Source organism: Schistocerca americana, chromosome 4, assembly GCF_021461395.2.
Source record: "Schistocerca americana isolate TAMUIC-IGC-003095 chromosome 4, iqSchAmer2.1, whole genome shotgun sequence".
Lineage (NCBI taxonomy): Eukaryota > Metazoa > Arthropoda > Insecta > Orthoptera > Acrididae > Schistocerca > Schistocerca americana.
This window is the reverse complement of record NC_060122.1, coordinates 342,480,400-342,624,578: the sequence shown is the minus strand read 5'-3', so window position 1 is coordinate 342,624,578 and position 144,179 is coordinate 342,480,400. Positions and strand designations below refer to the sequence as shown.

Genomic DNA, 144,179 nt, shown 5'->3' with positions numbered 1-144,179 from the left:
AAGTGTGAGTGCATTATTAACATATAGTATTGTTGGTTTCCTGCAGTACTTAATATCTGTAGCCTCTGATGATAAAGTGTGCTTATTTCTGAGTGACTTCAGAGACAGACAAATATGAAAATAATGAGTAAATTAAATTATTTGATGCCTTGTAAGACTGCAAAGTGTAATCTTACCCTCCCACATATCACTGTTAAAATTCTCTGTCTATAAAAGTTTCAAAAGCTTCAAGAGGCATAAGATGTACAAATTAAGAACTTTTTACTTATCTTCATTTCCTCTTCCTGTTGTTGGCTCCAATTATTGTGTCTAGGGTTACATTCTTGATGCTGAAATTTTGATTTAACATTGTAGGTTCCTGATGATGAAATAACTAATCAAGAATTATCTGTTGCTATGATTTTATTTTATTTTATCCCATTCTTCTAAGTCACACTGACTTCACAAGCTGCACTTTCACAAAACCTTCAATTACATTGTTGTTGAGAAAATTAGCAAAATATATTCATTTCTATCAGAGGAATGCCCACTACTCCTAACATTCTGCAGTACTCACAATATTTCTTGACTAAATAAGAATCTTTGCTAAAATATATTATTATTTTGTAAATGAATCCAGTTGTAACTTAAATGATTAGTGTTATATTGTACAATTAATAATATGAATTTTAAATATGCCAGAAATTTCATAATTTCAATTATTTTTAAAAGACGAGTAATTTTAACTGTACGTACAGAGTATAGTAACAAATTAATTTCTTTTTATATATTTTAGCTTGAAACATAACACATCATATACTGTACAAAATCTTATCAAGTTCATTCAGTTAAATAACTGAGGTAATGTTCACCTACACACGAATCAGTTATTTCCATATAAAAAAAAGGTAATTTTAGAGGAGGGTGTCCCATTACAATATCCCCGTTGCAAAATTTATAAACATAATGCATACAATATTTTGTGAAGGACTATAAGGTTTGCCAAACAGTGTACAAAATGATGCACAAGATAACAGATGGATGTATAGAAGCATCTGATACATAACATATTACAGAGGACATAAGAAGAATATCTACTCTAAAAATCATAATCTATACATGTATCAGGATATGCCATTCAGATTTCATATCTGCCAAAAGACAAATAAAATATGGTCAAAACTACATCATTATACACCACTAAACTACAGAAATAATTGCAGAGACAATGTAAATTACTAGAATTTATAAATTTTAAGTTAAGATCTATACAATCAAACCTCCAAAATTTTCAAAAGAGAAGAGAAAAAATTTCATAGTGTAAGTGTATGACAAGTGAGCCAACTCAAAAAACTCACAATGGTGGGTACAGACCAGAAGAATATACTCCACTATGAGTAGGAATCAATCAGCCATATAAACCATAGTATTTAAGGATAGGTTGACTCATGAAAGAATAAAATAATGGAAAAATATTAGGGTCTGAGTTTACGATGGTGGGGACTGACCCGTGAATCCAAACTACACCAGGTACAAACCAACAAAAAATGTTTCGACACAGCAAAATGAATAAAGTTCATAATCATATCTGTAACTTCAACATATGCAAAGAGTAATTGTAAGAAGCATTTTGTGTCAATCAGTGGTCGTACACTCTCTTTGAGTACACACACAGTCATGATGACCAGGGGTATCCAAAACAGAGCTAAGCATAAGTCTGTCCACAACTCAAGATCCCACTAGATACAATATTAAAACACTCAAGATAGATTCAAGTGAACATAGTCATAAATAGCTCTGAATGATGACACAATCCAGTACCTTGAGAACCAAAATCAGAGTATGAAAGCAGACATGCATACATATTGTTGTATTGTTTATACTAGTATATTGTTTTCCACACTATTTACTAATTGTCCATACAACTAACCTATGTACATAAATATCTAGAAGATTCATTTACAACTGATAAAAAAAATACGTATTGATTTAAAGTTATGTAATGATTGGAAAGTCAATCCCCCTATGCATGCTGTAATCACTTTAGCAGCATGCTCCACTGGTGTGTATGGGAAGAGAAGGACCCACCAACCCACCCCCTACACCACCCTCTGTGTTGATACACATACATCATGCAGTTGCTGTATACTATATTTGAGCAGTAATTATTAATTATTTATCCATTTGTTGCTTCCCTGAGCCCCCACTATGCGATGTACGCTCAGCGGTTAGTGACATCAGCAGTCAGAGATTAAGGGAGGAAAGTTAAAGTTCATATACATTGACGGATAGGAGAGTCAATGTTTACAATGCTATAAAATAATAGTAAATGTTATTTTAGTTAAGTAAAAACTTGTCAGCATTAATGAGCACTGAAAAAAATGGGTACACACTGATCTTAGTTTTTAAAAATTATTAAATTTATTTTTCAATGTTTCAGAGCTGGTGAAAAGAGAAGTGATGACAGAAACAATCACCACAAAATCATTCTCATTGAAAGGATTGTTCAAATATGGTATCATCACCCACAGATGAATTATACATTACTAGCAGATGTATTAATGGTATGTCAACGCAAACTGAAGCATTAATAGATGATAAAGATGGTGTGTGAAAGTAATGAGAAGTTAGGCCTCTATCCACTTTTTGGACATTTTTTTAAAGATAACAGCAGTTAATATTAAACAGTTTGGTTTATCAGTTGTTAGTAATCTGTAATGTTTGAAGAATTTAAATCACTTCATTTAGACTGATCAAAATAATCTTTGCCACTTTTTGTATCTCCTAAACTTGTATTACATTAAGAATTCATGGTGTTTCTAATAATGTGACCAGGAACTGTATATATTAAAATTCTATGATTGCCTTGTCGTTTGGTAATGTACACCATGATTTTTCCCCTATCACTGAGGCTTCTCCTTTCTGACTGCATTATTAAACTCAAAGAATGAGTGAGTGAAGGAATGAATCACAGAAGGACTGGACAAATATGCTCAAGAAATTTAAAAAAAAAATTAGGAATATTATTAAATAATGAAACAAATACAGGGATACAGAATTTAACTGAGTACCCAGAAAACAGCTCTACCAAAAGTGGCAACATATTTAAATAATTGGCCACCAAACTCAATGATTGTTACTTAGAGTGGCAGCAAATGTTGCACTCAACAGTCAACTACAGTTGCAGTAGTTAAAGCCATCTATAAAACTGCAGACAGGTAAAAGATCTGTACTTACAGACTTACTTGATTCCTCACAATCTGTTCAAAAGTTTTCAGTAAAGTGGTATGTTGTAGAATACTGATCATTTTAACTGAGAATAACTCAGTTTTGCTTTTGTGAAGAGTTCTCCACAGAGTGTGCGATATAATGCTTCACAAGTGAGGTCCTGGCAGAACTAAACTGGAAAAGTTATTCTGTTGGGTTATTTTGTGATCTTGTCAAAACCTAATTCACAGAATTCTGCATGACAAACTTACATCTTTTGGCACTGATGGCATCATTCAAGTACAGATGAAGACTTGCCTTTGTAAGATAAAGGAGAAAAGACCGATGGTTGGGGGCCTGCACCAGATGAGATTTGAAAACCAGAGAGCTTAAGGATGGAAGGTAGGGTAATATGCAAGACAGAGATTACTGCCAAAACATCATGTACAAGTTAATAAGAGTGAGAAGCTAAGTGCACTGTGTGTGATAGAGGTGGGATGGGGATGTGAAAAATAGATAGATCAGAAAAAAAGATGCAGGAAGCAGAAATGGAGTGAAGGAAGTGACTATGAAGGATTCCTCAAACCAAAGCAGTTAATGTAAATTAAGTCCAGATGGGTTGTGAGAACCAAGAAGGTGTTGTAGCACAATTTCCCACCTGCAGAGTTATGAGAAACTGGTGTCTGGGGAAGAATCCAGATGGCATGTGTGGTGAAACAGTCACCAAGGTCACAACTGTCGTGTTTTAGAGCATGCTCTGCAACAGGATATTGTGTAATTTTGGTAAACATTTTTGGATTACAGTGATCAATTAATTGTTATATTTAGATTAAAGTTCAGTCTTGATCACGTTATGTCTGTTTTAATGAGTAACTGGTTTTGGTTTTTTCTATAAAACCATCATCAGACCCATTGGCTCCCTTGGGTTGGTAGGTGGAGCTCTCCTTGCTGCTGTGCAGTCAACTGATCAGTTGACTGCACAGCAGCAAGGAGAGCTCCACCTACCAACCCAAGGGAGCCAATGGGTCTGATGATGGTTTTATAGAAAAAACCGAAACCAGTTACTCATTAAAACAGACATAATGTGATCAAGACTGAACTTTAATCTAAATATAAAAAGGATATTGTGTGTTGCCACTATACACTCTCTGCCTATCGTAATAAAACTGGTAATGGTGAGATAAATGCACTAACTTATCTTTAATAACATGAAATGACTGACTCTCTAGTTAAAGACTCAAAACCCAAAAATCCAACAACAAATAGCTGTATAAAAATGTATAAACATCAACATATACGAACACTTTATGTAATGAGTATAATGATTACAGACCTATTAAAAAGATAGGCAATGAAAAACAATAATTTGTACTTTGTTTTTGCAATGTCTGTTCCAAAGATGATTTTGCATGAATAGAACAATATACAATAGCATTTTCTTTGGTACATGTTGTTGTAGGTAAATCTTTGTTCTTGTTCAGTATGCGTACAGAGTGTAAGTTATGTTTGTGTTGAGTTAGTATGGAGGTTGATCTTAACTGTATTGTGAAGTGAAATGACTAAAAATATATCTAGTCAACACCAGAAACTCCACCAGTGTTCATATTATTTAAGAAAATTAAGCCAAGCATCCTCTAGACCAGTGTATCAGAATCTAGGCATGGTCATGGATTATGAATCTACAACTTTTGACAAAAATGAAGAATAATAACAGATGATGCTACGAAAACTAGTTATTTAAATACTACTGTTGCTACTTCTATCTGCAGTGTGTCACTATCCCAGCATGCCAAGTGCTGTGAAATTGTGACCAGCTGCCCAAATTTAAAATTACTTAAAAATTAATAAATTTACTTTGGGTTATAAGAAGGTGGTGATAGTTACACTATGCCCATTCATCCTAATTGATGACTTGGTGGTAGTCATGCCAATGTAAAAGGCTGAACAGTGTTTTCATAACAGCTGGTATATGACATGTGTCGTTTCACATGTGGCTCTAGCTTTGATAGTATATGTTTCGCCAGTTACAGGGCTGTTACAAATTGTGGTAAGAAGGTGCATAGGGCAAGTCTTGCAGTGGGGACCGAGTCACAGGGGCAGGAGCCATTGGGTTGGGAGATGGGTGCAGCAAGAGCATAGGGTCGTACAAGGGTACTATGGAGATTGGGAGAGCAACAAAAAGCCATTATAGGGGTGGTGGGCAAATCTGACAGAATGGGCCTTATTTCAGGGCATGATTTTCAGGAAGTCACAGCCTTCTCAAAGTTACTGAGTAACACATTCAGGAAAAGGATGGTGCTGAGTGTCAAGTGGTGTACTCCAAAGTTGTTTTTTTGGAGGGATCAGCAGAACCATGATAAGATGTGATGGTCTGTGAAGTCTGCTATTGAATTGGGCTGTTGGGGTAATTACATCCATTGAAGGCTGTTGGGGTAATAACATCCAATGAAGGCTGAGGTAAGAATGGTGGAGTATTGCTGTAAATAGTCTGCATCTGAAAAAATACATTTGCCTTGAATGCTAAGGCTGTATGCGAGGGAACATTTGATGTGGAAAGGATGGCAACTGTCAAAATGTAAGTACTGTTGTTTGTTAGTAGGTTTAATGTGTGTAGCTGACCTTCAGTGAACACGAGATCAATGTCAAGGAAGTGGCATGGGATTCAGAATAGAAACATGTGAAATTTATTGGGAGAATGTATTTAGAGATCCTAGGAATTTTAAAATGTCAGTCTCACCACGAGTCCATATGGAAACATGTCATGTATGTATCTAAACTAAACCAGGGGCTGAAGGCTTATGGACCCCAGGAAAGCATCCTCCAAGTGATCAGTGAAAAGGTTAGTATAGGAAGGAGCCTCCTGGTTCACATGGCTGTACCCAAAAGCACTAACCAAATGTTTATCTGTCTGAGGTGATCAACACTGAAACTCATAGAAGAAAGATTTCCCTCCTATATTAAAAACATTAACCATTTCCTACATTATCTGAAATCCGTGCCCATCCCATTTCCATCATACAACTTGCTTTTCACCATTGATGCCACATCCCTCTAACCAGTATCACTCATATACACGGTCCGTCTACTGCTGAACATTTCCTCAGTCAGCATCCACCTGATTCCATGTGCAGCCCCAGACAGTTGAATGCACACTGACCAATGCAGCACTGTGGAATGGCATCAAGAAGGCACTGACACATGCACCAGTGAAAACAGTAGGCAGCGCTATGCCTCCAGGAAGACAGAATTCAGCACCCACTATCAATGCTGACTTAAGAGCTGCCAATCACTGGTCAATCGCAGTTCAGTAGCAGATTTCGAGAGCATCTGTACTGAGTTAGAGGAAGATGACACTTAGTCTGCATTTTGTAAGTAGTAATAATTAAATGCAAACACATGGAGGAGGCATAGGAAGTAAAGGAATCCACTTCATAATGAGAAGATAAGTTATTTTTCTTTCCTTCTTAGAAATAAAGAATTCTATTAATTTGAAAGTGTTATGCACAGATCATTTTGGATTTCTGACATTGGCCATCACAACTTCTCACCTTTCATGTTTGTGTTGGTGCTGACTCCCACAATAGCCAAAACAACATCTGGCTCTGGAGATTACACAACCAATGCTGCCTTGACTCTTTGCCATTATGTCACAGTGTGTCACTAATATTTTTCTGTTTTCTTTCAGAGGAGTGCTGCTACTAATTGTGTTCTTTCTTGCAGACTAGTGTTAATGCTTTGGCTATTTGTGTCTTTACCTTGCTTCTAATTATTTTGTTGCAGCACTCCTCTCATTAAAATGGCCTCACACCTGCCACCTACACCACCTGTGCCTACACCTCTGGTTGCTGCTGGCTTTGGTCTAATGCAATTTATTCAGCTTCAGAACCACCGAATATCACAGTTGATGACAGCACTCCAGCAGCACATTAATGCACAAGCTACTGCTGCATCAGCTCTGTCACAACAACCAGCCACATCCACGGCACTGCCTCCATGTGTTCCACTGTTATGAGCTTTTGATTAAAAACAAGAGGAATGGAAAGAGTTGTACCCTCAGGTCAGTGCTCATTCTGCTATATATCAAGTGCAAGGTGCTGTCAAACTTCCTTATTTATTATCAGCAGCTGATACAGGAGTTTTTTTGCTTCCAGAGTTTCTAGTTTTCGAAGATTTAGTTTCCACCCTCACTAAGTATTACAAGGATCAGATACAAGTTGCTGCAGTTCGTTACAAGTTCTTTCAGTTGGGGAAAAATCCAGAATAGACATCTGGTTAGTGGGCCACTGAACCTCAGGATTTGATACAACAGTGTTGTTTTCAATGTATCAGTGAACAGCACTATAGTGATTGTAGTAACACAATTCACGTTTCCGTCGAACTTCACCTAGTGTAGACCGGGAACTGTCTGCTAGACCTGCCCGATGTGAACTGACTGGGCCCGGCCCAACTACTATTCGTGACACGCCGTGCCAATGTGCGCCTCCTGCGATCTTTCTGGTGGCTACAGCACTCCTCCTCCTTCGGGGGGTGCAGCCACTGTGATCCACTGCGTCGGAAGGTGGAGCGTCGGGCCGGAGCGATGACCTCCACATCCATTGGATGGCCGGAGTCGAGGGTATCGGCCAACCCTCGAGCTGGAACCTTCGAATACGGCTGGAAGTGACCCACACGAAGAGGTCCCCGTCATCCCACGACTGAAGCCTGGGACAGAACGGGCAACAAGCTGTCAAACGCCGGAACCTGTTCCACCTCGGGAGGGTCAAGACCCAGTGGTGGGGACGAAGGGGAAGGGACGACCCCAGGTGAACCCTGCTAGGGGGGCCGGCTCTCGCTGTGGCATCTCGAATGATGGTGATGCCGGTGCTGGAGCTACTGGAGGCTGCCAAGGCTGAGAACCAGCGCAGTGCGGCAGAGTCACAGTGGGGAGAGGAGGTAACGTCCCCTGTGAAACCAACACAAGTGCCGGCAATGGGGAAGCCGTTGTTCGAGAGGTCAGAGGGTGGGTGCCCGAACGTGGACGTAGCTGATTTTGGTGACGACGTACCACCCAGTCCCCCGCCTGCAAGGTATAGAGCCAGCGGCCATGTCGGCGCAGGACCACCGCCGGTATCCAACGTGGATTGCGACCAAACCCATGGGCCCAGACTGACGTACCCAGTGGAAAGCCAGGCACTCCATTTTGTGAAGACTGGCGAGGACCAGGCCGGAGGAGGTGCAGCAGAGTCCGAGGTTGACGCCCATGGAGGAGCTCTGCGGGGCTGCGTTCTCCTATAGATGTGGTCCGGTATGCCGTCAAGAAAAACGTCAATGCGTCCTCCGCAGGAAATTCGTGCACATACTTTTTCATCTGCGTCTTAAATGTGTGCACCATGCGCTCGGCTTCCCCATTCAATTGTGGATGGAAGGGGGGAGAGCAAACGTGCCGAATACCGAAGCGCCTACAAAAATCCTGGAAGGTCTGCGAAATAAACTGCGGTCTGTTGTCCGAGACCAGGGTGATTGCCAGACCTTCCACAGAAAAGATTTTTGCTAGTGCCTGGATTGCAACTTCTGAAGTGGTTGAGGAGCAGCAAACCACGTATAGGAATCGGGAATAAGCATCAATGACAATGAGCCAAAAGCCATTGAGAAACAGGCCCGCAAAATCGATGTGAACACGTTCCCATGCTTGGGTTGCCGGCGGCCATGAAGAGAACACTGCCCTGGGAGATGCTTGTTGGCTCGCACACTGGGAACAGGCGGCCACCAAGTGCTCAATTTCTCTGTCAATACCGGGCCAGTACACATATCTGCGAGCCAAGGTTTTAGTACGGGAAACACCCCAGTGCCCCGCATGTAATAACGTGAGGACCTCCCTTCGTAAACCTGCAGGAACAACCATGCGAGGAGCTGTATCATCGCTAGCCAGAAGGAGAACTCCTTCCAAGACCGAGAGGCAGTCTCGTATAAGAAAATAATTATGAAGAGGGTCCGAGGCCCGGCCCAGAGGGCGGGAAGACCACACCTGCTGAATGAGGCGAACTACTTGCCAGAGAACCGGGTCAGCCACCGTTTCCCTGGCGACTCGAGAACTAGTGATCGGGAAGCCATCAACCGCTTGGCGGGACGCCACATCCAAATGAAAACACATAATCTCCTCTCGGTCGAATGTAAGATCCGGGCCCACCGGAAGACGGGAAAGAGCGTCGGCGTTGGCATGCTGTCCTGTAGGGCGAAAATGAATGTCATAATGGTACTTAGAGAGGAACAAGGTGCAGCGCTGTAGTCTGTGGGCCGCCCTATCCGGAATCTGAGAGGCGGGGCCAAATAACGATATTAACGGCTTATGGTCAGTGATTAACTGAAACTTAGTGCCATACAAGAAAGGGTGAAACTTGGTAACGGCGTAAACAACGGCCAAAGCCTCCTTTTCCACCTGGGAGTAATGGGTCTGCGCGAGACTAAGCGTTTTAGAAGTAAACGCCAGTGGTTGCTCGGAACCATCTGCGTTGCGATGGGCCAGGACCGCCCCCACCCCATACTGCAAAGCATCTGTAGCCAGGACCAACGGCTTATGGGGATCAAAAGTAGCCAAACAACGGGCTGACGTGAGGAGGCCCTTCAACGAGGTGAACGCTCGCTCGCATGCAGGCGACCAATCAAAAGGAACACCCTTGTGCAGAAGGCAGTACAGGGGGTGGGCTATAGTGGAAGCCCTGGGAATGAACTGGTGGTAATAGGCTATCTTGCCTAAAAAAGCTTGTAACTCTTTCAGCGAAGCGGGCCGAGGAAGGTTGACGATACCTTGGACCAAACTTCCTAGTGACTGGATACCGTGCCAAGATATGGTGTAGCCCACATACTCAATGGATGGTTGGAAGAAGGTTGACTTATGCAGGTTGCAACGCAAGCCCACAGACCTGAATTTGAGAAAGAGGGTGCGAAGGTTGTGCAAGTGTTCCTTCGTGCTGCGGCCTGTGACAATTATGTCATCCAGGTAATTAATACAATGAGGGATTGTCGACGTGACATCCTCAAGATAACGCTGGAATATCGCCGGGGCACTGGATATTCCAAAGGCCAACCGCTGGTATTGGTAAACGCCAAACGGAGTGTTGATGACCGCCAGCCGTTTGGAGTCCTCATCAAGTGGTATCTGATGATAAGCCTCCGACAGATCAATTTTCGAAAAATATTGGCCTCCCGCCACAGCGGGGAACAATTCATCAGCACGAGGCAAAGGATAGGTGTCCACCACCAATTGTGAATTAATGGTGGCCTTGAAATCGCCACAAAGACGTAATTTTCCCGAGGGCTTCCTGACAATAACGAGGGGCGAAGCCCACTCACTGGAAGAAATGGGAAGAACGACCCCTAGGGCTGTCAGCCGGTCTAGCTCTTCCTTTACATGAGGGCGGAGAGCCAAGGGGATCTGCCTCGCGCGTAGAAAATGCGGGCGAGCCGACGCCTTCAACGTTAAGTGAGCTTCAAAATCTGAAACACGCCCCAGGCCCTCCTCAAAAATATCTGGAAAGTCTGAGATCAAAGATTCCAATGATTGATATGGAACGTCTTCGGAGACCAACTGTATGGTGTCAGCGATAGAAAAACCGAAAGCTTGAAAGGCATCCAGGCCAAAAAGGTTAGCGGAGCTCGCATCACTGACAACAATAAAAGTAATAGGCCGAGTGACTGATTTGTAAGTCACGTCGGTAGTGAATTGACCCAACAGGGGAATCAACTGTTTACCATAACCGCGTAGACGCCGGTAAACTGGCGCCAAAGGGGGCGATCCAAGGTCGGAATAAGTTAGTGCATTCAACAATGAAACTGCCGCGCCTGTGTCTACTTGCAGTTGTAACCGGCGCGACCGAACCGACACCTCGATAAAGAGTTTGCGTGCCGATGCGTCGGGAGCCTGGCGCGATGAAACTTCCTGAATGTCAACGTCCATGTCCTCTGTACCTGCTTCCTTCGATTCTTTTGAGGCTGAGCAGCAAACTTTAGCAATGTGACCTTTTTTATTACATTTGCGACAAACAGCCCAATGCTGGGGGCACTCTGACCGATCATGATGTATATAGCATGACGCACAGGACGGCAACAGGGGCCGGCGGCCGGAATTCTGTTTACGTGCCGTGCGGGAGCGGTCATAACGGCCGGACTGTACCGCTTGCACGTCGTCTACCCCGGACACAGTGGACGCGGCCGCGCCGCCCTGAACGCTTCCAGCGGTTGACCTGCTGCGTGAGAGACTTCATACGATTGAGCAATGGACAGGACTTCCTCGAGGGAAGGGTCTTCTAACTGCAGGGCCCGTTGCCGGACCTCCCTATCAGGGGCCGAACGAACAATGACGTGGGCATACGACTCTCGCGACTGCTCCGTGACAAAATGACACTTGCGACTAAGACCGTGCAGGGTAGCTGCCCACGCCCGGTAAGACTGATGGGGCGGTTTCTTGCATTGATAGAACTCGACCCTAGCCGCCACAACATGCGTGCGGCGGCGATAATATGAAGACAGCAAGGAACACAATGCGTCAAAAGACAAGGACGAGGGTTGCTGCAACGGCGCTAGCTGCCGCAAAACGTGATACAGCGAGGGAGATATCCAAGACAAGAAGAGAGCACGACATACCTCCACATCGGCAACATGAAACGCCTGGAAATGCTGCCGAAGGCGATGTTCATATGCGTCCCAATCCTCCGCCGTCTCGTCATACGGGGGAAAGGGAGGAGGGAACTGCGCCCGAGCAGACGGCGTGGAGAGCAACGCCGGAAGCACTTGTTTCATGGTGGCCATGAGCTCCGTCTGCTGCACAACCAAAACCCGCACCAAATCCTCCATGCCGTGGAGAAGCTGCGAAACCGGAACAACGACGCAACACGCGAAAGAACAACCCTACTTGTCGCCAATTATGTAGTAACACGATTCACGTTTCCGTCGCTCTTCACCTAGTGTAGACCGGGAACTGTCTGCTAGACCTGTCCGATGTGAACTGACTGCGCCCGGCCCATGCTGCCGGAGTTGTTGTTGTTGTTGTTGTTGTTATGCCGGCAGAGGTCGCGTCCGAATTCTCGCGTGCCCTCTGGTGGACGGGACTCTACTTGCAGCAACTACCGTTCATGATGCGCCGTGCCAATGTGCGCCTCCCGTGATCTTTCTGGTGGCTACAGCAGTGATGCAATGATTCGCGATGCAATTACTTACAATGTGCCAGAGAGTAGAATTCATGAACAAATTCTCAAAAATTCTGATTCTACTTTGAAACAAATGTTACAAATTAGTGAACATCATAACTCAAGTGATAAAGCGATGAAAAATTTTGAGGTAGCCCCCATTAACAGAGTAGCACAAAGTGACGAACAGATACGGCCTTCCGGCTGACCACAGTGTGCAAACAGTCCACCATCCCATGGACAAAGTAAACAAATATCAACACATGTCTGCTGTGAAATCATGTCCCCATTGCAATTTCATGTATAAATGACAATATTGCCCTTTGCACAATATGAGTGCTTTGCTTGTGAAAAGCCAGGGCATGTACAGTCTGTGTGCTTTCAACAGAAAAAGAACTCTACCCACATTCATTCTCATAAGTGTGGAGCACCTTCTCACTCAGTGAACACAGTGTTTTATAAACCAGCTACTGGTACTAACAATGACCAAATTCAGGATGCGCCTTCACCCTGCCCGAGTGCTGGGCAATGACAGTCAAACAACTGTTTGTGAACTTTGTCATTGCTAGAGCATTGTGTGATTTCAGGTAGACAATGGCACTTCTGTTACATTGCTTAGTTGTGCCACTTATGAACAGTTTGGTTCACCACAGTTGACAAAATCTAGCATGCACCTTACTGCATATAACATTAAGGACATTCCAGTTCTTGGTGCATGTAGTTTGCCGGCCTTATTCCAGTCTTACACCAGAACAGTGACATTTACAATTTTGTGTTTGCAAAACTGAAGATATTTTTAGGTTAGATTCTTTTGATTTGTTTGGTCTAATGTTCAATTCAATGAACTTTCTGTTTCTGCTTTCAACTCAAAAGTAGTGTTACTCAATTGCTTATTTTCTGAAGATCTTGGCAGAGCAAATAATTTTGTGATGCACATTATAATGAAGGACAATGCACAGCCTAAGTTTTTTTGGGCAGGTCCCATCCCTCATGTACTTAGAGATAAAGCTGCAAGAGAACTTACAGAATGGCAAGACAACAGTGTTACTGCTCCTATCCAGGCTAGACAATGGGCTCCTCCCTTAGTAATCTTACCAAAGCCCTCTGGAAGACCTCATCTTTTTGCTTACTTGAAATGCACAGTGAATCCACAAACAGTAATCGATATTTATCCATTGTCTCATTCTGAGGAATGAATGGACAGGCTTGGTGCAGGATGCTATTTTCCAAAAATTGATTTATGCTATGCGTACTTGTAAATTCCTCTAGATGCAGAGTCTCAGAAAGTGTTTGCAGTCAACACCCATTTAGGTTATTCAAATTTTTGCACTTACACTTTGGCAGTGCTTCTAAACTACCTGCCATATTCCAGTGCTATTTACAACAGCTCACTGCAAAAGTTCCATTCTGTTCAAATTGCATGGACGATATTCTGGTGCCAGGACGTACACCAGAGGAACATATCAGTAACCTGGATATGCTTTTTGAGGCACATTCAGCAATAGATTTGCAGTGTCACTGGGACAAATGTGTCTTTTTCACACTGAAATTCAGTACTTAGGCCACGTTTTTAATAGTCAAGGTGTTCATACCCTTCACTCACATTTACTGGCCATCTTGGATCTCCCTGCTCTGCAGAATGTGACAGAATTGCAGTCATTTCTCGAGAAAATGACATATTACATCTGGTTTATACCCAACACAGCCATCAAAGTATGCAAATGTTGACGTCCATTCTCACCTTCTTGTTGATGCTGGTTCTGAGTTTGATGCTACTGCTGCATCTTGTTGTCAGGCTGATGCAGAGGACACTGAACTTTAACAGATTTTTCCACTGCAGATATGAAAATTTAACAGGCTACTGAGGCAGACTCTGACTTGAACCTTCTGCTACACTATGTCTGTGCTGCTTGGCCTTGTTCAGTGTAAAACTTTCAGAATTCTTTTCTGCATCAATATTTTAACAATCAGCATAGCTTCTCAATGCGGCATGATGTGATTTTATTGCAAAATGACTCTGAACAATCACATGTGCTTATTTCTAAAGTGTTGCAAAAAGATGTGTTGTGCCTGCTCCATGAAGGAAATTGGTCAATTATATGAACAAAACAGTTAGCACTTTGGCACTGTACTTGACTAGGCATGGATTCAGACATTGAATAGATGACATCAAAGTGTAGAGCTTGTGTTGAAACTCTATCGGACCAGCCAGTGTCTGCACTGCCATGCAAACAGGTGCATATTGACTTAGCTGGCCCCTTTTGGAACACTCTTTAGTTTATTGTTGTGGGCTCTGTTAGCAAATATCCATTTGCAGTGCCCCTGAACTTGACTATGTTGCGTAGTACCATTGAGGCTTTGGCATGTCGTTTCTGCTTGGAAGGTTTGCCTGAAGAATTCGTTACAGACAACAGACCACAGTTTACAGCTCAGGACATTGAACACTTTTGTACAGCCAATGGTATCGTTCACCTTACCAGTACTCCATTTCATCCTGAGTCAAATGGAGAAACTGAAAGATCTATGTGTACGTTCGAGCAGTAGATGAACAAACTACATGCCTCCCACACAAGGGAGCAAGCATCGGTGCTCTTCCTCACAACATACTGCTCCCAGTTTCATGATGGCCCATCACTGCAGGCGCTGGGAAAGAGCAACAATTATTTAAAATTGGGTTTCTTGCATGTATTTAATTCGAGGTCCTGCTAGGTTACTGCACTGCCATCAGAACCAGATTTGTATTTGCCAGTTCTGAGAGTCTTCCGCAGATTTTCTGTCCACAGATTCGTATTCTAACAGGATTTTTTGGGTGTCCCTGGGTGCCTCTTTGGCACCACCTGTGGAACCAATGGAACTGGACCCATCACCTTTGCCACTGCAGCTGCTCAACTTCCCAGTACTTGTCCCAGCATCCAGTGTGGACACCAACCCTGTCATCATCGAAGCTGTCTCTGGTTTTTGTCAGACCAGCTCAGGAAGAGTGGGCGGTGTTCTGACCAGTGTTCTTCTTGGACCACAGGCCCAATAGTGTGGCATGGCTAGGAGCTTGGCGTCAGTCCCAGTTGCGACTCCCAGCTCCCCATACCAACCAGCTTGCTGCCTCTGTCTCCCCTCTTATTCTCAGATGGCTCCCTAAATGACACATTCTGAGCATTCAGAGGGGTAGGGGGGGGGGGGGAGGGGGGTACAATGTGCAGACCTAAAGCATCAAAAGCATCAGCTGCATGCCACCCTAGCACAGTGCCACAAAATGGCATCAAGAACGTTGCCAATGAAAAGGGCAGGCAGTGCCACACCTCCGAGAAGACAGAGTTCAGTGCCCCCTGTCAATGCTGACTTAACAAGCTGCCCATCGCTAGTCAGCTCCAATTCATTCACAGATTTTGAGAGCATCAGTACTGAGTAACAGTAAGATGATACTTAGCCTGCATACTGAGAGTAGGCACTTCATACTGAGAATTTATGTTTCTTTCCTTCTTAGAGATATAGAATTCTATTCATTTGAAAATGTTATGTACAGCTGATTTTGGATTCCTCTCACTGGCCATTGCAATTTCTCTCCTTCCTTGTTTGTGTTGGTGCTGACTCTCACAGTAGCAGACACTCCATTTCAAATCTATGACATCCTTCCTGTTCACCTTAATCAACTTTATACCTATCAACAACTAATTCATCACCAAGGAGCACACATACAAACAGATTGTCAAGTGTAGACTTATAATAGTATTGCTTTCACAAAAGTATAGATCAAAAATAGTAGCAACAATATTTTATTTTTGCTTTTTGTACACTTTTGAAAGTACTATAAGACTGTTGTATATGAGTTAGAAGTGCTTCAATTTTCTTTCATTTGTTCACATTGGAATTAGCTAAGGTTGGTGATAACTAATAAGGGAAAAGTTCTACAGATCCTTTGTTGCATTCTGATGTGTTAATTATTCATCTGAAGATGGATATTTTTAATTCCAGTAAGGAAATTATTAATTTCACATAATAAATTTGACAATAAAAATTAATATACATCAGTGTAGTTTGATAATCATCTAGTCAGTATACTTTGTGGGATAAGTGTGGTAATATTTCATTCTAAAAGTATGTCACTACTTCAATGAAGGTAGGAACAGCCAGGAAGGTAATAAATAACAAGGCAGATCTCCCTTCCAAAAAATAATTAAAATAAAAAATGTAAAAAATACCATCCATACTTGATGTACCATCACAGAAAGTATGTTCATATAGATGCTAGTTCCTATACTGTAGTATGCATGATTTAACAATCTTTCTCCCTTCTATATAAATATACCCTTGTACAAACACCAGTCTAACAAGAGACTGTGTATTTTATTGGTCCGCGGGCTACAGTGGGGCTGAAGCCTCTCCATCGTTTCTAGGTCCCCAGTTCCATACAATACAATACAATGCAATTGGTATGTAATTGTTGTCATTTTTCAGATATTCTTAGCATGGCATTCATAGCATTAACTGTATTGACAACGAAAATATTTATGTAGTACATTTTATGACTGAATGTAAGCATATAAATATCTGTGGTCAACTCATGTTTAATTTGTGTAAGTATATAATATTAAGTGCCAAAGTGAAGCAGGAAAAAGTAGCACCACTTCTTACATGTTAGTGGTGCACAGGGCTGGTTTTATTGCTTCATCCATGCACTATGCACAAGGTATTGGACGTGGTGACAATAACTGACTGAAAAGATGTCCATACAATGATAAACTTATTTTTTGCAAAGGAATACACAATCCGTTAACAGCATTTTCTAATAACAAAAGTCTGTGTTTTCACAGTCATGTGGTGACAGTTACAGGCAGTACACAGTAAATGTGTTCAGACACTGTTCTTGGAGGGTGTGCACTACTCAGTGATCAAGCATACTGTATGAACAGGTAACCACAGGAAAAACGATGGGTGCAAAAGCAGACAAAAACAATAACCATCTTCTGATCCATGGGGTGCCATGAACTTTGTGGTCATAATGGAATAAGATGGATCAATGAATGGTGCTAACTTCATAATCCCATATGCATTGTGGGGAGCTCACATTAAACTTGACCCATGTGGCCCACGGCAAGCAAGAACCATCTGCGATGATCTGATGCTCAGCTTACACTGGTCACCATTTCTGTCTTGCGTGTGCCTGTGCATGTGGCACCACTACCAAAATTTGGCCTAATGGTAAATCTGTGTGTGTGTGTGTGTGTGTGTGTGTGTCAGTGGCTGCCAGGCACTACTACATTGTGCTGCCTATGACTACAGCTCATGCACTTCTCAGAGTGATTGCCACAGTACTAAGCATTTTTACTAGATATCTTTACAGATAATGGATGTGTCTGTGAGTACATAGCATAGGTAAGCCATATGAAATATTTCATTACAAGTGACTATAATCCATATATGGGTTCAGTAGTCTTTCGAAAATGTACAAAATGCACATCTTTAGTAGCTACAAATCATCTCAGAGTGACTAGAATGTTTCTAAGAATATAGTTTGAACAGTGAACAAATAACTCCTTCAGTGACATGAATATCTGATCTTGAGGACAATGCCTGCATAACTGAGTTTCTTCTTTAAATGCATTGACATACAGAGTCCACAGAAAAATGCATACACTTTTTGTCAGGCTCTATCGAGATATCAATATTGTCATTCAATCTGAGTTACAAGTGTGCTGTAATATGGTCTTTGGCTCAACAGATGTTAATACTTTCATCTTGGCATTGAGAAAACAAGATGGCCATAACACATTTGACATTTGAGCAATGAAAATGTATTGCGAAGTGGTTTTTCAAGTTTGGTAATGCCGTTGAAGTGCAATGTCAGTTGAGGCGACTGTTTGAAACAGGACTGCCAACCCACCTAACAATTAAACACATCATGTATAAGTTTGAATTGCATGGAATGATTTGGGATATTTACAAAGGGAGTTCAGGAAGCCAACATACAGCTACAAGTCCTGCTTTGTGGACTGTTGTGGTGGAAACATTTGTTAATTCTCCACAGAAGTCTGCTATGTAATTTGCACATGAAGTGGGGGTTAGCAGTACAGGTGTACAAAGAATTGTGAAAGCTGCAAAGCGGAAAGTTTATATTCCACAATTATTGCACACAATAAATAATGACGATTCTGGTCACTGAATGTATTTTGCAAATGGTATCAGCAAATGGTAAATGATGATGAACAATTTGTGACACAGGTAGTGTGGAGAGTTGACACACAATTTAAACTTAATGGAAACATGGGTCAGCATAACAGTGTGTACTGGGCACCTCAAAATTGGCAGTTTATGTGGATAAAGTGATCAATCTACCAGGCATTCATGTGTGGTGTGGACTATCATCTAGGGGCTTAGTAGGACCCATTTTCTTTGATGGTACTGTCACTGGAGAAGTGTACCTGGAAATGTTATACACATCAGTTTTGCCAGGTATACGTGTGCTTCAAGGTGCTGATGAAGAGATCTTCTACCAGCAGGATGGGGTGCCACCACATAACCACCTAGCCATTCCCTCCACGATCACCAGATCTAACACCTATGAACTTTTACTTCTGGAGAACTGTGAAAGACAACGTCTGTCGACTTAAGCTATGCATGCCAGAGGAAGTTCACTAGTAGATTACAGCGACATGTGCAGTGATCTCCACTGTAACATTGACTGATGTGGTTGTGGCTACTGCTCATCATTCTGTTATATGTATAGCTGCCAACAGTGAACATTTTAAATATTTAGAGCAACAATGTCCATTTCACATTAATTTTCATTATAAGGCTGCTCAGTCATAGTAAAAGAAAAAGAAGTCTTCAGTTTATAAGTGTACATTGCTTGAATTTTTTTTTTTTTTATCTTGTAACTCCATATAATCAGTATCAAAAAGGTATTTTTGTGTGTGTGTGTGTATGTGTGTGTGTGTGTGTGTGTGTGTGTGTGTGTGTGTGAGAGAGAGAGAGAGAGAGAGAGAGAGAGAGAGAGAGAGAGAGAGAATATATGATGTTTTTCACATCTCAAAGCAAAAAGTCTGTAACAATAGTGATAATGTGTGCAAGTGAGTATAAGTTACCATACTTTGCTTAGTAACATAGTTATGTGTTTACAGGGGATCTGATTGATTACTTGGTATAAGTACACTTGTTTACATATTTCTTTCACTCAAATGGTGGATGGTCAGATGAAAATTTTTGGCCAAATACACACTTTTCATAATGTTTATAGCCTGACATTATAGTGGATAAGATATTTCATTCACAGAATGTACTATTAGGTTGAAGTATAGTAATTCACTTTCATAAGCTTATGTTGCACAGTGGCATTGAATGTGACACATTACAAATCAGTGTGCTACTAATGCAAAGCCTTGAAGACAAGGAAAGTAAATCTGTACCAAGATAGCAAAGTAATCAGGTCTCATTCACCATGACATTATAGTGAAATACTAACTTGTGTACTGTCAGTATAAGTGTACTGTAGCATAAAGAAGTACAATATAATAAAGGTCATTGGTTGTAATGTCTTTGTACATAAACATGTTGGCAAGTAGTTATAATTTATGCCATGAATAAAACCAGTGAATAAGAAAAATTACAAGTAGTACATTCAGTTTTCATTATGTTTTCATTTTTCTCATATAAAATCATGCATTTATTCTGAGAGAAAGATAACAACTTTCCATATTCCATTGTGATGACAGTTCGACTACAATCAAACCATGGAAAATCCAGAATAGAGTAATGAAAATAATGTGAAAACATTACATTAAACCAACCAGTAGAAGTACCAAGATGAAATATCACTAACATTAGGAAAAATCAAACAATGGAAAGTCCAGGATGGAATGTAACAATATTATGACAAGGAAAGTTGCTACTCACCATATAGCAGAATTGCTGAATTGCAGAGAGGCACAACAAAAAGACTTTCACAATTATAGCTTTCAGCCATTAAGGCCTTTGTCAACAATAGACAGACATACACACACATTGATGCACTGGTGCTATTGCTCACAGTGTGGTTTCAGTTGCCTGAGACCGCAGTTGTGTGTATGAGTTTCATTTGTGTGTGTGTGTGTGTGTGTGTGTGTGTGTGTGTGTGTGTGTGTGTGTGTGTGTGTCTGTCTATTGTTGTGGAAGGCCTTAATGGCTGAAAGCTGTAATTGTGAGAGTCTTTTTGTTGTGCCATCTATCTGTGACTCAGCATCTCCGCTATATGGTGAGTAGCAACTTTCCTTCTCAGAGAAACAAACATACCAACAATAATGTGTAGCCATTGGCATTTTCTGATGAGGAGGAAAGTAGCTTTGTTGATCACCTCTTAACTGTATCTGATTGGGCATTTCCATTCAACCTGCTAGACCAGGGGTCTCCAAACTACTGCCTGCGGGCCGAAACCGGCCCGCGAGGGCCGGCAAACCAGCCCGCGTTAGCTGGCCGGACATCCCTGGTATCCAGCCCACCAAATATTTGAGGTGGTACCTATACTGCCAACAATTGAGTTTTGAGGCCTATCGCGACCAATACACCGTGACATTGTTGGAGCTCTATCTTTACAAAGCGGAAGGTCATGGTTAAACTTGTGACTATCCACAATAAACAGACAGACCATTCTCCGTGCGATAGTGGAAAAAAAAGAGTGGTTGACAGACTAGTTTGGCGAAAACATTTTAATTAAAAAAAATCTTTTCATTTTATTCTACTCACGAATCTGGTGCAAGTCTTTCAAATGGATGCCACTTCGGCGACTAGCCTTAGTAATCAATCATAATGGAAGATGCTTCTTAAGCAAGGTTTCACTTTCTTTTGACTACATAGTAAAATACACAAAGCAAGTAAATCATATAAAATATTTTTATTTAAAGGCAATTTAAAGAAAATACAATACCTGGTGTACATAATGATATTGGATATTTTAGTTGTAACTGATGTATAAGAGTAAGTGTAGTTAATTTATATCTTGAAAACTCACAGTGTTAGAGTATTCACGTACAGAAATTTAACATCTTAGTGATAATTTGTGACTTTTATGTAGCTGTAACTTTCCTTTCATAATTACCTCCAGTTGTGGATCAAGTTTAGTGATAGAGATAATCATCAGCGACTTCAAATGCTTATCACTTAATTTTGATCTGTAAATGCTTTTTGCATGTTTCATTTTGGAGAAAGTTTTTTCACACAAATAAGTAGTGCCAAAAGTGGGAAAAAAGCCTTGAGCAAATTTATGTAAATTAGGAAACTGTGTGGATGGAAGACACTTATAAAATTCCAGTAATGTTGACTTTGAATGTTTTTCTTTAAAAAAGTCACTACATTGCAAATCAATAATTTCAAACTGAAGTTCTGTGTGAAACGCTTCTATACAACATCAAAGGGATTTTGAAATATCTTGATATCGTTTGAATTTGCATTGGTATCTGAAAAATGTGATTCAAAATTAATTTTTAAAGTGCCCAAAGCTTCGTTTGTGAAAGTTATAGGAAACGGAATCTCAGTTTGCTGACTGAATGTTTGGCATGTATTAAAATGCATGAAGCATACTTTGTTCGACTGAGGTTGAAACAAAGCAATCTTTTGTCAAAAGGACTTAACATGTGTGTATAAATCAGGCAGAAGCTGGTTTTCATCTTGCGATTTTTGATTAAGGTCATTCATATGTTTAGTTAAGTCTGTATAAAATGCTAGCTTTCATAACCACTCACCATTCCATAACTCAGCCAGAGGGTGACTCCTTTTGTTCAAAAAAATTTCAGTTACTGTTTGGAGTTTAAAAAAATGGATCAGTACTTTACCACAGCTAAGCCAGCGCACTGCAGTATAATATGGCAAGTCGCTTTCCTCAATATCCTCAAGAAACTCGTGGAACTGGTGATGACTGAGTGCATGGGATCTGATATAATTAACAACTGAAATAACTGGCTTTAAAACTTCTGACATATCATTAAATAAAAGTCATAGTTTGTTTCAGTGCAAGCTATTCCCACAACCTTAGATTTCTGCAATTTCATCTTTCCTTTAGCCTTACATTATGGTAATCATGGATTGCTAGGGTGCTTTAATCCCACTAGGTAGATCTTGGCCCTTATGACTTCGTGAAGGAGTCAATGTGGCCCGCGGACTAAAAAGTTTGGAGACCCCTGTGCTAGACTTACAAATTATGGCAAACACATTTGAAAACATGGTGGGATAAGCTACCTGCATTTGAAAATAATGTGCCAGGTACAGATTGGGATCTTGCATTTCGGAAAAGATACAGGGACAGAATTTCATGATGCATGAGTCATGACATTACAACAAGCAGAGCTTCCTTATCTGCAGGAACTATTTTAACAACTTGAGTTTCACTCTGAAAAATGATGATGGTTCTGATGTCGCACCTGATAACATATTTAATAATGATGAGGCCAGTTTGTTGGATGGCCCTGGTCAGAGAGATTGTGTATTTAAGAGAGGAGTCAAATATACAGATAGGATCCAGAACGGTACTAAAAGCTCTATTTTAGTCATGTTCTGTGGTTCAGCCTCTGGTGTTATGTTAACAGCTTACATCGTATATAAGGCAGAGCACATCTGGTCTACATGGACAGAAGGTGGTCCATGAAATACACAGTATACCATGTATGTAAGGAGTAAGAGTGGCTGGTTCAGCACATTATGTTCAGTTACTGGTTCAAAACAAGCTTTGTTCCTCATGTCAGAAATATTCTAGAAAGAAAAGTACTAACAGGTGACATCCACAGTCATTTCAATAATGATGTTCTGAAACTGGAACAAGAAAATAATATTACATTCACATGTCTGCCAGCACACAGAACTCATTTGTTGCAACCACTGAATGTTGCCTTTTATGGACCATTAAAAGAGCACTGGCAAAATGAACTAGACATTTGGAAATCATCTGGATGAAAAAAATCTCAAACACTCAGCAAGGATAAATAACTCAATCAATTTTACAGGAAGTTATACTCAACACAATATGAAATAAGTGAAAATCTAGTGTCTGGTTTTGATAGATGAGGAATACATCCTCTCAATGTCAACAAGGTCTTGATGCACCTACCAGATGGAATTCAAAACCAGTGCTCCAGCAATTCTGCAGTTAGTGAAATAAATTCACCTTTACGTGTTGTGTCACAAATAGTAGTTGTCATTCTACAAAAATTGAGAGGCGTTAATGATCCAACAAATATGCAGGGAAAGAGAACAATTGTCTCAGTTGGTGGAGAAAGGTACTAAGTCACTTTTTGTTACTTTTCAGGAGAGACAAGAAACTGTCTTATTGCTAAACTATTTGACAGGTTGCATTGAAATTTTTGACATTTGTTGCACACTAATCACATACTGTGAATGAAAATAATTTATATGTACCGGTATTCTAAAATGTATCTTCTGAAAAAAAAATTGATAATTTATAACATAGCTCCTTTCTCCAGGCAACAAGGGAATTTAGCAGTTTTCATTAGTTAAATACATTCAAAATTGCACATTTCTGATCTAAAACTTAAATGTATTGATTAAATAATGGAAAATTATCTTCAACTGAAACTGAAAACAACTACTTCATAGAATTCAAAGTTCTGTGTAGTTCATAAATTATCAGAGCCAGTTATTACTTTTAGTCAGCCATTTTAGTATCTCCTCATAAAATATCTCAGCATCTTCTCCGTTGATGTACTTAACCAGTTTCTGAATATCTTCAACTTTTCTTATTGATTCTAACTTTTTTCCATCATGTAGCCTTTGCAACCCAATCTGATGAAGCAAGTTTATTTTTTGTCAGATTAAAGGAGTGACAGACACAGCTGTTTATGAAAGGGTAGGCAGACATGACTCCTGGTTTCATTGCTTTACAACGAAATTCTTTGAACATTGCCAAAGGAAAATCTTGTTTTTCTTGCTAAGGCATCTTGAGATGTGTCGATTCCCTAGACCCTTTTCTTTCCCATGCTCTTTAGGGTTGTGAACTCAGTCACATTTCTGTATTTGTCTTTTCACTGTTCCAAACATGTGATCAGAAGGAAGAAACAAGTGACCTATTTTGGGAAATCTGTGAGCAATTTTTAAAATTTTTCAGTTTTTGTCAATGCAAGGTACATCCTTACTACAGTATTATTTTTGTTTTGACCCCATGCTCCGTCTGAGAACAGGTGTACTTCTGTAACATTATTCAGTACTTAGTTTTCAGACCTGATTTGCTCCCTTTTTGGCTTCACCTTCATGGTACAAATACACTGTAGAATGCCTGGACTTTATATCATAAATGCAGGAACAGTTAACTCACATCTGACGTAAATAGAATTTTTCCCTTCAGTTGGATGTTTGGCAGAGGCAAGTTTTGCAAGAAGTGAAAAACTAGTCCAACAATGTGATACCTGCCCATACATTCTTGCTCAGTTATTTTAATGAATTTTTAAAATGTCCTGCTGTGTCACTTATGAATATCCAGCTTACATTGTGCAGTTCTTTTGCTAATGTCAGAGATATGTGGACTTTTTAACTTAGCCTGAAGTTCCTAATATTTGCCTCAGACATCAATTTGGGAACAACTGAAAGGAAAACTGTAATTTTCATGAAAATGTTTCCTATCAAAGTCGTATTTCACATTTACTTCTGGATACTTTATAAGGAGTATTTTATTTCCTTCCCAGCATAGTGAGTTTCTTTGAGTGAGAAAGATGTGAAGTAGGTATCCATCAAATTTATTAAATTTTCTGAAAGTTTGGGTGTGCATGGATTTGTTCCACCCACGGCCTTTGGAATTTGACCTTTAACTCGAAACTGGCAAATATGAATAACGCATTTCTGTGATACAGCATGAAGACTGAGAAGAGCATGTTTGCAGAGACAAACTCTTGTACCACAGACAATGGCACGGTAAACAAAGGAATTTTGTATCTTGATGCTTTTGATGCCATTGACAACTTTTCTTGGCCTTATTTTTGTAATGTCACATGCCACAAGTAACCCTTGTGGATAAATATCTTCACTTTTTCCCCATGTTTATAAAATTTGAAAGTATCTTGATGTGATCATCATACATTCAATTCAGCATCTGAAATTTATTAAGTATTTGCAAAGCATGTAGCACATGCTATGGAATTTATATAACATTGAACTTCTTAAATGGATAAATGTCAGTGCTGATAAGTTACCTGCAGCCAACACTGATAGATTTTCCAGGAACTGCTTTCCTACTGTAGTAATTACATGGTAACCTAAGAACTGTAGCCTCCTTGATTCTCTTCTTCTTGTGCTCACAATCATTTCACTTTGGTTTGGCAGACATTTCAAAAGATGGCATTCAATAACTTAAAACAACAATCAACAATAACTATGACAAAGCATGAAGTTACTGCCAAGTTAGTGTTTTGTTACACTTTGTGCACCTGCATGCTACAAGACAACACAATCTAGTTTGAAGATGGCATTGTACAAGCTCACTGACGGTACAGTCTGCTGACAGGGCATGACATGTGGTGGAGGAAGAAACTAAGTCACTGACTTGATTCCTTGTAACAAATCAACCTCCTGTTATTCTCACAGGAAGAAGGCACAGATAACTTGTTTCATGACAGTAAGGTGTGTATTGGTCTGTTTAATACATGTATGTAAAAAAGTGAAAATCGCCAAAAAGTGACTTAGTTCCTTTCTCCACTGACAGATTCAATTAATGTTACTGATGGGAGAAGTATCAGTGCTGCAGATGTCTTATCTAGCAAAACAACCCAAGAAAAGTGGGACTCTATGCAAGGAGACAACTCTACTAGAACAAGTTCTCATGAACATGAGAACTCCTGGAACTCAGTGACAGTGAGTACAGACTTTCAGTCAGCAATGATTCTGACACTACTTCTGAAAAAGGCTCTAACAATATTCCAGAAATAAGATACTTTCATTTGGTTTGCTACATTGGAAAAAAAAATCACTGTCACAAAGTTCAATTTAAACTTTATTGGCTTAATGTACCTGATGAAGGAATTGCCAGTAAGGAGGACATTGTGAAGTTTCTTAGTATTCCAGATGCTGATAGGAGGGGATGTTTGCTTTTGAGCAAGAAAGAACTTACAGTGTACCAAGATACACTTCTATGGAAGTGGTGAACTAATGATTTTATTTTACTGTGTTCTATTTTGTGAAATTAAGGAAATGATTGCTAAACAGTTTTTACAAATTTTGACTAAAGTTAGTTAAACTGTCACACATTTTAGGTCAATAAAGTATTATTAAATCACTAATTTCCTTTTAAAGCAATATTGTTCAACAAAGTTACTCTCACAACTTTTAACTTGAACAGCAATACAAAAGTACTGTGGGTTCAATGTTAGTCCCATTTCAGGGTAGCTTTGAACACTACCCTTTATTTGTATTATTTATAATAAAGTCATGTATGATCATTTTTGGCATGAACAATCTTGTGATGCCCTTAGTCCTCATGTGTAGCTGCACTCATTACTTTAAAATAATAAAAACTTTTTTCATGGTAATGTAATAAAATTTTAAAGTGTTCAGAGTAACCCCATTTAATGCCATTCAAATAATGTCCCTTGTTTTGTTCACTTGCCCACTTTCACTGGTGCTGTGTAGAGGAATATCACCCACATGGATACAAACATTTTTATAAATCTTGTTACACTGTGATGACTAACTCCCTGCTGAACTTTCTTTCCCATTCAGAACACTTTTCCACTGTTTTATTGAGCTGACAGGTTAGGATCCAATGATGATCATCTGTTGTACAGCTTGGAATCTGGTCAAATAGCTATGTAAATACATGGTTGTATTTAAAAGGGAACAGATCTAGAAAGCTTGTTGCAAAACAAAAGAACTTTTAGTATTCATCTTGTTACACCAATATAATTGTGATTCTAGGCATCATCTTCTTGTTGTCTAGAGGATGATGTAATTGTCCATGTTTTTGAACGTAAGTGACATTATGGTTTGCCTTCCATCCACATATGATAAACAGTGGAGCTTTCTGCACATTGCTAAAGACAAGTTCTTGCAACCATTCATAGAGTTTACAATTTTCACTGCCCTCAATAAACAGTTTTGTTAAATATTTGAAATGATTTTTCAATTACGAATCACAATTTGCAATGTAAAGGATGTACATGGTGCGCTCTCTGTTCACAGTATGAAGACTTACTTACTATGCAGCATTTAGACAAAACCTGTTCAAATCAATCTTGAAACAAACACTCTGTAACTTCTGATAGAGTCATGAAAAGGATAAATAGCTAATCCCCATATAGAGGAGATTTTGAGTCGTAGATAGACACAACAAAAGACTGTTAGACAAGTAAGCTTTTGGCCAAAAGGCCTTCTTCTGAATTAGGGAACATGCAAAGACACAATCACATAAACACAACTCATACAAACATGAGCACTGTCTCTGGATGCCAAGACCAGAGACAGGGGTCACGTGTGTGTGTGAGTTGCATTTGCTTGAGTGTGTGTGTATGTTGTCAATTTGGAAGAAGCACTTTTGACTGAAAGCTTACTTGTCTAACAGTCCTTTTTGTTGTGTCTATCTCCAACTCCTCTTAGGTAAAATGTTTATATAACAACTAGCTCCACAGATGAGGAGAAGATTGAGGAAATGTATGATTATATGAAAGAAACTATTCAAACAGTTAAGGGAGACAAAAATTTAATATTCATGGGGGACTGGAATATGATAGTACCAAAAGGAACAGAGTGAAAAGTAGTAGGTGAATGTGGACTGTGGGTAAGGAATGAAAGAGGGAGCCGCCTGGTAGAATTTTGCACAGAGCATAATTTAATCTAGCTAACACTTGGTTTAAGAATCATGAAAGAAGGTTTTATATGTGAAAGAGACCTAGAGACACCAGAGATTTCAGATTGATTATGTAATGGTAAGACAGAGATTTTGGAACCAAATTTTAAACTGTAAGAGATTTCCATGGCAGATGTGTATTCTGACCACTATTTGTCAGTTATGAACTGCAGATTAAAACTGAAGAAACTGTAAAAAGGTAGGAAGTTAAGGAGATGGGGCCTGGATAAACTGCAAGAACCAGAGGTTGTAGCAAGTTTCAGAGGGAGCATAAGGGAATGACTGACAAGAACAGGGGAAAGGAATACAGTGGAAGAAGAATCGGTAGCTTTGAGAGATGAAATAGTGAAGCAGCAGAGGATCAAGTAGGTAAAAAGATCAGAACTAGTAAAGATGCTTGGGTAACACAAGAGGTATTGAATTTAATTGATGAAAAGAAAAATACAAAAATAAAATAAATGAGGTAGGTGAAAGGGACTACAAACATCTAAAAAACGAGATCTACAGGAGGTGGAAAATGGATAAGCAGGGATGGCTAGAGGACAAATGTAAGAATGTAGAAGTATATATCACTAGTTGTAAAATAGATGTTGCATACAGGGATATTAAAGAGACCTTAGGAGAAGATAGAACCATCTGTATAAATATTGAGAGCTCAGATGGAAAATCAGTCCTAAGGAAAGATGGGAAAGCAGAAAGTTGGAAGGAGTATATTGAGGGCCTATACAAGTCAGACGTTCCTCAGGGCTACATTATGGAAATGGAAGAGAACGTAGATGAAGATGAGAAGGGAAATGTGATACTGTGTGAAGAATTTGACAATTCAATGAAAGGCTTAAGTTAAAACAAGGTTCAAGGAGTAGACAACATTCTGTTAGAGCTACTGATACTCGTGGGAGAGCCATCCATGACAAAATTCTTCCATCTGATGAGCAAGATGTATGAGACAGGTGAAATACACGGTGACTTCAAGATGAACTTAGTAGTTCCAATTACAGAGACAGCAGGTGCTGACAGGTTTGAAAATTACTGAAATATCAGTTTAATAAGTAATGGTTGTGAAATAATAACATGGATCCTTTACAGAAGAACAGAAAAGCTGGCAGAAGCTGACCTTGGATAATATCAGTTTGGATTCTGGAGAAATGTAGGAACACACACGGCAATACTGACCCTACGACTTCTCACAAAAGGTAGGTTAAGGAAAGATAAACCTACAGAGAAAGCTTTTAAGAATGTTGACTGGAATACTCTCTTTCAAATTCTAAAGGTGGTAGAGGTAAAATACAGGAACAAAAGGTTGTTTACAATTTGAACAGAAACCAGGTGGCAGTTATAAGAGTCAAGGGGCACAAAAGGGAAGCAGTGGTTGAGAAGGGAGTGAGATAGCATTGTAGCCTATCCCTGATGTTATTCAATCTGTATATTGAGCAAGCAACAAGGGAAAAAATGAAAATTTTGGATTAGGAATTAAAATCCAGAGAGAAGAAATAAAAACTTTGAGGTTTGCTGATGATGTGATTCCTTCAGATACAGCAAAGGACTTGGAAGAACAGTTGAATGGAATGGACAGTTTCTTGAAAGTAGGACATAAAATGAACATCAACAAAAGCAAAATGAGGATAATGGAATGTAATCGAATTAAATCAGGTGATGCTCAGGGAATTAGGAAATGAGGCACTTAAAGCAGTAGATGAATTTTGCTATTCAGGAAGCAAAATAACCAATGATAGTCAAATTAGGGAGAATATAAAATTTAGATTGAAAATGGCAAGAAAAGCATTTCTCAAGAAGAAAAATTTGTTAACATCAAGTACAGATTAAGTGTCAGGAAGTCCTTTCTGAAAGTATTTCTATGGAGTGTAGCCATGTATGGAAGGGAATCATGGGTGATAAACAATTTTGACAAGAGGAGAATAGAAGCTTTTGAAATGTGGTGCTAGAGAAGAATGCTGAAGATTACATTGGTAGAACATGTACCTAATGAGGAGGTACTGAATAGAATTGAGGAGAAAAGAAAATTGTGCTACAACCTGACTAAAAGGAGGGATTGGTTGTTAGGACACATTCTGAGGCATCAAGGGATCACCAATTTAGTACTGGAGGAAATTGTGGGGTAAAAACCATAAGGAGACCAAGAGAAGAATACGGTAAGCAGATTCATAAGGATGTAGGTTTCACTAATTACAGGGAGATCAACAGGCTTGCACGGGATAGAGTAGCATGGAGAGCAGCATCAGACCATTCTTTGGAATGAAGAACACAACAACAAGAACATCTTCTCCAACTCAGCATTTCAACTATATGGTGAGTAACAAACAATCTTTTTCATAATATTGTCATTATTCCATCCTGAATTTTCCACTGCTTGACCTTCTAACTTTTGGCAAATATGGGAAATGATAAATTACAGGTTGAAGTTCTAGATTGTTGCAGACTCTTGACCATTAATTGGTCAAATTAACATTTGTATCATTTTTTTGCATTACATGAGGGAACAGTTACAAAGAAAACATGCTTCTTGAGGTTAGAAAAACTATAAAGATAAAAATAATTGTACATTTTTGTACATAATTTAGCAATAGAGATTTTTTAAAGTTCACAGATTTTGTCATGTTGCCAAACTAACATATATTCTGTATTTTCTTTCATATGCCTTATCATGATGATAAATCTGTTTTTGAAAGATTATAACAGTTCTTGGTTTAACAAAGAATAAAATGTTATGAGAAGTTTAGTAATCAAAATATTGCGAAGTGTGAAATACCTGCCAATTATGGCCAAATGAAAGAAACGGAATTTATAGGATTATTAATTTCTCTAAAATCAAAAATAAAAATGATGTGCCACAGTATTGTGAAAATTAAATAAGTATATCTATACAATACATTGATCCCACAGGCTCCCTTTTGTACTTCAGATCTGCAACTTTAGGTGAAAAATAGCTGAAAATAAGACTGGAATCACAGTGTCTACCAAACAGTCTTGGTATCATAATCTGCTATTATTCAAAGGTATCTGTAATTCTGGTTCACTCTACAAGTAACACTGTTTTCCCTTTGACTATTGCCCTATTTGCACTAGTACAGTGTGCATCATTCCTCACTTCCTTTAGAGCATATCACTGAGTATTTCTCATAACCTGCAAAATATTTTCTCATCTCTGGTTAGAATCCTTCTGGGCATACAGTATAATGGATCTGGTTAGTGCCACACTTATTTTTAGTGTACAATACAATACATACCATGCACCCATTTCAATAAAATTTTTCACACAAGTCTACTTTTTGGTTTTGGTTTGCATTCACACAGGTGGTAAACTATAACATGTTTATACTTAAAACTAATAATGTATTATGAAAAATTATTTCATATAACTGTCAGACATATTTTATAATTCAGAAAAACATGTATAATTTGTTTACAAATACTTACAACATTTATAATGTCAATTGTCAAAATTATGTATTACCCAGAAAATAATCTTTCCTTATATATACTGTCTTCAAACAACACCTTTGTGTAACTAATTACATAATTGATCTCTTTGCCTCCCTGATGTATTTCAATAGTTGTAAGATGAGTTTTGTAGTATGTGGTTGAGAAAGGTGTGATGTGAAACAATTTTCTGTTTTATAATGTGTTCTTCAAATGACGTATTAAAACATGGAAATAATTATGAGAAACATGTTTCATTACTATTAATTTCTATGATTAACACATATCTTTGATCTTGTATTTCTACTCGTCAAAAAGGGATATATACTTTTAGACATACTGAGCCATTGATTAAGATTCATAAAACTTCAAAGAAGAGAGAAAGATATGTATTAAACAATTTTTACAGGTTTTGTGAATTATTAGGCCATACAATGTTAATTCACTACATTTTTATGTTTTCAAGGTGTTGAGAATTAATCACAAAGACCATACTACTGTTCACCAGTGAGGTTGGCTGAACATTTTTAAAAATAATTTTTGACCCTTTTACCCTGTTGCAAAAAGAGTAGATTAGATCAGCCATGTCACCTTATAAAGTAATTAAAATACTAAAATTTACTGACTTTTCAACTGAGCTGCAGCAGCCTTCATCAGGCAAAGATCAATTAGTCTTTACCTTGAGGAAGGCCATTACAACTAAGCTGAAAGGGTGATTTATTTTAGTATTTTATAATATTGGAAGGAGTCATTCTGCTTATGGCTGTTAAAAATATTTATTGCAGAATAGCTGCAGCTGAAATGGATATGACAGACTGATGATGTAAATCTTTAGTAAAATAATAAAGCTGGAAGGACAAACTGCATTGTTTACACAGATACTAAATGACCTCAAAGAAGCAAAAATCAATGTAATGGACTTGTATAACAGTGCTTTGGTTAGGAACAAAATTCAGAATGTGGTCTTCAGGGACAAACAAGAAAGAAATTAGAAAACAGTGCCATAACATTGAATGGATCCAGAAGCAGAGATCAGAATATATGAAATGAATATGTGTGAAGAGTAAGAAGAATAAACACGGCAAGAACTCAAATATTGATTTAAAGTGTATTGTAAAATGGCTATTTGAATAAATACAAGCACGTTTAGCAGCCCCCTATGGAAGCTGACCGTTTTCTTGTTGGCTTGCATACTGAAATGCATCTGCATGCAGTCTCATTTTGGCTGTATAGTTATATCTACTTGTAGATTTCACAAATTTTGAATCATTTTCAACATTGTTTAAGCATTAGGTAGAGTATGTATCCCACTGTCTGTGATATTTTGATGACTGATTTCCTGGTTATGCTCACTTAGTTGCACACTGAGCATTGTTAGAATTCTACATCTATATACATACTTGATAAACCAGTGAAGTGTGTGGCAGAGGAATCTTGGTATGGATCTATAACATATAAAGGTTTCTTTCCAATCCCACTGTGTACAGAGAATGGGAAGGATGACTGATTAAATGTCTCTGTGTATGCTATCATTAGTTTCACTTTTACTTCATAGTCCCTATGAGAGTAGTATGTAGGGACTGAAGAATATATCTACAATCTCCACTTAATGCTGGTTATTGAAATATCATAACTAGGCTTCCATATACATATTTTCTGTATCCCTTCAGAGATATTCTATGATGGAAAGCACAAGTGATTTATCGCCAGTCTCCTTTGTAGTCTAACTGCATTTTCCCAGTATCTTGTCATTGACCTGCCTTACCTACAACTGAGCTTAAGTGATCATTCGATTTTGTATCCCTACAAATTATTACATCCACATGTATGAGTTGACTAATTGTGAATCATTGTTATCGTAGTAAAAGGATACTAAGTATTTTTAATTTTGTGAAGTGCATAATTATTTTACATTCAGGTATATTTAAAGCAAGTTGTCAATCTTTGCACCATTTTACAATCTTGTGTAGGCACCTTCTCTTTTCAGACAGTGCTTCATTGTAGCTAACTGCATCATCTGAAAAATGTCTGAGGTTGTTATTAACATTGTCTGCTAGGTTATTAACACAAAACAAGAACAACAAGTGTCACAACACATCTCTGGGGCATGCCTGAAATTATTCCTACTTTCACCAATGACTCTGCATCCAAGACAACATATTATACACTACTGGCCATTAAAATTGCTACACCACAAAGATGACATACTACAGACACGAAATTTAACAGACAGGAGGAAGATGCTGTGATATGCAAATGGTTAGCTTTTCAGAGCATTCACAAAAGGTTGGTGCCAGTGGCGACACCTACAACATGCTGACATAAGGAAAATTTCCAACCAATTTCTCATCCACAAACAGCAGTTGATAGGCGTTGCCTGGTGACATGTTGTTGTGATGCCTCGTGTAAGGAGGAGAAATGCGTACCATCACGTTTCCGACTTTGATAAAGGTTGCCTATCACGATTGCGGTTTATCGTATTGTGATATTGCTGCTCACGTTGGTCGAGATCCAATGACTGTTAGCAGATATGGAATCGGTGGGTTCAGGAGGGTAATACGGAATGCCGTGCTGGATCCCAACTGCCTCGTATCACTAGCAGGTGAGATGACAAGCATCTTATCTGCATGGCTGTAGCGGATCATGCAGCCATTTCTTGATTCCTGAGTCAACAGTTGGGAATGTTTGCAAGACAACAACCATCTGTACAAACAGTTCAATGACGTTTGCAGCAGCATGAACTATCAGCTCGTAGACCATGGCTGCAGTTACCCTTGATGCTGCATTACAGACAGGAGTGCCTGTGATGGTGTACTCAATGACGAACCTGGGTGCGTGAATGGTAAAACGTCATTTTATCAGATGAATCCAGGTTCTGTTTACAGCATCATGTTGGTTGCATCCATGTTTGGCGACATTGCTGTGAATGCACATTGGAAGCATGCATTTGTCATTGCCATACTGGTTATGGGGTGCCATTGGTTACACGTCTCGGTCACCTCTTGTTCACATTGACAGCACTCTGAACGGTGGACATTACATTTCAGATGTGTTACGGCCTGTGGCTCTACCCTTCATTCGATCCCTGTGAGACCCTACATTTCAGCAGGATAATGCATGACTGCATGTTGCAGGTCCTGTACGGGCCTTTCTGGACTCAGAAAATGTTCGACTGCTGCCCTGGCCAGCACATTTTCCAGATCTCTCACCAATTGAAAACGTCTGATCAATGGTGGCCTAGCAACTGGCTCGTCACAATATGCCAGTCACTACTCTTGATGAACTGTGGTATCATGTTGAAGCTGCATGGGCAGCTGTACCTGTACAGGCCATCCAAGCTCTGTTTGACTCAATGCCCAGGTGTATCAAGGCCATTATTACGGCCAGAGGTGGTTGTCCTGGGTACTGATTTCTCAGGATCTATGCACCCAAAGTGTGTGAAAATGTAATCACATGTCAGTTCTAGTATAATATATTTGTCCAATGAATACCTGTTAATCATCTGCATTTCTTCTTGGTGCAGTAATTTTAATGGCCAGTAGTGTATTTCGTCTACCAAGAACCTCCAATCCAGTCACAAACTTTGTTTGATTCTCCACATTTGGCAACACTAGACTGAAACAAGAGAAAGAAATACAATACAAGATGAATGGGTAGCTTTGAGAGATTAAGTATTGGAGGCAGCAGAGGGTCACTCAGGTTAAAAGACAAGACTTAATAGAAATTCTTGGACAGCACAGGATATATTGAATTTAACTGACAAAAGGAGAAAAATATAAAAGTGCTGCACATAAAGCAGGTGCAAGCGAATACAGATTACTACAAAATGAGAATGACAGGAAATGCAGAACTGGTGAACAGGAATGGCTAGTGGACAAATGCAAGGGTGTAGAATATTATGTGACTAGGGAAAGATGACACCTATAGGAGAATTAAAGACACTATTGGAGAAAAGAAAAGCAGCTGTATGAATATCAAGAGTTCAGATAGTAAGCCAGTACTAAGTAAAAAAGGGAAATCTGAAAGCTGAAGGAATAGATATAGGGTTTGTATAGGTTAATATTAAGAAGTCTTTTCTAAAGGTATTTATCCTGAAGTGTAGCACCGAACAAAAGTGAAACTTGGATGATAAGCAAGGGATTTAAAGAAGTAGGTTGGGACCATCCACTTGTACTCATTTTATTCGAATTATAATAATTTTTGGCTTTATTTTAATGACAATATTATGAAAAGTGCACATTGTTATTCATGATACAGTTGCAGACAGTTCTGTTGTGGGTATATGTGACTCAACATCTCCACTATATGGTGACTAGCAATCTCTACTTTTCGTAATATTGTCATTATTCCATTCTAGATTTTTCTTTATTTTATCTCTTTTCTTAATAGCACATACAATAATTATATAAAATAATTATACTTTCTTGAGCTGAAATCCAAACAATTTTATTGTTCATAAGACAATTTTGCTATTACTGATGTGTGTAGTCTTATTGTTTTACACAGAAACAGTTATTATGAGTAAATAATCATTATGTAAGACTCAGAAGAGAAACTACATGGATATGACATTTGGAGTGACCTAATATATAACTAAAAATTTAGCAGTTCATCTCATCTAAAAGCCCTTAGTTTCCTCTTTCCAGAAAAATCTTACTTTTTCCAAACATTTCCTATTTTAAAAAAAACTATTCACAACTAAAGTTTTATCTTCCAGAATATTTTACTTTTAATAGCTGATTATTTCCAAAATTCGATCAAAAACTTTTGTAGCCCTGTTTCTCCTGATTAAAAAAGTGCCCACCTGTGTTAAGGAAATACTTTACTTTGCAAATTATTTGATGTATAAAATTACGTATTTTGCAAAATTTGGTGGGAATTGTGAATCCCTGTAGGAGAATGTAGATGACTACTTGTGTTGAATATACTGCACAAATTATCTGAAACAAGCTGACCATTGTAATAACACATGCATCAATAAATGTGAAAACGTTTCAAGTTAAATAATGTAGTATAGTGTCCTTCATTTCAATGCTTGTCAATAACCTTATATTACAAGAAAATGACAGACACCAGAAGTGCAGCTATTCAGGGACAATCACAGGTGAGGCACCTTGAAAGAAGAAAAAAAACTATCATATAACTTGACTGAAGTTATGGATCAGTTGGTAGGAAGTGACTAGGAATAGTCAATTTGAAGGGTAAAAATTGCAGAGGGAGACTTAGTTATGAATACAATAAGCATGTTGATATGGGTGAAGATTCAGTTGCCTGCAAAAGGCAAAGGTCCTGAGTTCGAGTCTCAGTCTAGCATACAGTTTCAATCTGCTCAAAGTTTCAAATGTTAGTGTTCTTTGCAGTCTCACTGCTTATGGTCCCTTTTTCTTGTGTGAAAAGACCATTACAGGACATGTGTATCTGATATTCTGATTAGTTTGCTCATGCCACAACTGGATATCCACAGGTTGGTGCTCCACTCCACTTCTATCACGATGTTCATGAATTCTTAAACAGGAAACTGAGATGCCCGTTGGCCCAGTCAGGGTAGGGCTGATGATCAGAAATTCATGTTGAGGCCTCCACAGTGCCCTGACCTGCCTCATGTGTTTTTTTAGGTGGTGTTATCTGAAAGATTCAGTGATTATGCTTTGTTTATCAACAAACTTACCAGAACTCTGGGCTCATATTAACAGTGGTTTTGAACAGTCTGATATGGACATGCTGTGCCAAATGTGGGAAGAATCTGATTATCAACTTGATTGTAGAATCAGTAGGGAAGGGGGTATACATGGAACACTTGTAATATGTCAAATAACACGTTTTCAATTTGTGTACACAGCTCTGTGACAATGTGCCAAATAATACAGTTGCAGCAAGTCTGTAAAATTACTTCAGTAATTTATAATGACCTTGCACTTTGATGAATAACTACCCTCATTCCCCATTAGCCTATCTTTCCAATACACACCTAAATTTATCCACAAAATTCACTGCTGTCAGTTTCTGATTTCAGCCAGTTTTCTGTATTTACTTGTTAGTATTATCTGAGGTCTGTATTTTACATCTTGATGTTTAAAATGATATAAGCACTTTGCAATTAATACATGATGAAGTACAAACAGTTCAGATTGGTGGTGTAAATCAGGTCCTAAACTTCTTATGCGGTGTCCTGGAATTCTTCATGATAATAGGATTTGGATGTACACCCATTCAGAATGCTAGGTGAATTAAGTAAATTATTGTTTACGGCATTTTATTACTCAGGATGTCACAGGTGGTCTGTCGTGAGTACTGGATCACCAGTGAATCATGAACTCTCTAAGTCACTCTCTTCTATACACTTTAAAACAATTACTTCATAGTTGATATTACAATTTTTAGATAAAAATTAAAAATGTAACATTACGTTAACTTGATTAGATTAGATTAATACTAGTTCCATGGATCATGAATACGGTATTTCGTAATGATGTGGAACGAGTCAAATTTTCCAATACATGACATAAGTAAGTTAATTTAACAACATAATTAAGTTAATATAACAGATTTTTTATTTTTTGCTTTTTTTAAAAAATTTTTATAATATTTTTTTTTTTTTTTTAAATTTATATCTAAAAATTCCTCTATGGAGTAGAAGGAGTTGTCATTAAGAAATTCTTTTAATTTCTTCTTAAATACTTGTTGGTTACCTGTCAGACTTTTGATACTGTTTGGTAAGTGACCAAAGACTTTAGTTGCAGTACAATTCACCCCTTTCTGTGCCAAAGTTATATTTAATCTTGAATAGTGAAGGTCATCCTTTCTCCTAGTATTGTCTTTATGCACACTGCTGTTACTTTTGAATTGGGTTTGGTTGTTAATAACAAATTTCATAAGAGAGTATATATACTGAGAAGCTACCATGAATATCCCTAGATCCTTAAATAAATGTCTGCGGGATGATCTTGGGTGGATGCCAGCTATTATTCTGATTACACGCTTTTGTGCAATAAATACTTTATTCTTCAGTGATGAATAACCCCAAAATATGATGCCATATGCAAGCAATGAGTGAAAATAGGCATTGTAAGCTAATTTAATAAGATGTTTGTCACCAAAATTTGCAATGACCCTTATTGCATAAGTAGCTGAACTCAAATGTTTCAGCAGATCATCAATGTGTTTCTTCCAATTTAATCTCTCATCAATGGACACACCTAAAAATTTTGAATATTCTACCTTAGCTATATGCTTCTGATTAAGGTCTATATTTATTAATGGCGTCATACCATTTACTGTAAGGAACTGTATGTACTGTGTCTTATCAAAATTCAGTGAGAGTCCGTTTACAAGGAACCACTTAGTAATTTTCTGAAAGACATTATTGACAATTTCATCAGTTAATTCTTGTTTGTCAGGTGTGATTACTATACTTGTATCATCAGCAAACAGAACTAACTTTGCCTCTTCATGGATATAGAATGGCAAGTCATTAATATTTATTAAGAACAACAAAGGACCCAAGACTGACCCCTGTGGAACCCCATTCTTGATAGTTCCCCCGTTTGAGGAATGTGCTGATCTTTGCATATTATGAGAACTGCTTATTTCAACTTTCTGCACTCTTCCAGTTAGGTATGAATTAAACCATTTGTGCACTGTCCCACTCATGCCACAATACTTGAGCTTGTCTAGCAGAATTTCATGATTTACACAATAAAAAGTCTTTGAGAGATCACAAAAATCCCTATGGGTGCTGTTCAGTTATTCAGATCATTCAAAATTTGATTGGTGAAAGCATATATGGCATTTTCTGTTGAAAAACCTTTCTGGAAACCAAACTGACATTTTGTTAGTACTTCACTTTTACAGATATATGAAGCTACTCTTGAATACATTACTTTCTAAAAATTTTTGGATAAACCTGTTAGAAGGGAGATTGGACAGTAATTGTTGACATCAGATCCATCCCCCTTTTTATGCAAAGGTATAACAATAGCATATTTCAGTCTATCAGGGAAAATGCCCTGTTTCAGAGAGCTACTACACAGGTGGCTGAGAATCTTACTTATCTCTTGAGAACAAGCTTTTAGTATTTTGCTGGAAATGCCATCAATTCCATGTGAGTTTTTGCTTTCAAGCAAGTTTATTATTTTCCTAATTTCAGAGGCAGAAGTGGGTGAGATTTCAATTGTATCAAATTGCATAGGTATGGCCTCTTCCATTAACTGCCTAGCATCTTCTAATGAACACCTGGATCCTACTATATCCACAACATTTAGAAAATGGTTATAAAAATGTTTTCAACTTCTGACTTTTTGTTCATAAAGTTTTCATTCAATTTGATGGTAATACTGTCTTCCTGTGCTCTTGGTTCACCTGTTTCTCTTTTAATAATATTCCAAATTGTTTTAATTTTATTATCAGAGTTGTTGATTTCAGACATGATACACATACTTCTGGATTTTTGATAACTTTTCTTAATATAGCACAGTAGTTTTTATAATGTTTGATAGTTTCTGGGTCACTACTCTTTCTTGCTGTCAGATACATTTCCCTTTTCCAGTTACAAGATATTTGTATACCCTTAGTAAGCCATGGTTTGTTGCATGGTTTCTTATGAGTATATTTAACTATTTTCTTGAGGAAGCAGTTTTCAAATGAATTTACAAAAGTGTCATGAAATAAATTATATTTTAAATTGTCAACAGGTTCACGGTACACCTCATCCCAGTCTAACTGCTGTAGGCTTTCCCTGAAATTTGCAATTGTTAAATCGTTGACTGAACGTACTACTTTGGAGGATTGTTTAGTACTGCTGAATGGAGCTTTGTCATATATTGTAATTAGCTGTGCACCATGATCAGAAAGACCATTCTCAACAGGCTGAGCATTTATCTGGTTAAACTTATCTTGGTCTATAAAGAAGTTATCTATCAGTGAGCTGCTATCCTTTACCACTCGAGTAGGAAAATCAATAACGGGTGTCAAATTGAAAGAACCGAGTAATACTTCAAGATCATTTTTCCTATTACCCTCTTTCAGAGAATCTACATTGAAGTCCTCACAAATAATAATTTGCTTCCCCCTGTCTGACAGATAGCACAACAAGGAGTCCAAGTTTTTCAGAAATAGATGAAAATTTCCCGATGGGGACCTATATACAGTTACAATTATAAATATGCCTTTATTTAATTTAAGCTCACAGGCACAAGCTTCTATATGTTTCTCTACACAAATTTTTTTTGTTTCTATACTTTTTGCACAATGATGAGTTTTGACATATATGGCAACTCCTCCTTTCTCCATATTTTCTCTAATTACTTGTGCAGAGAGCTTATGTCCACTTACATTTACCTTATCCATATCAGTAACAATGTGATTCTCAGGCACGCATAGTATACCTATTTCATCCTCAGCTTCTAAATCTTCTAAACAAACCAGAAACTCATCTATTTTATTCTTTAAACTCTTAATATTTTGATGAAATATAGTTACATTATTTTTAATTATACTTTTATGAGAACCTTTCCTTATTCTAACATTTGCAGGACTCTCCTGTCTGAGTTTCTCATTGTGCTTAGCCCTAGTTCCTATACCAGTGGTCACATGGTGTTCAGAGAGGCAGATTATGTCAACTGGGTTGGGTTACTTTAATTCATCAATGCAATTACCTAGGACTGAGATACAACTTGGTGGAGATAAAATTTCTGGTGACTGGTGAAAATTTATAATTGACAGCTGTGATTGGTGATCCAATGTGCTAGAATTGTGCTATTTAATTTCTTTCCTAAACTGAAGATTTGTTTCAATCCTGACCTCTCATAGAACTTGACATCTTTCTGTCTTACCTATCCTAAAAAAGGTGCTGCTCCAACACGTGTAACCACTGGTATTTTACCATTCATGGCAGTGCCTCCCCCCCCCCCCCCCCTTAAATTTCCTGCTATTACCCCAGCCAGTTTACCCTTCCCTTTCCTCTTGAGATGTAGGCTGTGCCTGGTATACTCCCACCTACTGAGAGAATCAACAGGAACCACACCAATATGAGCCCCCGCACCCGACCCAAGCAGCCGTTTCAACTCCAAATTAACTCTCCCAACAGAAGAGTTCAAATGAGGCCAGTCATGGCGTCTCAGGACAGATACAAATTCAACATTGGTGTGTCTCAATGCTGACACAATCTTTAGCAGGTCACACTTTATACTGTACTCAGGATCTCTGTCGATACTGTTCCCTGACCCTCCCACAATAACCATGGTGTCTTCCCTGGTAAATCCTTTACAGAGTGAACCTAAATCCTGTGTCACCTGATCCAGAGTAGCACTTGGTTTGAAAAAATTTGTGACCTGGTATTCTGGTCCTAATTCCTCCTGCAGAAGTTGGCCTACACCTCTGGCATGAGAACTGCCTAACAACAAAACTTTCTTCCTTTTTGATGACTTTCCTACATTCTTTTTCAATTTCCTATTGAAAGTTTGTTGTGTCCTGTATACACCTACCTTGCTTGAGGCTTATCAGTTTCTAACTGAAGCAACAGGTCAAACTTATTTTTGACATTCACCACAAAACTGCCAGACTTAGTTCTAGGCCTGTTCCTTCTGTTACCTATTGCCACTTCCCACCTCTCTTTGCCCTTCTCCCTCCTTAACCTGTCCAGATCTTCCCTAGCCTGATCTAGCTCAGCCTGAATGGCAGCAATTTTCCCCTCCTGTTCCACTATCTTCCTATCTCTGCTGCAAATCCTACATAACCACTGATGAGCCTGATCCACTTCTCTGACACCCACACCACTGCAGTCCCCCCAATGAAAAAACTACTGCATCCATCACACCAAACCCCTTGACATATGGGCAGAAGTGAACAAACAATGATCTCAACAGTTTCATGGTAACAGTTTCATGGTAACAGTTTCACAGTAACAAAGTTAAGCACAGAATTCCTACCATGTTCTGAACATACATTTGAATAGAGCTTTTGGCCAGTATTGAGAGTAATTCCATCTTTTTACACAGAAAGTATATTTGAGGATATCTTTATATGTTTTGGATTTCATTGTTCTGCAAAGTCTCATAATTATTTCAAGAACTAGTAAATTTTGTTACATACATTAGTTACAAAGATGGATAACAATAGTTTCTACATTATTCCAAACATTGCCTCGATCATTTTGTCCAACAAAATGCTCACCGTGGTATAATACACTTTTATACTATGTTAACTGAATCAGAATACAACAATTTCAGATGCTCCTAGCAACTGACCGAGTTTCATAGGTTTGATATGTTGTTCTTTCACAGTCATTTAAAAATTATGTCATTCACAAGGTAGAGATTATTTGTTCTGATATCAAAACAACCTCATTGATTGAACTCTGAATGATGATTTGCCCTCAATGAGCTGAGAGTGCTTCTTCAGTATATGCCAAATTTTTCCCAATACCATTTATTTATTTATTTATTTATTCATCCGTGGAACAATAAATATTGTATGGATGTCGTCAGATTACAACACATGAGCACACATTTACATTTACAATTAAACAGGTTTCTCATATTTTGTGTAGTTTTTATAACTAGTCATACGCATATTTATAATTACATAATATTTTGGTGATAATGTCATACGTTGCTAATAATCTACATCTATGTTAAATATGCCAGTGCATTGTGTAAAGTCTGTGACTATCTCTTCCTTCACAATTACTTCCACCTCCACATGTTGTAGTATAGTGAGGGGGCGGGGAAGAGGAAGGGCAAATAGTGCACTTCTCCCATTCAGATTACCCATTTTTTCAGAACACAGTTCTGAGGTGTTCCATTTCCTGGAGCAGACTCACTGCATGTGAGAGGGCATGCACCCTGTGTATTAACATTTCAGTACCCCAGTCCTATGTGCAGGGTGGTGACAACTAACTGCTTGAAAATATAGATCAGCATGCATTTGCATATAGTGTTTTCCACCCAGCACAGGGCATGCCTGAAAAGTTCAGTGGTCTTCTCATTAAATTCCTGAACAATGAGTTCTAGTGACTCACACAGAGACACCCTGGTGATTAACAAATTGATGTCAAAGTTCACCATAACATCTGAGTCTTTCAGCCTGTCATTGTGGAGAAGTTCCACAACATCATTAGGACCCTGGTTGTCATGTGGGCATTTAACCACTAATGACTTAGTATCTCTATCAGGTCTCAAGATTTTAAACATGGCTGCAGCAGCAACTGTTGAAATTCTTCACGATAATGGATGACAGCCAAAAACAGTTGCAGGATAAAAACTTTATTAAAATTCTTGACCAAGGTTTCGGTACATATAAATATACCTTCATCAGAAGTAAAAAATCCTGAACAGGAAGACACTTTAATTAGAAAAGCCTTAGCATCGGAAGTGAGAAACACAAAAGCTTAAGTAATAGTGAAATTACCAGAGTAACACAGGCATAAAATCTTTAGTTACTTACTAAAATTACATCATGCAATGGAGATTAATAAAACAATTGTGCCAAAGGCGTCGTCAATAATTAAGACATCTTCTCCATTTGTACAACATGACTATAGGCACAGGGTCAAAGCGAATAGTTTAGCACCATTACTTCGCCTATGAACTATCGAGACAAGAGTGTGAAAGCACTAGGGCAGATGGTTTCGCCGAGAGAGGGCACTTGTATGTGCCAGACACTCACGCATATTAAAATCCATGAATACATACATAAGCGCATCAAAAATTATTAAAAGTTGTGTTAATTCAAACTTTCTGTCTTAATAAATAAAACATATCAGACCATTTAAAACATTTATGTAAAATATAAAATATAGAAACAATTTACCTGTGTCCTAGTGTCAAACAGATAAAGCTTGCGCTATGGAACATCTAACGAGAGAGGGCACTAGTGTAATGCACGAGAATCTCGCGTAAAGTAGGCGGTGAAATACATACTAGCGAAAACAACCAAAATGTTATAATAAAACGAAACCATCTGTCGTTGTGAATAAAAACATACTAGTCGATTAACCACACATACACATCGAAAATCACAAACAACAAATATCAAAAATAGATACGTAAAATCCCAACAAGACAAGAAAAGCGCATTTCACCAGCATCAACAAGCAAGGCGAAGTAATGGTGCTAAACTATTCGCTTTGACCCTGTGCCTATAGGCATGTTGTACAAATGGAGAAGATGTCTTAATTATTGACGACGCCTTTGGCACAATTGTTTTATTAATCTCCATTGCATGATGTAATTTTAGATTTTTTACTTCTGATGAAGTTATATTTATATGTACCGAAACCTAGGTCAAGAATTTTAATAAATTTTTATCCTGCAACTGTTTTTGGCTGTCATCCATTATCGTGAAGAATTTCAACAGTTGCTGCTGCAGCCATGTTTAAAATCTTGAAATATGCACCTGCCCAGGTTTCAAAGGCTGTTTCGAAATACATGGACATCTCATTTAAAATCCTGAAAACAGGTATGGCTATTGACTTCAATACACAGTGTGAGAGACGCCATTTGACACCGAATTATGTGAAGGCTTTTATCAATGTGAAACAGTGTAACAAGGTTCCGTCTACTAAAGCAAAACTGGTGAAACAAATTATGAGTGACAGAATCAGTGATCTTTATAAGAAGAAAGATAAACTAAATGAAGAAGCTTACTCTTTGTATCTCTTTATTACTAGAACTTTTAACGATTATTTTAACTTTCACGTAGACTGTATTTGGCATGGTGTTAATGAGTGGTTACACAATCGTAGGGTTGAAATTCAGTGTAGGCACGATTTTAAAGTTCAGAAGCTAGATAATGTTATCCCTAAATCTAATGCTGTTCATGCACAAAGAACTGTCAATTGCGAACACAAATTTTTTGACAGAGTACTAAATAAAACTTCCATAAGCTTTACTCCTCAAGAAAGCACCGTGCTAGCGAGAGATTTTAAATACAATTTCATGCCTAGTCTTAAAGACCCTAAAGTGGTAGATAATTTTATTGTTGACCTTAAAGTTGGTCTTGACTCCGTAAAAATAGAAAAATCCCAACAAAATAGGATTGCTCATGAATGTAGCGCAATTTTAGAAAGAGAGGTCAATTCGGTAAAAAATAATGACTTAAAACAGAGAGGCGGTAGCATTATTACTAGTATTAACCATAAATTAAAAAATAATGAAGCTCTTATCACTAAATCTGATAAAGGAAATTCGCTTGTTGTAGCCTATAAAAGTGAATATATTGCTAAAATGTTGGCTTTTTTCGAGGAAAATGGGATATTTGAAATCGAGCAGGATCCTAGCCCTACATTACAAAAGCAAATTAGGGATATGTTAAGAAAAACTAAACATCTTATGAAAGAGTTTCAAAAGAAAACTTTAATTAATATGAACCCTAGAGCACCTATGCTTAGAAGTCAGTTTAAGGTACACAAAAGTCAACACCCAGTTCGTCCCATCGTTAACGGAATAAAGAGTCCACATCATAAATTAGCGAGATTCTTACATACTAAAATCAAAGAAGCCTTTGTTTTTGGAAACAATTATTCTGTTAAAAGTAGTGCTGAGGTAATAAACAAGCTAAAATCGATAGAGATCTCTTCTTCCTCTCGTTTGGTTTCTTTTGACGTCGTAAGTTTATACACTAATGTTCCAGTGGATATCACTCTTAAGATTATTGAAGATAACATTCGACAACATAGAACTCTAAGTGAGCTACAGTTGTCGGAACTTATGTCACTACTGCAGGTTGTACTAGAATACAATTACTTTCAGTTTAATAGTAAAATGTATGAGCAACCATTCGGCTTAGCCATGGGTTGCCCATTAGCTGGTATCTTAGCTGACATCTTTGTGAATACGTTAGAAGAAAATTTCTTCAAAAACAATCCTGCGTTGGGTAATATGATTCCTTTCTATGCTCGTTATGTTGATGATATACTCATAATATTTCAAGGGAGAGACCAAGATCTACAACAACTGTTTCATGTTTTCAACAGTTTTCACGAGAAAATCAAATTCACAAAAGAGATACAAAACAATGAGAGAGAACTCCATTTTCTCGACTTGAAACTTAAGTTATCGGGTAACAGTATTAGCTTCGACATTTTTCGTAAAGAAACTTTTTCTGATAATATTATTCCAGTAGATTCTTGTTATCCTCAAACTCACAAAATCGCCTTCTTTCAGTCTGCTGTTCATCGTGCTGTGAGCACACCTTTAGCATAGAACTGTTTCGAAAAAGAAATATCTTTATTAAAGTCAATGGCTACTAACAATGGATACGATCCTAAATTAATTGACCAAATTGTTAAGAAAAAAACAGCTGTAAAATGTTCAACTTTAGGAGATAACAGGGCGAAAAAGAATGAGGGTAATAACTTTATTTCTATTCCATTTTTGGGGAACGTTTCATATAAGATAAGAAGAAACAATACGGTTACAGAGTGGCATTTTCCGTAAATAATAGCCTGAAACAAAGAGTAATTCATACCATTGGAGCACGGGAAGAACTCGGCACTAAGTCCGGTGTATACAAAATTACTTGTAACGACTGCCCAAACTATTACATTGGACAGACAGGTAGACCCATTAAGGTTAGGTATAAAGAACACATGTTAGGTAAAAATGGGGAAAACGTACATAATTCCACGTTTGCTGAACATCTATGGCTCTTACAGCATACACCACATGAACTGGGCGACGTAGAGTTGCTTCATGAAGCTAATAAAGGTTACAAACTGGACTTGCTCAAAGAATTAGAGATTTTCAAGCATCTGTCTCTAAAAGATGGTTTTGTTCTTAATGAACAAGTGCAGCTTAGAAACAAAAATTTTTTAGGTAGTTTCAAACCCCTCCTTGCCTTAATATAATATAGTGTGGCTGACTAGAAGTTAGTTTCCTTGCTTGTTGATGCTGGTGAAATGCGCTTTTCTTGTCTTGTTGGGATTTTACGTATCTATTTTTGATATTTGTTGTTTGTGATTTTCGATGTGTATGTGTGGTTAATCGACTAGTATGTTTTTATTCACAACGACAGATGGTTTCGTTTTATTATAACATTTTGGTTGTTTTCGCTAGTATGTATTTCACTGCCTACTTTACGCGAGATTCTCGCGCATTACACTAGTGCCCTCTCTCGTTAGATGTTCCATAGCGCAAGCTTTATCTGTTTGACACTAGGACACAGGTAAATTGTTTCTATATTTTATATTTTACATAAATGTTTTAAATGGTCTGATATGTTTTATTTATTAAGATAGAAAGTTTGAATTAACACAAGTTTTAATAATTTTTGATGCGCTTATGTATGTATTCATGGATTTTAATATGCGTGAGTGTCTGGCACATGCAGGTGCCCTCTCTCGGTGAAACCATCTGCCCTAGTGCTTTCACACTCTTGTCTTGATAGTTCATAGGTGAAGTAATGGTGCTAAACTATTCGCTTTGACCCTGTGCCTATAGTCATGTTGTACAAATGGAGAATATGTCTTAATTATTGACGACGCCTTTGGCACAATTGTTTTATTAATCTCCATTGCATGATGTAATTTTAGTAAGTAACTAAAGATTTTACACCTGTATTACTCTGGTAATTTCACTATTACTTAAGCTTTTGTGTTTCTCACTTCCGATGCTAAGGCTTTTCTAATGAAAGTGTCTTCCTGTTCAGGATTTTTTACTTCTGATGAAGGTATATTTATATGTACCGAAACATTGGTCAAGAATTTTAATAAAATTTTTATCCTGCAAATGTTTTTGGCTGTCATCCATTATCGTGAAGTCTCTATCAGGTATTTTACCAGCAAATATGTAGGAGCTCTGATATTTCTGACAATGCGGTGTAGTGGAATCCCTTGTTTGTGAACCTTGGGGGGCTGTAAAGTCTGGGTGATACAGATTCTTGTGGTAGCAATTTCTTTATCTCCACAACTGCCAATGTGCAACTTTGGTCATGGACCATGATGAGAACAGCTTGCAGTGGGAGATGTATACCATATTCTATGGACTGTAAGACACACTTTTCTCTTCAAAAAATTGCCTCCAAAATTCAGGTGCATCTTAAATTTGAAATTAATATAGAAGTTTCCAGTGTTTGACTTGAAATTCCCACCAGTCTTAAAAATGACTACTTATTCAATGCTGCAGAAAACCCATCTCTATCTGGCAACATTGGATTCAACTGACAGCAGCAGTGAACCAACTTGACAAACATAAGTTGCAGGAATTCACAAGCTCGCTAATTCTGTTTTTCTCAACCTTGGCATCACAAATCCAGAATGCTGTCTAGTCTATGATGCATCATTGCAGTCTATGGTGCGAGTGAACTTGAACTGAAAATGATTTTTGTTAGTAGCTAGTTTTGCAATGGAAAAAATAAAAAGTATTCATACAATGTGGGCTACAAATTGAAAGTAACAGCATATGCAGATGAACATCGAAACAGAGCAGCTGAGCAGCCTTTGGGCCCTCCATCAACAGAACAAAACCATTTGCAATTGGCAGCCTAGTAAAGAAGAACTAAAAAATATGAAGAAGACTAAATGTGCAAATACCAGATTGAATGCAAAACAGTCAAAACTATAAAATGAAGTACTGAAATGGGTACAAGGACAGCATTAAAATGGCACTGGATTAATAAAAGAACAATTCAAATATATGCTCATAAGATAGTGCTACAGTGGAACTTAACAGACCTTAATTGTGGAATTGGTTGGTGCTACAGGTTTATGAAGCATCATGGACTTAGCATGCAAACCAAAACCGAAATATGTCAAAAATTCTACAAGAATATGAAGAGAAAATATTATCTTTCCATCACTTTATTATACAACATCAAAAGGGAAACAGTGTGGAACCAAGCCAAGTAGCAAATATGGACCAAACTCCTCTGTCATTTATTGGCCCAAGAAACAGAACTGTTGCCACAAAAGGTGCTAAAACTGTAACTATAAAAGCAAGTGGACGTGAGAAAAGGGACTACACTATTGTCTTTTCATGTTTTACTGATGGTACTAAACTCAATCCAATGATCTCCTTCAAGTGAAAAACATTGCTAAAACCTTATGACATACCACCAGGTGTTCACATTCATGGCAAGGGTCAGGTGGATGAGGCTGATACAAAATTATGGATTAATGAAGTGTGCAAGAGAAGGAAAGGTGTTTTATTGAAGAAGCATTCTCTTCTTGTGTTAGATCAGTTTACTAGTCATTTGAAAAATTCTGTGAAAGAGAAAATGAGACAAGAAAATACAGAGCTTGCTGTTATTCTGGGAGTACTTACTTCACAGTTGCAACCTCTTAATGTCTTTCTAAATAAATCATTTAAAGTGTATATGAGAGACGAATGTAACAAATTAGATGATGGATGAATCCCAACTCAAATTTAAGCCAAGGAGAGCTTTAAAACAGCAAACAATCAAACAAGTTTGTCAGTTGATGAAACAGCCATGATCTAGAGTGAGAGAAGATTCATGAAGTGCAGTATAAGTAATACTCTTTTACATGAAGAGGACAATGATGATGGCAAAGAAGAAGAAGAAAAAGAAGCAAGTAGAGATGATGATCTTCAGGGATTTTCAATGTCAGTTCAGTTTAAAAAACAGAGAATTTTTTTAGTTTGTCTTTACAGTCTAATAATAAAAATGATAAAAATGTAATTTTAAAAAAATGCTTAAAAATTAAGGATGTGTCTTATAGCCTGTGAAATATGGTAAGTTGGCTGCATGACTTCAGAAGGTCAGTTCACCAGTGCACCTGATGATGGCAACATGTCTAAATGCTGAAATATTGTGCCCATTGGTCACTATTCACCTACATTTGTGGACTATTTGATCAACAAATACATAAGAAAAACTGAAAAATCAATCTATATACACCTCACATACATTTATATATGCCTCTGAATCAACAGTTTAGTTACATATTCTAGATCAATGATTTACATAAAATAAGTTGTATATGGTAAAAAAAAGTGTGATATTATACTGAGCAGAAACCAAAACTACTATGATTTTTAGGCAACGTGTTTGATACTCTCAGGTACAGTTTAGATTGGCAGTCAAACTTCTGATAATATATTGGCCCGAAATCACAAACACCAGAGTTCCAAGGCCGTATAGATTGTGACCATCACATACAGCTTAGGTTGGCAATCATAGTTCATGTACAAGCTTTACTTATGTGTACACAAAATGGTGTTTTCTATTTACAAAGTGTAAAATAGTAATATAATACCTAATTCAAGTATCAACATTTTAAGTGTAAAGCAACAAACATGAGACATGTTAGTATCAGACAAGCAATAAGACCACAGTAAGCTTGGTGTGACTAAGTTAAGACAGAAGATCCTATAATAATTCACTAATTCATTTAGGGTATAACATTATAAGTGAATAAACACATGACAGCATAAGGGTAGTGAAATAATTAAGCTGCTACTGACACAAGAGAGGCACACATTAATTTGGTGATGCTAACGTGTTGTGATATCTTGTGTCTAGTAGTGAATTTTTTCAAGTAGACAGTTGAGTAATGGCTAGTATGATGTAAACTGTATGCATTGATGATGACTGGTTGTTCAGCCAAACTTATGATGTAAACATTCCACACATGCAATGAAACTGGGAGGGTATGTAATAGTAGCCACGTTTCAGCAAGTTAGATGTTAACTTGTGCATAATGGCATCTGCATTTATTTATTTATTCACTTCATTTCTTTTGACATTGTATTTCAGTTCAAAGATTGTCTTAGATGACAATGTTTGCAAACTACTTGAAGAAAGTGATGATGAAGTACATCCACACTTTTCAGACCTTGAAGAAAATGAAATGGATTTGAGTGATCAAAACATTGAATATGAGGACCATGGCAGTGGATCTGAACTTAAAGATGAGGATGGTAAAGATCTCTAAGAGATATCAGATGTGATGGAATTCTGTATTGCAAACAGCAAAGTTATGCATTGGTGTAAAAGTGAGTGTGTTAAAATGTTGAAAACCAAGATAAAAACATTGTGCAAATTCTCCCAGGTCCAAAGTGAAATCTGACAGATGTAACTGATGATGTTAGTGCTTTTCTGAAAGTAATTGACCTTGACACTAATTATGAAATAGTAAAATATACATATGTGTATAAAAATAGACAGTGAGACATACATCAATTCTTGCACAAAATAGATAATAGAGGGACATAAAGATGAAAATATGAGATGTGTTCAGCTTCTTTTTTTTCTTTGGGGCAAGAAAAGGCCATCACGTTAATTTACTAGAAGTCTGGGCGGTAGATGGAACAGAAATACAACTGGTTAGGGCTGCAATGAGTTTCAAAATGTTTCTATTTCTCCTACATTGTATGCAGTTTGATGACATTTAAATGAGGAATAACATGAGAAAAACTGATAAGCTGGCGGCAATTAGTACAATATATAGACACTTTTGTTGATAGCTGTCAAACTTCTTACAGCCTAAGTGGATTTATCACAATAGATGAAGTGCTCCACCCTTTCAGAGGCTGGTGTGGATGGATTCAATACATACACAGCAAACCAGATAAATAGGGAATAAAAATGTCTGCACTATATAATTTAAAAAAATTTATTGCAGTAATCAGGAGTCTTATGGTGGTGTGCAGCCAGAAGGGCAATATGAGGAATCTAATGCTCCTTAGGAGATAGTGAAAATACTTGTGCATGTAAAAAAGTCTAAAAGAAACCTTGCAGTTGACAATTGGTACACAAGCTACCTCCTTTATGAATATTTGCTGCAGAAAAAATCACTTGAATTGGCTCAGTAAGGAAGAGCAGAAGTGAAACTCCTTCAGAATCTCTCCCAAACAAAATGAGAGAAACTGGAAGAGCAATGTTTGGATTTCAGCAAGATAAGACATTAGTTGCATACATTCCTTGTAAAAACTGTGCCATCATACTTTCATCTACAATGCATTACATGGGGACAGTGGATGAAGAAACATACAAACCTGAAACCATAGGTGGCTATACTGTGACAAAATGTGGAGTTGACAGCATAGACAAAATATGTGCCTATTACTCTATTTCAAGAATTAGAAGGAGATAGCCATTGGCTATTTCTTTGATTTTTTTAACATTGTTGGAATCAACTCACAAATATTGTTTACCTTCCCAAAGCCATAGATAACTTCACAAAGATGTATTTATCTGAAGAAGTTAGCAGAAGGTCTTATGAGAGAACAACTCATATATAAAGCCCAGTTCAAATCATTGCCAGTTGATCCCACCATATTCTTATGTAGTTTCTTGATGAATGATCGACTTCCACAGATCAGCACCCTGAAACTCCAGTGAAAAAATGAGGGATGAGAATCCTTCATGAATGTCAAAATAATTCATCCACATCAATTAAAATAATAAACATAATAACGTTCCTTTTAAACATCACACTAAGGTGCAAGTTCTTTGTGAAAAGTATTATGCAAGTAAATATATAAGAACTAAAAGATCGAAAGCTTTTCTTCCAAATGCTGAAGATAGTGATTGTGAACTGCTTTCTTCAATAAATGTAATACTTTGTTCAGCAGATGCTTATTTTTATTGACAAATGTCCACGTTTTAAATTTAACAGTACATGCCCACTTGTTTGACAACCTGCCAGAAGGTTACCTACAAAAAGAACAAGTGCTCAAAAGATAGTGTGTCTGCCATTTCCTGTTTGTGTTTCTATGCTCTGTGTATCAGTTTACTATAGGTGATGTTTATGATTGTACTATACAATTGTCAAATTCTGCATTAATTCTGAAAATTTGCTTTAAATATAGGTTTTAGCTCTGGTTGCTAAGCGTGATGTTTTAATAGTTATTAAGCTGCTTCTATATTCTGAAGATGTTGAGTTAAACTGCTTCTGAGTTGTTTTTACAGTTGTTATTGTGTTTGCTCTCATTTCTGTTGATGACATATTTTGTTGCATAACTATAAGTGTTTAAGCCATTAATTATTAGAGGTTGTTTCGCTGGGATGCTCCAGGAGTGATATTTTAAAGTTATTATGGTTTATTAAATATTTCAAAAGTTGTTATATGAATTAATGTATAAATTTTGCAATCTGTAACTCAATTAATCAGTCCTAGCCTTCCATCCCACTACCCACTACACCACCAAGAATATGTAGTGACATTTCCAGGTTAGTAGCCTTCCAGGGTGCACCCTATTTCTGCAATGGTTTCTGCAACAGCCTTTTTAACACCTTCGAAAGGGCACATGTACTGAGCTACAAAGTGATCATTTCCATCACTTGCCACTATTTTCCTAAGGTAGGCTTTTCCATGCTTCCCCATGGTACACCGAAATGATGTAAATTTCAAAATAACAAGATCTTTTACAGAGCTCCTACAAGGTTCTTTTTAGTTCTTCTTCAGTATTATGCAAATGGCTGTTTTCTGCCATAAGAACATTCTTTTCATTCCTGTGATAGTAGTGTTCCATCATACTGTGATTCCATACTGCATAAATGTCTCAAAAAGTCCATGACAGACAGTGTACTTAACTGTGGCTACTTCTTCTAGTCCTTTTACATCCAAAAACACCCATATCTCCCTCTTTTTCTTTATTATTGAAATCCATGAATACAGCTTTTTTCAGATTAATAATTACCTTATATGTAACAAGCTGTTGTGCTGTATTATTGTGTGGTATGAAAGTATTTTCCTTTAGTTCCTCAGAATTGTTGGAAATATTTAGCACTGCTTCATGATCTGCATAGTATTTTACATTCTTTTATATGTCTATACATTATTTACAAATAAACTAAACAGTGTAGGTCCCAATACACATTCTTGAGGTACACCATACATCTTCTGATCTAAATATCCTCTATTCTCTTTCCAAGGACTTCATGATTAAGCTGTTGGCTGACCAGTAGAGTGCATGAATAAGGGTCTTCATGTCCATTCATGAGTGTCAACCACTGATGGTTGTTGAACTTTTAGTTGATTCTGTTGATTTCTGTGTCATGCCTTGCTAATACCCACCCAGATCTTGGGTGTGGATTTATGCATGTCACTACACCCCTGTCCCCTTGGTGGTCAGACCATTGCAGATACCTGGGGCAAGTTGTGGATGGCCACAATGTGGAGATGGCATCCATGTCCACAAAGGCCCAAGAGACGAGAGGAAAGAGTAACCTCCAGTAGCCAGAGACATGAGAAAGGGACAAAAGTGGCCACCACAGAGAGAGCCCTGACACCCGTTCTCACAACATAACCGCCCCCCCCCCCCCCCCAAATCAGAACAGAGAACAATGGTGACAGAGCACAGATGACAGAACTGGCAACAGCCAGTTCAAGTCAGGCAACGTCTGGTAGTGGTATGGAAGGTGGAAACTGAGGCTGCCATTGTGACACTGAACTGGCAAGGGGTATTCACGCCAGCTGAAGTGCCACCAGAGCTGCTACCAGAGGTTTCAATGGCATACACTCTTCAGGAAGAGGCACTACTGCAGATGAAAGATGCAGCTGGAACTTGGAACCCTCACAATTAGGTGTAGCACAGCAATTGAGATAGCAGTGAAGATTGTGTTGCTGCTGGGACTGGCAGGTGGGTGCTCACCCAGATGTGGAGCTAATTTTGATGGGGCCAAACTTCTCAATCCTCTGGTATGGTGTAGATGCAGTGCTCATTCTGGTACATGAGGCCTGATGGTGCCAGTTAGGATGCCAACCAAAACAACACAACCAGACTCCTGTCTCTAGTGCAAAACACAGTGCATCAGAATATTATGGTGACCAAGATCCAGAATAGAGAAGATGGAACAGCATCCTTGGCTGGTGCCCATGGAGAAGCTGTGCTCAACTACATGAAACAGTATGACTTGTCTGGTAGTGTTTCAGAAAAAAACTAAGTCCTCTTTGCAGGTATTTTTTCATCTGGGTCTTAAAGGTGGTAACCAAGTGCTTGGCCTCAGTGTTAGACTGTTGGTGAAATGGAGGGGAGCAAACGTGGCAAATGCCCGTCTGCATGAAGAAATCACAAAACACATGAAACAGGAACTGGGGTCTATTGTCAGAAATGAGGTTAACTGGAAGACTCCCAGAGAAAATTTTTTCAGGAGAGCTTGAATAGTCACCTTGGAAATGGCCGAGGGGCACAGGACAACACATCGAAAATGTGAAAATCCATCAACGACAGTCAGCCAGAAGACATTCAGAAATGGACCTGCAAAATCAACATGGATGCATTCCCTGTGTTGGGTTATTGGAGGGCACAGACAGAATAATGATCTTGGAGCAGTCTAATGACTACAACACTGAGGATATGCAGCAATCAAGTGTTCCATCTCTTGGTCAATGCCAGGCCAGTACTCGTGTATACAACCCAAGGCTTTGGTGTGGTAAGCAACTCAGTACCCCTCATGTAATAACTGTAAAACCACCCACCACAAAAGCCCAGGAATGACTATCCAGGGAGCTGGGCCATCCATGGAGATGACGAGGAAACCATCTGAGACCAAGAGACAATGATGTAAGACAAAGTAGTTGCAAAGCGGATTGGAGTAGTGGCCCAGAGGATGACAAGACCAACCCTGTGGGATGGGGAGGACTACCTGCTTAAGGCCAGGGTCGGATTCTGTTGCCTTGGTGACTCAGGCATTAGCGACTGGGAAATCATCTACTGCTTGGCAGGGGGAGATATTCAAATTAAAACACACAAGTTCCTCCTCATCAAACTTGAGGTCTGGGCCAATGGGCAGCAGGGATAAGACATCCATATTGGTATTGTGCCCTGTGGGGCAAAAATGAATGTTGTAATTCTATTTGGAGAGGAACAAGGCAGCCACCACAAACTGTGGGCTGCCGTATCAGGTCCTGGGGCAGATGGTGCAAACAATTAAAATAAGGGCTTGATGTCCATAGTTAGTTGTAATTTTGAGTCATATATGAAAATGTGAAATTTGGTAACCACATAGACAAAGGTCAGAGCATGTTTTTTGACCTCAGATTACTGAACCTGTGGTGGACTGAGAGCTTTGGACACAATTGCCAGGAAGTCTTTTCTGGAAGCATTTGTATGGAGTGTAGCCACATATGGAAGTGAAATGTGGACTATAAATAGTTTAGACAAGAAGAGAATAGAAGCTTCCCAAATGTAGTGCTACAGAAAAATGCTGAAGATTAGATGGGTAGATCATGTCCCTAATGAGGAGGTACAGAATAGAATTGAGGAGAAGAGAAAATTGTGCTATAATCTGACTAAAAGAAGGGATCGGTTGGTAGGACACATTCTGAGGCATCAAAGAATCACCAATTTAGTGATGGAGGAAAGCGTGGGGTAAAAATCATAAGGGAGACCAAGAGATGAATACAGTAAGCAGCTTCAGAAGGATGTAGATTTCAGTAATTACAGGGAGATCAAAAGGCTCGCACGGGATAGAGTATCATGGAGAGCTGCATCAAACCAGTCTCCAGACTGAAGATTGCAATAACAACTCAAGAGATGGCTATAAAAATTAGGTCTTCTGCAGATTGCAAGGCACAGCCACAGCCTGGAGTTTTTGAAAAAAGGCACAGAGGTTATGCAGGTGGTTGCTCATAGTACAGCCTGTAAGGGGCATTTGCTACCACAAACATCAAATGTAGGTATTGATAAAGACTGAATGGAATATTAATGACTATAATATGCTTGGACTCATGCTTGGTATGCTTTGGTAAAATGACATTTGGAGAAGAGCTCACCTCTGCAAAGTGTGTAAACAGTTTGTGAGGATGTGACAATGGGTACATGTACACCACAGGCTGTGAACGGAAATGGGCCCTCTGGTCAGAGAACTCCTCTCTCCAAGAGGTTCTGTGAATTGTACAGGTGTTATGAGGTCTCACAAGTTGCTGGTTAACAACTGGAAGCCTGCTGTAATGTTGCAGTGGTACAATGTGGCCCAGCTGTATCTACTAAGTCTGAGGAGGAGGATGCCTCAGTGGTGAATACCAGTCAATTGAGCAGCACCCACACAGTGCTTATTCAGTGTTCAGTCACCACTCCCTGTTGCTGTCATGTTTGTCATTTTGCTCCATACATGACAGATCATAGTGTCCCCAGCATTTCGCTGTATGTTGTAAGTGTCAGAAAAAATACCACATTGTGGTAGTCTGTCACTCAGCTGCGCAGAACACTGTATCAGAGATCATGGATATGAATATTCAGGAAGCGTCACTGTCAGGACTGGTCCCTGCCCATGATTACAACAAACTTTTTATCGAGTTTTTGATTCTCTTATGACAGCTGTGTTTGCAGTTTCCCTGCTTAATGCTGGAGTATATTCAGACCACAGATCTCTGCAGTTGTTAATGATAAACAGGTGCCTTAGTGGCTATGGTAGGCAGGAAATCTTGCTTGGCCAATTCATGGTGGGAGTCAGTCACAAATCAATGATCTGAGCTATTACCTTGATTGACACTAGTTTAGCAAACCTTTTTGGGTTTGATGCCTTTCAGGTTTCTGGCTATTCAGTCACAAGACTCCATAGAGTTGGTATTCACCCAGGTCTCCTACGAGTCTTAGGAATCTCTGTGCTCAGAATTTTAGGATATCTTTGCAGAAGGCCTAGGCTGCATCACAGATTGTAAGTGCACATAGCCTTGAAGCAGTCACCTTGTCCAAAATATTTTCAGGCTAGGTGGATTCCCCTGGTTCTCCGCTCCTAAGTTGAGGTGGAGATGGACCAGCTTGCTTCTATCACCGTTGTGGTTCACATTTCCTCTAGTGAATGGACCGCACCCATTGCCATTGTTGAGAATCCCAGTGGTAAACTACAGGAAAATAGAAAAAAAAGGAAGGGGAAATAAAAATCACAAAGGATTGTGGAAGTCAAATCAGGCAACATCGACCAAGAGAGTTAGCACATGGGGAGACAACAAATGAGACAAAGTGAATACCTGGAATTAATTGCATGGAATTTCATCATCAACAACTCCAAAAGTTAAGTACTGTGATGTTACAATCTTTACTCTCCTTTAGCAAAAAAAGTATGTAGATCATGAGAATTATTTTGAGTGTTTGTTGTTAGCATTATGTAACATGAAAAATCAGAGTGAGTTAGTTAAGAAAGAGCTGTTTTTAGATGATAGCATGGAATGTGAGCAAAATCTTGGCAAGCCAGCAATAGTTGTGGACAATAATATTAAATTTAGCTCAGTGTTTGTAGTCCATTCTAAAGTTTCAGCTACAGATAACTTTTAGGCATGACTTTATGAATAAATCCTGTGTACATCTAGAGATCAAAAGTACGAACACTTATCTCACTAAATCCACAAATGGTTAAAAAAATGTTAGTACCATAGCTTCAAATGGAATGGGAAGAATATTTCACACAGACTATGGATTCAGTTCAGTAACATTTGAAAGAATTATTTATGCAATGCAATTGAAGCTCAAGCACAGGGGAAACTAACCAAGCCAAGATCGGGTAAGTTAATGTTAAGTTGGGCTTCAGATTATATGGATGGCTTTTTGTAAGAAATACAGGAAATTCCCTTAAAATTCAGAGTTTTAATAATCAAAACTGCACTTTAAATATCCCCAAGAAGCTACTAAGCGAACAGGTGGCATCTTCCAATAGTCATACATCTACAAAACACTACTGGTAACAAAAAATGTTACTAAAACAGCAAACATCCCAGATCAAAAAGGCCCTAAAGTGAATACTGACACAGCCCACAGTATTTGCTAATAGAATCTCACAGCAATAAGAAAAATGCTCTGGGAACTGCAGGTGTATTGTCTTAATGAACTTAAAAATGTTCATCTAATAAGCATTATGGAACAATGGCTTAAAGTTGACAAAATAAGAGTAGCCCATATTACAAACTGTGATACTGACTAGTACGTACTACTGCAGAACTTCTGAAAAAGGTGGTGGTTACTTTTATTAGTCAGAGAAGATAATCAGTTCTGTGAATTGAAAAAACCTAGCAACCTAAATGTGAGAAACATTTCGAGCTGTGTCTTCTGGAGATCAGTCAACAACAGCAAATAACTGTCTGCATTTAAAAGGCAGCAGATTGTATTCTATCAACATTCTGAGAGAAGCAAAAGCAAAAGAATTATATTATGTGGGGATTTTAACATAAACTTTGCCATTGATTCACATGAATTGACCAACTTGAACAACCTACTGAACACATTTTCTGTGTCCAATGTAATGCAGTTGCCTGCAAGAATAACACACACGTAATGCACATCAATAAATGCCACATTCCTAGACACTGATTCCACATCTGTATTAAGTTTAAAAAACATTCCCAGTGATCTTTGTGACCATGAGGCCCTCTTACATAAGCTTATACCAGTGGCAGATGCATATGAGCTCTGTTGAACACTCACCATGACACTGATTGTCCTATTAATGTTGTAATTAACCAATTTACCAGGAAGAATAGATGCATAGAATTCACCATTTAAGGAAGAGAATCACAAATGTAACTTTTTTTATATCATAAGATGGCAGTGTATTGTATATGTGCGTAATTGGTTTAAATAAAACTTCTTAAACTTGGCATTTGACTTGATTATTTTTTATTACAGTAAAAGTAAAGATAGCTCAATATACTTTATCGCCCCCTCCTTGAGGTTTTTCTGTATCCACCACTGGCTTATAGAAATGGGTGTAAAAAGACCATCATTATCAGCAATCACATACAGAAGAGATGTTAAAGATAGCTACAGTTTAATGTTAATTAAGCACCTGCTAAAGCACTACTCCTGGGAAAGTGTTTGTATTGAGGGGGACAGTGAAAAGGGAACAAAAACATTTGTTGATAATCTGTGCCACTTTTTAAACATTGCCTTACCCCTTGGTAAAAATATATCAAATCACAGAGAAGGAATAGATACAAAGCATGGTGGAATAATTATCTCGTGCAAAACCAAGAAAAGTCTTTATGTAGAAAGTAAGACAAATTGTGATCAGTACTTCCTAAGATACTTTAAAAAGTAAGAAAACAAATATCTAACCACCAGTTTACTGTAAATTCAGGTAGCACAAGTAGTTTTGGAAATGGTCAGTGGTACGACAGGAGGCAAAGATGAATTGGTCCCATGCGAATACCTCCAGCTAAATGAAACAAAAGTCTCAGATGCAAAACAGATTAGTAAACATTTTAATTTGTATTTTGCAAAGATTGCTGATACCATAGTGTCAGGAATCACTATGCCAGCAGAACCAGATAAACCTATATTCTCAACATCAGATACATCAATTTTCCTGACCCCAGCAAGCAAACAAGAGGTATTGAAATCATAAGAGTCACACAATTTTAATTTTCATGTGTAATTAATGGTATCTTGGAGTATTTGTTAAAGAAAATGTCTGTAGAAGTTGTCAAGCCACTATGTAATGTGATCAAGAGGATGTTTCACAGAAGTACTAAAGACCTAGATGGTAATTCCAGTCTTCAAAAATGCAAATAGTCATGATGTAAGCAATTATCAACCTATTTTCATACTTCTAACTATTTCTAAGATCAATGAGAAAGTCATACACAATAGCACCAAAGCACTTCTACAAAAAATGGAACTGTTGACCAACCACCAATTTGGATGAAGGAAAAACAAGACTCAATTATGCACACTTCAGTTTCACTGACCAAATTCTTAAAGCTTCCTATCAAAGGTAATTTTCTTCTGGGTGTTTCATTGATCTCAGTAAGGCTTTTGATCTCGTTAATTATTGTCTGTTGTTTCAGAAGCTAGAATCATATGACATCAGAGGCAGAGAAAATAATTGGTTTAAATCCTATCCCACCAACTGAAAGAAAATGGTAGATATCACAAGCCCAGAATCTATAGAAATTTAATCTAATAAAGCCTTGATAAGCCAGGGAGTCCAACAAGGTTTGGTATTGTGCCCTCCCTTCTTCCTACTCTTTATCAATGACCTTCCTCTAACTCTCCCTGATACTTCTCCTGTGTTGTATGCAAATGACACAAACTTGATCTTCCTACCCATTGGATTCAGTTCTGCAACTGAAGCTCAGAATTAATGACACAACTACAAGATTCCTCTTATGACACCAGTACAAAAAATTGTCAAAGAGCTTAATGTATTGCCAGACCCCTGTATCTATATTCTAGTGACAGTTTCTTTTGTCAAAAAATACCTCATTGTTTTTACAACAAATGAAGAAATGAACATCCATGACACAAGAACAAAGGAAAACATTTATCTGGTGAGATAAGGATTAAGCATAACTTATATATGGGTGAAAAATATGGGTAGCCAATTTTCAACACACTGCCTCTATCAATTAGAAACAAAAGCAATGTCTTCAGGAACAAAGTTAAGGATCCCCCAATAAAACATACTTTTTATACTGTTAATGAGACTCTGAAGGGACCTCATACTCTGCCAGACAGTGCTTTATAGTACTTATTATTACTTTTTACACTTGCCTCCTGCTTAAGACAGAATTTATAGTTCTAGTGTTTCATAGAGCTATAAAGGAAAAATATGATAGCAGTCATATGCAACAAGATCTACTGAGGTATTACCATGTGTTATCTCTATTTTAGCCTATTAAAATAGACAATGAGTCTTTTATCATGTCCGTTATTGTAACCACTACTGTATCTGGGATTATATATGTGCTGAATTTTCATGCATATGTTAATCTATTTAAATGCTTGAGATAAATGTTAGATTATTGGTGTGATTACTAAATATCTTCTGTTGTTTGCAAATGTATGTTAAAATGTGTTTACCATCAGTCCCATATATATGTGACTACAGAGTATAAGACTTCTGGGCTTCCAGTAAACAAAAAAATCAACAACAACAACATATTCACACATTACAGTGAATTATCAGTTTTATATATTAATGCTGTACTCACAAAACAATCACTTTGCAGTCTAATTAGATGAGTCCCACTGTAATTTCAATATACACTATTGTTTATTTATTTAGCCATCCGTGGACATTTTAAAATGTATGGATTTTGTCAGTTTGTGTACATTCATATATTTTAACAGTTTGCTGTTACATGTAGTTAAACATTGTGACATATAAGTTATTTACAATCCTTATCAGAACGTTACATATAGTTAAATATTGTGAAACAAGAGTTATTTACAATCATTTTGTACTAAGGAATTCACTTACGGTGTAAAAGCAGTGTTCTTGCAAAAAACAGTTTAAGATTTTTCCTAAAGCGGTACATGTTATCTGTTTCTTTTATTTTCTGTGGCAGTTTATTATACAGTTTTACACCTTCATACAAGAAGCTATTTTGAATCCTATGTTTATTCTTCCTGTCTAGGTGAAGACAGTGACTTGTTCTTGTACTGTAGTTATGAAAACTGCTATTTGTGGTATAATTTTCAATTTTTTTCTTGATGTACATTATGGTTTGGAATATAAACTCACAAGGAACAGTTAGACTTTCTAACATTCTGAAAAGCTCTCTGCAGTGGGCCCACTTACTGCTTTTCATTATGATTCTTACTGCTCTCCTTTGCATTTTAAATACTGTTTCCACAGAAAAAACTGATTACTGAATGAGCATAACTGAAGTATACAGTTCTCAATCATTCATTACAGCATGTGGATACAAGGACTCTAAGTGCATAACATGTTGTGGATATCTTTTTCCAGAGTTTCATAGCATGTTCATTCCACTTCATTTGGCTGTCAGTGTGCAACCCTAAGAATTATGTTGTAGGTACATTATCTATCAAGATATTATCTAGTTTTAAATTCAAGGGACTCTGTTTTCTATTCATTCTAAAGCATAGTGTATTTGTTTTCTTTATGTTGAGAGTTACTTTGTTTTCCTGAGACAATTTGTGAACATCTCTCAGCACTTCAGTAGAATTTTCAAGCATTTATGCTGGTGTCTTACTGGTGATTGCTATGTTGCTGTCATCAGCAAACAATATCTTCTCTTCATGGCTGGTATGTTGTGGGAAATCATTTATATACACCAGAAACAATACTGGGCCCAGTACACTTCCTTGATGGACCCCACTATTGATATATTGTGGATCGGATATATGTTTCTTAATGTACTTTGATCGACTGGAGACATGTGTGATCTCTGCTGACTGTGCTCTGTTTTCTAGATATGAACGAAACCATTTGAGAACCACTCCCCTTACTCCTAGTGCCTCTAACTTATGCGAAAGCTTCAGGTGGTCAACTATATCAAATGCCTTAGACAAGTCTAGAAAAAGGCCAGTTACACAGCTGTTCTCATCTAGTGCTTCTAAAACTGTATTTACAAATTGTGCTATTGCAGATTCTGTACCTCTACCAGACCTGAAACCATGCTGGTCATTGCAGACGAGGTTGAATTTACTTAGATTGCTCATAAGCCTGTTTTTCATTATTGTTTCTATCACTTTAGAAAAGAATGACAATAGGGCTATTGGTCTGTAGTTCTCAACATTTTCTACATCACCTTTCTTGTGAACTGGTAAAATTTTGGCGTGCTTAATAGTGAGGGAAGCAACCAGTTTTGAAGGATTCATTTATGATTTCTGTTAGTGGAGCTTTGAAACCATTTATGCATTTTTTCAGCACACACATTGGGATTTCACCTAAACCTACCGAGTTTTTGTTCATTAATTGCCTTACAATGCCTTACAACACTCCATACTTCCTCCTCAGTAGTTGGAAGCAATACCATTGAAATTGCTATATGCTTCTCTATTGGTTGATTAGCACTTTTTGGAAAACTTCGATGAAATGCTGCTGAAGTAGGTACGGTATTCTCATAATTTGCTAATTCTTTTGGGTTACTTTCTAAGTTTTCCTTGTTCTTGATTTATATGGTTGTACCTCTCTGCTTCATGGTTCCTGTTTTTTTGTTTAACTACAGCCCATGTAGCTTTTCTTTTATTATATGCTACATTTATGAACCTATTGTTGGCTGATTTTTTTGCTGTGTTGAGTATCTTCCTGTAGATCCTTTTGTAGTTTTTGTAGTAGTGCAAAAGAACTGGATCATTATTCTCCTTTTTAATAGAGTTTAGGTATTTACAAATTTGAGCACATTTTCTAATTCCTTTAGTAATCCATTTATTGTTGGTGGGTGTTCCAAAAGGAATTAATACCTTGGGGAATGTTTCTTCAAATTTTACTTTAAACTCAGACATAAAACTGGAGAATTTTGTATTCACTTCAGTTTCTGTATATACTCCTTCCCAACATTCATGTGTTAACTTTAAGGAAAATTCTTGCAAGGCTGATGGAGAGTAGACTCTTTTATATACATGCAGTTTTGATTCTTTTTTCACACAAGTTTTCACTTTTATAATCTGATATAGATGGTCATAGAGTCCCAGATTTTTAACAAGTACATCACAGTTTTCTCTGCCTACATCTGTAGCTACATGGTCAGTGGTAGATGATGAATATGTGGTTATTCTTGTTGCACAGTTGACTAGTGATGACATGCCAAAACTATGTAGGATATTCATAAATGTGCTACTGGTGTGATCTGCTTTTGCTGTATTTACGTTAAAGTCCCCGCACAAAAGGATATTATGTCTTAGCATCAACACTAGTTCTAGACTTTGTATGAGTTTTGAAAAGAATATCTGTAAACTACCACTGGGATAATGGTATGCACATAATATAGTTAGTTTCTTGGGCATATTTATAGCAGCTATCTCTATTGCTAACACTTCAAAGTCTTTGTCTACACTTAGCATGATAATATCATTTCTGATTTTAAATTCAATACCGTTCTTAACATAAATACATGATCCTCCACCTTTCATTGTGTTTCTGCTATAAGAACATGCTTGGACATATGACAGTAAATGAATTTATGTGATTTCACTTTCATTACACCAGTGCTCTGTAATATAGATAACAGTGCTGTTTAAGATTTGTAACTTGCCTTCCAGCTGTTGCAATTTGTTTTTACACACTGAATATTTTGGTGGAGTACTGTTAGACATTTAATGATACTTATCTTGGTGGCTTCTTTTTCGTCATATCTACAATTAAAAAATCCTTCAGATGGGAAGGAGGTATCCTTTTACGTCTATTTGCTGCCCCGTGGATGGTTGTTTCCATGTCTGCTGCTGCTCCTGCTATTGCTGGGATTTCTGTTGTTACTGTTGTCTGTGATGCTGCTGTTGATGGTGATGCTGTTGTTGACATTTCTTCCCTGATTATTGTTTGTGCTGCTGCTCCTGCTATTGCTGGGATTTCTGCTGTTACTGTTGTCTGTGATGCTGCTGTTGATGGTGATGCTGTTGTTGGCATTTCTTCTCCGATTATTGTTTGTACTGCTGCGTTTTGTGTAACTGCTGTTGGTTGCGTTTGTTCTGCTGCTTTTTTGTTGCTGTTATCATCTGTGATGAGATGGCTTAGCCCCGTTTTGAGTTGATACAATAATGGGCATGATGTTGTTGTATGTGTACTTCATCTCAGCCATCCCATTTATTCTAGAACCTATGAAATTTTTCCCATGAATATTTAAATGCATACCATGCCTGGAGAAGTGTTTTTTCCCCAAGACATTCAAATCTAGGAAGTTTGTTTCTGCATGCTTTGCATATTTTGCGAAATTGTCTGTTGGCTTTGATAATTTCCTTGTTGACAATGACGTTTCTATTAGGTCATATCTGTAATCACTATTACATTTTCACTGTATCTAGGGTTTTCCATAAGTCACGACGGCACTTTTTAGTTCATTGCAATAGACATCGTTTGCACCACCAATAAGAACCAAAACTTGAGTTTCTTATGTAGTGTTATCACACTGTATGTTCCTTATAACTTCGTGCATAGGGGCCCCAGGTTTTACATAGCTGGTAGCTCTTAAGATTGGGTTCGTTTTGCAAGATTTTTACGAGATCACGACCATGACTGTCTGAGTAAACAACTAACTTGGATTTCCTAAGATACGTATTTCTGCCATTACTACTTTTTGGGGCAATGCTATTGATATATTTTCGTATATCAGCAGCGTCAGTTAAATGGCAATCAGTATCATTAATGTCCTCCTTGTTTGCTTTTCCACCGTCTAGAATGGCGAAATTGTTCTGTGTCGGCAGTTTTTTAGGCCTAGGCCTGCTGTAAACATTTTCTGATTCACGGTTTTTGTTTTCAAGAGGATTCCTCAATACTTGCTTTAAATTCTCCAGAAATTCTACGTATTTTCTAGCTGCATTTAAATCACAATAAAGCTCATGTAACACATTTAGTTCGATTCCGGCACTACACATTTCCGTTGCTACTTGGAGACCGCTAGACAGTTGACCACAATCGGACAGTTGTTAAAGATTGTTAACAGAACCAGGATGTAAACAGACACCAACAGTATGACTTCTTGGACCTTCAGACAGAAAAGTAGTACGGTACTGGCAGTTATTTTTAAAGCATTTACCATAATATTTCTGCCAGCAAGTTAGAAATATTGGACCCCATAAAATTTGAAGTAATTAACATTTCGATGCAGTGCATTGTCTACACAACTAGAACTGAGTGTTTTTCAGAGTCAGAGACAGTCTGGGAAAATTGGAATGTGACTTCTAGTCACATACATGCAACACCACTGAAACCCATTGGTGGAGAGATCCTCTTGCCTGTACTGCAAGGATCATGCATTACGACTGCCCTAGGGTTCCACCAAGTGGGCCTGGCGTGTTTCACAATAATACAACTTGGTTGCTGTAACTGAACAGACAGCACCTTGCACTTGCCAGCTACCTGTCACTGCTCCCATACTCCACCATACATTCCACAGATTTACTGTTAACTCGATAGCAGCTCTACAGATGGCTATTTAAACATAATTCTCTGTGTATGTATCTCATGCCCAAAGTATCATGTAAACTAATTTGTATCATTATTTGTCACAGCAGTGGCACATTTTATTGCCATAATGCTTGGGATATGTAAGAAATCTGCCAGACTGCATAAACTACACCTGCCATTACATGCATAGGCCTACTCACACACGTTACCCCAGGTCTGCTAATAGATGAGCAATGTGTATTTTTTTTTTTTTACCGCAATAGAAAAATTAAGTTACAACTGTATTGCTGTTTATACTCGAAATTTTTAACGGGGAACGTTTTAAGTCTTTTCAACATATTGATTCTTTTCTTAAGATGTGTGGAATAACACTGCTTGTAGGAACGAATCCTAATTTGGTAATATCTGTAGATCTTTGTTTGACGTTATTGTGGAGAACAGTGTGCTTGCTTGTGAAAAATATGTCTGTCCTACTTTGCTATAACACTCCTGTGTATTACGAATCTCCAGGCAGTTTACAGGTGCTTGATTAAAACAGTTTGCAGACAGAACATAGTTTATAATGTTTTCTCAGTCTTGATTGTCTGGAGGGTCTTCATGAATGCCAGTCAATTTTCAGGTGTTCTCATTGCCCCAGTAGGCAAACTTCATAACACTGTTAAGCACAACACAGCAGCTCCGTCGTAAGTTATTTTGTAATTTACACCACATGGAAGTGATTGGCACAGAGTACTGCAGTGCACATTGTAAATGGTATTTGTTGCCATTTAATACAGTTAGGTAGTCTTCCACAGTATCAGACACATCTTCCACTACACATTCATAAATCGTGGCTTTTAGTCCAGTAGTACCACGGTCTTTAACAGCGAAATACATAAAAGTGCCTAGCTGAAGCGTATCACACGTTATAAATAATATAGGTACCGATACCATTATTCAGTTTTGGGTCTTTGATTTGACATATGAATTTGTTATACAGCTCTACAATTGGAGTCCATTCATGTTAAGCAGTCTTATCTCTGCTTACCACAACATTACCTTTTCTGTGCATACAGGAGCCATGGTTTGATGTTAGGTAGCCACATATCAACATTTTGTAAAAAAAGAAAAAAAATTCGAGCAGTATTTTGTGTTATATTCACATCCATACGATAATAGTTACCTACATGGAGCCACTGCCATAGTCCATGCATTTGGTTCATTAGAACATCTACTTTAACGTCTGACGATTCCACTTTGTAGAGTAGAGCCACAGAATTTTTTTATATTTCCTTAAAATGGTTTCCAGTGGTTGCTTGTCAATTCTTTCTAATATTTCTCCGTCTGCTGCAATATTGCTTCCTTCTAGGAGAAATGGTAGTTTCATCTTGCCACAAAGTCGCTAGAATGTTTCGTCATCCTTCTACTAAGGTACATGTATATATGACACTAGAGTTGAGATGTACTTATCGAGAGCAAAGTGATGTGATGTGATGCATGAACGGCAGCAGCAGCAACAGTGCATGTGGGTGGTGAGCACTGCAGGTATGTGGCACCCACATGTAGGCAGCATAGACACGGGAACAGCTAGTAGCAGCAGCAGCAAGGAAGAGGAGCCACAAAGTTGAATTCAGGGCTCTCAGTCAGGACGGCCACATTCGGGCATGTAGCAGGACGCTGTACAGCAAATGGGAAGTAAATGGGCCATGAGATTGCCGGTTGTGGAGAGACTGTACTGCACCAGCTAGGGCGGCACAGTGCTAGGCAGCAGGTGTGCCCAGCTCGGAGGTAGCATGGACAATCAGCAGCCAGCTTAGCTGGCAGGCCAGGCTAAGGCGACAGAAAGCCGGGTGCCTTTGGACTCAGCCTGGTGCAGGCTGAAACCAGCGGGTCCGTAGCAGTGGCACAGTCTCACAGTGAGGTCTGCACGCCATGTGCGCATGGGTGGTACGTGAAATGTGGTGTGTACTTTGCTCGATACTCAGAGTGGTATGTGCTAATGCAGCGAGCACCAGGTAGCAGCATGGCAAAGCTCGGCCGCTGCAAGTGCGGCAATTTTCCATGAGAAAATTCCAGTCTCTTTCTTGGCCAAAGGGGGTCATTTCACGTAACTGACACGTTTTCCACAAATGCCAAGAATGGATGGTGGGTGGGCATCCAGTATGGTTATATAAAAACAGGAGATTTGATAGGTAAATATGAGATGTACATGAGATACACAGGGCGCACCCTAGGGCGGGCGTGCTAGTCACCGACTATTAAATAGGTCACTGGAGCTAACTTGAGTTGGACCTAGGTCCATAAGGTAGGAAAGGAGAAAAGGCTAGGAAAATCATCTCTTTTTCCGTCCGAAAGCTACGTCAAAAGAGGGCGAGCGTCTACTGCTTGCTGCTGTGCATGCTTGTCTTTGTATATCACGTGATTCTGTTCCCGCGGTCCTACTGGTTGTCTGAAGGCATCACACGATAAATCGTAACTGTCAGAGTCTTTTACAGAAATGAACTGCCATCTTTCCGGAAATACAGGGTGTCTTGATATGTGGCCCTCTGAAAAGGTGCCGATTACAGACTGCAAAACCAACAACAATAATTTCTTTTTAAATTTTCGATAAGCTATTTCTTACTATCTCCGTGAATTTATAGTTACTTGCAGATAAAACAACTAACACATCTTATAAGAAACATAAACGTCTTTCAAGAGCAGTAACCTCACAGTCGTCACAAATGAGTCAATGCTACTTAATAAAAGTAACTTCGAATCAAATAGATCGTTCATGTCAGAAAATATGCAACTGAGGCAGAAGCTACAAGCATCAAATGGGATCATAGTTAACACCCTACTCTATCAGAACGAAACAGAAACAAAAATAAAATAAGAGTCAGCATGTAATGTCCCCATAGAAAATACCCTCTACCACGCACCAATTAATCATTTTCAATCAAACCATCCACATTCATTCACTTTGGAAAAGTTATCTGATCTGATTTTCTCGTAACATATGCGGCGACAGCTCGACGACGCCAAAGTATTTTCTAGTGCGTTTATTCTTTGAAATAACAGAGATGCATATATGCAGTCTCCATGGTTGTTAGAGTGGTAACTAGGACAGCTTCTGGAGTATCTGTTGAGGGATTGACGTGTTTCTGAGAGATACATATTCTGCTTTTCTTCTCGCTAAAGCGAGCCAATTAACATTTGTGCCGCTAGCGGTTTGTTTGAAGAGAAAGAGACTGTAAAAGGAAAATAATTAAGGCGTGGAACCACCGGAGATCTGGAAATGTAATGGAGATGGATTTAATACACAATTTCCTTCATAAATAAGGTTTGTGACTTTTTTGTTCTGTAGTGAATGAACGAATGAGTTTTTTTTCTGAATCATTTGATGATCACGTTGGTCCTGTAATAAGTGGGGAAGTTTCAGCTGTGTCGAAGAGAGCCTGCAATCACTGAGTCTGTGTTAAATCGTACAAAAAGGCTTCGTACACATCTGGAATTCGCAATCTTTAGTAAAAGGAACAAATTGTCCACACGATTGATTCTCCAGACTGACTGCAGTGTTTAACAGTAATAATAAATTTAAAGATCTCTTACAGCAAGCCAGCCACTGATTACCAAGACGAAGGACTCCACCAAAGATTCTATTTGGCTGATTTCACGCAATGAAATATTATACTAAAAACTATACATAGATAAAGGAGAGAAAGAGAGAGAGCGAATGAAAATAGAGATAATACTAATAATCCTCCATTAGTCTAACTTTTCGCCTGTCTTATCACGGATCAGCCAAGAAATGGGAGGCCCTTACTCTACTGTATAGATTTATGTGTGAAGGTGAAGGGATCTTAAAGGCAACAAATACACGTCTATACAGACAAGACATTGCACAGAGTTAGCGGCTAGCTGCATTCATCATCTATTTTTAGATAAAGAGACGGCAACTTACTATCCGAACATTTAAAAATGTTAAAATGGCCAACCCGTGACAGGACACGTTTTTGGACGTTGCTAAAATAATTTTGTTCTCTGTTTCATGTCAACTACGACGAGCTAATCTAACCGACGCTAGGAAAAGAGAGGAAATACTCGCAGGTGATATGATTGAATCTACAAATAAAGCCGAAAGACAGCACGCTGGACGCGGTCGTCATTCGATCCTCCCCCGGGACTACAAGTCCCACCGCCACACCCTCACCCGCCCATGTTAGGCAAAATTTTTGTGCCTGACTCATGTAATACTATCACCGTCAGAGGGTGGTACGGGACTACAAGTCCCACCGCCACACCTCCAAAGTGAATTGCAGTGACGCAGTCACTGCCCTGTGGAAATTCACTGCTTCACCAACACAGTTAGACCGCAATAGACCGGTGATGCTGCATTGTAACATATCACCCCGGACTACAAGTCCTTTAAAAAAAAAAAAAAGACTGGACGCAGAGTGAAGGTCAAATTTATATTTATATTATTAAAGCTTGATAGTACAGTTGAAGTATATGTTTTTCTGTTTAGTGTTGTTTGATGATTGAACATTGATTATTTGTGTTGATGTTAGATATAGGAAGTGTTTTGATTGACCTGTCCTAGTTGCATTTATCTGTTTAAGTGTATTAAGAAATTATCATGAGACAGATGCAGATGAACACTCTTGTGTGAAGGGAGATAACATATTCTATATTTTTATTATTAAAGCTTGATAGTACAGTTGAAGTATGCGTTTTTCTGTTTAGTGTTGTTTGATGATTGAACATTGATTATTTGTGTTGATGTTAGATATAGGAAGTGTTTTGATTGACCTGTCCTAGTTGCATTTATCTGTTTATGTGCATTAAGAAAGTAGACACAGAAGTACTCTTGTGTGAAGGGAGTTAACATATAATGACAGTAGAACATTTATATGGTTTTAACTAGGGTAATGTTTAGGATGAGTCAAGCAGAGCAAAGCAGCACGCAGCAGCCTTCAGCTGTTAGCACTGATAATAATGATGCAGTAAGAAGTGTTGTAGGACCGATGGCTACAGATAGCGGAATAGAACGCCCTGTAGACACGGCTGGAGGTGTAACAGCAAGTACGCAGCAGGGATTAGATCCATTGGTAATTATCATGAGACAGATGCAGATGATAACCGAGAGCATGAATACTTCGAAAACCGACAATAATGCGAAATTTGCCTCAGTTACTGATGGGCAAAATGATTTGAATACGAAATTAGCCTCAGTTACTGAAGGCAGGAAAATCTGAAAACCGACATTAACGCGAAATTAGCCTCAGTTACTGAAGGGCAGGAATATCTGAAAACCGATATTAAAGTACAGTTAGTGACAGTCACTCAAACTCAAGAAGAGATGAAATTAGTCCAGACTGAGATTAAGCAGCAGTTACAAGACAGTTTTTTCCGAATTGGAGCAGCGGTTAGAGGCGAAGACCAAGGAACTCAAAGATCAGGCCGAAGAGACGGAACGAAAATTAACTGCACAAATAGAATTGGTGAAAGCAGAATGTGAGGAATCTACTCACCGCGTACATGTCGAAATGAAGGACTATGTGGCTATTAAGATAGATACTGTATGGGAACAAGTGGAAATGGTTCCGCAATTAGTACAAAAGCAAGACGCCATGTCATGTGCAATTGCGCAACTTCCTGGATTGGCACGTACACAGACTAACCTAAAGGAAAGCGTTGAACATCTGACAGAGCGTCAAGACGTTATAGACCACCAAATTAACATATTAACGGGTAAATTATCCGAAATCACATTAGAAAACAAAAGGCTAATGTGTGAAAACATTGAGCAAAATGTTAAGGCAGCATTCCAGAGTTTATCTGGCAAACAGGAAGAGAATTTGTTTGCGAAAGGGCTTGAGGAGGTGCAACAGCAATTAGGTGCTGATTTGGAGCATTGGAAACAAACGATAGAAGAGTCATTGCGCGCTTCACAACAAAGCTCAGAACAAATGAATACAGGGCAGCAGCAGAAGTTGGCAGCGACTATAGAGCCAGTTACAGCCCATTCGCACACAATACCGACTTGTGCAAGTAATTCAAATATTAAATTGCCACAAGCTGGTTGTTCGTGTGAATTCTTATATAACGGAGATTACGAAAGCCTTTGCCATGCCGAAGAATAAATGATAAAGCATTGGTAACTCCAGATTTTTAACCCTGACAAAAGGGGGGTCCATCCAATTGTTTTTATTCGAAGTTTCAGAGGAGTGCTACCCAGAAATTGGTCGGAGTGGTAGGAGATCAGTTTTTTTACAGGATAAATACAAGGTTCGGGGGCGATCTGGGCATCGGACATGACTTCTGTTTGCCCGACATATGACGATTTTGAGAAGGCGTTTTTAGCAAAGTTCTGGTCAGAAGGGGTACAGGAACGCCTGAGGCAGGAGGTGCTCTACCCAGAGCCTTTCACCTTTTCGAAAGGAAGCCTTAGAAGGTATTTCGAAAAATACATAAATAAAACGAGATACTGGGACAGACCTATGCCTTTGCCAGACATAATAAACATACTTAAGGCAAGACTACCAACTAGCATCCGGAATCAATTGATTTACGGCAACGACAAAGACTTGGAGTCGTTCCTCACGACGTTAGACCATATAGATATTATCGAAGAGAACAACCAGAAAGCCCGTGATAACAGATTCCAATATAGGGCGATAGAACCTCCGCCAAACGGTAGACAAGGTGGAAGTATGGGTTATACCAATGGCGATCAATCGACACTTAGAAGGAATGAACAGAGATCGTTAAATAATGGAGGAACCCCTCAAAATCTCAATAGTAATCCCGGCAATGGTCTTGCGAGGGGCTATTCATAGAACAACAGGAACGGAAAAAGATACAACCCCGTGTGGGGGAACGAAAGAAATTTCAGACCCCAAGCCTGGAATAATAACAATAATAGAAAGTGGAATCAACCGGGAGGAATGCATTCGAATAGCCAACATCAGTGGGGACGGACATCTACGAATCAACCGGTAATTACCGAAGAGACGGATGATGTCAACCAGCAGACAAATCAAAATCCAACAAACTTGTAAGGATCCACTCGTGCCCTGGAGGAACGGTCAACAATTGGTTGAGGGGCAACAGGATATGTGTACCCATGCTAACGTGTAATGATGGACGATTACTGGCAGATGAACTGACCGAGGACTTAGAACCACAAGATGAGGATAAGGAACAGGTGGCAGTAGCCGAAGTGCAAGTCATTATGGAGACCGTTCCTATAGTGGCGGTTTTAGACACAGGTGCAGATACAAATGTTATTTCGGAGGCACTATTCAACAGGATCAGAAATATAAGACGAGTACCAGTATTTCCAGTTCAAAATTGCAGAATAATAGGCGCCGTTGGGGCTCGATCGGCTAATGTAAAGGTGCAGTCACTACTTGGTGTGGAATTCGGAAATGTAGCAATATTAAGCACATTCCTTGTTGTGAAAAATTTGGTGGTAGATTGCATTATCGGAGTCGACAGCTTACGTCAATACGGATGCAGAGTAGATTTTAAAACAGGAAAAATTTGGTTGAATGTTAATAAACAAGAAATTGAGTTGGAGATGTTAAAAAAAAAGCCTTACGAGAAAATATAATTGTGGGATCATGGTGCAAGTAATTAGGATGGCCCAAAATTCTAAAGAGCACGTAATTAATGAGTTCCAAGTCAAAGAAGATTTCGGTCAATTAGTGTTTGAAAAGTTAAATGAATCCGACTGCATTATCGAAGATCAGAAGAAGCAGCTCAATGAATTATTATTAATGTATGAAAACGGTTTTGATGAAAGGCCAGGATTTATTAAGGGATACAAATATGCCATCTCTACGTTAAGCCACACGAAACGTATTGTAGAACTTTCTATCCTGTTCCCTGGAGGTTAAAGGCTCAAGTTCAAAAGGAAATAGGTCGCATGTTGAAATGGGGTTTGACCGAACCCTCTACAGGCCCATACTGCTCCCCATTGTTAGTCGTGCCAAAAGCAAATGGGACTCTTAGACTGGTACTCGACGCCAGAGAAATAAATAAAATCATAATTCCAGTGAGAACACATCCAGAAAACATAGCCGAATTATTCAACGGTTCCAGGGTGTCCAATATTTGACGAGCATTGATTTGCGGAGCTCTTATTGGCAAGTCAAGCTGGATGAGTCATCAAGGAAGTATATGGCTTTCATTTATTCCCGAAGAAGTTACCAATTTACCGTAGTTCCTTTCGGACTCAATCTTTATAGCAGCTCTAAATTATGCACTAGGCCCAGAACTCAGAAGCAGGATAACAATGTTTGTTGATGATTTGCTTATTGCATCGAAAACTTGGGAGAAGCATATTACCTTACCGAACTGAGTGTTGGATGTGTTCAAAACCATGGGAATAACTGCTAACCTACAGAAATTCCATTTTGCAGTAAACAGAATCAAGTTCCTGGGGCATATAAATGACGCAAAGGGTATTTTACCAACCAAGGAGAAGCTAATTGCGATTAGTAAGTTTCCAACACCCAGGAATAGGAGGCAATTAAAAGGGTTTATGGGCCTTGCCTCATTTTTTAGAAGATTCATAACAAATCAGGCGATGAACGCAACAGCTCTAAATGATCTGTTGAAGAAGGATGTGCCCTAGCTCTGGACATTAGAGTGTCAAGAAGCATTCGAAGAGATAAAGAAGCAATTAGTAAATGCACCGCTTTTGTAGCATCCGAACATGCAAGAAGAATTTTACTTGTCAACAGATTCTTCGAATGTGGGTATTGGAGCGTCCCTTTTCCAAGTACGCAAGATAAATGGACAACTCACCTTCTGTCCTATTGCGTTTGCTAGTCGTGTTTTGTCCAACTGTGAACGAACTTACACGACGACAGGATTAGAGGCTCTTGCGGTCATCTGGGGATTCAAAAAATTTCATTATTATCTATATGGGTCAAAGACTATCGTTGTTGTTGTTGTGGTCTTCAGTCCTGAGACTGGTTTAATGCAGCTCTCCATGCTACTCTATCCTGTGCAAGCTTTTTCATCTCCCAGTACCTACTGCAACCTACATCCTTCTGAATCTGCTTAGTGTATTCATCTCTTGGTCTCCCTCTACGATTTTTACCCTCCACGCTGCCCTCCAATACTAAATTGGTGATCCCTTGATGCCTCAGAACATGTCCTACCAACCGATCCCTTCTTCTGGTCAATTTGTGCCACAAACTTCTATTTTCCCCAATCCTATTCAATACTTCCTCATTAGTTATGTGATCTACCCATTTAATCTTCAGCATTCTTCTGTAGCACCACATTTCGAAAGCTTCTATTCTCTTCTTGTCCAAACTATTTATCGTCCATGTTTCACTTCCATACATGGCTACACTCCATACGAATACTTTCAGAAATGACTTCCTGACACTTAAATCAATACTGGATGTTAACAAATTTCTCTTCTTCAGAAACGCTTTCCTTGCCATTGCCAGCCTACATTTTATATCCTCTCTACTTCGACCATCATCAGTTATTTTGCTCCCCAAATAGCAAAACTCCTTTACTACTTTAAGTGCCTCATTTCCTAATCTAATTCCCTCAGCATCACCCGACTTAATGAGACTACATTCCATTATCCTTGTTTTGCTTTTGTTGATGTTCATCTTATATCCTCCTTTCAAGACACTGTCCATTCCATTCAACTGCTCTTCCAAGTCCTTTGCTGTCTCTGACAGAATTACAATGTCATCGGCGAACCTCAAAGTTTTTATTTCTTCTCCATGAATTTTAATACCTACTCCGAATTTTTCTTTTGTTTCCTTTACTGCTTGCTCAATATATAGATTGAACAACATCGGGGAGAGGCTACAACCCTGTCTTACTCCCTTCCCAACCACTGCTTCCCTTTCATGTCCCTCGACTCTTATAACTGCCATCTGGTTTCTGTACAAATTGTAAATAGCCTTTCGCTCCCTGTATTTTACCCCTGCCACCTTTAGAATTTGAAAGAGAGTATTCCAGTCAACATTGTCAAAAGCTTTCTCTAAGTCTACAAATGCTAGAAACGTAGGTTTGCCTTTCCTTAATCTTTCTTCTAAGATAAGTCGTAAGGTCAGTATTGCCTCACGTGTTCCAGTGTTTCTACTGAATCCAAACTGATCTTCCCCGAGGTTGGCTTCTACTAGTTTTTCCATTCGTCTGTAAAGAATTCGTGTTAATATTTTGCAGCTGTGACTTATTAGGCTGATAGTTCGGTAATTTTCACATCTGTCAACACCTGTTTTCTTTGGGATTGGAATTATTATATTCTTCTTGAAGTCTGAGGGTATTTCGCCTGTTTCATACATCTTGCTCACCAGATGGTAGAGTTTTGTCAGGACTGGCTCTCCCACAGCCGTCAGTAGTTCCAATGGAATATTGTCTACTCCGGGGGCCTTGTTTCGACTCAGGTCTTTCAGTGCTCTGTCAAACTCTTCACGCAGTATCGCATCTCCCATTTCATCTTCATCTACATCCTCTTCCATTTCCATAATATTGTCCTCAAGTACATCGCCCTTGTATAGACCCTCTATATACTCCTTCCACCTTTCTGCTTTCCCTTCTTTGCCTAGAACTGGGTTTCCATCTGAGCTCTTGATATTCATACAAGTCGTTCTCTTATCTCCAAAGGTCCCTTTAATTTTCCTGTAGGCGGTATCTATCTTACCCCTAGTGAGATAGGCCTCTACATCCTTACATTTGTCCTCTAGCCATCCCTGCTTAGCCATTTTGCACTTCCTGTCGATCTCATTTTTGAGACGTTTGTATTCCTTTTTGCCTGTTTCACTTACTGCATTTTTATATTTTCTCCTTTCATCAATTAAATTCAATATTTCTTCTGTTACCCAAGGATTTCTACTAGCCCTCGTCTTTTTACCTACTTGATCCTCTGCTGCCTTCACTACTTCATCCCTCAAAGCTACCCATTCTTCTTCTACTGAAGTTATTTCCCCCATTCCTGTCAATTGCTCCCTTATGCTCTCCCGGAATCTCTGTACAACCTCTGGTTCTTTTAGTTTATCCAGGTCCAATCTCCTTAAATTCCCACCTTTTTGCAGTTTCTTCAGTTTTAATCTACAGGTCATAACCAATAGATTGTGGTCAGAGTCCACATCTGCCCCTGGAAATGTCTTACAATTTAAAACCTGGTTCCTAAATCTCTGTCTTACCATTATATAATCTATCTGATACCTTTTAGTATCTCCAGGGTTCTTCCATGTATACAACCTTCTTTCATGATTCTTAAACCAAGTGTTAGTTATGATTATGTTGTGCTCTGTGCAAAATTCTACCAGACGGTTTCCTCTTTCATTTCTGTCCCCCAATCCATATTCACCTACTATGTTTCCTTCTCTCCCTTTTCCTACACTCGAATTCCAGTCACCCATGACTATTAAATTTTCGTCTCCCTTCACCATCTGAATAATTTCTTTTATTTCATCATACATTTCTTCAATTTCTTCGTCATCTGCAGAGCTAGTTGGCGTATAAACTTGTACTACTGTAGTAGGTGTGGGCTTCGTATCTATCTTGGCCACAATAATGCGTTCACTATGCTGTTTGTAGTAGCTTACCCGCATTCCTATTTTCCTATTCATTATTAAACCTACTCCTGCATTACCCCTATTTGATTTTGTGTTTATAACCCTGTAGTCACCTGACCAGAAGTCTTGTTCCTCCTGCCACCGAACTTCACTAATTCCCACTATATCTAACTTCAACCTATCCATTTCCCTTTTTAAATTTTCTAACCTACCTGCCCGATTAAGGGATCTGACATTCCACGCTCCGATCCGTAGAACGCCAGTTTTCTTTCTCCTGATAACGACATCCTCTTCAGTAGTCCCCGCCAGGAGATCCGAATGGGGGACTATTTTACCTCCGGAATATTTTACCCAAGAGGACGCCATCATCATGTAATCATACAGTAAAGCTGCATGCCCTCGGGAAAATTTACGGCTGTAGTTTCCCCTTGCTTTCAGCCGTTCGCAGTACCAGCACAGCAAGGCCGTTTTGGTTATTGTTACAAGGCCAGATCAGTCAATCATCCAGACTGTTGCCCTTGCAACTACTGAAAAGGCTGCTGCCCCTCTTCAGGAACCACACGTTTGTCTGGCCTCTCAACAGATACCCCTCCGTTGTGGTTGCACCTACGGTACGGCTATCTGTATCGCTGAGGCACGCAAGCCTCCCCACCAACGGCAAGGTCCATGGTTCATGGGGGGGAAGACTATCGTATATTGCGATAATCAATGATTAACGTTTTTACAAACGTGTAAACTGTTACACCCCAGACTGGATAGATGGACTCTCGCTCTGCAACAATACCAATTTAAGATCGTGCATGTCTCAGGACAGCAAAACATTATTGCTGACGCTCTATCAAGGTCACCACAGGGTTTGACCAAAGAGATTGAAGTAAATAATAACTCAGAATTCCCTGTATTACTGCTGCAGGAAAATCCATATAAGATATACTACGTCAATTTGTGTGCGCATATGGCACAGTTACAGAAAAGATATGTTCAATGGGGAAGTGTCATTCAAAGGTTACAACAGCAACCTTCGGATCAGAAGGCAAATTATTACAAGCTGGTAAACGGCGTATTATTTTTCCGCTGTGGAAGGCCAAACAAAGTCCGTTGGTGTGTTTGTATACCTGAGGCGCAAATAGAGAAACTCGTATGGTTCACCCATATAACATGGGGATATTTCGGTACGACAAAATGTGCAGACAAGATAAGTGTGTACTGTTATTTTCCCAACATAAAGCGCAGAGTGCATGAGGTCCTGAAGAAATGCATAATCTGTCAAAAAGCAAAGCCGGATTCAAACGGCAGTAAGCACCCATTATGCTCTATATTAGTCCGAGAACCAAAAGAATTAATTTCGTGCGATGTGTGTGGACCGTTACCTACTTCAAGAGGAGGCGTTAGATATGTGTTGGCATTTCTCGATGTGTGTACGAAATACGTAAAGGTATACCCGATAAAGGCGGCTACAGCCAAAGTAATTGTATTAAGATTGACAAGGGATTATCTTCCACGTGTTGGTATACCTAAGGCGATAATAACAGACAATGCTAAGATATTCACGGGACTCCGATGGAAACAGGCTTTGTCTCAAGTCGGTGTGAAACACATACTAACATCATTTTACCACCCACAAGGCAATTTGGTTGAGAGAATTTTTAGAAAGTTCAATCGATTTATGAGGACCTATTGCCATAATAAGCAGACTGCGTGGGCAAATTATGTGGAAGAATTTGAGCAGATATACAACAACATGCCCCACTCCTCCACTGGATATACACCTCATGAATTGATGTTCGAGGCAAAAGAAGAAAACTTCTGGACTGAACATATGCCCAAAACTCAGGAAACTGAGATGCCTTGGGAAGACAAAATAAGACAAGCCATCATAAATATGACGCAAAAGGCTGATCAGAGAAAACAACAATATGAAAAATTAATCAAGAGGGTACAGGCGTATCACCTCGGAGAGAAGGTACTAGTCAAAAGACATACCAAATCATCCTTAATAAAGAAGAGTATAAAGAAATGGGAGTTATTATATACTGGCCCATACATCATTCTACAAATTCCGAACCCTGGGGCTTATCTGTTAGCATACCCGGGATCTAACAAAATTAAAGGGTTATTTTCCCATAACGACTTGAAAATATTTAATGAAGATTAGAAGATAGGGAGGAATGGTGTTGCGAGTGACAGAGATGAACGCTCGTAAAAAACATAACAATAAACTGTGTGTGTTTAGTGTTACAAAACTTGAAACTGAAATAATTAATAAGTGACACAGATTGTAGATATAGTGACTAACTATTGCTATCGAGTGTTGCAAAGAAGATAGTGGAGATAGGCTTCACCTGTGTTTGGGTAAACATGGAACTTTAGCATTGCGAATGTCATCAAGAATTATAAAGGATCTGAATGACCTTCAAGAAGAAAGAAATATTTCCCGAAAATGACGCTGCATAATCAAAAGAAGTTCCCAGTGAATGTTCATATATAATTTCAAGTGCACGCTTAGATGTGTAAACGTGTGAAGTGATGCGTTTAGGCAGTGAATCATGAGTGGCGGTTAACGCAAAACAATTGACGTCGGCGCGAGAGTTAGAATCGGTATAGATGACACAGATATGCTTTGTAAGAGACTCGCATCAAACGCGAGGGGAAACTGATTGATGCTGAACTTCAAAAAAGTGTCATAATTAGACGTTAAGAGTTCTTGATTTATTGTTGAATGTCAAAAGAAAGTAATATTCATAGAATTAGTAGTTATTTAATGGGTCTCGATCACTTTGGAATTTTGTTTGAAAATCCATTTCCATATATGTGCATGTATGAATGCCGGATGAATCAGAGAATAAATGAAAGAAGTGAATCCACATTCCTCGCTGCTAATAACTTTTACATTACAGCAATCAAGCGGAGAAAAATATGTATTTAGGATAAAATTTTTATGAGTATAGATAAATGATATGACTTCAAGGAAATGATGGATTATGTCTTTGTATAAAATCAACCACACTTTCCATTATTCGATTATTTGAATCCAAAGTCTACTGCAAGTTGCATGAATCCTTTAAATTACGAAGAATAAATCATTGACAGAAAATGTGTCAGAATTATAAGCACAAGTGGTGATGCGAAGTCCAAAAGAAAATTCAAACTAGAGTAAATATTATGATGTTTTCGGCAACAGCATTAGTCAATGGATAAATGGAAACCTTAAGTCAATGGCTAAATTCCTTGCAGTATATCGTAAGAAAAAGGATGCATGAAGCCATAGGGATTTTGTTTTCAAAAAGGAGAATCTCAGACGGTGCAACCTACCCAGTTCTTTTACAGGAAGAGTTTCCCTTTCAGTCATTGCTAATTCTTTAGGAATGAATATTGCATGTGAAATCTGATATCCCTGTCTCTTCTACTCTTCCCATTGTGGGCCGTGTAGAAGACCGTCGGGGACATGTAAGATCCGGGGGAGTTTCAGCACCGCAAGATATTGTCCTGGGAACAAGATTGTAAAAAAACTCGAGTTATTTATTGTAAAATTTTTTTGCTAGAGGCACAAATCACTCTTCTCCAAATCGTTATATAAATCGATCCCTATCTTTCCTTTAGAGATCAATATCAAAATTATTTTTTCTCTTCTGTAGGATTTCCTATCTTCTATGTACCGTAGGCTGGGGGTCTAGGCTTAATAGGTTTTCCAAGGTTTCCCTGCTTAAGAAAGTTCCCGAATGGGTAGATCCTGATAACAGTTTCATGAAAGATCACCTTCCTTGGTTGTGCACAGCAGACATAACACCTTGATGGACGTAAAAGCAATACAGCTGCGGTACCTGTCTCTTCATTTCTTGTTTTCAATGTTTCATTTCTTCGTCTGTCTTAAACATAATTATTTTTTTTTTCAGTCGGAGGACTGACACTCATCACTTCCGGGTTACCCACACTAATAGATAGCTCGCGAAGTGTGTTCGGTAAACCAAAATTAGGCTCACAAACTTCGCTCGCTGCGAGGGGCATTGTAATGTCCCCACAGAAAATACCCTCTACCACGCACCAGTTAATCATTTTCAATCAAACCATCCACATTCATTCACTTTGGAAAAGTTATCTGATCTGATTTTCTCGTAACATATGCGGCGACAGCTCGACGACGCCAAAGTATTTTCTAGTGCGTTTATTCTTTGAAATAACAGAGATGCATATATGCAGTCTCCATGGTTGTTAGAGTGGTAACTAGGACAGCTTCTGGAGTATCTGTTGAGGGATTGACGTGTTTCTGAGAGATACATATTCTGCTTTTCTTCTCGCTAAAGCGAGCCAATTAACATTTGTGCCTCTAGCGGTTTGTTTGAAGAGAAAGAGACTGTAAAAGGAAAATAATTAAGGCGTGGAACCACCGGAGATCTGGATATGTAATGGAGGTGGATTTAATGCACAATTTCCTTCATAAATAAGGTTTGTGACTTTTTTGTTCTGTAGTGAATGAACGAATGAGTTTTTTTTCTGACTCATTTGATGATCACGTTGGCCCTGTAATTAGTGGGGAAGTTTCAGCTGTGTCGAAGAGAGCCTGCAATCACTGAGTCTGTGTTAAATCGTCCAAAAAGGCTTCGTACACATCTAGAATTCCCAATCTTTAGTAAAAGGAACAAATTGTCCACACGATTGATTCTCCCGACTGACTGCAGTGTTTAACAGTAACAATAAATTTAAAGATCTCTTACAGCAAGCCAGCTGCTGATTACCAAGGCGAAGGACTCCACCAAAGATTCTATTTGGCTGATTTCATGTAATGAAATATTATATTAAAAACTGTACATACACTCCTGGAAATGGAAAAAAGAACACATTGACACCGGTGTGTCAGACCCACCATACTTGCTCCGGACACTGCGAGAGGGCTGTACAAGCAATGATCACACGCACGGCACAGCGGACACACCAGGAACCGCGGTGTTGGCCGTCGAATGGCGCTAGCTGCGCAGCATTTGTGCACCGCCGCCGTCAGTGTCAGCCAGTTTGCCGTGGCATACGGAGCTCCATCGCAGTCTTTAACACTGGTAGCATGCCGCGACAGCGTGGACGTGAACCGTATGTGCAGTTGACGGACTTTGAGCGAGGGCGTATAGTGGGCATGCGGGAGGCCGGGTGGACGTACCGCCGAATTGCTCAACACGTGGGGCGTGAGGTCTCCACAGTACATCGATGTTGTCGCCAGTGGTCGGCGGAAGGTGCACGTGCCCGTCGACCTGGGACCGGACCGCAGCGACGCACGGATGCACGCCAAGACCGTAGGATCCTACGCAGTGCCGTAGGGGACCGTACCGCCACTTCCCAGCAAATTAGGGACACTGTTGCTCCTGGGGTATCGGCGAGGACCATTCGCAATCGTCTCCATGAAGCTGGGCTACGGTCCCGCACACCGTTAGGCCGTCTTCCGCTCACGCCCCAACGTCGTGCAGCCCGCCTCCAGTGGTGTCGCGACAGGCGTGAATGGAGGGACGAATGGAGACGTGTCGTCTTCAGCGATGAGAGTCGCTTCTGCCTTGGTGCCAATGATGGTCGTATGCGTGTTTGGCGCCGTGCAGGTGAGCGCCACAATCAGGACTGCATACGACCGAGGCACACAGGGCCAACACCCAGCATCATGGTGTGGAGAGCGATCTCCTACACTGGCCGTACACCACTGGTGATCGTCGAGGCGACACTGAATAGTGCACGGTACATCCAAACCGTCATCGAACCCATCGTTCTACCATTCCTAGACCGGCAAGGGAACTTGCTGTTCCAACAGGACAATGCACGTCCGCATGTATCCCGTGCCACCCAACGTGCTCTAGAAGGTGTAAGTCAACTACCCTGGCCAGCAAGATCTCCGGATCTGTCCCCCATTGAGCATTTTTGGGACTGGATGAAGCGTCGTCTCACGCGGTCTGCACGTCCAGCACGAACGCTGGTCCAACTGAGGCGCCAGGTGGAAATGGCATGGCAAGCCGTTCCACAGGACTACATCCAGCATCTCTACGATCGTCTCCATGGGAGAATAGCAGCCTGCATTGCTGCGAAAGGTGGATATACACTGTACTAGTGCCGACATTGTGCATGCTCTGTTGCCTGTGTCTATGTGCCTGTGGTTCTGTCAGTGTGATCATGCGATGTATCTGACCCCAGGAATGTGTCAATAAAGTTTCCCCTTCCTGGGACAATGAATTCACGGTGTTCTTATTTCAATTTCCAGGAGTGTATATAAAGGAGAGAAAGAGAGAGAGCGAATGAAAATAGAGATAATACTAATAATCCTCCATTAGTCTAACTTTTCGCCTGTCTTATCACGGATCAGCCAAGAAATGGGAGGCCCTTACTCTACTGTATAGATTTATGTGTGAAGGTGAAGAGATCTTAAAGGCAACAGATACACGTCTATACAGACAAGACATTGCACAGAGTTAGCGGCTAGCTGCATTCATCATCTATTCTTAGATAAAGAGACGGCAACTTATTATCCGAACATATAAAAATGTTAAAAGCAGTCTGAATAATATAACTGTAATATATTTAAAAAGAAAACTCAGTTAACCCAAGCTACAAACATCAAATTCCATCCACGATAACAATCACATATTACTAAAACTGTCCAAAGAGTATGATCAAAAATACGTGGCATTGTTTAATTGTGTAATACAAATGTCACAATTTTTATTTATTTTGTTAGTGTACTTGTTTCTCACGTAGTTTGAAGTTAGTAACTGTGTTGAATAAATACTGCACTCTTGGCTTCTTCTCCTGTGGTCTCGCAGAAAAACTGGATTAAAGACTTAACAATAAATTTCGCCTTCAGAATGAAGTAAAATGCATCACGTGTGTTGAAATGTTGAATATCGCCTTTGTGACTTACCTGCGAATAAAAAAAAGTGATAGATATGTTCCCAAGAGGTCCGTGACGACGTTGAAAATGACTATAGTTCAATTCTTTTATCTCGGCGGTTCGCGCATGCCCGCCCAGACGCGGGAGATTGCTGCGTTGCCAGTTGTACGCTCCGAGAGAAGCAGCGCCATAGCATAGTTCGCAAAGTTACGTTTAGGGGGGAGGGAGCAGTTTATGAAGTAAAGTCACCACGGCCGCATTAACCCTTTCGCTGCTACAGAGACGTGCTCCCCTCATTCTGCGATGTGCGCGATTTTGTCATCACTGCGCTGCTCGCCTGTGCAGACACATGGTGTTTCGACTGCTTTGACACACTTTATCATTCGATTTCACAAAAACTGTATGGCCCAAAAATTTGATTTTTACACATCTTTTTGACTGATACCTTCCCCCCATAAATGACTTAATTTTGTTTCGATGTTCAACGCAGTTATTGTGATGCATTAGATGTGGTAAACCATTGCACAAAACTTTGAAGGGTTTGCAGAGGTAAAAGTACATAGCGTATACTTTCCATATGGTCGATCTTAGCTGCCATTAGAAATTTTAAAAAATTACATTCAAACAAATAAAATTCATCAAGTAAGACATTTCGATATTGTTTTTAAATATAGAAAATATTAAACACCAAACAAGGTTTGAATTCAGAACCTTTTGCTAAGTAGCCTTACACTTTAACCATTACGCTAACACAGCTCGTCATTCAATATATGTACCAACAAACACTGTTCATGTGATTATCAATTACTTACATTTCATCGAAGTACAATAGGAAATAAACAATTACCACTGTTCTTTATTGCGAAAAAGCGATTAGTGAGAATAATACAAACACCTTTCCTTGCTATCGCCTTAATTAGGAGGCTTATTGCTGGCTTGGTTTAATTAATTCATAGAATATGAAGCAGTTGGTATAAAGAATGCTTTTTCCGAACTTTCTATAAAAGAAAGTCTGCTATCAAGACATTGCTTTTGTTCAATTACTTTATTTATGACTGAACCTTTCTAGAACTGAAGACACTCGTCTGTACTCTGCACTGCAGTCGAGCTCTGGCAACGTTGTCCTCTGTTCATTGGCTGACTGTTTTGTAACGTCAGTTGCGCAGAACGAACCTAAACTCGGCCGCCGTCATAAATGACGCGCACTTTAGTGTCCTGTAAACATATGCACATTAACAGATGATAAAAGTGAAGAAAACAATGTTTCACCAACAGCGAATACCTGACGTTTCAGTTTGCTCATCGCAAGCAATTTGTTCAATTTTTTTGCGCCTAAGTTACAACAGCAGAATTTTTCAGGCGGATTTCGGCCAATAGGAATGGCGAATAAACCTGGTCTTCAAATTTTAAATGGAATCCACAGCCAACGAGAACTTCTCACAAAAATAATAACTGAGGATGAACATCGTCTGGCAAACGAAATAAAAAAATCAAGAAACACCAAAAAGCTCGTAAGGTTAGAAATAACGGCGAAGATTCTCCTAACTGTGTTGTTCGTAGTGTACCATAAATTCTTACCACCAGATCCTATACTAAATAAGTAATACTACATGGAAATTCTACGACATAGCGATCTGAAGAAAATGCACCGACTTGTGCCGAAATAACTCATGATAATTACATTGTTATTAGAATTATGCATTGACTCCCACTTCAAGTTTGTTCGGATTGTTTGGGAAAAAACTGAAGGCGTTATATGGCTTACCTTATTCGTCAAACTTAGCTACGTGTGACCTTTTTTATGGAGAGAACATCGAAGGAGAACAAGTTAACCTCGAAAAATATGTTATGATAAAAATGAAATTCAAGGACACTTTTTAATAAAAAATGTGTGTTCTCAGCAGTTGCTGCGAGGAGGGCAGTGTGGTGTAATCGTATGTCTTAGCTGATGATTCGATGAAAGTGAAAACAGAAACAAAAATATATTTATGGGAACGGGCTTCATTTTCACTTACGTTAACTGCACCAGCGATGACTGATGTTAAGTGTTTTCTAAGAGTAATAGACCTTCAATGAAACTTTTCCGATTAACGTTTGAGACACTGTATCAAGCGATCTGCAAATGCTCCACAGTAACCGCATAACTGGGATCATAGATTTACTTCAAACTTATGTGCACCTTCAATCGGCCATTAAAACAACAATGTGCAAGAAGTAAGGTACACTACTCTGGCAATTCCAAGAAAATCGCAAGAGAAGTTTTACGCGTCTATTATGTAACTGATGTATCCGTGCGTAGGCGCTGTTCGTTAGAGTTCATGGTGGTTAAGTGATTAATGTTCAAGCGGCGTAGGACGAACGTGCATGAGGTGAAGGTTCGACTCCAGCTCAAGCTTAATTATTAATGTATATTTTTCATCACTCGTCACATTACTTAATTTTATGGTATTTGAGAGATAATATAATGAAGAAAACCAGCATGCATTGGGATGAAGTTGCAATTTATGTTTACCGTGTCTACATGACAGATACCATCCTGGAACGTGTGATGTCGAAAGCACATCCGACGAGTAATTGTACATTCTCTTGTGGTGTGGCACATTGTGAATTTCTACATTACTGATTTTGAATAACGTCTTTCTCATCTTTATTTATTAAGGTTTGACTTCGACTTTCCAAGCCTGCCCCTCGTCCTTGAAATTTTAATTACAAATAGTAAATAACATATGAAATTCACTACAACTTCATGAAAATGCACATGTTTTTTTTTCATTATATTTCCTCCCAAATGTCATAAATTAAATAATGTGACCAGTGATAAAAAAATGCATTAAAGGTAAGTGGTAGTAGGATTTGGACCACTGCCTCGTACACGACCCGCGTGTAGTGCACGAACACTAACCTCTTTTTTATGCTCTTAGCACTCTTCTTTCTTTTTTCGCGGGCAAGTGCTTTATCAACTTTCTTTTTTTGCCCCCATCACCTTTTTTTATACAATCTTAACATGTTTTCACTTACAGTATATAAGTCCTTACAAAAAACAAACAACAAAAGAAAATGCCCCTACCAGGCCATAAGTTATATGGTTCCCTTCTGTAACACATTTCTGACTGTGGAGACGGAAGATATGGAGACTTCCGGACTCTCGGCCTTCTTATCGATGTGTATTTGAGACAAGTGAGTACCCACTTCCGGAAAATATACAAGGTGTACAACTTTGCTTCCACCGTTTTTTCCCAACAGTTGAGGCTTTAATGAAACAAATTGGTTACACATGTATCACTAAAAGTATTTTCCATCGCTGGCCACTATTTCCTCACACCTTTCGGGCAGCGTACGAATCCCGCGTCGAAAAAATTATTTATCTTTGAAGCGATTCACGAATCGATCCTATTTGTGACTTCTTCATGAGATGGGAAGTGCTGGTCAGCCAGGCCATGCTCCATTGATCTAAACAGGTGATAGTCAGAGGGAGCAATGTCTGAAGAATAGGGCGGGTGGGCAGATCTCCCCATTTTAACGTTTCCAAGTACGTTTTGAGCTCTTTTGCAACATGGGGTCGAGCGTTGCCATTCTGCAAAATCACTTTATCGTGCCTCTCGCTGTATTGCGGCCGTTTGTTTTTAATGCTCTGCTCAAACGCATTAATTACGTCTGATAATGAGCATCTGTGATTGTTTCACTTGGTTTTAACACCTCATAGTACACGACGCCGAGCTAGTCCCACCAAATTCAGAGCATGATCTTGGAGCCGTGAATATTCGGTTTGGCCTTAAACGTGGCAGCATGGCCGGGATATCCCCACCATTTTTTGCGTTTAGAGTTATTGCAATGAACCCATTTTTCGTCCCCGCTCACAATAAGATGCAGAAATCCCTTCCGTTTTTGCCTCTGAAGCAACTGTTTACAAACTCACGAACGCCGATCAACGTCTCTTGGTTTCAGCTCACACTGGACCCAAGTTCCTTCTTTCTGAATCATGCCCATAGCCTTGAGACATTTTGCAATGACTTGCTGTGTCACTCCCACTAATCATGCCAATTCTTCTTGAGTCCAATTCTGCATCTTCGAAAACATTCTCTCTTCCACCACTATGCCGGTCTACGACGTTAAAATCACCGTTCTAGATGCGCTGAAACCACTCACAACACGTTCTTTCACTAATAGCGTCCTTACCATACGTTCTTGAGAACATTCGATGAGACTCAGCCGCTGTTTTCTTCATATTGAAACAAAACAGCAACACCTCCTGCAAATGACGACAACCAGGCTCGTAAAATGACATTTTCAATCAAGAACAACTTTATCATGCAGTCTCGAATCGACTAATGTTTGAATCAGGTTATGTTGACCGAGGTCAAAGCTAACTGCCTGACGTCTGCGATCTATTTCTTTCGGCCGCTACTTACCGTTGTCGCCATCTATCAGCAAACGGCGGAAGCAAAGTTCTACACCTTTTATAATCACCAATGGAATGTTGCGATGTGCTTAATGTGTAGTACACGGTGACTACCATTAGCCAGTGAACTGAATTTCTCTTCGTTTTCGGGTATGGAATGTCGTCAGGGTAAAGTAAGGACATCAGAGAAATCGCTTGTGGCGCGATACGTTGGATGAAGACCAATATGCGGCAGAGCAGTTGCCATACTTCCTTTGCGGCCCCGCAGACTAGCTGATGGATGTCTATATCTTGAATATGGCATGTCTTACACAACGGCGTTACCGTAAGATGAATCTTGAGCAGACGTGACTGTGTCGGGTATTTACCATTTACATTATACACTACTGGCCATTAAAATTGCTACACCAAGAGGAAATGCAGATGATAAACGGGTATTCATTGAATAATTATATTATACTAGAACTGACACGAGATTACATTTTCACGCAACTTGGGTGCATAGATCCTGAGAAATCAGTACCCAGAACAACCACCTACGGCCGTAATAACGGCCTGGATACACCTGGGCATTGAGTCTAACAAAGCTTGGATGGCGTGTGCGTGTACAGGCACAGCTAGCCATGCAGCTTCAACGCGATACCACATTTCATCAAGAGTAGTGACTGGCGTATTGTGACGAGTCAGTTGCTCGGCCACCATTGACCTGACGTTTTCAATTGGTGAGAGATCTGGAGAATGTGCTGGCCAGGGCAGCAGTCGAACATTTTCTATATCTAGAAAGGCCCGTACAGGACCTGCAACATGCGGTCGTGCATTATCATACTGAAATGTAGGGTTTCGCAGGGACAGAATGAAGGGTAGAGCCACCGGTCGTAACACATCTGAAATGTAACGTCCACTGTTCGAAGTGCCGTCAGTGTGAACAAGAGGTGACCGAGACGTGTAACCAGTGGCACCCGATACCGTCACGCCGGGTGATACGCCAGTATGGCGATGACGAATACACGCTTCTAATGTGCGTTCACCACGATGTCGCCAAACACGGATGAAACCATCATGATGCTGTAAACAGAACCTGGATTCATCCGAAAAATTGACGTTTTGCCATTCGTGCACCCAAGTTCGTCGTTGAGTACACCATCGCAGGTGCTCCTGTCTGTGATGCAGCGTCAAGGATAACCGCAGCCATGGTCTCCGAGCTGATAGTCCATGCTGCTGCAAACGTCGCTGAACTGTTCGTGCAAATGGTTGTTGTCCTGTAAACGTCCCCAACTGTTGACTCAGGGATCGAGACGTGGTTGCACGATCCGTTACAGCCATGCGGATAAGATGCCTGTACGAGGCCGATGGGATCCAGCACGGCGTTCCGTATTACCCTCCTGAACCCACCGATTCCATATTCTGCTAACAGTCATTGGATCTCGACCAACGCGAGCAGCAATGTCGCGATACGATAAACCGCAATCGCGATAGGCTACAGTCCGACCTTTATCAAAGTCGTAAACGTGATGGTACGCATTTCTCCTCCTTACACGAGGCATCACAATAACGTTTCACCAGGCAACGCCGGTCAACCGCTGTTTATGTATGAGAAATCGGTTGTAAACTTTCCTCATGTCAGCACGTTGTAGGTGTCGCCACCGACGCCAACCTTGTGTGAATGCTCTGAAAAGCTAATCATTTACATATCACAGCATCTTTTTCCTGTCGGTTAAATTTCGCGTCTGTAGCACGTCATCTTCGAGGTGTAGCAATTTAAAAGGCCAGTAGTGTAGTAGCAAGTAGTCCGCACTGCTGTGTCGGTAAGGTGGGGGGGGGGGGGTGTATGTTACACCAGACCGTATTCTAGTCAACAATAGGAGATCCATGTTCCGTCGCTGTTGCATCATGAGGGTGCCGGGTGCCGTACACAATGCGGACTGCTGGCAGATCGTCAATTCGCAGCATCCGCCTGATATAACTGTAATCTAGCAGAAAAGTACGGCAGTGGGATAATGCTGTAGGGATGCGGTGAATATCTATCGACGAGTCTTGGTAGGGAAGCACAATTTCAGTAAGGGGGAATGAGATCAGACGGCTATGGTCGCGTTTCCATTGCCATGGTGTCACCCGCACCAATAACGCTAAAGCCTTGACGTACACATTGGCGAGTTCGAGGCCGCCACCAGTTACCGGGAGAGTGAGCGTCGTGTAACTCACTTTGAAGAGATGTCATTGATTCACGTATCTCGGAAGGCTGCGTGGAGTCTGTCCGCTGTTGCTCGCGGAATGGGAAATATTCTTGCCAAATATGTAATCTTCGACAAGAATTCGACATTTTCAGCGCATCTAGTGTCCATAAGGAGTCTAGGCGGATACAGGCGCGGATATTGCTGAAGAGGCGTTTGTAATTGAGAGCGATCGTGCGGTGAGTTATCTTAGTGTATTGCAAACCCAAACATTTCGTCTCAGTAAACACTTTAATGCGGCCTTTCGGTTGCGCGGGTAACCTGCAATGTGCATAATTCCAGATTTTCGCCTGTTCATTTGTGCACCAGCCGCTTTGCCATATCAGGGCTAGAACCACGTTAATCTCTTCGTTCGAACGTACTAAAATGACTATATCATTCACGTAAGCACGGTACACGAATTTATCTCCTCGCACAGTGACACCTCTTAGCGTTTTGTGGAGTTGAATCATCAACGACTCAATCGCCTATGCAGAGGGGACACTCCGGTCAGACACAGCACCGTGTCTGTATTGGTCCTACTAAAAGTCCGTTGATTGAGACCATTGACTCTGATCCGCGAAGAAGCAGCATTACAGTCGTGATGAACCGCTGTGGAATATTCATAGCTGCCATTGCTATGCGCAGAAAGTCATGGTAGGCGGCATAAAACGCTTCCTCTAAGTCTACCGCAATAATGACGCCTTGAATTCTGCACACATCTGAAATGGCTATCAGATCACGGTATCACATAACGCTATTTGAATAATAGCTCGGTTGTCACCTAATCCTGTCGGGTCTTTTCCCGTCAACACATGTAAGGTTCAAATGGCTCTGAGCACTATGGGACTCAACTGCTGAGGTCATTAGTCCCCTAGAACTTAGAACTAGTTAAACCTAACTAACCTAAGGACATCACAAACATCCATGCCCGAGGCAGGATTCGAACCTGCGACTGTAGCGGTCTTGCGGTTCCAGACTGCAGCGCCTTTAACCGCACGGCCACTTCGGCCGGCAACAACACATGTAAGGGCTGGTTTTAAACGAAGTGCGAGAAGTCTTGCGAACAGTTTGTAGTCGCTGTTAAGAAGTGTTATCAGCCGGAACTGGTGCAGACCCTGCGTAAAGTCGCGAGGAACGGTCACTTCGGGGATGAGTAACTCCTGGAACAACAGTCGCAACGTCGTCGTTGGTATATCTTTAAATTCCCTGTAGAGTATGGGCAGTCCAGCGGGTCCTGGGGATTTATTCTTGCAAACCCTTTGCCAAAGCCGTCGCCACTTCTCCTCCGTCACATCTACTTGCGTCTCATCAGCAGTCTCGTGGTCCAGTCGGCGCGGCAGTGCCGTGAGTCTGTCAACGAGTGCTGCTCCATCGAGAGTCTTCTGCGAGTAAAAACGGACGTAGTAATACGCAAACCCTTCTTCATCTCTACCTGAGTTGCTAACTGCTGGTCGTCCTCTGTCCAAAGTGTCGTGACGAGCGTCCTTTTGGACTGCCTCTTTTCTCCTACTATGTGGTGCATGGAGGGTGGTTCATGTGCGACGACATGTCCCTGTCGTGCTCTAATGACTGTGCCATCCATCTTTTGGCGCATGAGGTGCAACAGTTTGACTTTGACATGGTTGATTTCTACAATAACCGGTTGCTTTTCCGGACTGTTGTGATGATCAAAGAGGACACTAAAGTAAAATTCCACTGTGTCGTTGGACCATCGTATTCTATATCGGGAATAGTTCATCAGCGTCCACCTAAAGCCGGTTTGGGGCATCGTATCCACCACAGTAGCACCGACTGATATGCAACAACCTCGATTCTTTAGAACAACTACATTTAATTTCCACAGCCCTCCGCCGCGATAGGTGGCCTGGCACGCCAGGATGATGGTGCAGATAGAAGCCAAGTGGTCTGAAAAGATCGTCGGCAAGAGTTCCGACTGTTGACACTGGACTCGCATTCGGAAGGACGACGGTTCAATCCCGCGTCCGGCCATCCTGATTTAGGTTTTCCGTGATTTCCCTAAATCACTCCAGGCAAATGCCGTGATGGTTCCTCTGAAAGGGCACGGCCGATTTCCTTCCCCATCCTTCCCTAATCCGATGAGACCGATGACCACGCTGTCTGGTCTCCTTCCCCAAACCAACCAACCAACCGACTGTTGACGTATGTATGCAGTCCAGGCGGCTCGCTGACGTAGCCGCAAAGTACGTGAACCATGGCGCGGCCCCATGTAGGCAGGTCCATGTGCCCAGCAAGGCCATGTCACGCACGATGGAGGAGAGCTCTGGGCGCGTGCTGTAATTCGGTGTCTGATAGCGGGATCACAGAACGCAGTTGAAGTTACGTCCGAGAACGACATGATTGTACCTGCCCGCGAACAGGGGCATCATCTTAGTCCGATAGAATTCGCATCGGACGCGTCTGTTGCTAGAGCCAGACGAGGCATATACATTGATAAGTCGGACGTCGACGATCGTAAGCGCTGTCCCTCCCGCCGAAGGTAGAAACTCGAGACATGCGTAACTTCGGTGTTCTCTTTGGTTAGGTTTGCAATGCCCGGTTCGTGCGCGGTACGAGAATGGATATGAGCGTTATAAGCACCCATCCGACTGCCTTACCTCCTACAACAAGGCGACATCGACTTCTGCTGCCCATAGCAGGTCACTTAGAAGCTTTGATTTACGATCTTTGCTGATTTTGTTAATTTTTATCGTCGCTATTCGATACGCCTGTTGAGGGTTCATTCTGCACAACTCCGCTACACATTCTGCGGCTCGACTCGCCGTTCTCTCTCCGAGACGTCAGCTTTCTCACCTGCACCTCCTCGTATTGCGCTGCTCATGGTACCTGGTTGTCGGCCACGTCATGTGATGCTGTCGGTTTGTCCATCGTTCCCCCGTCCTGATTGTGAAACATCATCCGCCCAATTCACAGGATTGTGCATTGGGGGCGGGTCGGTGCAGGGGTGGAATTTGTCGATCTGGACCATCGTGTGGTTCGGGTTGTCGCACTGTACCCTAATCCATGGAAGTTGCACCACTGTCTTCACCGCAAGAGTGATCTAGGGTTGTCTCTTGCTGTATGGGTTCCTGGTCTTTTGCAGGACGCGTCGTCGCAGTGCTGCGCTGCGTTTGTGCTATCTGTTCGGCTTTTTCTCGATATGGGCGAGCTGTCTCGTCGGCATCAGGGAGTGCGATACGTTATTTCTTGAACTTCTTTTGGTGATGCCGAGACATGTGTCCTTCCTTCGTGTCTCATGTTTGTCCCACACTTGGTGTGAATCCATTCCTGTCTCGTGCATGAGACTGTCCCACACTTGGCGTTTCTGAATCCCCTTCTGTATTGTGCATCACGTCAGTAACCACATCCATCTCTACCGGTCGTGTGGAGAGACAGAGTGACTTCTCCCACCGATCCCACTGTTTGGTCCACTACCGGTCCATCCTGCAGCGTGGCTGTCTCCTGTGGTTCATCTAGAGGTCCTTCTGCAACGGGTCGTGGTGCCGTAGTTCCTCGCCCAGCCTCGACGTGTGTGAGGGGCCATGCTTGTGGTAGTTGCGGATCAAGGTTCTCTCCCATTGGCAATTGCGCAATTCGTCGTTGTAGGCACTCTGATCGCATGTGACCTTCTTTGCCACATCCGGAACATGTGCGAGGTTGCCAGTCATACATAACCATCACACGGCAGCCACAAATGTATATATGAGAGGGGACGTCTTTCTGAAGATCGATTCTGACTCGACCTACACCACTGAGAACAGATTACATCTCGAAGCTCAGCCACTTTTCCCCGTATGGGCGAGGACCGTCCCGTAGTGTTGCAGTGCCGACGTCACTTGTGCTGTCACCTCAAATGGTAATTCAAAGACACACACCATTTTTACTCCAATGCCCGCTGGCTCCACAACAACAGTCCCTAAATTGCCATCGGAGTGAAGGAACTTACAAGACCCGCCTGACGTTCGAAGATGTCGGTCACAACAATCGTCATTGATAAGTTTTACATATACAGCACTTGTCACTATCGAAAGACGAATGCCAATCAGTTCGTGAGGATTTAGTTTCACCACTTCTCTCAAAAAATGTTCAACTTCAACCGATTTTGGTCGGGCAAAGCGGTTCTCGAATGTGAACTTCACTGTCGATTTTCGTAAGGAGTTAGCCATGTGAACGTCGTCTGTGTATGCTGGACCCTTCGCTGCTAACACAACACTCGCCGCCTCCTCTACACTATTTGCCGCGGATAGGACGTAAACAACACGTCCTCGCCGCACGGCTTCTCCAGTGCGACTGGCCACAATGACTTATCGCGATAAGCATCTTCGCACAAATACATCCGTTACATGATAGACGTGTAAAACTTCTCTTGCGATTTTCTCTGAACTGTCAGAGTAGTGCACCTTATTACTTGCACATTATATAGTTTTCATGGCTCACTAAAGGTGCACAAAGTTTAAAGTAAGTCCATGATTCCAACGTCGTGCGTCGCCTTAAGTCAGTCGAAACGTTGGTCTACGTAGCAACTTGGGGGTCTAGTGAAGCACGAGATACAATCCGTCGGCTTTGACCAATGACGTCATACATTACTCATAGATAATAATGTCTTCACTTTCAGCCATAGATAAAAAAAACACTTCTGTGTTCCGGATAAGCGCTAATATTGTACATAAAATAATTGAATGTGATTTTAAAAGAGATCACTACATATTGCTCAAAATATTCTTCGTGTGCATTTATTTAAATAACTGGTTGTTTGAAATTCATTCGGTACTTAATTTCATTCTTAGCGATATTGAGGTAATTTGGACTATTAGTTTCTTATTTTAGGACAGTTTTTAGTATCTCATTTTCGTTTGTAGATATGGATTTATCTGTTCCGATGAATCTGGATGGTTTGAGAGAGGATATGGGCGTAGATATGTTGGCCACGATTTTTTTTTTTTTTTTTTTTTTGAGAGAGGCTATGGGCGTAGATATGTTGGCCACGATTTTTTTTTTTTTACAAATGTGTGGTCTCGTTGCCGAGTATGTTCGATGTCGTGAGTGAGTGCGCACAAGTGTATCTCGTCGCCGTACTCACGACTTATTCGTATGGCGCTGCAGCAAAGATCGGTTGTGGCGGTCCATTAGACGAGGGACGTGGTTCGAAAAATCTAAGCTCGCCTTGAGCGACATTATGAAAATCACGTACTGTTGATGTTTGAGATATCTTCTGTGGCTGTATGTCCATGAATGTCGTGTGAGTAAGTGTACAGTTGTGGATTGGTACTCTTTTTGTAGGGAAGTTTGTGGGGAATACATGAAATATAGGGGGCCGTTGGGGGGGGGGGGGGGCAGGTCAAGAGTGTGACGATGTAGTGTTTAAAGTAGTACCCAATCGAAGGAAGGAAGTTTTGGTCATCTTAATTGAAGATCACGTTGCAGAGGGTTCCATTGTAATTTCAGATGGTTTTTCTTCTTATAAGGATTTAGGGGAAAGGGGTTATCAGCATCTCGTAGTTAATCACAATATTGAGTTCAGATCATTATCCACAGAGGCTTGCACAAATAGCATAGAGGGTTATTGGCCAGCCGTGAAATCTCTTGTAGGGAAGGGGAAACACCGGATTTCCACACTTCAAAGTCACTTAGACGAATATTCATGGAGGCGTAGTATTTCCCAAACATGTTGCCCGTTTAAATATTTTGTTAAACGTGTTGGGCAGATGTACCGTCCGAAATACACTCCTGGAAATTGAAATAAGAACACCGTGAATTCATTGTCCCAGGAAGGGGAAACTTTATTGACACATTCCTGGGGTCAGATACATCACATGATCACACTGACAGAACCACAGGCACATAGACACAGGCAACAGAGCATGCACAATGTCGGCACTAGTACAGTGTATATCCACCTTTCGCAGCAATGCAGGCTGCTATTCTCCCATGGAGACGATCGTAGAGATGCTGGATGTAGTCCTGTGGAACGGCTTGCCATGCCATTTCCACCGGGCGCCTCAGTTGGACCAGCGTTCGTGCTGGACGTGCAGACCGCGTGAGACGACGCTTCATCCAGTCCCAAACATGCTCAATGGGGGACAGATCCGGAGATCTTGCTGGCCAGGGTAGTTGACGTACGCCTTCTAGAGCACGTTGAGTGGCACGGGATACATGCGGACGTGCATTGTCCTGTTGGAACAGCAAGTTCCCTTGCCGGTCTAGGAATGGTAGAACGATGGGTTCGATAATGGTTTCGATGTACCGTGCACTATTCAATGTCCCCTCGACGATCACCAGTGGTGTACGGCCAGTGTAGGAGATCGCTCCCCACACCATGATGCCGGGTGTTGGCCCTGTGTGCCTCGGTCGTATGCAGTCCTGATTGTGGCGCTCACCTGCACGGCGCCAAACACGCATACGACCATCATTGGCACCAAGGCAGAAGCGACTCTCATCGCTGAAGACGACACGTCTCCATTCGTCCCTCCATACACGCCTGTCGCGACACCACTGGAGGCGGGCTGCACGATGTTGGGGCGTGAGCGGAAGACGGCCTAACGGTGTGCGGGACCGTAGCCCAGCTTCATGGAGACGGTTGCGAATGGTCCTCGCCGATACCCCAGGAGCAACAGTGTCCCTAATTTGCTGGGAAGTGGCGGTGCGGTCCCCTACGGCACTGCGTAGGATCCTACGGTCTTGGCGTGCATCCGTGCGTCGCTGCGGTCCGGTCCCAGGTCGACGGGCACGTGCACCTTCCGCCGAATACTGGCGACAACATCGATGTACTGTGGAGACCTCACGCCCCACGTGTTGAGCAATTCGGCGGTACGTCAACCCGGCCTCCCGCATGCCCACTATACGCCCTCGCTCAAAGTCCGTCAACTGCACATACGGTTCACGTCCACGCTGTCGCGGCATGCTACCAGTGTTTTAAAGACTGCGATGGAGCTCCGTATGCCACGGCAAACTGGCTGACACTGATGGCGGCGGTGCACAAATGCTGCGCAGCTAGCGCCATTCGACGGCCAACACCGCGGTTCCTGGTGTGTCCGCTGTGCCGTGCGTGTGATCATTGCTTGTACAGCCCTCTCGCAGTGTCCGGAGCAAGTATGGTGGGTCTGACACACCGGTGTCAATGTGTTCTTTTTTCCATTTCCAGGAGTGTATGTTAGCTAATTTCACATTAGGTTGGTGTGGGGGGGGGGGGGGGGGGGCTGAATGTCTGTGTCTGTGCGTGTTTGTGTGTCTGTGTGTGTTTTCGTAATGTTATGTTTGTTGTGTATGTGGGTGTGCGATTTTTGTTGATGTCTTTCTAGGCGAGCTTCGGTTCTTTTAAGAAGTTCCCGTGTGGTAAGTTCAGTTTTCCATTTTTTTCTTCTACTGCATTTTACTATTTTGACGTATTTCATTGTTGGATTACACCATTACGTATGTTTTCGTTCTTCTTTCGCTTCCCGCTATCCGTACGATTTTTTCTAATCTTTACCAGCAATATTAAAGGTGAAACGCCCGACACAACTAAAATTTATATCCCGTCCTTCAGTTGAGCTTTACACTGACACTACCTGTTCGAAAAGAACGACATTGTAACTTTTATGAGATTTACTTATATATGTCAACTGGAGAGTAGGATACAAATGTTGTGTGTAGCTATATAGCTCAACTAAAGATCAAAACTATAACTTTCAGTCGATACTATTAGCATCGAAGGCGAAAAAAAAACTGTACCCCATAGTGAAGTACAGGATACAAGTTATATACGTGACGTCTTATTACCTCTTCGCGTATGCAACTAAGGTACAGGTTGCAAATGTAACGTACGTCCATCTCCACGTTTTCGTTAGCAGTGTACATATATATAGGTCAACGGAAGTATGAGATACAAATATTATGTACGTAGCTCCTTCTGTCATCGGTAGTACTACTATCTACGTAAGAACAGACTGTTAACATATATAAAATTTGTATCCCGTGGTTCAGTGTATCTATATAGTTCAACTGAACAACAGGATATTAATGATAACGAAAACGAAGAAATCGACGTACGCTAAACTTGTATCCCGTACTGCAGTTAACCAATACAGTTCGAATGAGGTATATACGACGTGAGGTATTCGATGCTAACAATATTTCCATTCACTTTTACCCCGGGTCTAGTGAAGCAGGGGATACAACCCGTCGGCTTTGACCAATGACGTCATACATTAGTCATAGATAGTAATGTCTTCACTTCGAGGCATAGATAATAAAACAGTTGTGTGTTACGGATAAGCGCTATCATTGTACATTAAAATTATTCGCAATGATATTGAGGTAATTTGGAGTATTAGATTGTAGCATAATTTATACTGTCTTATTTTCGTTTATAGGAATGGATTTGTCTGTCTATGGGTATGTAATTTTCGTTACTGTCTGTCTAGGCCAGCTTCGGTTATTCCTCGATATTTCCGTGTGGTAAGTACACTTTTCCATTTGCTTCTTTCACTGTATTTCACTATTTTGACACATTTCACTGTCTTAGTCCACCAATATGTATATTTTAGTGTTGTGAAGTATGTAATAGAAATTTCTCAGCTGTCGATCTTCTTTCGTTTCCCAGCACTAGTATCAGTACGACATTTTCGAATGTGTACTTGCTATATTACAGGCGAAACCCCTGACGCAACTAAAATTTGTATCCCGTCCTTCACTTCGCCTTTACACTGATTGTGGCGCTCACCTGCACGGCGCCAAACACGCATACGACCATCATTGGCACCAAGGCAGAAGCGACTCTCATCGCTGAAGACGACACGTCTCCATTCGTCCCTCCATTCACGCCTGTCGCGACACCACTGGAGGCGGGCTGCACGATGTTGGGGCGTGAGCGGAAGACGGCCTAACGGTGTGCGGGACCGTAGCCCAGCTTCATGGAGACGGTTGCGAATGGTCCTCGCCGATACCCCAGGAGCAACAGTGTCCCTAATTTGCTGGGAAGTGGCGGTGCGGTCCCCTACGGCACTGCGTAGGATCCTACGGTCTTGGCGTGCATCCGTGCGTCGCTGCGGTCCGGTCCCAGGTCGACGGGCACGTGCACCTTCCGCCGAATACTGGCGACAACATCGATGTACTGTGGAGACCTCACGCCCCACGTGTTGAGCAATTCGGCGGTACGTCAACCCGGCCTCCCGCATGCCCACTATACGCCCTCGCTCAAAGTCCGTCAACTGCACATACGGTTCACGTCCACGCTGTCGCGGCATGCTACCAGTGTTTTAAAGACTGCGATGGAGCTCCGTATGCCACGGCAAACTGGCTGACACTGATGGCGGCGGTGCACAAATGCTGCGCAGCTAGCGCCATTCGACGGCCAACACCGCGGTTCCTGGTGTGTCCGCTGTGCCGTGCGTGTGATCATTGCTTGTACAGCCCTCTCGCAGTGTCCGGAGCAAGTATGGTGGGTCTGACACACCGGTGTCAATGTGTTCTTTTTTCCATTTCCAGGAGTGTATGTTAGCTAATTTCACATTAGGTTGGTGTGGGGGGGGGGGGGGGGCTGAATGTCTGTGTCTGTGCGTGTTTGTGTGTCTGTGTGTGTTTTCGTAATGTTATGTTTGTTGTGTATGTGGGTGTGCGATTTTTGTTGATGTCTTTCTAGGCGAGCTTCGGTTCTTTTAAGAAGTTCCCGTGTGGTAAGTTCAGTTTTCCATTTTTTTCTTCTACTGCATTTTACTATTTTGACGTATTTCATTGTTGGATTACACCATTACGTATGTTTTCGTTCTTCTTTCGCTTCCCGCTATCCGTACGATTTTTTCTAATCTTTACCAGCAATATTAAAGGTGAAACGCCCGACACAACTAAAATTTATATCCCGTCCTTCAGTTGAGCTTTACACTGACACTACCTGTTCGAAAAGAACGACATTGTAACTTTTATGAGGTTTACTTATATATGTCAACTGGAGAGTAGGATACAAATGTTGTGTGTAGCTATATAGCTCAACTAAAGATCAAAACTATAACTTTCAGTCGATACTATTAGCATCGAAGGCGAAAAAAAACTGTACCCCATAGTGAAGTACAGGATACAAGTTATATACGTGACGTCTTATTACCTCTTCGCGTATGCAACTAAGGTACAGGTTGCAAATGTAACGTACGTCCATCTCCACGTTTTCGTTAGCAGTGTACATATATATAGGTCAACGGAAGTATGAGATACAAATATTATGTACGTAGCTCCTTCTGTCATCGGTAGTACTACTATCTACGTAAGAACAGACTGTTAACATATATAAAATTTGTATCCCGTGGTTCAGTGTATCTATATAGTTCAACTGAACAACAGGATATTAATGATAACGAAAACGAAGAAATCGACGTACGCTAAACTTGTATCCCGTACTGCAGTTAACCAATACAGTTCGAATGAGGTATATATGACGTGAGGTATTCGATGCTACCAATATTTCCATTCACTTTTACCCCGGGTCTAGTGAAGCAGGGGATACAACCCGTCGGCTTTGACCAATGACGTCATACATTAGTCATAGATAGTAATGTCTTCACTTCGAGGCATAGATAATAAAACAGTTGTGTGTTACGGATAAGCGCTATCATTGTACATTAAAATTATTTGCAATGATACTGAGGTAATTTGGAGTATTAGATTGTAGCATAATTTATACTGTCTTATTTTCGTTTATAGGAATGGATTTGTCTATCTATGGGTATGTAATTTTCGTTACTGTCTGTCTAGGCCAGCTTCGGTTATTCCTCGATATTTCCGTGTGGTAAGTACACTTTTCCATTTGCTTCTTTCACTGTATTTCACTATTTTGACACATTTCACTGTCTTAGTCCACCAATATGTATATTTTAGTGTTGTGAAGTATGTAATAGAAATTTCTCAGCTGTCGATCTTCTTTCGTTTCCCAGCACTAGTATCAGTACGACATTTTCGAATGTGTACTTGCTATATTACAGGCGAAACCCCTGACGCAACTAAAATTTGTATCCCGTCCTTCACTTCGCCTTTACACTGACGACACAACTAAAATTTGTATCCCATCCTTCACTTCGCCTTTACACCGACACTATATATGTCAATTGGCGAGCAGGATACAAATGTTGCGTATAGCTATATAGCTCAAGTAACGAATGGGATACTATTAGCGTCTGAGGCAACAAGAAAACTGTACCCCATAGTGAAGTACGGGATACAAATTCTACATGTGTCGTCTTCGGGTAGTTCAGCTGTGGTACAGGTTGCAAATGTAACTTACGTGTATTTCCACCATTTCGTTACCAGAGTACATATATAGAGGTCAACGGAAGTCTGGTATACATATATTACAATACGTAGGTCCTTCTGTCATTAGTAGTACTGATATGTACGTAAGGAAGGACTGTTAGTAATAGCGGAAACGAAATAAACAACATATCTACAATTTGTATCCCGTGTTCCACATACGGTTTACTGAAGCGGAGGATACATCGTCCAAGTGAAGAACAGGACAGTAATGCTAGTGAAAACGAAGAAATCGACTTACTACAGACTCGTATTCCGTACTGTACTTAAGCTTTTAATTTGTATCCGGTGTTTCATTTACGGTTTAGTGAAGCAGGGGATACATAGTTCAGGTGAACAACAGGACAGCAATGCTAGTTGAAACTAAGAAATCGACGTACGCCGAACTTGTATCCCGTACTGCAAAAAAATGGTTCAAATGGCTCTGAGCACTATGGGACTCAACTGCTGTGGTCATAAGTCACCTAGAACTTAGAACTACTTAAACCTAACTAACCTAAGGACATCACACACATCCATGCCCGAGGCAGGATTCGAACCTGCGACCGTAGCGGTCGTGCGATTCCAGACTGTAGCGCCTTTAACCGCTCGGCCACTCCGGCCGGCTATCCCGTACTGCACTTATGCAATACAGTTCTAAAGAGTTTCGAGATACAACTGATATACATGTAACATGATGTATTCTTTGCGACTAATATATTTCATTCATTTCTTTCAGTTGTATTTTGCGGAGAAATACTAAGATACAAACACGCGATATCGTTAACGTGAAAGTACTTCTGGCCCTTACATATGTGAAATATAGTTTTTCTCTCTTGCATTCCTTTGTTTCTGAACATTCTTCTCAGCTCTTTCATCTTTGTTATCCATGGTCTCTGGCCAATTCTGACGTCATTGGTCAAAGCTGACTGGTTGTATCCCCTGCTAAACTAGACTCTTTACCCCTTCCATTTCCACAGAAATAATACGATACAAACACGCGGTATCCTTAACGTGAAAATATTAGTTGCCTTGATATATGTCAACCATATTTCTTGTCTTTCGTATTCCTTTGTTTCTGAACACCCTTGTCAGCTGTTACATCTGTGTAATAAATGATCTCTGGCAAATTCTGACGTCATTGATCAAAGCCGACGGGTTGTATCCCTTGCTTCACTAGACCCCAACTTGCCAATGCCTTCACTTGGAATAATTGATGGAAGATGACAAGAGCTGCGAAAAACCTACGTCCACACGTCCACGACGTTATAACTAGGAAAGGAAAACGTGTGTGGTAATACCCAGAAAAGTCAAGGAAACCTGTTATATAAAAATTGAAGGATGTTATGAATTTTCTTTATGATCTTTTGGAGACAAGGACGCGATGGGTGATACATTACGAGCTGTACGGGGATGATTATTCCAAGAGGTAGATTTCTTTGATTTTCATTAACTAAGGTCTCTTTGTGGAAATATGACATTAAAATATTTCGCTTGATCTCATAATTAGAATTCCATTAACGAGCTATAGAGAGAGCTTTGCATTATAGCTGGAGTTCTGTTTACCACGCTGAGAAAGAGCGATTGTATCGCATAAATTAGAAAGCAGGATCTGAATATGATTCATTAACTGCGCTGGAAGATTTATTCGTATACGGAGAGTATATGTGTCGTTACCACGCCGTTCTGGAAACAAATGATAAGTTATTGATCTGCATATCTAGCACCAACATCAAGAGAAGTTTGTGCCGAGAGGAATATTCCCTTTGACTGTTATTTATAATTCATTTTATCAGTGCTGAACTCCGCATCGGGATCCATTATTTATTTCTTGGCTTATTTAACTATAATGCAGAATGTTAGCGGGACTGTAGTACAATAGATAGAGCAGATGCGTGGAGGGCATAAAAAATTTAGCAATTCCGTTATGTTAGCTAAGAATTGTCTTTAGTTGCTATCAATGTATAATTCTCGTCTTCTAACGGTAGATAAATTTCTAAAATGTTACTGATGTAGCCTTATACAGTGGAAGAAAAAAGGGTCGTGCGAAGAATGGAACAGCCACGCTTGTGCCTCTGTTCCATATGCGACGTTGGTGTTAAAGACAGAGCTTGAAGTTGCTTTCTAAGTCCTGAAGTCTGATTTGCTGCAGTTGTGAAATTTGCTCGGCTGTTTATCGTCCGACCATGAGTTGGGAATCGGAAGAGGCGAAGCAGCTGACATGGGAGTACGCTACAAAATCTGTGCTGAAATGCAATATACGGATACTCCATATGGTGGGCCTGTGGCCACTGACGGACTCGTTGCTGTTTCGCTCATCCACAGCCACCATCGTCGTGCTCTGCGTGGCCCATATTGCAGAAGCAGCTGTCAACCTGTGCACCCTACACGGCGGCCTGCAGGATTTTACACTGGCGCTGTCCAACGTGTCAGTAGTTTGCGTAGGCGTGCTCAAGCTTACCTTCTTCCTGCGCCACGAGCGGAGCTATTGTCGACTTGTGAGAGTGCTGGACGCTCTGGTAGACAGCCAGAGGGAGTACGTGCATGCTGAGCCACCACTGGCGGCTCTCTTCAAGGCCACGCAAAAGCGGACTATGCGGGTCACCATCGGCTTCCTGGTGTACGCCATCACGTAGCTGGTGGCCTGGTCCTTCGCTCCTCTGATCGCTGCCCCGGGCACCAGGAGACTACCCTTCCAGCAGTTACCTCTGACGGACGCGACCGCCTTCCTCATTTACGAACTGTCTTACGCCATGCAAGTCATTTCCATTATATTCATAGCATTAATCAATTGTCAAATGGACTGCTTCTTCATGGCGACTATGCTGCACACCGCTGCCCAGCTCCGAATTTTGGCAGCCCGGATTAAAAACCTGAAGCTGCACAACGAAGATATGCGGACGGTATTTAGATCAGATGAAGAAGAGGAAGTTCAGGTATCTGCTGAGCGTGACAGTACCTACAACAACCTGTGTCTCTGCATCAAGACACATCAGCAACTCGTAAGGTACGTAGAACTTAGTTTCATTCCATTGTATGCCTAAAGGTGGCAATGTGAGATAACAGAAGGAAATGGAAGCATTTCTGCCAGATGGACCGAAAATCCGGAGAACAGGGAGCGACGTGGAATCATTTGTTCACAAGGCCTGTTGGAGAATATTTTTCCACACAAGCGACGTATCGTTTGACGCCGCGATCGCCCCCATTTCACTCACACATTTTTACTCGTGTCAGCTTTCACTACTAACTACCCTACCACAACAAAGGTCAAAATTTAATAATGATTGTGGTGTTGCTCACACTGCTAAATACTGCATTTTCGGGCAACAACAGTCATATTATGTGGCAGGTGATATTAGAGCACAGTTAATAAAGTCATATCATGTAATAATGAATAAACTAGGCACTCATCTTTTCGTGTTTACCTCGCTGGTCTCGTTGTAAAATCATGGCTCAATCGTCGAAAATCTAGGTGGTGATGATTCCAAGCTCGGCTGCAAAGAGGCCTAGGTTTTATTCTGCTATATTCAAAAGTTTTGTAGATGCGCTTCACAAACCATTCTTGAAGAATAAACCTTTCAAAGTTAGCACAATAGCGATGTAAAAAGAAAAAGATCAGCACTCCGAATTTAAGTTACACTTCTTTTTAGTTGCTTTTATTGCAATATCACGTAACACACAAAACATCACTTCACAATACAAAACATACTTGAAAACATCTTCCTCACTGTTCACATTTTATAAACTGGCTACAATATGCGTCTTTCCAACATGACGTCCAAGACTTGATCCTCTCAAGGTCCGACTCTAACTCTCTAACAAGTAACTAATAATCGCTTCCGCGCCCAAAAATCAGAGTTACAAGTACGTGAAAGATCATAGTGACAAAAGAAAGAATACACATAAGAATAATATCATTTCAATATAAACATATCAATGTATCACAAATGAAATCAAATCTGAATGTTGTCTCAGAAATATGTTAAGTAGTTAACAGAAACACAGTAAAATATTGCTGGTATCGAGAGGTTGAGTTGAGGTGCCGTAATGGTTACGTAATTAAACTAACATTACACATAACTAATTGTGATACTCACTCCATGCAATCTTGGGCTACGATACCCCTCTCAGCTTGGCGCCCAAAGCGACCATACTAGCTGCGACACGTCCTGTACAGAAATCTTAGCCTACTGCTGTGACCAATGTGGCAACTCTCTAAGCTTGGCGCTACAAGCTGCAGCTTATATCTCTTGGGTCCTAAACCGGCCCTGGTTGTTCACATATAAAGAATATGGAAAAACGATACTCGAAAACATCGAAGGATATATAGCATTTCTTGAGGAACAAGTTGACGATAAGCACCATCGTTTGGAAACGTTGCCGTATCCAGCGAAGCTATAATCTCTCCGAAATTACTTGAAGATTCAGTGCTGCGTAGGAAATTGTCGGGTAAGGCTCACGCAAGAGTACTTATTCGGCCAATCCTAAGGGACTTGGAGACACAGTAGTCACCCGCTCTTGCCAAAACTTTACTCTCAGTATTACAAACAGCTCGCCTGCACTGTGCTTCATGTTCAAGCTGTTGGCTGCCCTCTGCGATTTTGATTGATTTCATTTCTTATAATTTTGGGAGTCATTATTTTATTTGTTGTGTGATGTCTAACAATTTCAGAAGAAAATTTGTGAAATGTAAGGAGCTGAAACTAGCGACGTCCTTTTTACTCCGGCGATTGCCGTACGAGTCACCCGAGGAAAGGATATGTGTGTCATGGGTCTGCTTCAAGGAAGAAAGATACGATGGAAGCATCTCCTTTAACTCGAAAACACTATCGTAAAGACTGTCAAGGGAATATACAGGTAAGAAGTTCGAAGCTGAAAAGCAGAATGGGGTTGTGGTTGGGGTCGGGGTTGGAGGGGGATTTTTTTTTAGATTATATTAGATTTACTTTCTTTCCAATTGATCCTTAGTGAGGAGGTCCTCCATGATGTAGAACATGTCAGAAAACAATAACACATGACAAATATTTACAACTGAAAGAAAAAGTTAATATACCTTCCACAGGTCCCAAGTGGAATTTGCGTCAGTTTTTTAATGAACACTATATGAAAGAATCATATCACAAACACTCATTTACTAAAATCAAATTAATGCACTGAATGTAAAATTAAAAAAAAGGGTTTTTTATTTATAAGATAATAAACAAGTAATAGAACTACTACAAGAATTATTTACGAGGAAAACATTACTGCACTGAAATGGTGGAGAAGTTAGAGTGTACTTACACACACACACACACACACACACACACACACACACACACACACACACACACACAAACACACACAAATCTGTTGGTTCTACTAAGAAATCCATCAATCGGGTAGAAGTAGTTGGCCACCAATAAATCCTTTTGGCTTCTCTGAAACTGAATTTCATGGGTTGTGAAGCTTTCTATGGCTGCTGGTAAGTTATTGAAAATGTGTATTCCTGAAAAATGCACACCTTTTTGTACAGGAGTAAGTAACTTTAAATACTTGTGAAGATTATTCTTATTTCTAGTATTGGTTCCATGAATTGAGCTGTTGGTTTGAAAAAGTGATATATTTTTAATGACAAATTTCATTAAGAATTAAATATACTGGGAAGCAGTAGTTAGAATCCCTAGTTCCCTAAACAGGCTTCTGCAGGATGTTCTTGAGTTCACACCACATATAACTCTTATTGCACGTTTTTGTGCCCGGAAAACTTTAGCTTGGCTTGATGAATTACCCCAAAAAATAGTCCCATATGACATTATGTAACGAAAGTAAGCATAGTATGCCAGCTTTTTCATTTTTATATCCCCTGTGTCTGACACAATTCACATTGCAAATAGAGATTTTTTAAGACGCTTCAGCAGTTCGGTGGTGTGCTCCTCCCAGTTGAATTTATAATCAAGTTATAATCCCAAGAATTGAACACTATCCGCTTCTTCTATCTGCTTGTCATCGAATGTTAGGCATATACTCGTGGGACACCGCTTACAAGTTCTGAACTGCGTGTAGTGGGATTCTTCAAAGTTTAGTGACAAAGAATTTTCTAGGAACCAGTGATTAACGTCCACAAATATATTATTAGCCGATCTTTCTAAGACTACATTTGATTTGCAATGTTTGCATCATCGGCAAACAATCGTATGAATAAGCGGATTACCAACGTAGATTCATTTGCTGAAGATGCGTTACATCATCATTTTTATGCTTGTATTGGAAGAGGAACATTCATCAATTAGAAAATTATTCGTCAGGTCGTTTTCAAAACAGTCGCATATCGTCCTGAATTTTTGCGGAGCCTAGGCATTTACTGTCAACATTTCCCTGATCATAAGCTGTTGGAGAGAGAAATTAGAACTAGGTGGTTATTTCTAAAAGCGTGATAATGGGTTAATTATAAACCTAGCTATCTGTTTCTCGTAATGAAACCAAACGGGCAACAGCTTATCTCTCGGCGCGAATGTGTCGAGGATTATACGTCTTATTTAACTCAAAGTTTCTCGTCTTATAGATATGGCAGAGTTCACGTTTGGAAATGATGAACATGTGATTTATGGTTATTTTGTACATATAATAATAACTTAAATTTCGCTAAGCCTTTCCCCCCAGGAAATCCTTTTTCGTGAACTTTTCGAACATAAACTGATGAAAAGTATCCAGACACCTATTAGTGAAGACTGGTAAGAGTTGTGTCCACACTTTGCCGTTATGACGGTTTGAGCTCTGATGGGGAGACTTTCAGTGAGGTGTCTGAGTGTCTGTGGGGAATCTCAGCCCAATCTTCTTAAGGAGCTGAAACCTGAGGAGGACGTGATGTTGGACTCTGGCGTCTAAAGTCGACATTCTAACTCATCCATCTAGTTCAAGTCAGGCCTCGTGGCAGACCAGTCCACTTCAGGAAGTTATTGTACATAAGTAATTATGTCACAGACACTGCTCCTAAACAGAGTGCGTTGTCATACTGGTACAATGAATCATCGTTTTCGAACTGTTCCTCTAGCGTACGCAGTACAACACCAAACTACCCACCTCCTTTCATTCCAGTGTGTTCGCTTCTCATGGTTTCTAGTAGTAAATTACGCATTGTATAGGGGATTTACAGATATTTTTGATCAGACAGTGTACGTCATCTACTACGTTCTCATTTCCAGTTGCCGCTCACTTAGTCACACCATCACATCAAAAGTATCTGGACATTCTGATACAATACGGAACTGACTACTAGATGCTAAGAGAGATGTACCCGTAAGCGTAAAAAGAGATGAGGACTATTGACGAGTCAGTGGAGAAGCATTTACAGCAGAATGGGTCTGTCAGGAGAGCTCAGTAACTTTGAACATGAACTGAGTAAGAAATTCACCAAGGAAATTTCAACCGTTCTAAAGCTACCTAAGTTGACTGTTGGTGACTCATTGTCAAGTGGGATCTCGCAGAAGCAACCACGACTAAATCAAGACCAGCAGACGTCATGCATGTATTGACAGGCACGGACTGTCGAGCACTGGTTGTACAAAATCGCATGAAATCAGCGTCAAGAAAGACTCGTGAACTCAATGCGCTACCAGCAGTCCAGATGGCACAATAATTGTGAGTAGGGAGATAAAAAGAATGGGATACAGCGATCGAGCAGCTTCTCGGTAGCCTCTAGAACGTTACCTGCTACCATGTTTAGCGCTAACGGTGAAGTAAGGGGGAGGTGGAGTTACAGCATGGGCTGATTTTCTTGATTAGTGTGCGGTCGCCTTATTGCGTTTAAGGAAACACTGAATACGAAAAGACATGAACATAATTTACACCATCTTTTACTGTGTGTGGTAGGGTAATAACCCCGAGACGATGACTGTATCAGCATGAGAATATATCTTGTCATAAAGCAGCACCTGTGACCCAATGGTTTGTGGGCATTAACATATTTTACATGAGATGTCCTGCCTGAGTCGCGCCGAAGACCTAATAGTCCCAGCGTCCAGTATCCCCACCTTCTCTCGTTTCAGCAGTTTAGTAAGAATGAGCCACCTCTCCACACACACACACTCAGACATCTCATTGAAAGGGTCACTAACAGAGGTCAAGCCGTTATAAAGCACCCCGTATTAACATGCACTAGTAGTTGTGTGGATACAGTTGAGACGGCTGGAGTGGCCGAGCGGTTCTAATCGCTACAGTCTGGAACCGCGCGACCGGTACGGTGGCAGGTTCGAATCCTACCTCGGGTGTTGTCCGTAGGTTAGTTAGGTTTAAGTAGTTCTAAGTTCTAGAAGACTGATGATCTCAGAAGTCCCGTAGTGCTCAGAGCCATTTCAACCATTTGATACCGTTGACCAGATAGTACACTCATGCTAATAAATTAAGGATAATGCTGATACATGGTGAAACAACGCTCTGGTGGGCGGTTTGCGGGTTTAAATCACCTCGCGGTATGACCATGCTGTGCATTTGACCTGTGGTCGTCGCACGGTGGCACTGGCAGCAGTCCACATACGCAGAGGTGTGTTGGCGTATGTCAGAGTACGGTGCAGCGAGTAAGTGTGCAGACGTTTTCAGACGTGTTGAAAATGGCTCAAAGAACTCATACCGATGACGTTATGAATACTAGGGCGACTGGAGGCTCATCAATTACAGCAAGGCGTAGCACGGGCCCTCTGTGTGTCACAAAGTGTGATCTCAAGATTATGGCAACGATTCCAGCAGACAGGGAACGTGTCCAGGCACTACAGTACGGGACGTCCACAGTGAAAAACACCATAAGAAGACCGATATCTCACCATCAGTGCCCGCAGACGGGCACAGCGTACTGCAGATTAGCGTTGCTCGGGACCTTACTGCAGCGACTGGAACAGCTGTTTGCAGACACACAGTCTACAGACGACTGAACAGACATAGTTTATTCGCCTGGAGACCAGCAAGGTGCATTCCAATGACCCCTGGTCACAGGAGAGCCCGTGAAGCCCTCTGTCAAGAACACAGTACATGTTCATTGGAACAGTGGTCCCAGGTTATGTTCACGAACGAGTCCAGGTGTAGTCTGAACAGTGATTCTCGCCGGGTTTTCATCTGGCATGAACCAGGAAGCAGATACCAACCCCTTAATGACCTTGAAAGGGACCTGTATGGAGGTCGTGTTTTGATGGTGTGGGGTGGGATTATGATTGGTGCACGCATACAAAAAAAAAAAAAAATGGCTCTGAGCACTATGGGACTCAACATCTTAGTTCATAAGTCCCCTAGAACTTAGAACTACTTAAACCTAACTAACCTAAGGGCATCACACACACCCATGCCCGAGGCAGGATTCGAACCTGCGACCGTAGCAGCCTCGCGGTTCCGGACTGCAGCGCCAGAACCGCACGGCCACCGCGGCCGGCTGCACGCATACCCCTGCAGGTCTTTGAACAGAGGAACTGTAACAGGTCAGGTGTATCGGGATGTCATTTTGCACCAGTATGTCAGCCTTTTAGGGGGTGCAGTGGGTCCGACCTTCCTCCTGATGGCCCCACCGAGCTGCCATCGTGAAGGAGTACCTTGAAACAAAAGATATTAGGCGAATGGAGTGGCCTGCCTGTTCACCAGACCTAAACCCCATCGAGCACGTCTGGGATGCTCTCGGTCGACGTATCGCTGCACGTCTTCAAACCCCTACGACACTTCAGGAGCTCCGACTGCCACTGGTGCAAGAATGGGAGGCTATACCCCAGCAGGTGCTCTACCACCTGATCCAGAGTATGCCAACCCGTTGTGGGGCCTGTGTACATGTGCATGGTGATCATATCCCACACTGATGTCGGGGTACATGCGCAGGAAACAGTGGCGTTTTGTAGCACATGTGTTTCGGAACGGTTTTTTAACTTATCTCCGATACCGTGGACGTACAGATTTGTGTCTTGTGTTCCCTATGTGCCTATGCTATCAGCGTCCATTTTGTGTAGTGCCACGTTGTGTGGCGCAATTATCCTTAATTTATGAGCATGAGTGCATATATGGGCAACACTTTAGTTTTCGAGACGACTAATCATGCGGTACACCGGTCAACTGCATAACGTTTTCAGGTTGTTCTGCATGATGGGCCCCTCACCAATATCCGCTTCAGAAATAATGATGCACAAGCACTTAAAATATGATAGCACATAGAACACAATTTATTTGAGTCACAGAGTGGTTATGCACGGAATTCCCTCCGTAAGTTTAAATGACGACTGTGTCTGCAGAAAGGGCTCCCAGCAACCAAATAATAAATCGCTTGGAAGGTGAAATGCGTCATACGTCGTGAAAGGTGATTTAAGTGGCCAACATAGTCTTCCACACTTCCAACTAATGGGTAGTATCCTGTATTTTGAAGAAAGAAGGAGGTTTTGGGTTTAATGCTCCTCTGAGGATAAGATCATTAGATGGAGAGCATACGCTAGGACTGGGACGGGAAGATAATGACATCGGCCATATCCCTTGAAAGGAACCATCCCGGTTTTCACCCTTAGAGATTTAGGACAATCATGGAAAATCTTAATGTGGATGGCTGGACGGGGATTTGAACCGTCTCGAAATCAGCACATGGCTTCGATCTGTCTATATTTATGTTGTGTCAGCACGTTCACCACACCCAACTCTGCTGTTTCTCCTTTAATGCGCCATGTAAGACTTAGTTCATACGGGACATCTGTTAAATGTCCAAATAATGAATGTGCTGGTAGAACAGATGTGTGAGACACAGTCATGCCTTTCGTCGTATAGAAATTTTTTTTGGTAATCTTTGTCTGTATCTACGTCTCGACGCAGTGAAGACACTGTAGACATAATGCTTTCTTGAAAACATCAGAGCATTCATTTTCATTTATTTCTTAAAACGGTAACAAATATTGTTGTAATACGTTACAGATTAACAATTAAACTCACGGTTTTTAAAGCTTTAGTACACCGGTGCAACTGGTGTAAAGGAAGCCTAATCGGCAGTGTTTATTTTCTTTCACACAACAAAAACTTTTACAACGATCCTTCGTATACTTGCTCAGTAATTCAATGAGATTTTCTGTTACAGGTTCGTCCGTCACCTGGACCGCATAATGAGTCCCATCGCAATGATGCAGCTGGGTCTTGGAGTTTTCAACGGGTGCATGCTAATATTTCCGGCGGCATATGTAAGACTCGCTCTACAGTATTTACGTATTACGACTGTCTAACATGTTAACACAGTCCATCTATTGGAACCACTACCTTGCCTAAAATACGTATTTCACTTGTAAAGCGTGGTTGGCGATTTTGATGTATACTGTTACCTGTCCAGCTTAAACTCTACTAATCACATGTTGATATAGAAATGCTTCCAGAGACCACAGAATTACTGTATGTGACGTGATTTTGGTGCAAGAGTGTACTGGAGCTCTAGTCACCTTAGGATATAAGATAAGGTTTGTTAACAAATCTTCCGCGCAAACTTATCACCGCGACATTGCAGTACGGCCTTGAAAGCAGACGTCGTGAGTTGACTGCTTCATGCTCCAACCTAATTTACTTTGTTCCTTACTCGTTTCAGGTTACAAAATTCATAGTTATCTGTTTTTAAGTTGGATGCACTACATCTGTCTTTTGTTTTTTTTAACGTAAGACTTCTTTGCCTTAGTCGTATTTGACTATAAACGTATATCGGTGGTGTCACAGATTAATGTACGTTCTCTGGAAGTCGACTAGTTATTTCGTGTTTCCACTGATTAAAGCTACAATATAGTTCTGATAAAACGCCATTAAAATGTGTTCATAGTCTCCAGAGATAATGCAGGGCGGTCATGTATATTTGATTACTATGATAATCACCAAATGTGGAACTGAAATCCTATCCTAGAAGGATATTTCACTTTTTGTATGGTTAGAACCATAGAGTAAATATCTCTGGAGTGAGCATTGCGTTCTGCGCATGTTGTCAACATTAAACCAGAATTGTCACGTGTTCTCGGGACTTCTCTGTGCCTGTGTGCTTTCTGCAGCGTTTGAAGTTTATAACATCAAGAGTTTTTGTTGTGTTTCACCGTTTGTTAATAGTGTAATAGCGATGGTGAATTACTGTTGTTGCTACGGATGCAAAGAAAAATATGTGAAAGGAGGGATAGTAACTTTTCATGGGTACATATCATGTAGCTCTAATTATAGTTATCATATTAGTAAGACACACTGTATATGTTTAAAAATTTCGAGACGCATTATAATTAAGGCTTGATCCTGTAGACCTATTTTTCTACGATTTTATGACTATATAATAGGTATTACGGCTCGTACAAAAGCTTACAAACAATCACTTCCTCTCGTAAATTTGCTAGTGAAACAGGAAAAGTAATGGTTAGTTGTTTCAGCAAATACTATTCTCCATGCATTTATCAGTGACTTGTCGATTATGTATATAGATTATTCAGTCTACTATTTATTTAATAAACTGGGAGCAAGTACGTAAAATGCAGTAAATTAAGACTACAAAGTGTCATCAGTAAGAAAAATTGTGCTTTAGGTCGCAAAAACTAGAAAATAAATACGCAGAAATAGCAGAAAAAAAGGACGAATTAGCAGGGATATAATAGCTAATGTGTGGCAAATTCGCTGTTTTTCGGACACTTGCAAAAGTACTTGCGTACTATCAAGTCGATTTGCAAGACTATCACTGCAAAAATGTACGTCAGGCTCTGTAATACTGTAAAGTGCCGTATCATAACGAAAACTACCAAAAATCGAGTGCATCTGAACTGTGACACCTATCGCAAAGAAGCAGAATGTAATATCACTTGCCCTTAAAACTTACGTAGGTGGTTTATTTCCGGTATCAAATGAATACTGTTAAAATGTCTGCACAACATATATGAATAATCCACGACACGTACGAAGAGAATCCGTCTGTACTAGGGATGTAGTGATATTTGAAATAGACAGGGCGCTATACGGACAAACACACGACGTCCCGAGAACACGTGACCAGGCCGGCAATGTATGTTGACAACACAAAATCCGTTCTGCGCATGTGAATGCTCACTCCACAGATATTTACTCTATGGTTAGAACGAAAAACGTGTAACGCCCAAGTTATTCCAGTTGATAGTGTTAGATTCCACAGCTGAAAATGCTAAATTCCTAAGACGTTCAAAATTCACTCCGTATTTATGTACTTATAACTGACAAATTGAAGTATTACTGCCCCAATTTCCTTGTGACAGGTGGAGGAGGGCAGGAAGGTAGATAGAGGGAGGCTGAAACTGATCGTTGGTGCAGAGACGACTCCAGACCATCAGTTAACTGACATATAAATGATAAAAAGAACTGATGAATGTTACGTAAAAAATAAAAGCACAACCTCTCACCTGACTCAATGGTCAACGACGTAGTTTGTAGCCTATGCTTTATATTGTGGGTTCTTCGTTTCTGGTGTTTCTTAACAGACAGTATAATCCTGGAATATCAGCCTAATGTCGAGTTTCTTACAAAGTGTAACAAATGGTTCAAATGGCTCTGAGCACTATGGGACTTAACTTCTGAGGTCATCAGTCCTCTAGAACTTAGAACTACTTAAACCTAACTAACTTAAGGACATCACATACATCCATGCCCGAGGCAGGATTCGAACCTGCGACCGTAGCGGTCGCGCGGTTCCAGACCGTAGCGCCTAGAACCGCTCGGCCATCCCGGCCGGCAAAGTGTAACAAAATCACATCTGTGACACCTACATGTTTCACGTAAAGGATTTCACCTGAAAGATAATTGCCTTCACTACCATCCGAGAATCTTTTCTTTATAATTGAACATTAATGTAGTTTTTTCTATCAGACATAATTTTGACTCATTAAGAAGAACCTTTGCACGCTAGTGGCGTTAGTGGTATTTACAGCATCTTATTTCCTATAGTACCAGAGAGCGGTTGTCCATTCTCACGTGCCATTCATACGAAACTGAATGGATCTCTAAAACAAATACATTAGTTTTCATAAATTAGGTTCAGTTACGAAACCAACAATACCTTGGAAAAAATTAAAAAAATTGACACAAAATTCATGTTGATGCTGCTACAGAAATAATAATAGCTATTGCGTTGAAACTAATGTTATTAAAATTTGCTTGTGTCAGAGGTGCGTTGCAGATAATTGAATGGTGGGGTAAGGTGACATATAGTGCATTGAATCGACAGAAAATATCTCAGAAAAATCATGCAGGATATAAAGTGGAATTTATGAGAAGAGAGATGAATAGATTCAACAACGATATTTCATAACTAAATGAAGTCAGGTGGGACGAAGAGAGAGAAATAGAATATGGAGACTGAACATTCCTCTGAATAGTGATCGTTCAAGTTTACATTTCTAAATATGGTACAGGTGAAGACGATATAAGGTGGATGAAGAATATGAGAAGTAGAGGAAATCTATAAATAAAATGGAAAGACGCAGGCATAAAGTATAATGGTGAGAGTCTTAGGTAGCACACACACTAGGGAAAAGTAAACAGAAGATGTAGTTGGCGAATATAAACTTTTGAAAAGAAACGATAGCTTTCGTTAACCGCTTTTAACTTTCCATTCTTAATACTTGGTTTATGAAACAAAATTGACGACTCTATGTAGAGAAAACTCTATGTGATAGTGCAGGATACCAGACACATTTTACTATAACTGACCGAAGATTCTATAATTATCAAAAAGACGTCAAAAATCTGGGGATAGATGTTGATATAGATCATAGCTCGATGGCGGCAAACATGAAAATACTTAAGAATGTTAAAATAAGAAAACTGGTAAGGAATATGGTTGTGGACAAACTGCCCACTGAAGGATTTTGGTCTCCACTCAAATAATTCAATAAAAACTTGAAATATAACAGAAGGTACGAATGTATCAAAAAATCATTAGAAGTACAATTCTGAAAGACTTACAAGAAGGGCTTGAAAAACTATAGTGGCAAAAGTGAAGGAAAGAATTTATTACACAAAGTGCGTTAGGTAAAACGGGCCAACATAAGAAATGAAAGAATGAACATTCTATAAACGGATAAAACTAGTATAGACAGATGAATATGAACTAAGATGATTAGCTGACCAGGCTACAAGAAATGTAACAGTGCAGTCCTTAACGAACAAAGACCCAAGAAAAGTCATCGAACATGGCACACTCAATCAAAAACGAATGAAGATAACGTGTTCAGAAGAAAACAAATAGGTATGGGAGGAGTATATTGAATAATTACTTGAAGCATAATGATATCACACACAACTAAGACTGGAGTAGAACTTGAAAGTGACGAAATGGAACGTGGGCCAAAGATATTGTGAGTTGTAGACCGTTCGGGGTCTGAGAAAGACGAAAGCAATAGGCTGTGATAAAAAAGCTAGCCAAAGCATTAGAGACCTTTGGAAATGGAAAAATATTTAGACTAACCAACCTCATCTATAGGATATATCACGAGAGCATTTGGACTGAACTGAAGATTTAGTTAAAACTATTGTAGAGTTTTTACCAAAAAATAAAAAAAAGTAATGATTATAAAAAATAACTTTTTATGGCAAATTACAGGGGCTGTGAGTAAATCAGTACTCAGGAGAATAAAAAGAAAAAAAATCATGAAAACATCGTTAAGGATCAGTTTGTATTCAAGGAAGGAAAGTGAATATTCGATGCTACTGCATGTTTGAGTATGAAAGTAAAAGTAATGATAGTTTTTAACAGCGACATGGACATCTTATTTGACGATTGGTAAAAGGTGTTTGACAAAGTTAACTCGAGTATCTTATCAAAGACATTGAAAGATGTTCGTGTTGATTCGAAGGACAAAAGACTGTAAATAATCTGTACACAAGACAAAAACAGATAGGGTTCAAGATGAAGAAACAGATGGGACAAATACCGAAAGAGGTGTTAGACAAGTATGTTGTTGGTCACCAACCACTTTCAATATTCGTGATGATGGACTAACAGAGAAGTCATTCGAAAAGAAAGAGGAGAATAAATAAAGACGTTTAAGACGACTTGAGTACACAACACTAATTATGATAAAAGTATTTCGCCTAGCATGTAGGATATACGAGACAGGCGAAATGCCCTCAGAAATCAAGAAGAACGCAATAATCGGAATAATAAAGTCAGGTGCTGATAGAAGTGAATATTACCGAACCATCAATTTACAAAATCCTAACGGTATTATCAACAGAGGAATGGAAGCCGACCTGAGGAATGATCAGTTTGAGTTTCAGAGAAATATAGGAACCGGCGAAGCAACATTGACAATACGCATTGTGAGACAGAATGAGAAATCAAACCTACATCTACAGCATTTGTGCATTTAGGTAGTGATTTCGACAATTTTTACTGGTACATATATCACGAACTTTCGAGGTTATGAGTAAAAAACAGGGAACGAAACGTCATCCACACTGCACACTACATTTATAAAAGTCGAAGAATATGGACAAGAAACAGCGGTTGAGAAGGGAGTGAGGTAATTGTCGCCTATCGCCGATGTTATTCTGTCTGCAGCTTGAGTAAACCAAGGAAAATTGCGGAAAGGTAATTATAGTTCAGAGAGAAGAGAGAAATATTTTGAGGTTTACCAAAGACAGCGACAACAAAGGACTTGAAGGATCAGCTGAGCGGAATAGGTAGTTATAAGATGAACACCAAGTGGAGTGAAATAAGAGTAATGTAACGTAAAATAAATAAATGAAATGATTCTGAGAAGTAATAGACGAGTATTGATATTTAGAGGCAAAAATACTAACGATGGTAAATGTAAAAAGGATATAAAATACAGATTTAAAATAGGAAGAAAAGCTATTGCAGGAAAGTATGTTAAAATCTAGTAAAATTTTAGGTTCTAAGACTTCTCTTCAGAAAATACTTATCAGGAGGTTACCTTTGTATAGAAGAGAAACGGAAACGATAAACTGCTTACACAAGAAAATTACTGAAGAATGCTGAAGAGAAGCAGAACAGATCATTAAAGAAAAGGTACTGAATCGAATTTGGAGAATGCATCTCTACGCACAACTTGACAACATGTGATACGGTTGACAGGACGTATCCTGAGGCATGGAGGCATAATTAATACTCCGAGTACCATTGTTGTCAATATGACTCCATAAGCACATTGAAAATAGGTATAACCCATGTTTTCAAAACTATTACGTTTAAAATATGTGACCTTTTCCGTCTAAGTCAATTGTATCCAGCTCTGCACAATTTTTTTTCATTTTTATGTTTACAATACACTGACATTTACTTACACTTTTTTCACTGAGTACGTTCTCGTCAAAGACCCTAAATGAAATTGTTTGATTGTTTTTTGAATGTAACATTTATGAAAATAGCATAATGACTGTTACTTCGAGCATTTGTTGTTCGGGAATCCTTTAGCAATGGAATTATTTTACCCACTTATTTTTGTCCTACTGTTAGTGTTTCTTGTCTCGGCTGTTGTACCCTCGTTAGTACGACTGCTGTCAATGAAACCCCACAAACACGTTGGAAATATTAATCTCTCTAGTTAACAGACCTATTATTTTCAAAATATACAACTTTCTCCCTCTGAGTCAAATGTGTCCAATGAGGTTTCATTCACTTTTATATTTACGACACATTAAAATTATTGATGGTTTTCTTTTCGCTGTGGTTAGTATGACCCTCTTGCACGTACCATTAATAAAACCAGAAATATGACTATGTTGAATAGCTGTCATATATAATTTTTATTTTAGTTTATTAAAATAATGCCAATAAGTCTCGCGTAAGTTACTTGGGGTCTTTATAACTCCTGTGGCTTTGTGACAAAAAATCCTAGTAATAGGGTGGTTAATTTGGAAATGAAGAATAGTGTGGGAGGTAACACTAATAAGTGTAGACCAACGCTTGATTACACTAGACAGGTTCAAATGGGTGTACTTTGCAATAGTTAACCACAGATGAAGAGAGGTGTACAGGGTAGACTGGCGTGGAGGGCTGCGTAACTTCGTTCTTTGGACTGAAGACCATAACAACAACAACAACGATAGGCGAGAAAAACATACATGTTAATATGTAGATCTTGTTTTTACTAATAATCACGAAACAAAATATTATTTGTGTACTCTATACCGAGATAAGAGCATCATACGGAATAAAGGCCACTTTACACAATGCGCCAATCAAGTGGGCGTACGTGGATACAGTGAACATTAACTGAACCTTCGTTCCAACAGAAAAATTCAGAAGAAAGACCAATTTGAAGTGGTCTATTGACGAAGATGATCGGAGTGAATGTCATATGTAGCACCTCTCTACTACATCAACCCACTAAAAATTCAAGAATTTTATGTTGCGTGTCCCAAAATTTATGTCTTGAAATTATACAGGTGGTACAAGACTATAAATAGAGTATTTGAAGAGTAGGCAGCAATGCCAGGCGGTAAAAGGTCATGAATGAGCAGTATGTATGTGACGAGCGTCCCATAACAATCCACCTATGCCATCTGAAAGATGCTACGTTGAGAGCTATACTTCACAGAATGACAGAAGTGGCTCTGCAAGATAACAGTACAATAAATGAACTGAGCATTATCGAGGACATTGGCTTCAACACTGGTTAAACAAAAACAAAGACCAAGAAATTCACAACAATACATACATCTGATGTTAGCCAAAAATGTCTCTCATTTGGTTACTTTCTACACTTAAAAAATGCATCCAAGAAAGTTGCTAATCTTCTCAAGAAAAGTAACATCAAAATTTCATTGGGAACTGTTCTAAGTAGCAAGATAATTCACCAACTAAATATCCGTGAAGACATACCATGTAACTGGAATATAAAAGATATAATGTAAGTGTCGCCATAAATTATATGTAGCCAAACAGGCTGGTCTTTTGAAACAAAGACTGCATGGATCAAATGGTTCAAATGGCTCTGAGCACTAAGGGACTTAACTTCTGAGGTCATCAGTCCCCTAGAACTTAGAACTACTTATACCTAACTAAACTAACGATATCACACACATCCATGCCCGAGGCAGGATTCGAAACTGCGACCGTAGCAGCAGCGCGGTTCCGGACTGAAGCGCCTAGAACCACTCGGCCACTCCGGCCGGCTGCATAGCTCGCTTCAGATTTAATGATCTAGAGAAATCAACGATAGGAACACGAATAGACGAAACATCTGAACCATTCAAAATAAAGGAAAATAAAAACTGCGTAGCAGACAAAGGAAAGAATGGATGTTACCGAAGAATCTGAGACTCAAGAGGAGCGTTCAGTAAGTACCACAACACTATTTTTTCTCGGCTGATTTCAGAAATGCGGAATTTGTTATGGGACATGGTGGAATATTCCCCCTTCAGCCACTGTTGCTTCAGGGAGTTTCAATAGGTGGCGGCGATGTACGTAGCCTTCAAAACTTTGTCTGTAACGGAGGTGCGTTCCAAATAAAGAGCTGTAATTGAGTTTCTTTTGCCGGAAAACCAGAGCTATGCGCATATTCATAGGCGCTTGCAGAATGTCTACGGAAAACTGGTGGTGAACAAGATCACGGTGAATCGTGGGGGAGGCGACTGTCATCATCGCAACAAGGTAGCGCAAACCTGTCCAATCTCCCACGTTGTGCCACAAATTTCTCTTCTCCCCAATTCTACTCAACCTCCTCATTAGTTATGTGATCTACCAATCTAATCTTCAATATTCTTCTGTAGTACCACATTTCGAAAGTTTCTTTTGTCTTCTTGTCTAAACTATTTATCGTCCATGTTTCACTTCCATACACGCCTACACTCCATACAAATACTTTCAGAAACGACTTCCTGACCTTGTTAATCTATACTCGATGTTAACAAATTTCTCTTCTTCAGAAACGCTTTCCTTGCCATTCCCAGTGTACGTTCTATATCCCCTCTACTTCGAACATGATCAGTTATTTTGCTCCCCGAATAACAAAACTCATCTACTACTTTAAGTGACTCACTTCTTAATCTAATTCCCTCAGTATCACCCTACTTAATTGGACTACATTCCATTATCCTCGTTTTGATTTTGTTGATGTTCATCTTACATCCTCCTTTCAAGACACTGTCCATTCCGTTCAACTGCTCTTGAAGATCCTTTGCTGTCTTCTGTCAGAATTATAATACCATCGGCGAACCTCAAGGCTTTATTTCTTCTCCGTTGATTTTAATTTCTATTCCAAATATTTCTTTTGTTTCTTTCACTGCATGCTCAATACACAGATTGAATAACGTCGGGGATAGGCTATATCCCTGTCTCACAGCCTTCTCAACCACTGCTTCCCTTTCCTGCCCCTCGACTCTTATAACTGCCATCTGGTTTCTGTACAAATTGTAAATAGACTTTCGCTCCCTGTATTTTACCTCGACCACCTTCAGGATTTGAAAGAGACTATTCCGGACAGCATTGTAAAAAGCTTTCTGTAAGTCTACAAATGCTAGAAACGTAGGTTTGCCTTTCCTTAATCTATCTTTATCTTCTGACATAAGTCGTAGGGTCAGTATTGTCTCCTTGTTTTAACATTTCTACGGAATCCAAACTTATCATCGTCGAGGTCGGCTTCTAACAGTTTTTCTATTCGTCTGTAAAGAATTCGCGTTGGTATTTTGCAGCCGTGACTTATTAAACTGATACTTCGGCAATTTTCACATCTGTCAACACCTGCTTTCTTTGGGGTTGGAGTTATTATATTCTTCTTGAAGTCGGAGGGTATTTCGCCTGTTTCATACATCTTGCTCACCAGATGGTAGGGTTTCGTCAGGGCTAGCTCTTCCAAGACTGTCAGTAGTTGTTATGGAATGTAGTCTACTCCCGGGGCCTTGTTTCGAGATAGGTCTTTCAGTGCTCTGTCAAACTCTTCACGCAGTATCATATCTCCCATTTCATCTTCATCTACATCCTCTTTCATTTCCATGACATTATCCTCAAGCACATTGCCTTGTATAGACCCTCTATGTACTCCTTCCACCTTTCTGGTTTCCCTTCTTTGCTTAGAACTGGGTTTATATATGAGCTGTTGATATGCATGCAAGTGGTTCTCTTGTTTTGTTAAAATACGCATATAAATGCATCGTTTATTTTGAATAATAGCCTGACGATGAGGCGAGGTTCGAAACGCATGTTAATCCACAAAGCTTAGAATAAAGCATGCAGTGAACAGAGTATTTAACACTTAAATGAGTAATATCGTTTATTTCTGAACCTATCTGAATCATCCAACAGATATTTTGGTGTTTTCGTTGAGTGTTTTACTGTGTTCTATGACGTTCTGGCTATCAGCTGATTGGTTGCTGTGTGTGTCGGCAGAGCGCAGAGAGCGACGCCCTGGTGAAGTGCCTGGCAGCCGTGCCCACCATCAGCACGCAGCTGCTGCTCTACTGCCTCGGGGCTCACAGCGTGCGGGAGCAGGTCAGCAGCTCCTACTTCTTCTGGTGCACGTGTTTACTATCACTTGAAGAGCTACGTGAAGAATTAAGCAAGTCTGCTTCTAGTACCTTCAAACACACTACGGCGTAACGTACATACACACCCGTACGATGCAAAGCGAATCATGTTACATGTGTCCTTAGTTCTTAGATGGTCGCCACACTGGAGCTGGATACGCTACACCCTATGCCAGGTCTGGTTTAAGAGGAATTCGCAGGCAAAAAATTAAAATTTTTGCTATTTTATAAAATAAATCCTACAATGTTCTTCAAATTTTCCCTGCATAAAATGGTGTATAGCTTACCTTTGTTTGCCATTTGCAAGTACGTAATTTTTAATTTCATTGTACTACTTCCGTATTCCGAAATTACCTAATTTCTGACATGAGTTTCTTTATATGCGATTCTACTGCTTATAAGTGTGTTGTTGAATCAGATCAGTGTTAAGTGGTGGAGATAAAGAAACTGGAACGCAATGTACACACACACACACACACACACACACACACACACACACACACAGAAATGTATGGTTACACGCTTCCGAAAATTAAAATAAATTCTTCGCAGCACAAGACTGTGAAATAGGAAGCCGTTGACTGACCGATAAAACAATAGATCAGCTTCAACATTATTATGGAATGGCCATCAGGAATAACGGGAATTATTTAGAAAGTATGAAGAAAGCAGTCTTGGCCTCATAAGTCCACAAACTCTCAACTGACAAAAAAGCAATGCATTCACTTTTCACACTTGGACCTGAATCCTGGTTTAAATTACGGAAAGGTGAAGTTCCAGGAGTGTGTTTTGAACACAAGAACTCTATTTCTGAAGCTTTTATCGAACCCATGAAGAGAATTTGTAGGAGCCTAGCTCACGCATATCTCTTCGGAGTGTATTTACATGGGCGAACTCAAAATCCCAATTAGTCTTTCAACAATATTATCTCGATAAGATACATGGCAAAAATAAGAGTTCTAGCCCATCTTAATATCACGCCAGGCTATCATGCTTTAGAGAGACATTCCGAGGCTCAGCGTGCAGCAGAGTTCACCACTAAGGAAGTAAGGTCAAACAGAAGGAAGAAACATTTACAGACGGTGGGTATCAATGACGACGATGCTGATTATGTTGCTGGGTGGTTTTCAGCCTCAGTTTGAAAATATGACTGAATTTTTTGTCATGTTAAGATTTAAACACGATTTTCTGAAGGTAAGTGTTTCATACTTTATATATATATATATTCAGGGTGTTCCGAAACTCCCACTACAAACTTCTAGGACTTTTAGAGGAGTGAGTATACAACATTTTTAAAAGTAGCGCATGTCCGGAAACGTACCGTTTCCGTTCTACAGCCGTTTGAAAATGCGTTTGCTAGGTAAATATGCAACGGGGTAGAAATGCTGAGGGAGGTTTACGTCGGATCGACTGATGTCACTTGATGTCTCTCTTACCTCTCTGACCTTCGAGCCTCGTTCACGTGTTTGTGAGTGTTTGAGCAACATCGTTGAGTACCAGTCTGCAGATTACATCGACATGATCCTTCTGAATGGCGATAGTGGAAGAGTTGCTCGTCCCCTTTATTCTGATCGTTCTCCAGAACATCGGACTCAATCGAATACTCTTCTCACTATAATTAGGCAACGGCCTCGAGAAAGTGGGCGTGACTGTGGTGCTCCAAGGAGACGCCGCACACCCGGTTTGGAAGAGGCCGTACTCGGGAACCGTCAGTGAGTACACGAGCAATTTCTTTAGCTATTAATGTGTGGGGCGCTGAACACGAGCTCCACACTCACCTTTCACAGCCCAGTAAGTCGGCCGTAGCTGAGCACTGTATTACCAGAGGACAAGCTATAGATTTTTCTGGCACGAAATTCTTGGCCCCAGCGAAAACTTTCTGGGATTCAGTAATTAAAGCATCTGTGGAGATACGCCTAGCGCAAAATCGTATAAATCGTGATGGCGGTTTTCAGCTGATCTCTCTAATTTCCTCTGAGACAAGGCAGTTTATTAATAATGACACGTCTGGCGACATCTGACGTCTGTTTTTAGCGACGCGGGTGCGCATTCCGACAGAGGGCGGACATGTAGTTTTCACCTTTACGCATACGCCTCCGCTCCACAGATAGAACAGTAGCTCCAGAGGGCGTGGATTTCGACAGAGGATGCTCCTGTGACGGAGCCCAATGCGCATGCGTTTTCGCACCAATTTTTTGCTATAAAGGTGACCCCGGGAACTTGCTACGAGTACCGCCCTTCGATTTGTGATTTCGTGCACTAATCGAAGCGTTAGGGTTGCAGGTGCCAACCAGCCAGCCAACCAGCCAGCCAGCCAGCCAGCAGCGGTCCAGCCAGCAGCAGCAGCAGCGGTCCCGTCCGGCCAGCAGCGGTCCAGCCAGCAGTCGCCAGCGCCAGCAGCATGGGACTTCGGCGTCCGTCTTCGTCTGTCTTCGTCCGTCCCCGGTTTTCCTCTCTCGTTTTCCGTCCTATACTGTCTTAGTTTCACCTGTCGTCATGTCAGTCCCCACCACCACTGTCACTACTACCACCACTGCCATAGTTTATACTTCGCCCTGCGCCGCCACTACGACCATTAAATGGTGTGCCCAGTGGCCCCCCCCACCCTCTTTCCATCCCTCCTCTTCTAACTCTCCCTTCTCCCACACTCTTCGTCGCCCCCTCCCCAGCTTCTTCCTCCCGCACCTCTACCTCCGATCCCTTCCCACCACTCCCCCAGCCTGTCACTGCAGCACCAGCTCGGGTGGTGGCCCAACGGGCCACTGCCCATGCCCAGCTCTCCCCATCGCCTTAGCCTTCGCCATCACCGCCACCGCCATCGCCGACGCCATCGCCTTCACCATCACCATTTCCGGCGCCGACTACTGCATCCACGTCGGGAGCTGCCACTTCCCACTACCTCCCTGTAGCTCCCGTCCCTCATATCCCCACTCACCCTTCCTATGCCCTTAAACGCCCTAGTGGCACCGCCACGTCCTCCGCTCCCAAAAAGGCCCCACCCCGTCCTCCTTCCCCCCCTCCCCAGGATGCCATGGATGTCTCCCCACCTGGCCCTACTCCCTCTACCTCCTCCTCCTCCTCCTCCTCCCCTCCCTCTTCCTACAAATACGTCCTCTCTCGTCCTGATCCTTCCCTCCTCGAGGCCTGGAACCTCTCCCACCTTCTCCACCAACACTTTCCTGGAGCCCCCATCTCCCTCTTCACACCCAGAAGAGACTCAGTTCTCATCTCCTCCCCCAGCCCCACCCTCCATACTGATCTTCTCTCCCGCATACCATCACCCAGTTTGGCCCCAATGCCTCCCTCACCCCAGCCCCTTCCCCACCTCCCTCTCGCGAACCCCAACCCCCGCATCACCTGCTGACCCTAACTGCCGTGATCACTCGGCTTAGTCCGACGATCATGGAGGAGGAGGTGTTGGCCGAGCTCAAGGCCCATCCCTCGCTGGAGGTGTGGGCGGTCCACATTTTTAACTCCACCGGCCCCACCCGCCTTATCGGGTTTTCTCAGAGGACGCCCCCTCCATTGACCACCTCCTGAAGGAGGGTGCCCTCCTCTTCAACCAGCGCTACAAGGTCGACCTGTCCTGTTCCCCTCCTCAATCCCTCTACTGCCAGAGGTGTCTGCGCTACAACGCACACACAACAGCTGAGTGCCGCGAGGCCCCCACCTGTCCACACTGTATGCAAGTGCACTTCCTCCGGCAGTGCCCTAACCTTCAGTCCCCTCCCTTCTGTAATACCTGCAATCTCCCGCATCCCACCTACTCCCAAAAATGTAAAGCCTGACCCTCTCTGACCACTCCTGAACTCACCGTTCCTGTCCGCCCTCTGGACGCCCCTATCCCTCCTGGCAGTTCCCTTCGTCCCCCCCCCCCCCCCTTCACCGCTGAGGACATCATCAGGTTCCTCACCATTGTTCTGCAAAACGTCCACCCTTTCCAGTGCGCTCACACCCTCCAACATATCTCCCTCACTGCCCGTTCTGTCTACTCCCACAACCAGGCACATGTCACCTTCTCCCGTCTCGACACCCTTGTCTAAATCCCTGTCATGGCGCGACAGCACCGTATCCTGTTAAACAACATCCGTTCCCTTCCTGCCAACAAGAACCTCTTCATGCATACCCTCGCTACCCACTGCGTGGATACCTTCCTCCTTAGTGAAACCTTTCTTCAGCCCCACCACACTGTTCACACCTCGCCCTACCTCCTTCACCGCTCCGACAATCCCTTCCTGATAGTACGTGGCGGAGTTGCCATTAGTCACCAACGCCAGATCCCAGTTCGGCTCCAACCTCTCCTTCCCGACCCCACCGAACACCTGATTCTTAGTCTCTTCTTCCCTGGCCTTACCATCACCTGCGCCACCATCTATGTCCGCCCTAACACTCTTATTCCTTTTGACTTCATCTCCCACATTGACCATACCTTCTCATCCTATGTGATCGCCACCAACCTCAACGTCCATAGTTGTTCCACAGCCCAGTTATGCCAGTGGCATCGGTTCCTCTCCTCCCTCCAAGGCGACCTTGTCCCCATTCTCCTGCACACCTGCCTTGAATCCAACTCCACTCCTGATGTCGTCCTCTCCTCCCCTAACCTCCTTGGCCACATAACGGTGAATGTCCTGGACCCCATTGGTAGTAATCATCTCCCTGTCCTCATTGTTTCAGACAGTCATCACCCCCACCTCGACCCCCGTCATGACCCTCCCCCGAAGTATGTCCATTTCCTGTGCTGACTGGAATACCTACTGGGATACCCTCTCCAACCAGGTCGATGGCCACCCCTTCACCTACCACCACCCTGATGATATTACCCATGCTGCCTCCTTTCTCCAGCAGACCTTGTCTGAGGCTGTGAAGGCCCACGTCCCTACTGTCGCCATTCACCCCCACCATCCTACCTGACTCCCACAGGCCATCCTCCTCCTCCGTGAATCCCGCCGTCTCTACTGTGCCTTCCTCCACACGCGTGACCCGGACACACTATGACGCCACCAGCAACTCCAGCGTCACATCCAAAACTTGCTTGCGGCTAAGAAACGCCGGGACTGGCGACAGGCATGTACCCATTTAAATGCTACTCTTCCTATAAACTCGTCCAAGTTCTGGTCAGCCTTCCGTTGTCTTACCGGAACTGAACCCTCCCCCTACTATCCTCTTCTCCATGATGATCACCTCTTCCCTGACACCCTTTGTAAGGCTGATCACTTTGCCTCCTATCTCTCCGATGTCTTTTCCATCCCCGACGATCCCCAGTTCGATTACTCCCTCTTCCCGGATGTCTGCAATTGAACTGACACCTCTGTCCCCATCCCCCCCCCTCGCACCTGGTTTCCAGTTCTTGGACAACATGGCACACACAGAACTCAATGCCCCTATCACTACACAGGATCTCATTGCTACACTCCGCACAAAACGCAACACCGCTCCTGGTCACGATCATGTCACCTATGCCATCTTTGTGAAGCTCCTGTCTCTTTCCTCTCCACACTGGCCAGGCTCTACAATGTAGTCCTGTCCACCGGCTACTACCCTGACCTGTGGAAAACCTCCTGTATCCTGATGTTCCTTAAACCCGGTAAACCGCCATCCTCCATCTCCTCCTACCGTCCCATCAGCCTTACCTCAGTCTTCAGCAAGGTCCTGGGATCCATCCTCACCCTCTGCATCCACCAGCATCTCCACCAGCACCACCTTCTTCCCGTTACCCAGTGTGGCTTTCGGCCGTCCTTCTCTTCTGATGACCTTCTCCTTCACCTCACTCATCTCCTTTCCGAACAGCTTAATTCCCGTCACTCCGCTATCTTCCTCTCCCAGGACCTTGAACGTGCCTATGACCACGTATGGCATTCCGGTCTTCTCTTCAAGCTCCAAACCTTCTCCCTTCCTATTAATTACTTCCGTCTGATCGGCTCCTTTCTCTCCCAACGTTCTTCCTACGTCACCATCCATAACATGGATTCCTACACCTTTTTTCCCTCTGCCAGTGTGCCCCAAGGCTCCATCCTCTCCCCCCTTCTGTACCTTTTGTATATGGCAGACATGCCACCGTCATCACCCCTCGTCCAACTTCTCCAGTTTGCCAATGACACCGCTTTCCCTGCCCTTGCCCCACCCTGCAGCATTCTCAACACCTTCTCCAATCCCATCTTGACCAGTTCACTGCTTGGTGCAACCAGTGGTTGCTTAAGGTCCATCCCTCCAGAACCCAGGCGATCATTGCAGGCAAAACCACCCCTTCCTTTCACCTCCTCGATTTCTACCTAACCATTTATGGCCGTCCTATCGCCCTCACCCCCACCCTTAAGTACCTTGGCGTCACCCTCGACCGTCGCCTCTCCTGGACCCCGCATCTTCGGACAATCCAAGCCAAGGCACATCCTGACTCCGTCTCCTCAAGCTCCTTTCCGGCTGTACGTGGGGTCTGGACCCCTCCACCATACTCCACACCTATTAATCTCTCATCCGCCCTATCCTCTGTTACGCCCATTCTGCCTGGATATCCGCCCTCCCCCCCTACCTTTTACAAATCCCTTCAGATCCTTGAAGCCGGCCGCGGTAGTCTTGCAGTTCTAGGCGCGCAGTACGGAACCGTGCGACTGCTACGGTTGCGGGTTCGAATCCTGCCTCGGGCATGGATGTGTGTGATGTCCTTAGGTTAGTTAGGTTTAAGTAGTTCTAAGTTCTAGGGGACTGATGACCACAGCAATTGAGTCCCATAGTGCTCAGAGCCAGCCAGATCCTTGAACCCCATGCTCTCCGCCTCGCCTATCGCATCTGTCTCCACTCCCCCACGTGGATCCTGTACGACCTAATTCCGTTCCCCCACCTCCTCCTTTTCCTCGAATGGATACGGATCCTCTACACCTCCCGTAAAATCGATCCTCCTCACCCACTTGTCTCATCCATCCACTGCCACCGCCACCCACTGCCGTGCCCGTATTCCCACATCCCACCTGCTCTCCATCTCTCCACCCTCCTTACCCTCTCCCAAGGTGGCTTCCGCCAGCTCCCCCTCCCTGATGATGCCCTCCTCCCCTCCATCTACACCTCCTACCAACTTTGATCCTCCCTCCCTTTTCCTGTGTTTGTTCCTTTGGGCACCCTCCCTCCCTTCTCTCCCCCTTCCCTCCCTCCTCCCTCTCTCCCCTCTCCACCCTTAGGCTTCCCCTACCCCCGTCCCTCTACTCCTCTGCCATTGGCATCTTTGCTCTCCCCTCTCCCTCCCCCTCACCCTTCTTCCCCTCTTGGCAGGTCCCCGGACTCGCACACGTTACGTGGACATTCGCGCGCCGGAGATCATTGCCATCCGTTTCTCGCGTGTGCCGTCGTGTTTTGTGTTTAGTGTTCACCGTCACGCTCCATCGTTCACATGTGCCATCGCTATCATCAGTGTTTGTGCGTGGTGTCAACAGTTTGTCGTGTGGATTATCATCGAGTGTGAACGGCTTCCTGTTTTCTATGTTACTGTGTCTACTGTTTTTTTTTTTTTTTACTCGCTGATTGTTCAAACTCATGTATCTTCTATGTTTTATCATTGTTAACTCTTGGGCTGAAGAGCGGCGTAATGTGCTGCTGCCAGCCTACCTGTTGTTGTACGGGTATCAAAATCGCAATAAAGAAAAAAGAAAAAAAAAAAAAAAACACGCATCCTCCAGTGACGGACACTCACTAGGAGATGCTGGACGACTGCCAGCAGAAATATCGTGGCAAGAAGTCAACATGATCCGGCTGCTATCCCGAAATCTCATCGAACATGTTTTCAAATGGTTGTACGCGGAAACGGTATGCTTCTGGACTTGGGTTCTAATGCAAATTATTATGTATTCACTCCTCTTTACAAGTCCTAAAGTTTGTTACGGGAATTTCCGAACATCCTCTGTATCATGATAGCTACACGTTACTATTATTCTGACGTATTGTTCCTATCGAAGCACTATCATGGTAGTGATTGGAGTAGGTATGAATCTGTAGGCTTGCATGTACAAATATTCACAATAAAAATATACCTCTGGCTTTTTTGCATTCTCCTGCTTCTGCTTTAGTAGATGCAAATAACGTGGATAAGTTACCTGTAAGAATTTTAGATTGTTATCGTCATTAGTTCCAAAGATGAAGATATATAAATTTATCTCATGTAACATTGACTGCATAGGCTCGGCAAATCCCCCTTAACAATGTGCGGAGCCCCTAGCAATGGCCGTAAGATCTAATACAATTACGTTTCCAAGTTTAATCTCTAACAGATGTGATACAACTTTATTTTTGAGTGATTATATGAACAACGTAATAAAGATTATGCAAGACAGTATACCATCTCGTCACAGTTCACTAGCGGCATCACCAGAAGCCATTTAGCGGCTATAGCTGATGCATGCTGCAGGGACTGGCGACATACTGATCCCATGACCCACAATCACAGATCGCTCCTCGCACTACCTTATAGGTAGCAGTCGGCCAGTCGGTAGAGGGCTAAGGCATAATACTTGAGTGGAAATGATGACGATGATGATGAAAGGCCTGTCTTTTAGGACAAGAATGATGACTTCAGTTTCTGGTCACAAGACTAATTCTAGAGCTAAATACGCAGTCACTCTCATTTTCGGAGTCTGCATTCTATAAATTTTCACTTTTACGGTTTTTAACCACTTTTATCTTTGAAGGGGTCCAGTTTAAACGTTTTCGAACACTCTTTATACAGTAACACACACACACACACACAAAGAGAGAGAGAGAGAGAGAGAGAGAGAGAGAGAGAGAGAGAGAGAGAGAGACAGACAGAGAGACAGAGAGAAAAAAAAGACGGGGAGGGGGGGAGGAAGACGGGTAGGAGGAGGTTTAGAAGGGGGAGGTATGAGAGGTATGATGCAGGCAACTAAGCAAGCAGGGACTCAGGAATGACTGTGAGGTTAATGTAGTGTCATTTGTACTGCAAGTACAGTGGACGTTTGGTGCAAGACGCATTCGAGTTCTGAGATGGCTGAATTTATTTTTTACAGAATATTCACACAAAAAAAATTGAAAACTGTTTCATTTCTCAATGTAATGTATCTGTAAACACACTGTCATTCCATGGTCGCTGCCAGTATTAATTTAGGAGCTGATTCAACCACTGAAAACACCTGATGTAAAAGCGGCACGATTGGAGGGTGTGCGATGACGTGGTGTGTCTTTCATTGTTAGAAGTAGCCGAAAATACCATTTCAAAGTTCTTTTCATAAAAAAAGAAAACCTCCTGCATATCGTTCGCCCGTTTCGATGGTGTAATCTCTTGGTGAAAGAGCCTAAGTCGTACTTTTTTCAGACAGCTTTCTCTGAGCGTTACAAGGACTTTCTTTTTTAAAACATCTTGTTAGCTCACACCCATCACTTAGTGCCCTTTGGTAAACCACCAAAACAACTCTCCCACTCGAGTGGCCATGTTGTCTGCCCGGATGGTGCTGAGGAGAGGTTTTGGGCCCGTTTTCACAGGACGAGCGGCTTTCTTTGAACTGTCGCACCCGCGAACATTCTTCAGATTCACGACAGAATCATCACACTTCTCATACAACAAGCGGTAAATTTTAACGGGTATTACATAAACCAAGTGGGGCAAAAGAATGACTGCCCACTGTTCTTTTAATGAAAACTTAGCCATCTCTAGTGTTGAAAACATTCCTTAATATACTTTCACTGCACAATCCAGTCAGCTCCTTCATTGATAGTATTTTATTCACACGATCGATTATGAAATTATACAATTTGATCTTCAGGAAAACATATAAGAATGGCGATAATGAACTCGGGACAATGCACCAACACACGAAGTGTCATCACAAATATGTGTAGTTACAACATTTACAACATAAATATTATTTGAATTTCTAGAAAGTGAAGGAACGTAAGGATAAAGTGAGACGCGAAGTTCAAGGGCAACAAAGGCAAGAGTATTTGTGGATGAAACACTGGAGTGTAGCCGTATGACATTATGGTCTGCTCGTTATGTCGACTATCAAGAAATCGATCGAACTAAAACTATGTTGCCTGTCAACGACAATGTAATCAAAATATTAGTGTCTCCCATAAAATGAAGGAAAGAAGTTTTCATCATGTGATTGGCGTCTATATAGTAACAGACATGTGCTTCAGTTATGGCAGTAAGTCAAGAATGTGAAGCTAAAGTAGCGGCGTAAAACGTACCGTCAAATTACGGAATCATCCTGGTTTTTCAATCATCTATTTATATATCACAACGTCGTATGGTGAAGGAGGATAATAAGTCCAAGGACTACAAATATTACTACATAGAAAAGTAAAAGAAAAAAAACCACCATGATGGGGATGGAACGAGTTTATAAAAAGAAGACTAGAAAAGGTAGAGAGGAAATTTCTGGTCAATAGAATTCTTACAGTGTCAAACGTCGGCTTTAATCCGGGGAAGAATTTTCTAACAAAGTAAGTATGGAGAACAGTATTGCATGGAAGTGAAACACAGACTGAGGGAAAACTTGAAAAAGAAGAGAATGAAAGAGTTCGATATGTGGTGCCAGAGAAAGGTGCTGAAAAGTAGATCGATTGATAAGACAAACAATGAAATGATTCCGTCTAGAATCTGCGAGGAAATGAATATGTGGAAAACATTAGAAGAAGGGACAGGATGACAGGACATGTGATAAGACATCAGGCAATACCTTCCATACTACTAGAGGATTTGGACAGGCCAAAATCTGTTAGGAAAGACAGGCATTGGTATACGTTCGACAAGTAATTGACGAATTTGGACGTAAATGCTACTCTGAGATGAAAAAGTTGGCGCAAGAGAGGAAGAAGTGATGAGCCAGATAGAGCCAATCAGAGAATTGAAACAGAAAATCCCAGAAGTACCAAACGTCCAGAAATAACCATGCGTATGGGCTGTTCATTGTGGGCAGTATTTTGATGATGATATGCGATGCCTGCAATGAAGAGCCAAGAGGTGTTGTTATTTCTTATCTTTGGGTATCTGTACTTGATAGTATATCAGCTGCTTGTGCTTGTTCTTCTTTTAACACATGGCGTAATGCCATATCGATAACTGACGATGGTGGACAAATCTGAATATTTCCTAGTACATTTTACGTCAGAACGTTTGCTACTCACCCTTGCTTTACAGCCATTATTGGTACTTATAACCGTAGCTGTACAGGTTGATTCTATCAACGTTTAAAACCTCCCGAAGCGACGTAGATGACGAAAAGGGAAGTATTTAATGTAAGACATATGGTACCGCAAATATCGGCAAGTACCCCAAAAGTGGATGAAAAATGTTGAACATGTGACGGCACCAGATGACGTACATCGCCGCTCGTGCAGCGGTGGAACTTATTGGTGGGTCACAATTGATTATCCCAACCGAAGTAACGTATTCGGTGTCGCTCCCGGCCTAAGTGGGAGACTGTAACATGTGGGGATCAGGGTTCGTATCTTGCGACTGGCAGGCAGTATTTTTTTGCATTGCTTTAGAAAGTTATGTATTTACATTGAGGTAATATTCATTACTTTATTTACCGGTGCCACTGTTTCCGCTGGTTAACTGCAAAATACAGTACAAAAAAACCTACCATATTACAACACAAGTAAATAAGTATCATTGCTACCAGGAAGTGATCTGTGTTTTTCGTAAAAGAGTGTGGAAGCCAAAAAGAAGGGACAAAACTGAAGAAACCCAAAATAAGCATTTGCTTGGTTACAGCGAGGACGGTAAGTTTCTAACTTAACAACAGATCACATTTACAAAAGGTGTTCGAAAAGAGGTTAGCATAGCGGAGCGAAATGTAGGACTGCCCCCTACGGATGAGGGTAGGATTGGCAAGTAAGTCTTCCAGTGGTGTCACACGTCCAACACTTGTCGCCCACTTTCGGTGTGTTTCCCAACGTTTGCGGCCCCAAGGGTCTTATTCTAAATTATTTTCTGAGAGTTATTTGTATCGCTTCGGGGTTTTTTAAACGGTTATAAGAATCACCTTGTATAGACATGAAACAGATGATGAGAATCTCTGTTGATATGTTCTATAACAAAGTACTTGTGTCTTGGTAAATTATCTTTGACAGACCAACGTTATTTCAGTTTAGTCGGTTTCTTACTCGTTCACAAAAGAGGGGAGAGCAGTGTTAAACATTTAGAATCCTGTATAACTGAGATGTATAAGTACACAAACTTTTTTGGCTACACGTATTCGTGATGATGTTTTATGTATGGTTGCATTGAAATGAGTTCATTTTTCCTATAGTTTTATTTTATGCTCATGGCACAAACGAACTGTATACCTTCGAAGTCGATCATGTGAATAAAATACCGTTAACAAAGCAGCTTAATGGATTATTCCACAGCAGTATATTCATGAAATAAATACAGTGAGGCGAGGAAAGACAAGGGATAGTGATATGCACGTTTACTGATAGCGGTAGTATCCCGTACACAAGTTATAAAAGGGCAGTGCATTGCCGGAGCTGTCATTTGTATTCAGGTGATTCACGTGAAAAGGGTTCTGACGTGATTATGGCTGGATGATAGGATTTAACAGGCTCTGAACGCGGAGTAATAGTTCGAGCTAGACGCATGGGACATTACATTTCGGAAACTGTTAGGGAACTCAATATCCCGTTGTCCACAGTGTCAAGAGTGTGTCAATAATACCAATTTTCAGGCATTAACTCCCACCACGAATAAGGCTTTGGACGGCAGCCTTCACTCAACGAAGGAGAGTACCAGCGTCTGCGTAGAGTTGTCAGTGCTAACAGACAGGCAACACTCCGGGAAATAATCGCAGAAGTCAATGTGGTACTTCCGACGGACGCATCCGTTACGACAGTACAGCGAAAGGTAGCATTAATAGGCTGTGGCAGCAGACGGCCGACCTGAGTGCCTTTACTGTCAACACATCTCCTGCAGCATCTTTCCTAGACGGCTGGACAACCGTTGTCTACTTCCATGTCTCGATTACAAGAGCTGATGGTACGTTTTGAGTGTGGCGCAGACACCACGAAGCCATAGAACCAAGTTGTCAATAAGGTACAGTGCACGTTAGTGGTGACCGCATAATAGTGTGGGTCCAACTGAAGCGATCATTGACTGGAAATGATTATGTTCGGCTAGTTGGAGACTGTTTTCAGCCAATCATGTATCTTTTGTAGCCAAACAACGAAGGATGAGAATGCGCCATGTCACAGGGCCATAATCGTTCAAGATTGGTTTGGGGGCCATTCTGGACAGTTCTAGCGAATTATTTGGTCACCCAGACCGTCCGATATGAATCCTATTGAACATTTATTGGACGTAGTCGAGTTGGTGCAAAAAATCGTGCACCGGCAACACTTCCGCAATTATGGATGGCTGTAGATGCAGCATGACCCAGTATTTCTGCAGGAGACTTCCAGCGACTTGTTGAGTCCATGCTATGTCGAGTTAAGCAAGGCAAAAGGAGACACGACACGATATTAGGAGCTATCGCCTGACATGTGTCACCTCAGTGTAGTGCTGCTAGGTTTCTATCCATAACATTGAATCTGACAATAAATGACTGCCTCTCAATCGTAGTTGCCGCTAGAGTTCTGTGTTCTGTTCAGTGCTGCCATCTGTACCACCCATACATAAATAGTGCTTGCATATTTGAAGCCTTAACCTTCGACCATAAATATAATAGACTGGCCCTGACGTCATTTTCGTGGCTCCAACACCTCTGGGCTAAAGTCACGTGAATGTTGGCAAAACATGGTTGTTTCGTGTTGCGCTTATGGCTGTACTCAGTGTTTTATCGGGGGAAATGGCGTTACATTTCACGTGTGTTACTATGATAGTGCAGATGCGTTTATTGAAATCTGCTGAAGTGACTTTTATATGTTTTTTACACTTGAAATAGAGTATCACGTAAATTAAAGTGTTGAAAGTGATGCCTGTAAAGTCAGACTCATGTTAAATTTGGGAAATTATCTGTGATAATTCGGTTACAGAAGTAAGTATAACTGTTTCTCGTTCCTACTCATAGGTTCCCTAAGGATGAAAACCGAAGGCAGCTTTGGTTACAGGCCCTGAAACGGAAAAACTTCAAGCCATCTGCACATACCCGCCTTTTTGTATGTACAAGTGAGATTATAATAAGGTAAGAGCACCTATTGTCGACACATGAAGAGAATTTTTTTCTATCTTCTAATACTATTAAATAAATGTAGGCTCCAAAATGATTTTCTGAAACTTCAAAGTCTCACCTTTCATGAAAATATCATTTTTTTTTTAAACTGATATTTTAAACTTTTGTAAAAATAGTAGGAACTGAACCTTTGAAGTGCACCTAAAATTGATACTCTAAAATGAACCTGCTCATAAAGTCGACAATTTTGGCACCTATAGTTGACATAATTCCCATACTCCATTTTCTTTTATAAGTGACTAGAGCTCAATATGCGGCGAATCCAATATTTAAAGTTTTGTCACGAGCCCACTCTTACTGATTAAAAGAATTTTAACGATATTTTACTTTAATTGATAGTTTATAGTAATTTCGTCCCGCTGCCCACCAGAGGGGCTGTCGATGTATTTGTTAGATTTTATAAACGGTACTGTGAACAAATCCAGGTCAAATGTAGTTCTGACATAATTTTTAGCAAATAAAAAAGTAATTTTTGTTGGAAGCGTTTGGCAGTCAATTGAGAAATGTGGGTAGAATACGATACAAACATAGGATGGCATACCGCTGATTTCAAATCCCGCCACGTTTTGCCAACAGTCACGTGGTTTATGTTGGAGCCACACCAGCCCTATAGCTTCTGTACAACAAGGCCAGTCTACTAGTATCTATGGTCGAAGAGCCTAACAGGATATTCCTATTCGCTCCCAATCCTGTGGAAACAACGTCAAAGACATGGGGACTTGAACGTACCTCGTGTAGTGAGTATACCCGCCGTTGCAAGGTACTGATACGAGTGCAACTTTCAGGGCGAGTCGGTGTCGCTGGCGGCGTACAGCTGCGGCTGGCCGGACGCCCCCGGCTGCTGCCGGCGACCGCTGCTGCTGGTGATGCGGCGCGCGCAGCGCCCTCTAGCGCTGACCGCCGGCGGCATCTACCCCATACAGAGGGCCACCTTCCTCTCGGTGAGTGCCGCTATCTACCTGCTCCTTAATGTTAGCCAAAAGCTGTACAACTAAATGGTAACTTGAGTTTTATATAGCTCCACCACAACACATTTCATTTCCTTGCCTAAGTCCTCTGCCGAAGCACTGTGTCAAAAGGCAACCTTCCTTCCTTAAGCCGTCGGCACACGGACCAAGCATCCGAACGTTGACCGTTGAGCGTGCCGAATTTATGACGTCATAGCGTGGAATAGCACGTTGAGGAGTCTTTCCGAACGTGCAGAGCAATATCTGGCATGTCAGATATTCTGAGCGTGCATTTGAGCGTTGACCAATGAGATGGCACAACACCACTTACGTCACAGGCAAGCCGTCTGCCTTCAGTACAGAGTTGTGAGGCGCCATATTGGCATTCATTTCAAGCCTATATGTGTATATGCCGTTTCTGAGCACCAGCAAATTGAGAATCACTGGAAAACCCGTTTTTAACTGTGTCATTCGTTCCAATAAAATATGAGAAACATCATATTCGTGGCAAAAGAATTATTGTAACTTGCGTATTATGTGAGTAGGCTATTTGAAGGCAGCGACACACTGAAGATCCATCCAAAACGCATTGTTCTTGGTACAATTTGTTATAGTTAAATTTCAATTAGTAACATGTGTACAATTAAGGTTTTCAGGAACGGATAACGTACTATGATAGATGTATGGGGCATGTTGTTGGTGTAGAGTAATGACTAGCGTCACAGTCTGCAGTTGAGTTGTATGTTGGGTGCTGGCTCGCGTCTTGCCACTTCTATGTTTTTTTCCCTAACATTCGCGTTTTTATTAGGTTCTGTTACTTTCTTATTGGTTTAATATAAGTATATACTATAATATTTGATGTTATGTAAATATAAGTTCACCTTTTTTTGAGGGGTGACTGTTCGATTGGCTTAATCTACAGGACAGCTTGCGCTACTTGTATAAAGATATTTTGCTCCTTTTTATTTTACGCTTCGTAATTCATATGTTGCAAAGATTCTGCTAGCGCGTAGAAACAGTGATCAAGTAAGACTCACCTTGGGGTTTTACTAAAATGTGGGAATGAGGAAATAATGTTTATCTTATGCAGAGAAGTATTCCAAATTTGTACCGCACTGTTTCTAATGGAACTTTCATAAGCCTGTGTCCTTATTGATTGGTCATGGTACGTTCCTTTTCGTGCTCGATGGAGGAAATGTGCGTTTTAATAGAGCTACTAACGTGGGAGTTTTACGAGCGCCTGTTGAGTAAACAGTGTGATTTACGAACTATAAACATCCCTCAACAGCCGCTGGAGTGCATTGCAATCGCGTGTACCACGTTGGGGCCCTCGTACCGTATGCGCGAGTCGAATCGTTCCTGAGCGTTCAGCAGCACGTTGAACTTGGCACGCTCAACGTTAATGTTCGACAGCACGGTCCGTGTGCCGTCGGCTTTAAGCACAGGCAATCAGAGGGAGGGCTGTCCACATGGTGGGCTCTGTGGACTCACACAGTGCGGGGAGGGCGCGGCGGTCTAGTTTTCGAATGGCGCTCACTGTGTTATGTGATATCTGTCAACTTGTAACCTATCCACACCCTCCCATAATTAAATGACACGTGTAACCCTAAGTCCCGTAATTTTCAGGACAGGCATGTAACTAACAAGACAAAAAATATGCATAACGAGAAGAGATTATCTGAATGGGACGGAAATCATCGACAGCCGTGATAATCAAGTACAGACAAACAAATGGTTACAATTTCAGAAAAATTGGATGATTTATTCAAGAGAAAAGAGTTTCATAATTTGAGCAAGTCAATAACGCATTGGTCCGGCTCTGTCCCTTATTAAAGCTGTTATTCTGGTTCTCATTGATTGATATAGCCGCCGGCCGGTGTGGCCGAGCGTTTCTAGGCTCGACTGCTACGGTCGCAGGTTCGAATCCTGCCTCAGGCATGGATGTGTGTGATGTCCTTAGGTTAGTTAGGTTTAAGTTATTCTAAGTTCTTTGGGACCGATGACCTCAGATGTTAAGTCCCATAGGGATCAGAGCCATTTGATTGATACAGCCGCTGGATGTCCTCGTGAGGGATGACGCGTCAAATTGTGTCCAACAGTAGAAAAATGGGAACTCAGTTTTATTTACCCTCGCCACAACACATTTTATTTCCTTGTCAAAGTGGGACCGGGCATTATATAGCTGAAATGTAAGCCCAACACCACTTGCCATGAAGGGCAACAAAACGGGGCGAGAATATCGTCGACGTACCGCTGCTCTGTGTGGATGCAGCGGGTGACGACCATCTCATTGGATGCCTTAAATGATGAGGCCCACGTTGAACTGATCATCGATGACCAGAGAAGACCTGCTGTAGACGCCCCAGACAGTGATAGGACAGCAACGCCCCGTATCCTTACAGTACAGCGGTACGTCGAAGGTATTCTACGCCCAGTTTTGTTGCCTTTCGCCGGCCATTGTGGCCGAGCGGTTCTAGGCGCTTCAGTCTGGAACCGCGCTGCTGCTACGGTCGCAGGTTCGAATCCTGCCTCGGGCATGGATGTGTGTGATGTCCTTAGGTTAGTTAAGTTTAAGTAGTTATAAGTCTAGGGGACTGATGACCACAGATGTTAAGTTCCATAGTGCTCAGAGCCATTTGAACCATTTATTGCCCTTCATGACAAGCCGTGCTGGTCTTACATTTCAGCAATACAATGCCCGATTGCTCACGGCGAGGGTTTCTATTGCTTGTCTTCGTGCTTCCCAAGCCCCACCATGGCCAGCAAGGTCGTTGGATCTCTTCCCAATTGAGAATCCTTGGAGCGTTATGGACAGGGCCCTCCAACCGACTCAGCATTTTGACAATCTAACGCGCCAATTGGACAGAATTTGGGAAGACATCTCTCGCGAGGGCATCCAACAACTCTATCAATCAATGCGAAGCAGAATAAGTTCCTCCATGAGAGTAGAAGTGGACAAACGCGCTACTGACTTGCTCAATTTGTGACCCTCCTTGTCTTGAATAAATCATCCGCTTTATTTCTCTGAAATTGTAATTATTTATTTCTCTGTACATGTAAATCATATCTATTAATTTCCGTCTCAATGGATAAATTCTTGGTGGTGGGCCTTATTTTTTTTGTCTTAGTGCGTATTCCAAAGTATACAGTACAAGTAAAATGCGAATAAGTGTACTATTGAAAATCATTATGTCAGGAAAGTACGTTGCACTAATTAAAATCGAAACTAGTTAAATGTGTAATTGTATTAACTCGTCATCAGTAGTTGTCGAGAATGTTTCTAATTTTGAATGAAATTGAGCAAAACTGAGGTTGTCTTATAAAATAATACGGACGCCATCTCGTGTCTGAGGAAAAATTATTAAACTGATGATGCTGAGTGAAGTAATGAATTTACGTAATAATTACTGAAATTTCTTTGAACGTTGATGGTCAATGCACGCGAAGGAGGGGGGGGGGGGGCGCTTGAAAATAAAAGGTACTATAACATGTTTGAAAGTTAATTACCATCATACTGAACACTTTGCAATAATCCAAAATCAATTTCTAAGATGGCGGCGAGTGAGTGACATGTGCTAGTTTGACTCAAAAGTTTACCTGAGATTTGGAGGCGTTACTAAGCAGTTAGGTTGTTCAAGATTAGCGTGACTAGTGCCTAGTGTCACATTATCAATTCATTTTAAGTAAATATTACGTGAATCTGTTCTTAAAATTGAAAACCGACGAACAACGTGCAGCACCGTTAACGTCCAGGCTGCCGAGAGCGCTCGGTCCGAGCCCTCCCTGAGAACTGCGGCCACTTGGCCCGGCATCGCTGACGTTGCCGCATCCGTCAAGGCTGAGGTTTGTGGCACTCTACAAGCACAGGATATACTTGGGTTTTTTGTGTAGACCATCACTGACGCTGTCACTGCAGCAATGTGGCACGAAATACAGCAGACTCTGGAGGGGAATGCGAGCAAGATCCGTGCTCTGAACAAATCGTTAAAATAAACTGAGGAAAGGGCACAGTTGCTCTAAGAGAAACTGGTTGAGAACTCCTACGAACCTGAAGAGTGTCAGAGACGTCATAATCTCAGACTGT

General features: G+C 40.8%; 2 protein-coding genes across 2 annotated transcripts; both read left to right on the top strand.

Moving 5' to 3' along the window:
- Positions 1–105,716: 105,716 nt before the first annotated feature.
- Positions 105,717–106,166, top strand: LOC124613466. The gene has a single exon (XM_047142172.1). The coding sequence runs from the start codon at positions 105,717–105,719 to the stop codon at positions 106,164–106,166; it is 450 nt and encodes a 149-aa protein (XP_046998128.1).
- A 186-nt stretch (positions 106,167–106,352) lies between these two features.
- Positions 106,353–140,143, top strand: LOC124613465 (odorant receptor Or2-like). Its single transcript, XM_047142171.1, has 4 exons — positions 106,353–106,537; positions 114,593–114,692; positions 124,841–124,942; positions 139,934–140,143. Exons 1-4 carry the CDS (start codon positions 106,353–106,355, stop codon positions 140,141–140,143), a joined length of 597 nt encoding a protein of 198 aa, XP_046998127.1.
- The last annotated feature ends 4,036 nt before the right edge of the window (positions 140,144–144,179 follow it).

Coding starts and splice junctions, on each gene's coding strand:
- LOC124613466 (XM_047142172.1), top strand. CDS start 105,717: ATGAGTTGGGAATCGGAAGAGGCGAAGCAGCTGACATGGGAGTACGCT.
- LOC124613465 (XM_047142171.1), top strand. CDS start 106,353: ATGCTGCACACCGCTGCCCAGCTCCGAATTTTGGCAGCCCGGATTAAA. Junction 106,538..114,592: donor ACACATCAGCAACTCGTAAG/GTACGTAGAACT, acceptor TTTCTGTTACAG/GTTCGTCCGTCACCTGGACC. Junction 114,693..124,840: donor TAATATTTCCGGCGGCATAT/GTAAGACTCGCT, acceptor GTGTGTCGGCAG/AGCGCAGAGAGCGACGCCCT.